At 47.5% G+C, this 129,421-nt stretch overlaps 1 protein-coding gene across 1 annotated transcript; it reads left to right on the plus strand.

The window, feature by feature from the left end:
* The first annotated feature begins 51,879 nt into the window (after positions 1–51,879).
* Positions 51,880–121,585, plus strand: TFCP2L1 (transcription factor CP2 like 1). Its single transcript, XM_007964687.3, has 15 exons — positions 51,880–52,121; positions 55,862–56,013; positions 88,506–88,582; positions 89,075–89,180; positions 89,891–89,997; positions 91,199–91,351; positions 95,692–95,802; positions 98,815–98,906; positions 100,636–100,684; positions 100,769–100,862; positions 103,169–103,259; positions 104,285–104,388; positions 106,487–106,629; positions 112,787–112,838; positions 113,744–121,585. Exons 1-15 carry the CDS (start codon positions 51,943–51,945, stop codon positions 113,788–113,790), a joined length of 1,557 nt encoding a protein of 518 aa, XP_007962878.1. The 5' UTR covers positions 51,880–51,942; the 3' UTR covers positions 113,791–121,585.
* Positions 121,586–129,421: the final 7,836 nt, after the last annotated feature.

Consider the following 129,421-nt stretch of genomic DNA (forward strand, 5'->3'; position numbering starts at 1 on the left):
AAAAAAGACAGAATACACCAGTGAAATGACCAACATTTTTAGATTGGATTTTAAAAAACCACAACTACATTCTGTGGCACATATAAATATAAAGATATAGGTAAGTTGAAAACAGATTGGAAAAAGATATATGATGAAAACACTAACCAAAAGAAAGCTTTGTAGCTGCAGGAAAATTCATAAAATTAGGGAAAGTAGAGTTAAGCAAAAAGCAGTATTAGAACTAAAGGATAAATTTCAAAATGGTAAAAGGTTTGATTCATCAGGGACCTGACACAATTCTAAAGTTGATGTACCTGATACATCAGCTTCAAAGTGCATGGAGAAGAGAGCTAACAGAACTAAAAGGAGAAATAGACAAAAACCTCAATCATAGTGGGAGATTTTAATACAACTCTCTCAAATACTAATAGCAAAAGCAGCCCGGCCCCCTTACCAAATGAGTAAGGATATAGAAAATTTGAACAATACAATTAATAAAGTTGACCTAAATGGCAAATATATCAAACTCCAGCAACGGTATAGTCCACATCCTTTTCATGCACACAGGAACAATTTATAAAAATTAAGCACATACTGGGCAATAAAGTCTCCATATATTTCAAAGAACTGAAATTATGGCTGGATGCAGTGGCTCACACATGTAATCACTTTGGGAGGCTGAGGTGGGTGGATCACTTGAGTTCAGGAGTTTGAGACCAGCCTGGGCAACATGGCAAAACCCCATCTCTACCAAAATACAGAAATTAGCCTGGTGTGGTGGTGCACACCTATAGTTCCAGCTACTTGGGAGGCCGAGGTGGGAGGATCACTTGAGTGCAGGAGGTGGAGGTTGCAGCAAACCAAGATCATGCCACTACAGTCCAGTCTAGGTGACAGAGTGAGATCCCATCTCGAAAATAAAAATCAATAAACCTGGCCAGGTATGGTGACTCATGTTTATAATCTTTTCATTTTCAGATGCTGAGGCAGGAGTTTGAGACCAGTGTGGGCAACATAGTGAGACTGTCTCTACAAATTTTCTTTAAATCAATAAACCTTTGGCAAGATTAATTGAGGCAGAAAGGAAAAGGCATGAATTGTTAGTATCAGGAATGAAATGAGGAACATTATCAGACATCCTATAGATGTTAAAAACATAACATCTGGAGCAACTGGAGCAACTAGAATTCACATGCAACTGGAATTCACATGCAAAAGAGTATATTTAGAACCCTACCCCACACCATATACAAAAATTAACTCAAAATGAACCAAAGACCCCCAGCATGAGAACTAAAACTATAAGCCAGGCATGGTGGCATGCCTGTAGTCCCAGCTATTAGCTGTGGTTGTACACACCTTTAATCCCAGCTACTCAGGAAGCAGAGGCAGGAGAATTGCTTGAACCCGGGAGATGGAGGTTGTAGTGAGCTGAGATCGCCCCACTGCACTCTAGCCTGGTTGACAGAGTGAGACTTGATCTCAAACAAACAAACAAAAAAAGTGAGAAAACAACCCACAGAATAGAAGAAAATATTTGCAAATCACAAGTCTGATAAGGGACTTGTGTCCAGAATATCTAAGAACTCTTACAAGTCAACAATAAAAAGATGAACCAATTTAAAAATGGGCAAAAGATCTGAATAGACATTTCTCCCAAAAGACACATAGATAGCCAACAAGCACATGGAAAATGATCAACATCATTAGTCATTAAAGAAACGCAAATCAAAACCACAATGAAATACAACTTCGCACCCACTAGAATGGCTAGAATCCAAAAGACAGACAGTAACAAGTGTTGACAAAGATGTGAAGAAACTGGATCCTTCATATATTGCTGGTGAGATTGTAAAGTGGTACAACCACTTTGGAAAAGAGTATGGCAGATCCTAAAAAAGTAAAACATAGAGTTTCCATATGACCAGCAATTTCAAGCCAAGATATTTACTTAAGATAATTTAAAATATATGTTACATAAAAATATACACAAGAATGTTTGTAGCAACATTATAAAAGTCAAAAAGTGCAAACATAAATGTTCATCAAGTGCTGAACAGAGAAACAAAATATATAGCTATACAATGGACTATTATTTGGCCATAAAAGAGAATGATGTACTGATACACACTGTAACGTGGATGAACCATGAAAACATTACACTAAGTGAAAGAAGCCAATCTCGAAAGACTACATATTATATAATCCCACTTATATGAAATGTCCAAAATAGGCAAACATGTAGAGACATAAAATAGGTTAGTAGTTGACAGGAGCTGGGGGAAGGGGAGAATGGTGAGTAAGTGCTAGTGGATGTAGTTTCTTAGGAGAATTATTAAAATATTCTGGAATTTAAATAATGGCGATGGTTTCACAACTCTGTGGCTATAACAAACACTACTATATTATACACTTAAAGATAAAAAAGGCCAAGCACAATGGCTCACGCCTGTAATCCCAGCACTTTAGGAGCCCGAGGCGGGCAGATCACAAGGTCAAGAGATCAAGACCATTCTGGCCAACATGGTGAAATCCCATCTCTACTAAAAATACAAAAATTAGCTGGGCGTGCTGGTGCACACCTAAAATCCCTGCTACTTGGGAGGCTGAGGCAGGAGAATCGCTTGAACCTGGGAGGCGGATGTTGCAGTGAGCCGAGATCGCGCCACTGCACTCCAGCCTGGCAACAGAGTGAGACTGTCTCAAAAAACAAACAAACAAAACAAAAAGATAAGTATACACAATATAGCAATAACAATATTATGCCAAAATGTAGATGAAATGGATGAATTATAGAAAAATAGAATCCAAGACTAATACAAGAAAAAAGCAATTGTTAATAGTCTTATTACTTTTTTTTTTTTTTTTTTTTGAAATGAAGTCTCAATCTATCGCCCAGGCTGGAGTGCAGTGGCACGATCTTGGCTCACTGCAACCTCTGCCTCCCAGGTTGAAGTGATTCTCCTGCCTCAGCCTCCCAAGTAGCTGGGACTACAGGTGTACCCTACCACACCAGGCTAACTTCCGTATTTTTAGTAGAGATGGGATTTCACCATGTTGGCCAGGCTGGTCTCGAACTCCTGAGCTCAAGTGATCCACCCACCTCAGCCTCCCAAAGTGCTGCAATTACAGGTGTGAGCCACCGTGCCTGGCCAGTCTTATTACTATTAAGGGAATTTAATAGATAATTTAAAACTTCCACATGAAGAAAACTCCAAACCCAGATGCCTGCACTTGTACGTTGACCAAACATTCGAGGAAGAAAATAATTCCAATTCCATGCAAACTCCGCCAGAGAATAGAAGAGAAGAAACACTACCTTATCAGGTCAGCATAACCTTGATACCAAACCTGATGAAGACATTATGAGAATGGAAAATTACAGGTCATCTACTCATTAAACATAGATACAAAAATCCTGCACAAAACATTAGCGAATGGAATCTTGTAACATATAATGATCAAATAGTGTTTACTCCGAAGTTGGTTTAAATTAGAAATCAAGGCCGGGTGCGGTGGCTCATGCCTGTAATCCCAGCACTTTGGGAGGCTGAAGCAGATCATGAGGTTAGGAGTTCGAGACCAGCCTGACCAACATGGTGAAACCCCATCTCTACTAAAATTACAAAAATTAGCCAGGCGAGGTGGCATATGCCTGTAATCCCAGCTACTCAGGAGGCTGAGGCAGGAGAATCACTTGAACCTGGGAGGCAGAGGTTGCAGTGAGCAGAAATCGTGGCACTGCACTCCAGCCTGGGCGATAGAGTGAGACTCTGTCTCAAAAAAAAAAAAAAAAAAAAAAACAGAAAAAGAAAAGAACATCAGTTAGTGGAATTTATCACATGAACAGAGTATAAGAGAAAAATCATAATCATCAGACATATAGAAGCAGCATTTTATAAAATTCAACATCCATTTATGATTTTTAAAAATACTTTCAGCAAACTCAGAATAGTAGGAAATTGTGTTAATCTGATAAAAGGAACTTATGAAAAAACCTAGAGCAAATATCATACTTAATGATGAGATGTTGACAGCTTTCCCTCTGAGATCTGAACAAGGCAAGGATGCATATTATCACTACTTCCACGGAATGCCATGGTGCAGTGTGAAGGGCAAGAAGAAGATTAAAAGCATAAGGATCAGAAAGAAAGAAGTAAAACTGTCATAATTTGTGACTGCAATGACCATGCAAATAGGAACCCCCAAAATATCTAAAGATAATTATGAGAATTTATAATAAGTTTAGCAAAGTTGCTGAATAAAACTCAGTTAAAACTGTCTATAAACACAAGAAGAAAGTGAAATTTTTAAACAAATAATATTTACACAGAATACAAATTTTGAGTATCTAGAAATAAATATTTTAAAAACGGGCAAGACTTTGAAAAAAACTGTTAGAAAAATTTTTGCAGTAAATTAAAGGTTTAAGTAAATGGAGAGATATGTTCATGGATCGGAAGACACAGTATTGTAAAGTCACCAGTTCTCCCCAAATGATCTGTATATTTAATGCAATTCTAATAAAAATCCCAATGGGAATTATTATACAGCTTGGCAAGCTGATTTTAAACTTTATATGGAAGTGCAAAGGAATAACAATAGCCAGGACACCCTTAAGGAAGAGGAAAATAAAGGTGAGAGGATTTGGTCCATCAAAATCAATAATTTTGGAGGCCAAGGTGGGCAGATCACCTGAGGCCAGGAGATCAAGACCAGCCTGTCCAACTTGATGAAACCTCATCTCTACTAAAAATACAAAAGTTAGCCAGGCGTGGTGGTGGGTGCTTGCAATCCCAGCTACTTGGGAGGCTAAGGCAGAAGAATCCCTTGAACCCAAGAGGTGGAGGTTGCAGTGAGCTGAGATTGTGCCACTGCACTCCAGCCTGGGCAACAGAGTGAGACTCTGTCTCAAAAACAAACAAACAAAAATCAATAATTTTTACAAACTTCAAAATAATTATGATAGTGTGGTATGCGTCAGTAATAGACAAATAGATAAAGAGAAAATAGACCCATGCATGCTTTGGTTTAAAACAAAGGTGGCACTGCAAACAAGTGGGAAGAGGAGAGCATTTTCAATAATAATCTGGGCCAACTGGATACACACGGGAAAAAAAAGAGAAGAAAAATGTGACCCCTACCTCACACCATGCACAAAATTAATTCCAGGAGGATTATAGGCCTGAACATGAAAGACAAAACAAATAATTTAGAAGATAATTAAGGCAGATATCATCATGCTCCCAGGGTAGAAAAGATTTCTTAAATAGAAAACAAAGTACAATAATCATTAAGGAAGGAATCAATAAATTGACTCATTAAAATGAATAATTTCAGTCCAGGCATGGTGACTCAAATTTGTAATCCCAGTATTTTGGGAGGTTGAGGTGGGAGGATCACTTGCACCCAGGAGTTCAAGACCAGGCTGGGCAAAACTTCATATCTATGAAAAAGTCAAAAATTAGCCAAGCATGCTGACATGTGCCTAGGCTGAGGCTGGAGGATTGCTTGAGCCCAGAAGGCCAACACTATAGTGAGTCATGATCACACCACTGCCCTCCAACCTGGGCAACAGAGTGAGACCATGTTTCAAAAATAAAATAAAATACATAAAATATATAGTTTCCTGTCATCAAATGAGTTATTAAAAGAGCGAAAAAGTAACCTAATGTAAATGACGAGTTAATGGGTGCAGCACACCAACATGACACATGTATACATATGTAACAAACCTGCACATTGTGCACATGTACCCTAGAATATAAAGTCTAATAAATATTAAAAAAAAGAAAAAGTAACCTGGATAATGGAAAAATACATTCGCAATATATTTAACCAATAAAGCGTTCAATATCAAAATATATAAAAGAAAAACTCTTTTAAATCAATAAGAAGGAAAGACAATTTAGAACAGTGGGCTATAGAGTAGTGGTGTTCACAAAACTAGAATCCAAATGAGAGTATAAGAAAAGGTGCCCTCTGGACGCAGTGGCTCATGCTTGTAAGGCCAGCACTTTGGGAAGCCAAGGCGGGCGGATCACCTGAGGTCAGGAGTTCGAGACCAGCCTGGCCAACATGGTGAAACCCTGTCTCTACTAGAAATACAAAAAAAAATTAGCCGGGCTTGGTGGCACACACCTGTAGTCCCAGCTACTCAGGAGGCTGAGGCAGGAGAATTGCTTGAACAGCACTTTTAAATTATAGATTATTAGCCATGTGTATTATAGAATCTCAACTATAAAATATATGAAGAAAGGCACCATAAGATGATTTGTAGTTGTTTTTGGATGGTGGGAACATGGGTGATTTTTCTGTTTCATTATATTGGCCTGTATGGTCTAAGTTTTCTTCACTGAGTCTACATTCCTTTTTTTTTTTTTTTTTTAAAACAGACTCTTCCTCTGTCACCCAGGCTGGAGTGCAGTGGTGTGGTCTTGGCTCACGGCAGCTTTGACCTCTCAGGGTCAAGCAGTCTTCCCACCTCAGCCTCCTGAGTAGCTGGGACAACAGACACATGTCACCACACCCAGGCAAGTTTTGTGTGTTTTGAGGAGACAGGGTTTTGCTATGCTGCCCAGGCTGGTCTTGAACTCCTCGCTCAAGTGATCCACCCGCCTTGACCTCCCAAAATGCTAGGATAACAGACATGAGCCAAGGTGCCCAGCCAAGTCTGTATTACATTTGTAAGTATAAACAAAATTAACATTAATAAGAAGCTACCCAGATCCAGCCAAAAAGAAAAGAAAAAGTGAAACAGAAAGATAGGTAAGGCAAATATGGCAAACTGCTAACCATTTAAGCTTAGGAAGTGTCTATAAGGGTACTCTATATTTTTGTTTAAACTTGTTTTGTTTATTAAAAATTTGTTATAATAAAAGGTTAAAAATTAAAAGATGTGTAAAAGCCTGTGCAGGAGGATGCCTGCGGGTGGGAGGCGGTATCAGCCCTCACATGGATGAAGCCCCCAGGGGACCTTCTGTCTTCCTCAAATCCTAAGGGAAAGGTAAGGGGCCTAGAGGTCCCCAACAAGAAGCTTTTTTTTTGAAGCCAGATGGTTTAGATCCTTTTTCTTTGTATATTTAGTTCTCAGTTGGCCTCCCTTGGAGTTTCATGTCAGATTTTGGGAAGCCCAAGTCCTCCTAGAAAAGGCAGCATTTCCCTGCAAAGCTCAGCTCCCTTCCCAGGTGACTGCAGGACTGACCTCCAAATTATTTGCCCACTGTCAATGACAAGCCCCTGAGTCCACCTTGATCTAGTGTTATGGCTGAACTGTGTCCACCTCCAAATTAATATGTTGAAGTCCTAACCCCCAGTACCTTGAATGTGACTTTATTTGGAGATAGGGCCCTTAAAGAGTTAATTAGGCCAGGTGCGGTGGCTCACACCTGTAATCCCAGCACTTTGGGAGGCCGAGGCAGGCAGATCACCTGAGGTCAGGAGTTCGGGACCAGCCTGGACAAAATGGTGAAACCCTGTCTCTACTAAAAATACAAAAATTAGCCAGGCGTGGTGGCGGGCACCTGTAATCCCAGCTACTCGGGAGGCTGAGGCGGGAGAATCGATTGAACCCGGGAGGCGGAGATTACAGTGAGCCGAGATCACACCACTACACTCCAGCCTGGGCGCAACAGAGCAAGACTCTGTCTCAAAACAAACAAACAAAAAGTTAATTAAGTTAAATTTTTTTTTTCAGGTGGGCCCTAATCAATATGACTGGTGTCCTGATAAGAAAAAGAAACGTGGATACACAAAGAGGTACCAAGGATGCATGTTGCACTGGTTTGAATGCTTGTCCTTTCTAAAACTCATGTTGAAATTTAATTACCACTATAACCGAATGAAAAGGTGGTGTTTTTTTTTTTTGTTTTTTGTTTTTTGTTTTTTTGACGGAGTCTTACTCTGTCACCAGGCTGAAGTGCAGTGGCATGATCTCGGCTCACTGCAACCTCCACCTCCCAGGTTCAAGCAATTCCCCTGCCTCAGCCTCCTGAGTAGCTGGGACTACAGATGCATGCCACCACACCCAGCTAATTTTCTGTATTTTAGTAGAGACGGGGTTTCACCACGTTGACCAGGATGGTCTCTATCTCCTGACCTAATGATCTGCCTGCCTCAGCCTCCCAAAGTGCTGTAATCCCAGGCGTGAGCCACCATGCCTGGCATTTTTTGTTTGTTTGATTTTTGAGAGGGAGTCTCACTCTGTCACCCAGGCTGGAGCACAGTGGCGTGTTCTTGGCTCACTGCAGCCTTGACCTCCTGGGCTCAGGTGATTCTCCCACCTCAGCCTCCCAAGTAGGTGGGACTATAGGCGTGTGCCACCATGCCTGGCTAATTTTTTCTATTTTTAGTAAAGACAAGGTTTCACCATGTTGGTCAGGCCAGTCTTGAACTCCTGACCTCAAGCAATCTGCCCACCTCAGCCTCCCAGAGTGTTGGGGTTATAGGCGTGACCCACTGTAGCTGGCCAGGTGGGGCCTTTAAGAGGTGATTAGGCTCCACTCTCATGGGTGGGCTTAATGTCTTTTAAAAAATGACTTCCAAGGCTGAGCATGGTGGTTCACGCCTGTAACTCTAACACTTTGGAAGGTGGAGGCAGGAGGATCACTTGAGTCCAGGAGTACAAAACCAGCCTGGGCAACATAGGGAGACCACATCTCTATAAAAAATAAAGCCGGGCTTAGTTAGCATGTGCCTGTAATCCCAGCTACTCTTGGGAGGCTGAGGTGAGGGGACTGCTTGAGTCCGGGAGATTGAGACTGCAGTGACCCATGATTGTGCCACTGCATTCCAGCTTGGGTGATAAAGTGAGACCCTGTCTGGGGGGGAGAAAAAAAGGCCTCCAGGAGTGGATATTTGCTCTTGCCCTTCTGGCTTGGACCATGGGATGATGCAGCATGAAAGCCCTCACCAGATGCTGACACCATGCTCTTGAACTGCCCAGGCTCCAGAACTGTTTGCCAAATAAATTTCTGTTTATTGTAAATTGCCCAGTCTGTGCTATTTTATTATAATAACATAAAATGGATGAAGACACACATGCATCGAGGAAAGGTCATGTGAGGACACAGAAGAGAATAATCATCCACAAGATTAGGACGGAGGCCTCAGAGGAAACCAACCTTGCTGACACCTTGATCTTAAACCTCTAGCCTCTAGAACTGTGAGAAAATAAATTTCTGTTTTTTAAGTCACTCAGTCTGTGGCATTTGTTATGGCAACTCTAGTAAACTAACACACCTCAAAGGATGATATGGTTTGGCTCTGTGTCCCCACCCAAATTTCATCTTGAATTGTAATCCCTGCGTGTCAAGGGAGGGAGGTGATTGAATCATAGGGGCAGTTTCCCCCATGCTGTCCTCATAATAGTGAGTGAGTCTCACGAGATCTGATGTTTTTTTGTTTTTTGTTTTTTGTTTTTTTGAGATGGAGTTTCATTCTTGTTGCCCAGGCTGGAGTGCAGTGGTGCGATCTTGGCTCATCACAACCTCTGCCTCCTGGGTTCAAGTGATTCTCCTGTCTCAGCCTCCTGAGTAGCTGGGATTACAGGCATGTGCCAGACTAATTTTGTATTTTTAGTAAAGACAGCATTTTACCATGTTGGTCATGGAGTCCCGACCTCAGATCTCAAACTCCCAACCTCAGGTGATTCACTCACCTGGGGCTCCCAAAGTGCTGGGATTATAGGCATGAGCCACCGCGCCCAGCCAAGATCTGATGGTTTTATAAGAATCTGCCATTTTCTCCTGCTTACACTTCTCTCCTGCCACTACATGAAGAAGGTCCTTGCTTCCCCTTCACCTTCCACCATGATGTAAGCTTCCTGAGGCCTCCTCAGCCATATGGAACTGTGAGTTAATTAAAGCTCTTTCCTTTATAAATTACCCAGCCTTGGGTAATGCCTTTATAGCAGTGTGAGAACAGACTAATACAACAGGGTTCTTAAGGTCAGGCCATTCTGGGCCAGAAACAAGAGGATTAGCACCTGGAGTGGCCACAGGACATTTTTCTCACCATCAACATGCCACAGCTTTATCAAGGGAGCTCACCACTGACTTAATTCCCAAGAAGAATAAGCAGGAATAGAAGCCATAAATCTGGCTCTCAAAGAGTTTACAGTGTTATTGAGGAAAGAGATGGCATTTACTGAAATAGTTATTGTGTTCCCACCAAAAGGAAATGAAAGTCCAGTTCCTAAAGGAGAACTCTCCTGCTTTGAAGGGTCTGACCTCACTGTAGAGCCCAAGTATGCCCCACTGCACACACAGACACACAAAAGTTTCATTTTTAAAAACCAAACTATCAAAATGGTAACCAATGCTTATGACATATTAAGAGACAAAAGCCATTTGCAAAAGTATATATATAATATAAACCCAATTTTATTTTTTATTTTTATTTTTTTGACACAGAGTCTTGCTCTGTTGCCCAGGCTGGAGTGCAGTGGTGCAATCTTGGCTCACTGCAGCCTCTACCTCCCAGACTCAAGTAATCCTCGCACTTCAGCCTCCCGAGTAACTGAGACTACAGGCATGTGCCACTATACCCGACTAATTTTTGTATTTTTAGTGGAGATGAGGTTTCGCTATGTTGCCCAGGCTGGTCTTGAACTCCTGGGCTCAAGCAATCTGCTCACCTCAGTCTCCCAAAATTCTGGGATTACAGGTGTAAGCCACTGCACCCAGCTCTCCCAATTTTATTTTATATATGTGCCTATATGAAAGAAAATATACAAACATGTTTCTGTGCCTTCTGTAATTATTTCTATTGCTACATAAAAATTTACCATAAAGTTAGCAGCTCAAAAAACACAAATGTGTGATTTCATAGTTTCCATAGTCAGGAGTCCAACCTTGGGTTCTCTGACTGACTCCTTTGCTCAAAGTCTTCTAAGACTGAAATCAAGATATTTACTGTGGCTGGGCGTGGTGGCTCATGCCTGTAATCCTAGCACTTTGGGAGGCCGAGGTGTGAGGATCACCTGAGGTCAGGAGTTCAAGACCAGCCTGGCCAACATGGTGAAACCCTGTCTCTACTAGAAATACAAAAATTAGCTGGGTGTGGTGGTGGGGACCTGTAATCCCAGCTACTCGGGAGGCTGAGGCAGGAGAATTGCTTGACCGACCCCAGGGAACGGAGGTTCCAGTGAGCCGAGATTGTGCTACTGCACTCCAGCCTGGGTGAAAGGGTAAAACTCTGTCAACAAAGTGAGAGAGAGAGAGGAGAAGAGAAGAGAAGAGAAGAGAAGAGAAGAGAAGAGAAGAGAAGAGAAGAGAAGAGAAGAGAAGAGAAGAGAAGAGAAGAGAAGAGAAGAGAAAGAAAAAGAAGGAAGGAAAGATAAAGAAGAAAAAGAAAGAGAGAGAGAAAGAAAGGAAAGAGGGAAGGAAGGAAGGAAGGAAAGAAGGAAGGAAGGAAGGAAGGAAGGAAGGAAGGAAGGAAGGAAGGAAGGAAGGAAGGAAGGAAGGAAGGAAGGAAAAAAGGAAGGAAGAAAGAAAAAGATGTTGGCTGAGCCGAGTTCCTTTCTGGAGCTTGGCGTCCTCTTGCAGGCTCACATGGTTGTTAGCAGAATTCAGTTCTTTGTGGTTGTAGAACTAATGTCCCTGGACTCTTGCCAGCCATCAGCTGGGATATGCCCTTACCTCTAGGGGCTGCCTTTCCTGCCACTGCCTTCTGCCCTGTGACCCTCTCCACACGTGATGGTTTGCCTCCTCCTCTTGGTCCCTGCCGGCTGCTATAATGTCATAGAGTACCATAACCTGGGGGCTTGTCAACAACAGAAATTGATTTCTCACCGTTCTGGAGCCTGGAAGTACAAGATCACAACGCCAGCAGATTCAGTGTCTTCTCAGGGCCTATTCCTTATGGACAGTGCCTTCTTGCTGTGTCCTCCTTAGTGGGAGGGGTGAGGGCTCTCTCTTGGGCTTCTTGTTCTAAGGGCACTAGTCCCATTCATGACGGCTCCACTGTCATGACCTAATCACCTCCACAAAGCCCCACCTCCGGATACTGTTACCTTGGGTAAGGATTTCAACACAGGAATTTTGGGAGACACAGTCAGACCACAGCACTCTTTAAGGCCAACAGAAAAGCATCTGTTGCAGCTTCATCTCTCTCTGACTTCATCCCTGACCTCTAGACCTGGAGGTAAAGGGTTCATGTGATCTGGTCAGGCCTGCCCACAGGCAAGGGAAGGAGATTTTACTGCCACCTGGCCAGTGGGGCAGGAATTGTGGAACCCACATTGAATTCTGCCTATTTACCCTGAGTAGCAGAATTAGGGGGTGATCTTTATTAACTTATTTTACGTTTTTTTAACTTAGTTGCATTTTATAAAATATTAACTTGGTTTATATTTACCTTTAAAAATAATAGCAGGCCAGGCACAGTGGCTTATGCCTATAATCCCAGCACTTTGGGAGGCCAAGGCAGGTGGATCGCTTGAGTCTACAAGTTTGAGAGCATCCTGGGAGACTTGGCAAAACCTCATCTCTACCAAAAATACAAAAATTTCACAGGTGTGGTGGTGGACACCTGTAATCCCAGCTATTCAGGAGGCTGAGGTGGGAGGATCTCTTGAGCCTAGGAGGCAGAGGTGGCAGTGAGTCAAGATCATGCCACTGCACTCCAGCCTGGGTGACAGTGAGATCCCATCTCACAAATAAAAATAATAATAACTTATTTTATATTTAAAATTTTGCATTTTGATCTTTTTGATGGTTGTTAACTTACGGTACTAAATGTTTTTACAATAAACACATCATTTTTCATCAAATTGTCATTTTAAAAATTCATTACCTGCTCCTTAGTACAGTGAGGAGAGAGAGGAGCTTTAGCTGTCACCATCCTACCAGTGACTGTGGTCCAATTTTCCAGTGACATTCTGAATGACATGGGCTCTGGGTAACATCCTGGGACAACCTCTCCACCACTGGGTCTAGGGTAAATAACGTTGCTTGCACTCCATTAATGAATGTTTAGGCCACAAACCATGTGAATATTTGGCACTGCCAGTGTTGTGATTTCTTACTGAGATCCAGTGTGCGGTACTGGATTTAAACATGGTAGGCACACGGTTGTGTTTTATGTAATCATTTACTGGTTCATTCAACCATCTGTTGTCCATTTATTCAGCCATGTTGATCAAGAATCTGTGTAGCAGGCCTTGTGATAGTGAGAGGTGAAGCCAACTGGACTTTCTGGGTTGAGTGGGGACTTGGAGAATTTTTCTGTCTAGCTAGAGGATTGTAAACACACCAATCAGCGCTCTGTGTCTAGCTAAAGTATCGTAAATGCACCAGTCAGCACTTTGTAAAAATGCACCAATCAGCACTCTGTGTCTAGCTAGTGGATTGTAAATGCACCAGTCAGCACTCTGCATCTAGCTAAAGGATTGTAATATCACCAATCAGCACTCTGTAAAAATGTACCAATCAGCACTCTGTGTCTAGTTAAAGGATTGTAAACGCACCAATCAGCACTCTGTAAAATGGACCAATCAGCTCTCTGTAAAAGGGACCAGTCAGCACTCTGTAAAATGGACCAATCAGCACTCTGTAAAATGGACCAATCAGCAGGATGTGGGTGGGGACAAATAAGGGAATAAAAGCTGGCCACCCCAGCCAGTGGGTCCCCTTCCATGCTGTGGAAGCTTTGTTCTTTCACTCTTCATAATAAATCTTGCTGCTGCTCACTCTTTGGGTCCGCACCACCTTTAAGAGCTGTAACACTTACCGCGAGGGAGAACCCACCAGAAGGAAGAAACTCCGGAAACTTCTGAAGGAACAAACTCCAGACACACCATCTTTAAGAGCTGTAACACTCACCAGGAGGGTCTGCAACTTCATTCTTGAAGTCAGCAAGAGCAAGAACCCACCAGAAGGAGTAAATTCCGGACACAATAGGCCCTCGATTGTCTAATGAAGACCCCATCTGAATCCCACTCCAGTCCCTAGCAGTCCTACTAGTGCTGGAACTGGGTGTCTGACAGTTTAGATCCATGAGGTCATCTGGAGAGAGATAAGCTGCAGGGAAAAGAAATGGAAACAATGGCTCAGGAAGACACATATGGGCACAAGTCCGAGAAATGGGAGATGAGTCGAAAACTGGGGTAGAGCCCATGAACAGAAGACAGGGGAGGCCAGAGAAGAGGCGGAAGTGCCCAGTGGATCAGAGGAGAGGCGGAAGTGCCCAGTGGATCAGAGGAGAGGTGGAAGTGCACAGTGGATTAGATGAGAGGCGGAAGTGCCAGTGGATCAGGAGAGATGTGGGGTGGGTCCTGGGCCTCTGCCCAGCAGGCCTGAGGGTCTGCAACTTGTTTTGAGAAGGCTTTTGCCCATGGTAAATGGATAGCCAGGCCAATATGAAGCAGGAGAGGCGGACAGAATGCTGAGCACCCTGGGAAGGGTGTTAGCCCCAGAAGCGGTTTACGTTTGTGTTTGCTGCACGTGACAGGAGTGGCAGGGATGAATTATCCAAGGTAGAGCCCATGTCTTCTCCTGTGCAAGTCCTGCCCCAGTGCTCGGTGCTGGAGTGGTGGTGGCACAGTCATCCGAAGCAAGGCTGCTTCCCTCTCTGCCTTCTTCTGCATCACCCCTAGATTCTGGACTCCAGAGTCCGGAGGGAGTGCCGGCCAACCACCCTGGCTCCAAGAAAGGCACAAAGGCAGGCGGGGAGTACCCCGGGATTTCAGGCCTTGTCCTGGTACTGAGACAGGTCACTTCCCCTCATGTCCCATTGGCCAGAACTCAGTCACATGGGTTCGCCCAGCACAAGGGAAGTGGGGTCTGCCTTCCGAACATCCACCCATGTGTCCAGCCGAAGGTTGGTGTTCATGGCAGAAGGGAAGAGCAGGTATGAGGGGCAATTAGGAGTCTCTGCTACCGCATTCTTGGCAGCCTTCCTTTCTCCGGACTACCTTCCAGTGGCATGGGGAGCTCCAAAGGTGACAGTCTCCATTTCCAATTTCATTTAATTCTTCTAGTGGATGCATTCATCCCTTGAGTTATCAAGACCACTTAAATAATAGAGCCCAACATAGTGGGGATGTAAAACAGGTGTCAATCAAAACCACAATGAGATACCGTCTCACACCAGTTAGAACGGTGATTTTTAAAAAGTCAGGAAACAACAGATGCTGGAGAGGATGTGGAGAAATAGGAACAATTTTATACTGTTGGTGGAATGTAAATTAGTTCAACCATAGTGGAAGACAGTGTGGTGATTCCTCAAGGATCGAGAACCAGAAATACCATTTGACCCAGCCATCCCATTACTGGGTATATACCCAAAGGATTATAAATCATTCTACTATAAAGACACATGCACACGTATATTTATTGCAGCACTGTTCACAATAGCAAAGACTTGGATCATCCCAAATGCCCACCAACGATAGACTGGATAAAGAAAATGTGACACATATACACCATGGAATACTATTCAGCCATAAAAAAGAATGAGTTCATGTTCTTTGCAGGGACATGGATGAAGTTGGAAGCTATTATTCTCAGCAAACACAGGAACAGAAAACCAAACACCGCATGTTCTCACTCATAAGTGGGAGTTGAACAATGAAAACACATGGATACAGGGAGGGGAACATCATACACCTGGGCCTGTCGTGGGAGCGTGGGGGGCAAGGGGAGGGAGAGCATTAGGACAAATACCAAATGCATGCGGGCTTTAAACCTAGATGACAGATAGATAGGTGCAGTAAACCACCAAGGCACACGTGTACCTATGTAACAAACCTGCATGTGCTGCACTTGTATCCCAGAACTTAAAGTAAAATTAACAAAACAAAACAAAACAAAACAGGTGTCTTGTGAGTTGGTTATTAGTTGTAGAGTGAGGTATACCTGGACCCTTTCGGGCTGAGAGGAAAAAAAAAGGGCCAGATATTCAGATATTAATAAGGGATTCAGGGCATATGCCATGTTGTCTAGAAGAAGAACACAACTTTGAGAGGTGTCATCTCTTAGCTGGTGCAGCAACTGAGTCTTCAACAGGCCATTCCACCGTTCCATAGGACCGGCTGCTTCAGAAGGATCAGGTACATGGTTAAGCCCGTGAATCCCATTGGCATTCTTAGCCCATTGCCTTACTTTTCTTCACGCTGGGAAAGACATTTCTTGATCAGCAGCAATGCTGAGTAAGGCCTCCAGCACGTCCACAGATGGTGCTAGCAGGAGAAATATGGCAAATAGGGAAGGAAAACTCACTTGCAGAATTTTATTTTATTTTATTTTTTGATGGAATTTCACACTTGTCGCCCAGGCTGGAGTGGAGTGGCACACTCTCGGCTCACTGCAAACTCCGCCTCCCGAGTTCAAATGATTTTCCGGCCTCAGCCTCCTAAGTAGCGGGGATTGCAGAGGTGCATCACCACACCCGGCTAATCTTTGTAGTTTTAGTAGAGACGGGGTTTTGCCATGTTAGCCAGGCTGGTCTCGAACTCCTGACCTCAGGTGATCCTCCCGCCTCGGCCTCCCAAAGTGCTGGGATTACAGGTGTGAGCCACTGGGTCCAGCCTCACTTACAAAATTAATCACTACTTCAATAAGGAAAAAAAATCACTGCCCCCTCAATAACGGAGGGAACTCAGTACAATCAACCGCCAGCAGGAGGCAGACTGGTCCCCCAGGGTATGATGCCATTTTGAAGGCTTAGGGTTGATTTTGGCGGTAGGCTGCCTGGGCACTCAGTAGTGGCCGTAGCTAAACTGGCTCTGGAATGGTCAGTTCCATGCTGTTGAACCAATATATAACCTCCACCCTTGCCACTGTTCCACTCTGTCGATGAGTAGGTACTGGTTAGGGAAAGAGATTATTTAAAACCTCCTCTGCAATGGGCACCCTTTGGGGAACATTCACAAAAGACACAAATATCCTCACATTCTGGGTTCATTCTGCCTCTTTCTTTAAACTTCTTGTTAGCAGTCTTTCCCCATCTTGCTTTTTCCAACTTCCTGACCACTGACCGTTAGCTACCACACACAAATTAGGGAGGTCCACACCTCATATCATCTCTCCTGGACAAGAGGATCATGCATGATGTAATCCTTGAGGTTCTGTGCTTTGGGGAGGATTTCCCATCTCCACTGTCCTCAGAAACCCACTGAGTAGGGCTGAGCTCCGCAGAAGTTCATCTTTTTTTTTTTTTTTTTTTTTTTTTTTTTTGAGACAGAGTCTCGCTCTGTCACTCAAGCTGGAGTGCAGTGGCGCGATCTCGGCTCACTGCAAATTCTGCCTCCTGGTTCAAGTGATTCTCCTGTCTCAACCTCCCAAGTAGCTGGGATTACAGGCACGTGCCACCACATCTGGCTAATTTTTGTATTTTTAGTAGAGACAGGGTTTCACCATGTTAGCCAGGATGGTCTCAACCTCCTGACCTCAGGTGATGCACCCACCTCAGCCTCCCAAAGTGCTGGGATTATAGGCGTGAGCCACTGTGCCCGGCTCTTGCTTGCTTGCTTGCTTTTTTTTTTGAGACAGGGTCACATTCTGGTTACCCAAGGTGTGGAGGGCAATGGCATGACCTCGGCTCACCGCAGCCTTGACCTCCTGGGCTCAGATGATTCTCCCACCTCAGCCTACCAAGTAGCTGGGATTACGAGTGTGTCCCACTATGCCCAGCTATTTCTTTTTGTATTTTTAGTACAGACATGCCCAGGCTGGTCTCAAACTCCTGGACTCATGTAATGAATCCACCTGCCTCAGCCTCCCAGAGTGCTGGGATTACAGACGTGAGCCACTGCGCTCAGTCTAGAAATCCATCTTCTGCTGGTGCCAGCATATTGTTCAGAGCCATCAGACACCAGACTCCATTGCTTTCCTCCCCTGTCCACTGCTCCTGGTGTGTTTGAGGGGAGGAAAGATGACAGGATTAGGCATACGGGTGGGTGACCACCTGCTCGTGCAACTTGCCTGTGCCCTCCAGGATTGCATGAGCCTGCTCCCATCCATTCAAGGGTGGGGTGCTGCTGGCACACAAGACTGCATGGCTTGGTGGATCAGAAAGCATTCAGTGCATGTTGGGATGTTCGGTTCCACGGTCACAGTCATCTGGTATCCCATGGATATTCACTCTCAACCACAATGAAAGCTGTTTCTCAGGAGACTGGCCACTCACAGAAGAGCATATGGCTGGCTGGGCGTGGTGGCTCATGCCTGTAATCCCAGCACTTTGGGAGACTGATGCAGGTGGATCATGAGGTCAGGAGTTCGAGACCATCCTGGCTAACACGGTGAAACCCCGTCTCTACTAAAAACTACTTAAAAATACAAAAAATTAGCTGCGCGTGGTGGCGGGTGCCTGCAGTCCCAGGTACTCGGGAGGCTGAGGCAGGAGAATCGCTTGAACCCAGAGGCAGAGGTTGCAGTGAGCTGAGATCGTGCCATTGCACTCTAGCCCGGGCAACAAAGTGAGACTCCATATCAAAAAAAAAAAAAGAAGAAGAAAAGAAGAAAGATGAAGAAAGAAGAAGAAGAAGGAGGAGAAGGAGGAGAAGGAGAAGAAGAAGGAGGAGAAGGAGGAGGATGAGGAGAAGAAGAAGAAGAAGAAGAGGAGAAGGAGGAGGAGGAGGAGGAGGAGGAAGGAGGAGGTATGGCTTTGCTCCAAAGCCACCACAGACACTTTGAGCACCACTGGATCCATTGAGGTATAAGCGCGTCCTGTAGGATGGACAGTGAGATGGCATGGTTCTCTATGTCGTGGGCCAGAACCAGAGAGGTGACATCGTTCCAAGGCACAGTGCCAAAGGAATGTTTAGTTCCTTGTCAGGTACATGTAAACTTCTGGATCTTTTAGGGGTCATAAAAATATTCCAATGTAAGCATAGTGATAGTGGCACAACTTTGAGAATATACTAAAAATCACTGAATTGTATACTTTAAAAGGGTAACTACTATGGTATATAAATTACGTATCAATTTAAAAGAAAACTCCTAGCCAGGTGCAGAGGCTCACACCTGTAATCCCAGCACTTTGGGAGGCCGAAGCAGATGAATAGCTTGAGTCCAGGAGTTTGAGACCAGCCTGGGCAACATAGGGAAACTCCATCACTACAAAAAAATACGAAAATTAGCTGGGTGTGGTGGTGCATGTCTGTATCCCAGCTACTTGGGAGGCTGAGGTGGGAGGATTGATTGAGCCTTGGAGGTAAAGGCTGCTGTGAGCCGTGATAGTGCCACTGCACTCCAATCTGGATGACAGAGCAAGACCCTGTCTCAAAAAATAAAAATAAAAATAAAATCCCTAGTGTTTCCTGTTTCTATTCAGATCAACACCTGAATGCCAGGGACCAGGATCGATGATTTGTATCAGTGAGGAGAGAGTCTGTGGAAGAGATGCATTTGAAGTCACCACCTGATTAAATTTTCCAGTACCCAAGACGCAGTGGCTCTCGCCTGTCATCCCAGCAGTTTGGGAGGCCGAGACGGGCAGATCACAAGGTCAGGAGATCGAGACCATCCTGGCTAACACGGTGAAACCCCGTCTCTACTAAAAACACAAAAAATTAGCTGGGCATGGTGGCGGGTGCCTGTAGTCCCAGCTACTCGAGAGGCTGAGGCAGGAGGATGGAGTGAACCCAGGAGGCGGAGCTTGCAGTGAGCCAAGATGGCGCCACTGCACTCTAGTCTGGGTGATAGAACGAGACTCCGTCTCAAAAATAAAAAGAATAATAAATAAATGTATTTCCTCCTTCTCGTGATTTTCTTAATAACATTTTCTTTTCTCTGGCTTACTTTAAGAAAAAAAAAATCAGTTGTCTTGTCTACAGGCTAAATATATGAAGTCTGCGAGGCCACGGTATGGACGACCTCTGCATCTTTGAAGTCTTTGATGGTGGTATTAATCTTTGAAGTTCAAACAGGGATGTGGTGCAGCTTTCAATAAATTATTTTCATAGACAGGAGGAACCCAGAGGTCTCTGGCTCTTCCAACAGTAACAGCACTCACTTCTGGGTCAAAGAGCCCCAGCGAAGATTCTGAAAGTTGTTAAGGGACAGTAGCCACAGGATATGTTTACAGACCTACCTCACATAAGATGCCCATGGGCCTGAAGTCCACCTATTATCACCTGATGCCCATAAACCCCCATTTGACCCATGGACTGCAGTAACACATTCTTTTTCTTCCTAAGAATTTGCATGAGCTCAGATTGTGGCCAGACCAGGTGCAGTAGCTCACACCACCTAGCACTTTGGGAGGCCAAGGTGGGAGAACGGTTTGCATCCAGGAGTTTCAGCCTAGCCTGGGTAACAGAGGGAGACCCTATCTCTACAAAAATAAAAAATAAGCAATTAGCCGGGGGTGGTGGTGTGCACCTATAGTCCCACCTACTCAGGAAGCTGAGGTGAGAGGATTGCTTGAGTCCAGGAGGTGGAGGCTGCAGTGAGCCACGATCGAACCACTGCCCTCCAGCCTGGGTGACAGAGTAAGACCCTGTCTCAAAACAAAAACAAACAAACAAAATAATTGAAAAAAAAAAGGTTGTGTCCAGTGCACAGTTACTCTGGTAAACATCCATATGCACCTTTAGGGAAGACCCAGAGGAGGACTGAGAGTCCGTCCTCGTGATGATAGCATGGGGTTCTTTCTCCAGACTTCCAGCCTCCCCTGCACTCTGCAAAACCCAGGCTGGAGCTCTGGGTGAGGGGCAGGGACTCTGTATCCTGCCTTCTCAGGTCACGCATCCATCCTCAACATCTGGAGCTTCTCGGTTGCATAAATCAAGTAGGAGCTTAGCTGGGCTGCCACATCTCATTCAGTCCCAGAGACCCCAGGCTCAGACAACGTCACCAGAAGGCTCATGGACTTGCGTCTGGAGGAGCTGCTACATGGCCTCTGCCACCCATGATCTCTCCATCCCTGCCAAACACAGGGCCCCTTTCATGGCTGCATTGTCCATGTCACCACAGGCTTTTTTTTTTTCTTTTCCTTTTTCTTTTTTTTTGAGACAGGGTCTCATTCTGTTACCCAGGTTGGAGTGCAGTGGTGCAAACATGGCTCATGGAGGCCTCAACCTCCCAGATTCAAGGAATCCTCCCACCTCAGACTCCAGAGTAGCTGGAACTACAGGCACACACCACCACGCCCACCTAGTTATTTTATTTCTTGTAGAGATGGGGTCTCACTGTGCTGCCCGGGCTGGTCTCGAACTCCTGGGCTCAATCAATCCTCCTGCCTCAGCCTCCCAAAGTGTTGCCATTACGGGCATGAGCCACCATGCTCAGCCTCAATATGTTTTTGAAATAGATCATGCAGACTGAATATAGAGCGAGAGAAGAAAAAGAGCTCAGGCTGACTCCAACATTTTTGCCCTGAGATCTTAAAAGGCAGGATTAGGCAATTATAGTTGATCCTTGAACAGCCTGGTTTTGAGCTGCATGGGAAACGGATTTTCCTCTGCCTCTGCCAAACCCTCCTCTTCCTCCTTCTCCTGAGCCTATTCAACGTGAAGATGACAAGGATGAAAATCTTTATGATGATCCACTTCCATAGACTGAATAATACATGTATTTCCTCCTTTTTGTGATTTTCTTAATAACATTTTCCTTTCTCTGGCTTACTTTAAGAATACAGTATTTTATATATATATACACACACACATACACGTTCACAAAAAAAATATGTGTTACCCAACTCTTTATCATATTGGTAAGGCTTCCAGTCAATGGTAGGCTATTAGTAGCTATGTTTTTGGGGAGTCAAAAGTTATGTTTATTTAGGCCGGGCACGGTGGCTCACGCCTGTAATCCCATCACCTTGGGAGGCCAAGGTGGGCGGATCACTACTTGAGGTCAAGAGTTCAAGACCAGCCTGGCCAGTGTGGTGAAACCCCATCTCTACTAAAAATACAAAAATTAGCTGGGCGTGGTGGCGTGCACCTATAATCCCAGCTACTCAGGAGGCTGCAACAGGAGAATCGCTTGAACCCAGGAGGTGGAGGTTGCCGTGAGCCAAGATCGTGCCATTGCACTCTAGCCTGGGCAACAGAGTGAGACTCTGTCTCAAAAGAAGAAAAAGTTATATGCACGTTTTCAGCTCATGCAGGGTGGGGATCAGTGCCCTAACCCCTGCACTGCTAAAGGGGCAACTGTACAGAGATGGGGAGAGCTGTCAGGGGAGCAAATTCAGGAAGTACAGTCAAGAGTTTTGGGAATCCCAAGATCTGAAGTAAGTACACCTATTTTCAGAACTGATCCAGGTCTGAAATTTTGCTCCTCCCGACTTCATCTTTCATTCTTAGAATCCACTCCCACGTTGACTCCCTGAGTGCTTTTTGTTCCTGATATAAAATACCAAAATCTTACCATCACTTCTGTGTGTAAGCTTGTCCCCCCAGGCTTTCTTTGTAAGTATTGTCCTAAAGTATGCTGGGATTTGGAGGACACTCAAAGGTCAGGTAAGGATGGGCGTAAGGAGGATTGTCACACCTGTGCAAGGGTCTTCAAACATGGCGGGAGCAGCCTCCTCCCATAGGGGAATGAGTATCTCCACTGGCAGGACAGGGAGATGGAGAGGACTCAAGACTGTGGGATCCTTTGTGTCCCTGAATCCTCCTAGGCAGTCCTCCGACACCTGAGGTCCTGCTTTTTCTCTGTCCATGCCTTATTAAAAGAGGGACCTAGGCTGGGCGCGGAGGCTCACGCCTGTAATCCCAACATTTTGGGAGGCTGAAGCGAATGGATCACCTGAGGTTAGGAGTTCAAGACCAGCCTGACCAATATGGTGAAACCTCGTCTCTACTAAAATTAAAAAATGAACCAGGAGTAGTGGCATGCGCCTGTAGTCCCAGCTATTTGGGAGGCTGAGGCAGGAAAATCGCTTGAATCCGGGAGGTGGAGCTTGCAGTGAGCCGAGATCTTGCCACTACACTGTAGCCTGGGCAACAGAGCGAGACTCTGTCTCAAAATAAATAAATAAATAATAAATAAATAATAATAAAAAAGGAACCTAGTGAGGCTGGAAGTTCAACCTACATTGTGATTCAGGGGCCTATATAGTCAAGTCTGCTCCCAAGTTCTGGCTACATCAGTCCCAAAGTTTTAAGACATAAAAGATTCTCAGTGGTTCTCTACTGGTGGTGACTCGGAGATGTGTGATAATTTTGGTTGTCAAAAATTATCAGAGGGGTCAGCGGTGGTGGCTCACGCTTTTAATCCCAACACTTTAGGAGACTGAGGTGAAAGGATTATCTGAGCCCAGGAGTTTGAGATCAGCCTAGGTAACATAGTGAGATCCCCATCTCTATGAAAAATTTAAAAATTAGCAAGGTGTGGTGGCACATGCCTGTAGTCCCAGCTACTTGGGACTGAGTCGGGAGGATCACTTAAGCCCAGGAATTTGAGGCTGCAGTGAGCCTTGATTGTGACACCTAGGTGACAAAGCAAGACTCCAACTTAAAAAAAAAAAAAAAAATTACCTCTAAGACTTGCATACTTTTTGATGGTATAAAGGGAAATTATTTTAATTTAAATTTTTAATTATTTGCACACTAAACTGTATTGTGTGACCTTTCTAAATTTTCTTTTAAATTCTTGTAATTATTTTGCAGAGTTCTCGAGAATAGAGACAATTTTAATTCTTTCTTCTGGTCTGTGTGCCTTTTTTTGTTTGTTTGTTTTTGAGACAGGGTCTTGCTCTGTCACCCAGGCTGGAGTGCCGTGGCACACTGAAGCCTCGACCTCCCAGGCTCAAGTAATCTTTTCACCTCAGCCTCCAGAGTAGCTGGGAATACAGGCGAACATCAGCAGGCCCCATTAATTTTTGTATTTTTTGTAGAGACAGGGTTTCCCCATGTTACCCAGGCTGGTCTTGAACTCCTGGGCTCAAACAATCCATCCTCCTCACCCTCCCAAGGTGGTGGGATTTTAGGGGTGAACCACTGCACCTGGCCTGCATTTTTCCCTCCCTTTTTCTTGCCTTCTTGCACTGGCTAGGGCCTCTAGCACAATGTTTAGGGAAAGCAGACATCCTTACCATGTTCTTGATATTAGGTGGAAAACAAGGTACATGTTTACACTGAAATAAACTAGATTCCAGGCCATAAAACAAATCTGAATATTTTTTTCTTTTTTGAGACGGAGTCTCACTCTTGCCCAGGCTGGAGTGCAGTGGTGTGATCTTGGCTCACTGCAACCTCCATCTCCCTGGTTCAAGTGATTCTCCTGCCTCAGTCTCCCCCAGTAGCTGAGATTACAGGCATGTGCCACCATGCCCAGCTATTTTTTTTTTTTGTATTTTTAGTAAAGACAGGGTTTTACCATGTTGGTCGGGCTAGTCTTGAACTCCTGACCTCAAACAATCCGCCTGCCTCGGCCTCCCAAAGTGCTGGGACTATAGGCGTGAGCCACGGCACCCAGCCACAAATCTGAATAAATTTTTTAAAAGGACTGATATCACGCAGGGCATGTCCTCTGACCACAGTGGAATTACACTGGAAATAATATAGTCCACACCATGTAAAATGCAGAAACCTTGGCTGTGCTTATGTAGATACATGTACTCTCCCCATCCTTTAGTAATTGTCATATGTATCACCTCGACATATGCTGTAAACCCCATACACAATGCTATGATTTTTGCTTTACACAATCAAATGCATCTTAAAGTCATGAAAAGGACCAGCCTGGGCAATATGGCAAAACCTCATCTCTACAAAAAATACAAAACTTAACTGGGCCAACAGGTGCACCTGTAGTCCCAGCTACTTGAGAGGCTGAGATAGGAGGATAGCTTGAGCCTGGGTGGTGGAGGCCGCAGTGAGTTGTGATCACGTTACTGCACTCTGGCCTGGATGGCAGAGCAAGAGCTTGTCTCAAAAAAAAAAAAAAAATCAGCCAGGTGTAGTTGCTCATGCCTATAATCCCAGCACTTTGGGAGGCCAAGGTGGGTGGATCACTTGAGGTCAGAAGTTCAAGACCAGCTTGGTCAATATGGTGAAACTCCATCTCTATTAAAAATACAAAAAAATTAGCTGGGCACTGTGGCCTGTGCCTGTAATCCCAGCTACTCAGGAGACTGAGGCAGGAGAATTGCTTGAACCTGGGAGGTGGAGGTTGCAGTGAGCCGAGATCGCACCACTGCACTCCAGCCTGGGTGACAGAGAAAGACTCCATCTCAAAAAAAAAAAAAAAAAAAAAAATCAAAAGAAAATTGTATATTTATATCTATACACATTTTTTTTTTCTTTGAGACGGAGTCCCGTCTAGGTCAGAGTGCAGTGGCATGATCTCAGGCTCACTGCAATCTCCACCTCCCGGGTTTAAGAGTTTCTCCTGCCTCAGCCTCTCGAGTAGCTGGGATTACAGGTGCCCACCACCACGCCTGGCTAATTTTTGTATTTTTAGTAGGGATGGGATTTCACCGTCTTGGCCAGGTTGATCTCAATCTCCTGGCTTCAAGTGATCTACCCACCTTGGCCTCTCAAAGTGCTGGGATTACAGGTGTGAGCCACCTCGCCTGGCTATATTGATGCACATATTTAGGATTTCTGGAGCTCTTCATTCCTTCCTAGATATTCTTTCTAGTATTACTGCCTTTCAACCTGAAGAACATCTTTTTGTATTTATTATAGAGAAGGTCTACTAGTGATTAATTGTCTTCGTTTTCATGTATTTGAAAATATCTTTTTTTTTTTTGAGATAAAGTTTCACTTTTGTTGCCCTGGCTGGAGTGCAATAGTGCGATCTCGGCTCACCACAACCTCCACCTCCTGGGTTCAAGCAATTCTCCTGTCTCAGCCTCTTGAGTAGCTAGGATAAAGGCATACGCCACCATGTCCGACTAATTTTGTATTTTTAGTAGAGACGGGGTTTCTCCATGTTAGTCAGGCTGGTCTCGAACTCCTGACCTCAGGCGACCTGCCTGCCTCAGCCTCCCAAAGTGTTGGGATTACAGGCATGAGCCACCGCACCCAGCCAATTCTTGTTGTTGTTGTTTTTTCCAGTACTTCAAAGATATTGTTCCACCATCTTTGACTCTCATTGTTACTGATGAGAGGAACACTCAAATTTTTTATCCTCGATCTTCTATATATTATGTATTATTTTTCTCTATTTCCAAAGTTTTTGCTTTTTGTTTGATTTTCACTTATTTGACAATCATATGCCTTGTGATTTTTTTGGTATTTATTTGGTGTGGGGTTTGCCAAGCTTCTTGAATCTATAAATGTTTGCCCACAAAATTTGAGACTGCTATCATGTCTTCAAATATTTTTGAGACCTCATTTTCTTTCTCTTCTTTTTCCAAGACTCCAAATACAAGGGGATTAGGGTTTTTAAATGTTGTTTACAGTTCCCTGAGATTGTGTTTTTATTTTCAATTTTTTGTTGTTGTTCTGTCCTTCAGATTAGATCCCTTGATCTAGCTGCAAGTTCATTTATACTCTGTCATTTATAATCTGGTGTTAAGCCTATCCAGTAAATTTTTGTTTCAGATGTTATCTTTTTTAGTATAAAATTTTTAATTCATTCTTTTTTGTAGTTTCTGTTTCTCTGCTAAAGTTTTAAATTTCGATGTAGTCCCATTTGTGCATTTTTGCTTTTGTTGCCTGTGCTTTTTGTGTCATTATTAAGAAGTCATTGCCAAATTCAATGTCATAAAGTGTTCCTCCTATATTTTTAGAAGAGTTTTTATAGTTTTAGCTCTAACATTTAGGTCTTCTATTCATTTTGAGTTAATTTTTGCACATGTTGTAGGATAAGGACCCAACATAACTCATTTGTATTTGGATATCCAGTTTTCCCAACACCATTTGTTTAAAGTACTGCCCTTTCCCCATTCAATGGTCTTGGCATCCTTGTCTAAAATAATTTGGCCATACATTCAGGGTGGATTTGTAGGCTCTTTATTCTGTTGCATTGTTCTGTGTGTATGTCTTTACATCAATACCATGCTGTTTTGATTACTGTAACTTTGTAGGAAGTTTTGAACTTAGGGAATGTGACACCTCCAAATTTGTTCTTTTTCAAGATTATTTTGACTATTTAGAGTCTCACAGATTACATATGAATTTTTTTTTTTTTTTTTTTTTTTTGAGATGGAGTCTTGCACTGTCACCCAGGCTGGAGTGCAGTGGCACAATCTCAGCTCATTGCAAACTCCACCTCCTGGGTTCAAATGATTCTCCTGCCTCAGCCTCCCAGGTAGCTGGGATTACAGGTGCACACCACCACACCTGGCTAACTTTTGTATTTTTAGTAGAGTTTTGCCATGTCAGCCAGGCTGGTCTTGACCTCCTGACCTCAAGTGATCTACCTGCCTTAGCTTCCCAAAGTGCTGGGATTATAGGCGTAAGCCACCACACCCAGCCCCAGGATTTTTCTATTTCTGCAAAACACAATGTAGGGATTTTAATGTGAATTGCATTGAGTCTAGATCACTTTTAAGTAACATTGGCGTCTTAACAGTATTAAGACTTCCAATTCATGAACATGGGATGTCATTCCACTTATTTGTGTCTTTTTTAATTTCCTTCAGCAACATTTTGTAGTTTTCAGTAAAAGTTTTTTGCCTCCTTGGTTAAGTTTATTCCTAAGGATTTTATTCTTTGTGATGCTGTTATAAATGGAATTGTTCGCTTAATTTCATTTTTGGATTCTTCATTGTTAGTGTGTAGAAATTAACTGATTTTTGCATACTGATTATGTATCCTGCCACTTTTTTGAATGCATTTAGCAGTTTGTGTATGTGTATAATCTTTAGGGTTTCCTACATGTAAGATTATATTGTCTGCAAACAGAGATAATTTCCCTTCTTCCTTTCCAATTTTTATGCATTTCACTTCTTTTTCTTGCCCAGTTTCTCTGGTTAGGACTCTTCCAGTACTATGTCCAATAGAAGTGGTGAAACCGGGCATCTTTGTCTTCTTTCTGATCTTAGAGGAAAAGCTTTCAGTCTTTTGCCATTCAGGATAAAATTAGCTTTGGATTTTTCATATATGGCTTTTAATATGTTGAAGTACTTTTCTTCTATTTCTAGTTTGTTGAATGTTTTTGTCATGAAAGGCTATTGAATTTTGTCAGGTGATTTTTCTTCATCAGTTGAGATGGTCATTTGTTTTTTTCATTCTGTTACTATGGTGTATTACATTAATCCATTTTCATGTTAAACCATCCTTGGAGTTTTTTATTCCAGAAGTAAATCCTATTTAGTCATGGTGTCCCTTTAATATGCTGTTGAATTTGGTATACCAGAATTTTGTTGAGGAATTTTAGATCAATATTGATAAGCAATATTGGTCTGAAGTTTTATTTTCTTGTAGTATCTTTTGTGTCACGGTAATGTTGGCCTTACAGAATGAGTTTGAAAATATTCCTTTCTCTTCAATTTTTTGGAAGACTTTGAGAAGAAGTGGTGTTAGTTCTTCTTTAAATGTCTGGTAGAATTCACCAGTGAAGCTCTCTGGTCCTAGGCTTTTCTTTGTTGAGGAGTTTTTGGTTCTGAATCCAATCTCCCTCTTACTGATAGGTCTTTTCAGATTTTCTGTTTCTTCATCATTAAGTCTTGGTATGTTGTGTGTTTCTATGAGTTTGTTCATCTCATCGAGGTTATCTAATATTTTTGGCAAGCAATTATTCTAGTACTCTTTTTTTTTTTTTTTTTTTTTTTTGAGACAGGGTCTCACTCTGTTGCCCAGACTAGAGTGCAGTGGTGAGATCTTGGCTCACCACAACCTCTGCCTCCCAGGATCAAGTGATTCTCCTGCCTCAGCCTCCTGAATAGCTGGGATTACAGGCACACACCACCACACCTGGCTAATTTTTGTAATTTTAGTAGAGATGGGGTTTCACTGTGTTGGCCATGCTAGTCTCGACCTCCTGACCTCAAATGATCCACCTGCCTCAGCCTCCCAAAGTGCTGGGATTACAGGGGTGAGCCACTGTGCCCAGCCCTCTAGTACTCTCTTATAATTTTTTTTCTGTAAAGTTGAATGGCCCTTCTTTCATTCTGATATTATTTTACATTTCTCTTTTTTTCTTAAGTCTACTTAGTTAAAGGTTTGTTTTCGATTTTGTTGATCTTTTCAAAGAGCTAGCTCTTGGTTTTGTTGATTTTCTGTATTGTTTTTCTATTCTCTATTTTATTTATCTCTGCTTTAATCTTTATAATTTCTATCCTTCTGCTAGGTTTGGGATATTTTTCTAGCTCCTTATGGTGTAAAATTAGGTTGTTGATTTCGTATCTTTCTTCTTTTTTAACATAAGTGTTCATAGCTATGAATTATCTTAGTACTATTTATACTACATCCCATAAGTATTATTTTGTGCTTTTATTTATTTTTTGCTGTTGTCCCAGGCTTACTGAAAATATTATAACATTGCAGAAAGAGTCAAACAACTCCATGTGGCATTTTAAAATTCATCCCAACTTCAGGCTGAGTGACCTGCAGGTTGGACAGACTGCCATTGTCCAAAAGCTTTAGCATTTCCTCAGTGTCAGAATTTACTTCAATGATCTCCTAATACAGGACTGAGACCTCAGGAACAGAATTCTCTCTCCTTTTTCTCTCCTCCTCCTGAAACGTGATGAAGATATTTCTCACTGGGACCCTCTGAATCCTCTGCATCAGATGTGTGACATAGCCTGCTATCTTGTTGCAGGGCTTCCTACTGGAGATAATAGCAATCTACACACACACACACACACACACACACACACACACACACACACACACACACATATATACACGTTCATGTGGAAGTTGTTGCCCAGGCCCATGTAGGGCTTTTCTGTGATGACCCAGGCCACCTTATTCACGGCTTTGGTGTGAACATGACTCATCTTGGTGGGTCCTTGGTGAAAGAGGAAACCTGTTGTTGTTGTTTTGTTTTGGTTTTTTAATGGTAGCAACGGCCTTTATTGGCTGCAGCAGGAAATGGAAGAGGGGATACCGTATCTGCAGATTAGATCACTGCTCTCCAAAACAACAGAAACCTGTTTTCATTTTCATTTGTCTGAAGATATTTTCTATTTTCCCTTGTGATTTCTTCTTTGACCCATTGGTTGTTTAAGAGTATGTTGTTTAATTTCCACATATTTGTGGATTTTCAAATTTTCCTTCTGCTATTGATTTCTAGTTTCATTCCATTGTGATCAGAAGAGACTCTGTGCATAATTTCAATCTTTTAAAATTTATTAAAACGTATTTTGTGCCCTAACATGCGATCTCTTCTGGATAATGTTCTTTTTTTCCCTTCCTTCCTTCCTTCCTTCCTTCCTTCCTTCCTTCCTTCCTTCCTTCCTTCCTTCCTTTCTTTCTTTCTTTCTTCTTCTTTCTTTCTTTCTTTCTTTCTTTCTTTCTTTCTTTCTTTCTTTCTTTCTTTCTTTCTTTCTTTCTTTCTCTCCTTCCTTCCTTCTTCTTTCTTTCTCTCTCTTTCTTTCTGTCCTTCCTTCCTCCCTTTCTTCCTTTTTCCTTCCTTCCTTCCTTCCTTCCTTCTTTCTCTCTCTTCCTTTCCTTTCCTCTTCCCCTCCCTCCCTCCTTTCTTCCCTTCCTTCCTTCCTTCCTTTCTTCCTTCCTTCCTTCCTTCCTTTCCTTCCTCCCTCTCTCCTGGACTCCCTCACTCCTTCTTTCCTTCCTTCTTCTCTCTCTCTCCTTCTATTTCTTCTTTTTTTTTTTCTTAGAAAGGATCTTGCTCTGTTGCCCAGGCTGAAATGCAGTGGCATGATCATGACTCACTGTAACCTTGACCTCCTGGGGTTAAGTAATTCTTCCTCTTTAGCCTTCTAAGTAGCTGGGACTACAGGCACTTACCACCACCACACCTGGCTAAGTTTTTACATTTCTTTTTGTGGAGATGGGGTCTCTCTATGTTGCCCAAGCTGGCCTTGAACTCCTGGGCTCAAGTTATCCTCCCATCTGAGCCTCCCAAAGTTCTGGGATTACAGGTGTGAGCCACCCTCCCTGGCCTTTGTGCACTTGAGAAAATTCTGTGTTGTGATGTTGCTGGGTAGATGTTCTATATATATCTTTTAAGTCAAACTTGTCTAAAGCATTGTTCAAATCCCCTATTTTCCTATTGATCTTCTGTCTGGTTGTTCTATCCATTATTGAAAATTGGGTTTTAAAGTCTTCTACTGCTATTGTAGAGTTATTTCTGCTTTTAATTCAGTTGATACTCATGTCATATAATTAGCAACTCTGATGTGTGGTGCATATATGTTTATAATTGTTGTGTCTTCCTGGTGAATTGACCCTTTTATCATTAAAATCGATTTTGTCTAATATTAGCATAGTCATTCCTGCTTTGTTTATTACTATTTCCTTGGAATATCTTTCTCTATCCTTTCACATTTAACCAATGTATATCCTTCAACCTCAAGTGAGTCTCTTATGCTGTTAACATAGAGACACTGCTTTTTAAAGCTATTCTGCCTATCTATGTCTTATTATTGGGAAGTTTAGTTCATTCACTTTTAAAGTAATTACCCACAGGGAAGAATTTACTATTGCTATTTTGTTATTTATTTTCCGTATGTCTTGAATAATTTTTGTACATCATTTCCTCCATTACTTCCTTTCTTTATGTTTAGTTGATTTTTTGTTGTGAGATGTTTTGATTCCCTTCTTATTTTCTTTTGTATGTATTATATATCTATTTCCTTTGTGGTTACCATGAGGATTGCATATAATATCCCAAAGCTATAACAATGTATTTTGAACTGCTGTAACTTCACTTGAATTTCAAACAAAATCCCTTCCTTTATAGCCACGCCCCCTCCACTTTACATTATTGATGTCACAGATTATATCTGTATATATTGTGTACCCATTAACATAGATTTATAATTATTTCTTATCCTTTGGTACTTAAATTACATAGAAGAATAAAATGTGAAGTTCTAAGATAAAATTGCAGTAATACTGGTTTTACATTTGCCCATTTATTTACCTTTACCAGAGAATTATATACTTTCATACAGCTTTTAAGTCACTATCTGGTATTCTTTCATTTTAACTTCAAGGATTCCCTTTAGCCATTTTTGTAGGGAAGTCTAGTGATAATAACCTCTCCCAACTTTTGCTTATCTAAAAATGTTGTAATTTTTTCCTCATTTTTGAAGGATGGTTTTGCCAGACATAGAATTCTCTACTGACAGGTTTTATTCTTCCAGTACTTTAAACATATTATCCCATTGCCTTCTGGCCTGCATGGTTTCTGCTGAGAAATTTGTTAGTAATACTGAGGACTGCCTGTGCTTGATGAGTTGCATCTCTCTTGCAGATCTGAAGATACCTTCTTTGTCTTTGGCTTTTTGACAGTTCGATTATAATGCATCTTGGTGTGGGTCTCTTTAGATGTATCCAGTTTAAGTTCATTAAGCTTCTCGAATTTGTATATTCATGTCTCAAATATGGGATGTTTGGGGCCATGTCATTTCTTAAACTCTCTCTGACCCTTTCTCTCTCTTTTTTTCTGGGACTCTCATAGTGACTGTATTGGTCCACCTGATGGTGTCCCACAAGTCTCACAGGCTTTGATCACTTTTTCCTTCACTCTTTTTTCTTTCTTGCCCATCAGACTCAAGAATTTCAAGCGACCTGTCTTCCAGTTTCTGATTATTATTTTTCTGCCTTTTTGAATCTGTTATTGAATACTGGTAGCAAAATTTCCAATTCAGTTATTGTATTTTTCAGCTTCAGAATTTCTGTTTGGTTCTTTTTATGTATACATAATTTCTATCTCTTTGTTGATATTGTCATTTTGTTTATATATTGTTTTCCGGCCTTCTTTTAGTTCTTTGTCCATGTTTACCATTAGTTCTTTGAACATACACAAGGCAATTGTTTTATTTTTTTATTTTTATTTTTTTTATTTTTTTTTTTGAGACGGAGTCTCGCTCTGTCGCCCAGGCTGGAGTGCAGTGGCCGGATCTCAGCTCACTGCAAGCCCCGCCTCCCGGGTTCACGCCATTCTCCTGCCTCAGCCTCCCAAGTAGCTGGGACTACAGGCGCCCGCCACCTCGCCCAGCTAGTTTTTCGTATTTTTCAGTAGAGACGGGGTTTCACCGTGTTAGCCAGGATGGTCTCGATCTCCTGACCTCACGATCCGCCCGTCTCAGCCTCCCAAAGTGCTGGGATTACAGGCTTGAGCCACCGCGCCCGGCCAAGGCAATTGTTTTAAAGACTTTGTGTGTCTATGTTTATGAAGATTTATTTGGGTCCTTTGAATTAGCCATGTTTTGCTCTTTATTTGTATATTTTATGATCCTTTGTTAAAAAGGGGGTTGGGCATTTGACAAAACAGCCACCTTTCCCAGTCTTTGCAGACCGGTCTCATGCAGACCACTAGTCAGCCAGGCATGAAGACATAAGGTGTTGTTCCCAGGTCTTTTCATAGGTGCAATCGTAGCACACTACTGCCTCAAACTCCTGGGCTCAGACAATCCTCCTGCCTCAGCTTTCTGAGTAGCTGGGACTATAGGCATGTACCACCTACCTTTAAACGTCCCTTAAGATTAAGGGAACTTAATCTTTAAATTCCCTTTAGATTCTCCCCCCTGCTTCCTCTCAAGGTCTTAGGTATTCTATTGTATTTCTTAATCAGTAATTTCTTAGCTCAGAGGTCTGCAGGTCAGTTTTCAGAAGCTATGACCATTGCATCCCACAGGTTCCTCCAGCCTGAGATCTGAGCATTGTCACTTTTGGCTGTCTGAGCTCCAACTTAGACAATTACAGAGACCAATCCCTCAGGCAGCCCCTGAGACTAGAATGTGGTACACTCGATTGGTTCTGCTCCCTCTGACTTGTGGAAAGAAGCTGGAAACCAGGACACTGCCTCCCCCAAAATGTACCATCTGGGGAGGGGATGGAGCACAGGCAAGTAAAAACATCATGAAATTTTCTTGTTTGCTTTAAATCTTGACTGATTTCCAGAGCTTCCATAAAGACATTTTAACCAGTCTCCAGTTGTTTATTTAATGTTTCCATGGGGAATAATGGCCTGGATATTCCTGGTCTACCATTTTACTGATGTCTGTCCTGCATCCATTTTTTTTGTTGTTGTTTTTGAAATGGGGTCTCACACTGTTGCCCAGGTTGGAGTACAGTGGTATGAACGTGGCCTCCTGCTGCTCTCAACCTCCTGGGCTCAAGGGATTCTCCCACCTCAACCTCCCAAGTAGCTGGGACCACAGGTGTGCACCACCACACCTGGCTAATTTAAAAAATTTTTTTTGTAAAGATGGGCTCTCACTATGTTGCCCAGGCTGGTCTTGAACTCCTGGGCTCAAGCAACCTTCCCACTTCAGCTTCCCAAAGTGCTGGTATTACAGTCACGAGCCACTGTGCCCAGCCCATCCATGCGTTTTGATATGTTATGTTTTCATTTTTATTTGTCTCAAAGTATTTTCTAATTTTCCTTGTGATTTATTTAACCCATTCTTCATTTGACTGCTTAGGTATATGTTGCTTTATTTCCACATATTAGTGAATTTCCCAAATTTTCATTTTTTACTGATTAGTAATTTATTTTAATTTTTATTTATTTATTTATTTTGACACTGGGCTACGAGACTGGCTAATTTTTGTAATTTTGTTAGAGGCAGGGTTTTGCCATGTTGCCCAGGCTGGTCTCAAACTTCTGGCCTCAAGCAATCCACCCACCTTGGCCTCCCAAAGTCCTGGGATTACAAGCTTGAGCCACCACACCTGACCTGATTTGTAATTTAATTCCATTGTGGTGAGAGAACATACTTTATATGATTTCAATCTTTTTAAATTTATTGAGGCTCATTTTATGACCTAGCCTGTGGTCTATCCTGGAAACAGTTCCACGAGTGCTTGAGAAGAACGTGTATTCTACTGTTGTTGGGTGGAGTGTTCTATAGATGTTTTTTTTAGGACTAGTTGGTTTACAGTGTTGTTAAAGTCTTCTATCTGCTCAGTTCTATCCAGTATTGAAAGTGAGGTTGAAGTCTCCAACTACTAGTATTGAATTATCTATTTCTTGGCTCCTTGATTCATCACGGAATTCTTCCATCTTTCTGTGCTACCATCTAATGATAACACATGATTTCTGTCCTAGTCAGCTCGGGCTGCCATAACAAAATACCACAGCCTAGTTGGCTTAAACAGCAGAAATTTATTTTTTCACAGTTCTGGAGGCTGAAAGTTCAACATCAAGGTTCTTGGCCAGGGTTTGGTTTCTGGTAAGGACCCTCTTCCTGGCTTGAAGACAGCCACTTTGTCTTCATATAGTCTTTCCTCTAAGTATGGAACGGGGCACACACAGCCAGTGGGAGCGAGCAAGGGAGCTCTGGTTTCTCTTCTTCTAAGGTCACCTATCCTATAGATCAGGTTCTATCCTTATGGCCTCATTCAACCTTCATTACTTCCCTACTCTAAATGGAGTCTCACTGGGGTTTAGGGTTTCAACATATGAATTTGGCGGGAACACAGACATTCTGTCCACACTTCTATCATTAAGAATGCCTCGGCCAGGCACCGTGGCTCACGCCTGTAATTCCAGCACTCTGGGAGGCCGAGGTGGGCAGATCACCTAAGGCTGGGAGTTCGAGACCAGACTGACCAACATGGAGAAACCCTGTCTCCACTAAAAATACAGAATTAGCCAGGCGTGGTGATGCCTGCCTGTAATCCCAGCTACTTGGGAGGCTGAGGCAGGAGAACTGCTTGAACCCAGGAGGCGGAGGTTGCAGTGAGCCGAGATCGCGCCATTGCACTCAGCCTGGGCAACAAGAGTGAAATTCCGTCTCAAAAAAAAAAAAAAAAAAAAAAAAAAAAAAAAAAAAAAAGAATGCCTCATGATCACAGGATTTCTACTGCTGTTTCAACATTCATATCCATGTTCCGGACAACAGAAAGAAGGCAAAAGCAGAAGGGCACTTGTTAGCTGAGTTATATATATATATTTTTAAGACGCTTTTCCTGATGTGTCACTCAAATTTCACCTGATTTCATGGGTCAGGACCTTGTCACATGGTTGCCCAACTACTAGGAAGACTGCTAAATACAGTTTTTGTGTTTGTTTTAGCTAAGCACATTGTTCCCCCAACAAAATCAGGGTTTGATTAATAAAGAAGAAAGGGGATGTTTATACTGGTGACCAAGAGCAGTCTCCACTCTGTCTTCTCCCTGTTCCATCTACCACCCATCACGTGCTCTTCCCATCCACAGAACACATGTGCCCTGCCCACCTCTCATCCAGTGATTGTAACCAGCTCAAAGTCCAGGGTCCCTGGGTGGTGTGTCGTCCTCTCCATCAGGGTGGATGTATCTTGTTAGGGACCTGCAACTCATAATCTGAAAGATAAATCATGGGGTATCCACAATAAAAACTCATTCAAAAAAGAGACACTAGGAAATACATCACAATCACCGCCCCAGAATGTGATCACATCCTGAAGCTTTGCTGCCTGGGCAGTGGAGTGAGTCCTGTGGCCAGCTCATGAGGCACTCCTGGGTGTGCCATCCATGGGGATCTTCCTGACCCATTATCCCTCCAGGCCACGGCTGGTGTGGGCATTCAGGAGGTGCCCCTCCCAGAAACCATAATTAGGGCTTTAGCAATGGCTTCCTCTTGGCATGAGTTCAGGGTCAGAGCCTTGTGGCCAGCCTTTGATTTTCTATTTTTTTGTAATATAGTAACTTTGCTTGCAGGGTATATTACTCTGGCCAAATCTATGTGCAAGTCACCACAGGCCAATAGCTTGCTTCTCCCAGATTTTTTGTTTTGTTTTGATTGTGATTGATTTTGTTTTGTTTTGATTGTTTTGTTTTGATTGTGAAATGCATTATACATAAAAGAGTGCATATCATAGATACGGACATTTCCAAATGAAAACAAACCCCCACGTTCTCCCTCCACTCCCCACACTTAGGTTAAGAAGCGGAACATATAATTTAGAAGCCTGGGTCCCCTCTCCAGTCACATCCTGTCTCTCCCCAGGGAGACTTAAATCCTGATTTTGTATTAACCATTCCTTGACTTTTCATTTTCCCACATATTTACATATTTCTTTCTATTATATTGTTGAGTTTTTCCCCTTTTTGCCCTTTCTACAAACAGAAAAAAAATCCTCTTACAAGTTGAGTTTTTTCTTTCAACATTATGCTTCTCAGATTGAACCCTGTTGATGGATGTGGCTACACTGATTCCATTTTCACTGCTAAGAAACATTATGCCATTCTACAGTTGAGCATGGGTCCTTACTGCCCCTATTTTTCTTTTCTTTTCTTTTTTTTTTTTTTTGAGACAGAATGTCGCTCTGTCACCCAGGCTGGAGTACAGTAGCGCAATCTCGGCTTACTGCAGGCTCTGCCTCCCAGGTTCACGCCATTCTCCTGCCTCAGCCTCCCGAGTAGCTGGGACTACAGGCGCCTGCCACCATGCCCGGGTTATTTTTTGTATTTTTAGTAGAGATGGGGTTGCACCACGTTAGCCAGGATGGTCTCAATCTCCTGACCTCGTGATCCGCCCGCCTCAGCCTCCCAAAGTGCTGGGATTACAGGCGTGAGCCACCGCACCTGGCCAACTGCCCCTATTTTTACATGCACTGCTGCTCTGAAGATTTTCTGCAACTGATCCTTGGTTACATGTTCAAGCATTTCTCCAGAAAATACAAACGTTTGTCAACTTAAAATGGGGTTACGTCCTGATAAACCCATTGTTATTTGGAAATATTGTAAGTTGAAAATGCATTTCATACACCTAAGCTACCGAGTATCACAGCTTAGCCTAGCCTAACTTAAACATGCTCAGAACATGTACATTAGCCTGCAGTTGGACACAAACATCTAACATAGAGCTTATTTTATAAAGTATCAAATAGCTCTTATAACTTATTATTATTATTATTTTTTAGATGGAGTCTTGCTTTGTCTCCAAGGCTGGAGTGCAATGGCGCGATCATGGCTCACTGCAACCTCTGCCTCCCAGGCTCAAGCGATTCTCCTGTCACAGCATCCCGAGTAGCTGGGATTACAGGCATGCGCCACTACGCCCAGCTAATTTTTGTATTTTCAGTAAAGACAGGGTTTCACCATGTTGGTCAGGCTGGTCTTGAACTCCTGACCTCAAGCGATTCACCTGCCTTGGCCTCCCAAAGTGCTGGGATTACAGGCATCAGCCACCATGCTCGGTCTTCATGCAACTTATTAAATACACTACTGAAAATGAAAAACAGAATGGTTGTATGGATTCTTGAAGCACAGTTTCTACTGAATCTGTATCACTTTTGCAGCATCACAAAGTCAAAAAATCATACTTCAAATCACGGTAAGCATAAGCAAAGAAGGTCTGCATATTTAGGAGTGGAATCGCTGGGTCATGAAGTATGTACGTGTTCGACTGTTTCCCGATAGACTATTTTCCGCAGCGTTACATCAGTGTACACTATCACATCCTGGCCAATACTTGATGTCTTCTGAAAATGTTTGCCAGTCTTCTGACTGTGAAATCTTATCTCATGGCCAGAATTTTCATTTTTCTGATTACTAATGAGGTTGAGCAATGTCTGATCTATTTATGGGCAATTTGTGTTCCTTCTTCTGAGCAATGTCCCTTCAATTCTGTTGCCCATTATGTGATTGGGTGGTTTGTTGCATTCCCATTGATTTATGGATAGTCTTAATATATTCTGGACACTAATCCCATCACTATTATACTTACTGCCAAAATCTTTTTTTTCAGTCTGAAAATTTGGGGCTCTGTAACTGATTATCTCTGCCGTTTGCCCATGCCCCTCTGCCCATGCCCCTCTGCCCATGCCTTGAGGTCATTTGAAACATAATCCAGGTGGAAAGGCAACACTTTTAATTAGATCTTGCCGGTGGGCAGAAAACTCCCTTCCTCCCTTCCTTCCTTCCTTCCTTCCTTCCTTCCTTCCTTCCTTCCTTCCTTCCTTCCTTCCTTCTTCCTTCCTCCCTCCCTCCCTCCCTCCCTCCCTTCCTCCCTCCCTTCCTTCTTTCCTTCCTTTCCTTCCTCCTTTCCTTCCTTCCTCCTTTCCTTTCCAGCTCACCAAAACTTAACCTTTACAGCCCCAAACCCAACCCTCTCCATTCAGCCAATTCCCATACTGCAGATTCTATAACTTGCAGCCCCACTTTGAGATACCAAATTGGGATCAAGTAGTATCAACTAGGATCTGATGGGTAATCCAAGGCTGAAGTGATGGCTTCGGGATGTCTCCAGGGATTCAGGCTCCTTTTGTATTTCTGCTCCACCTTAGAATGGGCATCTAGCTTTCCCAGGATGGCTGCCCGGGCTCCAGCCTTCACATCAGCCTTCAAAGCAGGAGGGAAGCAGAAAAGGCAAGGGCAAAGGGAGGCTGGTCAACTGATTCGGCTCTCTCTCTCCCAACTTCCTTTGCTATAAAATGTATTTGTATGAACTATTAGGAGCTTTTAGGTGGGAAGAATGCTACCAGATTTCACCACTAGGTTCAACAGAATATAACGAGCCAGTGCTGTATCCAGTGTTAAACAGGCGTGGCACATTGCAACAAATGCTACACAGGACCACCTAATCTGCAAAAAAACTTATAATCATATTTTAAAGCTTCAGGAGGCAAAACTATTCCAATTTAAAACACTAAGAAACAATGCCATCATGAAAACCAAAATCAACTTCTGAGGGTACCAAAAGGGGTATAGGACAAACGTGAGGAAAATCAGCATTTGTTGAGTTACAAATATGGGTTTTCTGTAAGACAGACATTAAAGAATTCAATGACAAAGCTTGAAAATACAAAATAAAACCCAAGGCAGTGGTCTTATAATTCAAAATGTACTTCAGAAAAGGCAAGGCAGGCCAGGTGCGGTGCCTCACGCCTGTAATCCCAGCACTTTGGGAGGCCAAGGCGGGAGGATCACTTGAGTTCAGGAGTTTGAAACCAGCCAGGCCAACATGGTGAAATCCCGTCTCTACTAAAAATACAAAAATTAGCCAGGCCTGGTGGTAGGTGCCTGTAATCCCAGCTACTTGGGAAGCGGAGGCAGGAGAATTGCTTGAACCCAGGCGAAGGTGGCAGTGAGCCGAAATCGTGCCGAAATCGTGCCACTGCACTCCAGCCTAGGCGACAGAGCAAGACTCTGTCTCAAAAAAATAAAAAACGAAAAATTTAAAAAAAAAAGAAAAAAGAAAAGAAAAGAAAAAAAGAAAAGGCAAGGCAAGGCAACAGAGTCAGCTTCTAGCCTGTCCAATCTTTCCTGCACTAACATTATCTACAGAAACACGTGGCCGATTTCTGCCTAGAGACTCCTATCACACTGAATGCGATACAAACACGCTATGTACAAACCTGTATACAGAACCAAAAGAATGTCCCCTGTCTCCTGTGGGGGTTATCAATAAACAGCAGGAAACCTAAAACTTCATATTTTTGTTGCCTTACCAGAATTCCAAATTTAGTCATATGGTTAGCCCTCTCATGGAGGAGCCTGGGAAATCCAGTTTTTTTTTTTTAGCTGGGTACACACTGCTGACACCCCGTAAAATCAGGGTTTTGTTAACAAGGAAAAAGGAAATAAAAGATCTCAAGTGGGCCTGGCACAGTGGCTCACGCCTGTAATTCTAGCACTTTGGGAGGCCGAGGCGAGTGGATCACCTGAGGTCAGGAGTTCCAGATCAGCGTGGCCAACATGATGAAACCCCATCTCTACTAAAAATACAAAAATCAGCCGAGTGTGGTGGCGTGGGCCTGTAATCCCAGCTACTCGGGAGGCTGAGGCAGAAGAATTGCTTGAACTCAGGAGGAGGAGGTTGCAGTGAGCTGAGATGGGGTGCCATTGCACTCCAGCCTGGGCGACAGGGCAAGACTCTGTCTTAAAAAAAAAAAAAAAAAAAAAAAAATCTTAAGTGGGCAATTCTAATAGTCGAGGCAGAGAGGAATTTATTCCCACCAGAATTGCTGGAAGGGCTAAAAAAGCAGGTCCAGGCAAAGCTTCCAGAAACAACGCACTGCTCAATTGTTGTGATGAGCCTCAGAAATACTGCCTCTGCTGCCTCCTACGCCAGCAACAGACCACCTCCGCCCATCCTGCTTCCTCATGTTGCTTCCAAATCAAAGTCTCCTATGGGCGCATCTTATTGATGGAACTTGGAATCCAATGAATGGTGCGACTGAAAGAGCTGTAACACAAACAAGACTGAAGCATGTCCCTTGCGCACCACGTGATGGGCAACAAGAAGGAGAGAGGAACTGTGGCCCTTCTGGGAGCCCAGACCTCAGGGCTCCCCAAACCAGGACTGTGACATGCTGTAACACCCTTTTTGGGGCTCTGTGGTTCCCAGTGTCTCCGAGTTTTCGGGTGCCAGTGCATTCCCCTTGTCCACATGCTGGTGCCCGCAGCGGAAGCCACTCGTGGTATGTCTGGTCCACCCTCAGCCTCGCACAGAGCCAGTGCCTAGAGCTGCTCTCCCTGCCACAGTTGGTGCCCCTGGCTGTGAGCAGTAGCCAGACCCCACACGCGCTTGCTCACACACCCCTCAACACTCCCACCTGGCTCAGCCTTAGCAGGTGTGGCATCCAGGCTGGTAGTGCAAGCCGAATGCAGCCTGCCAGGCTGAGTGGGAGGAATGAGCCCAGCAGGTGCAAGCAAAACCCAAGCAGAGGTGCCACCAGCCACAGAGGTTTCTGGCTGGCGAAGCAACACCCTAAGGATCCTGTGACATCTTCAGCCTGGGCTTGTGGGGCTGTGAGGTGGCATTGAACCAACATCTACACAGCTTAGAGTGAAGGAGAGGAGCACCTGGCCTACTCTTCTGGGCGGGTACGGAAGGCTTCCTGGAGGAGGTGATGCTGAGCTGAACCTCATGAAAGTCAGCTAGGCAAACTAGGGCCAGGGAGGAGGACACGGAGGAGCAAATGCTCTAGGAAGTGGGAACAGTAGAGAAGCAAAGAGCTGAGGTGTAAAAAGTACAGAACCTTAACAGCCTGTGTGACCCCAGGTGGGTACTGACCTGGGCATTCAGATGAACGAGCAGGTGGTACGTTTGGTGATTTTCCTCTGGGTGGTGCAGCCACATGCCAGGTACATGGCTTGGTGAGAGGAGCATGGGCTGAACTTCAGGTCTCCCATCCCCCACTTTGGCTAGTGCTTCCTGCAGAGCATCAACTCTGCAACCATACGCCGCAGACATGCTACCATGTGCCGTGTGTGTGCTATTCATGAGGGCTGGCCCAAACGACACAGTGACCATCCATTGCCTTCCTGAGCTAGAGCTCAGGGATGGCCGATGCCAACACTAAGAGATTCCTTAATTTTTTTTTTTTTTTTTTTTTGGTAGAGACAGGTCTCACTATGTTGCCTAGGATGGTGTTGAACTCCTGGCCTCAAGAGATCCTCCTGCCCCAGCCTCCCAAAGCACTGCAATTACAGGTGTGAGCCACTGTGTTTGTCCCCAACAGATTCTTTTTTTTTTTTCCCTTGAGACAGGGTCTCACTCTGTCACCCAGGCTAGTGCAGTGGTGTGAGCTCAGCTCACCACAACCTCCACCTCCTGGTTCTAGTAATTCTCGTGCCTCAGCCTCCTGAATAGCAGGGAGTAAGGGCGTGCAACATCGTGCCCAGCTATTTTTTTTTTTTTTTGTATTTTTAGTAGCGACAGAGTTTTGCCATGTTGACCAGGCTGGTCTCAAACTCCTGGCCTCAAGTGATCCAACCCACCTCAGCCTCCCAAAGTGCTGGGATTACAGGAATGAGCCACTGCACCCGGCTCCTGACAGATTCTTAATGTCTTCTCTCTGTGTGCAGTCTCTAGTTCCTCCCATTTGGTTCTGGTCCCCAACACTCCATTGCTGCATTCGTGTTTTGGTCTGTTTTACGGTAGAGCCCCTTCTCACGCGCTGAGCAATCCACGATTACCTGCTCATATTAGGAGGTGCCCTGGCTCAGAGTGTATGGGAGCGGCTGTTGACACATTGTCACTACAGGGTGATCTGGCTGTGCTCTTTCACTGGGGAGCCCCCAGTGCGTCGAATTCTTCAAGAAAATTCTTCCAACTTCTTGTCTGACCTGTCCTTTCAGCTTGGCACAGCAGATGAGGCCTGGGCCAGACTACCCCGGGCGCTGTCCTGCCTCTACCGTCCTCCAGCTGTGCAAGTTTGCACAAGTTGTCGAATCTCAGGGGCCCGGTGTTCTCATCAGTGAAGTGGGTGTGACGACATCTGCCTCCCTCGGATGTTGAGAGTGAAGTGGGCTAACGAATGGGGAGCATTTGCGTTTTCTCCTTCCTTGGCCTCAGCCGTGCCCCCAGCCAGAGTCTTTGTGTAGTCTCACTCACTGTTTTCCTCCGTGTCTCTGGAGCCGCAGTCCCTGGGTTAGAGGTGCTCCCCGGGGCCCCTGCAGAGACTGGCACCTGTACCAGGGCGGTTTGCAGAAGGAGGTGTGAAGCAGATAACAGGGTGCTTGTCTGGCCCTAGAGGGAGGGCACTGTGCCAAAGGGTGTGTGGCCAGCTCCACCCAGGGCAATTCGCCGTGACTACTGAGCGGGGAGCAGGGCAGCGCTTGTCAGAATGAGAATACTTAACCTCTGTTGGAAGGACTGATGGGAGCTATCTAGGCCAGAGAGGGAGGAGGAGAAGAGGCAGAGCAGGGTCTTTGCATGGGAGGTTCAAGGTTGAACCCCAGTCAAGGGGTTCAAGGCAGAAGGATTGCTTGAGGCCAGGAGTCAAGACCAGCCTGGGCAATACAGTGAGACCCCATGATACGGCTTGGATCTATGTGCCCACCAAATCTCATGTCAAATTGTAATTTCCCCCAACCCCAGTGTTGGAGGTGGAGCCTGGTGGGAGGTGACTGATCATGGGGGTGGAGTTCTCAGGAACGGGTCAGCACCAGCCTCTTGGTGTTGCTCTCGTGATAGTGAGTGAATGAGTTATCACGAGATCTGGTTGTTTAAAAGTGTGTAGCAACTCCCCCCTTTCCTTTCTCTTCCTCCTGCTGTGGTTATGTGAAACGTCTCACTCTCCTTCTGCCTTCCAGGATTGGAAGTTTCCTGAGGCCTCAGTGGAAGCCAAGAAGCCGTTATGCTTCCTGTACAGCCTGCAGAACCATGAGCTGATCAAACCTCTTTTCTTTATAAATTATCCATGCTCAGGTATTTCTTTATAGCAATGCAAGAATGGACTAATATACCCCATCTCTTCTGAAAAAAAAAAAAAATATATATATATATATACACACACACACACACAAATATATGGCCAGGTGTAGTGGCTCATGCCTGTAATCCCAGCACTTTGGGAGGCTGAGGCAGGAGGATCACTTGACTCCTGTAGTTTGAGACCAGCCTGGACAACATAGTGAAACCCTATCTATAAGAAATAAACAAAATTAGCCAGGTGTGGTGGTACGTGCCTGTAATTTCAGCTGCTCAGGAGGCTGAGGTATAGGGATTGCTTGAGCCGGGGAATTTGAGGGGGCAGTGAGCAAGCTCACACCACTGTACTTCACAATCCAGCGCTCGCTCTCTCTGTCTCTCTCTTTCTCTCTATTTTGTCATGCACCAATAGCCCAGGTTGGATGGGGACTATCTATCTATCTATCTCCCATCCAGTCTGGGAGGAGTTGCTATACCCCCCAAGCGAGGGGTGTATATATATATACACAGGCGCAGTGGCTTATGCCTGTAATCCTAGCACTTTGGGAGGCCAAGGCAGGTGGATCACCTGAGGTCAGGAGTTCGAGACCAGCCGGCCAACATGATGAAACCCCGTCTCTACTAAAAATACAAAAATTAGCCAGGTGCGGTGACAGGTGCCTGTAATTCCAGCTACTCGGGAGGCTGAGGCAGGAGAATCGCTTGAGGGCGGTCGGTGGTGGTTGCAATGAGCCTAGATTGCACGACTGCACTCCTGTCTGGGCGACAGAGCGAGATTCCATCTCAAAACAAAACAAAAAATATATATAAATAGTATGCGCCCAGCCAGTCTCTGCCCTGCCCCCATTCTGTCATGCACCAAATAGCCCAGACTATATACCCCCACCCAGTAGTAGCCCCACACCAAGGCTACTTGATGCACGACAAAATGACTAATGTCAATGATGCAGGTGAGTTTTGCTTCAGGAAAACCAAACCACACTTGCCCAAATTTTAAGTTGACCATTTGAATTCTGAAGAAAGATTTTTAAAAGAAATGTTTGTATTTTGGCATAATTCTAGATTTACAGAAAAGTTAACAATATAATAAACAGAACTCCCATATCCCCTTCCCCAGGTTTCCCCCCCTGTTAACATCTCATATGACCATGTACATTTGCTAAAGCGTAGAAACTGAGCTTGGGGTGGTCCTCTGAGGGCCACATCAGACTTTATCTGAATCTGAAGAAACATCTTGGAACAGTCATTCTCCTCTCTTGAGAAGCTAGAATCAGACATGAAGATGAACCACATCTGAGATGACAATATGGGACGTTGGCAAATAGGGTTCAAAGGACACAAACGTGATAGAGCCAAGTCTGCAGGACAGCAGGGTGTGATGAAGAGACAGTCAGGAGTGGGGAGGCCTCAGTTCCTGCTTGGGTCTGCCATTCACTCTGTGTCTTGGCAAGTCCCCTCACCCAAATGCCTCAGTTTCTTCATCTGTAAAATGGGAATAACATTCCTTGCCTGGTGCCCCTGGCAGAGTATGGCTGGTACTAGTTTCCCCCTCAAATCCATTCTCCCATCTTCCTCAGTAAGGATGTCTGCTTTTTGGCTGGGCACATGCCACTCCAATAAGCACTACATTCCCCAGCCTCCCATATAGCAAGGAGAGGCCAGATGACTATGCTCTAGTCAATAGGAAAAAAGCAGAAGTGGTGTGTCCATCTTCCTCGAAGAGAGGTGTGCCGTTTTCTCCCATTCCTTCAGCCTGTGGCTGGCAGGAATACTGTCATACTGGCTGGAGCTCCAGCAGCCATTTTAGACGGTGCCATGACCCAGCAAATGGAAGGTTCGCCTGGCAAACAAACATGGCATCAGAAGGCTTCCCTGACATTGTAGAACCTATTACCTTTAGACCAGAGTTTCCCAGCCTGAGTCCTATTGACACTGTGGGCTGGATAATTCTTTGTTGTGGGGGCTGTTCTATGCATTGTAGGACGTTTAGCAGCATCCCTGGCCTCCACCCACTATACACCAATAGCATTCCCACCCACCAGACTGCCATTGTCCTCTGGGAGCAAAACCACCTCTGGTTGAGAAACTGCTGCTCTGGGACAAATTGCATAAAGTAAGAATATAATGCAAGTGGTTGCACACAGTGGCTCATGCCTGTAATCCCAGCACTTTGGGAGGCTGTGGTGGGCGTATCACCTGAGGTCAGGAGTTCGAGACCAGCCTGGCCAACATGGCAAAACCCCATCTCTACTAAAAATACAAAAAAAAATTAGTGGGGTGTGGTGGTGGGCACCTGTAATCCTAGCTACTCAGGAAGCTGAAGCAGGAGAATCGCTTGAACCCAGGAGGTGGAGGTTGCCGTGAGCCAAGATTGTGCCATTGTACTCCAGCCTGGGTGATAAGAGAGAAACTCTGTCTCAAAAAAAAAAGAAAAAGAAAAAGAAAAAAAGAATACAATGCAAGTCACAAATACTAGCTACATATGTAAATGTTTAAAAAGTAAAAATAAGCCGGGCACGATGGCTCACACCTGTAATCCCATCACTTTGGGAGGCCGAGGTGGGTGGATGACCTGAGGTCAGGAGTTCGAGACCAGCCTTGCCAACATGGTGAAACCCTGTCTCTATCAAACATACAAAAATAAGCCGGGCGTGGTGGCAGGGCACCTGTAATCCCAGCTACTCGGGAGGCTAAGGCAGGGAGAATTGCTTGAACTCAGGAGGCGGAGGTTGCGGAGAGCCGAGATCGCGCCATTGCACTCCAGCCTGGGCAACAGAGCAAGACACTGTCTCAAAAACAAAACAAAACAAAACAAAATAAAACAAAAACAACTAAAAATAAACAGGTAAAATTAATTTTCATAATAATATTGTATTTAACCAAATATATTCAAATTGCTATTTACTATATGATCAGTATAAGAATTACTGAGGGGCGGCCGGGCGCGGTGGCTCAAGCCTGTAATCCTAGCACTTTGGGAGGGCGAGACGGGCGGATCACGAGGTCAGGAGATCGAGACCATCCTGGCTAACACGGTGAAACTCCGTCTCTACTAAAAAAAATACAAGAAAACTAGCCCGGCAAGGTGGCAGGCGCCTGTAGTCCCAGCTACTCGGGAGGTTGAGGCAGGAGAATGGCGTGAACCCGGGAGGCGTAGCTTGCAGTGAGCTGAGATCCGGCCACTGCACTCCAGCCTGGGCGACAGAGCGAGACTCTGCCTAAAAAAAAAAAAAAAAGAATTACTGAGGGGCTAGGTTACATTCTTTTTTCATATACAGGTTTTACATTTCAAGCACATCTCAATGCAGATCAACCAGATCTCAAGTGCTCAAAAGCCGTATGTGCCAAGTGGGTACCCTAGCAGGTGACATGAACTCTAGACTTCTGGTACTCGAGGGAGAAATAAGCCTCTATCTCTTCTAAGCCACTTCATTTTGGGGTTTCTGTTACTTACGGAGAATGTAATCCTTACCAGCACACAGGGTTTTTGATGAATCACATGCTGTTGGACACTCAAGAAGAAATTAAAGCAAGATTGCTGACCCAGGGCTGAAAAGCGAAGTGCCTGCTGGGTGCGGTGGCTCAAGCCTGTAATCCCAGCACTTTGGGAGGCCGAGACGGGCGGATCACGAGGTCAGGAGATCGAGACCATCCTGGCTAACACGGTGAAACCTCGTCTCTACTTAAAAAAAAAAAAAAAAAACAAAAAACTAGGTGGGCGCCTGTAGTCCCAGCTACTGGGGAGGCTGAGGCAGCCTAAATCTGGGAGGCGGAGCTTGCAGTCAGCTAAGATCTGGCCACTGCACTCCATCCTGGGCGACAGAGCGAGTCTCCGTCTCAAAAAAAAAAAAAAAAAAAAACAAAACAAAATTAGCTGGGCGTGGTAGCACATGCCTATAATCCCAGCTACTAGGGAGGCTGAGGCAGGAGAATCGCTTGAACCTGGGAGGCAGAGGTTGCGGTGAGCCGAGATCACACCATTGCACTCCAGCCTGGGCGACAAGAGCAAAACTCCGTCTCCAAAACAACAACAACAACAAAAAAACCATCTTCTCAGACGTGAAGCCCCCAGTCTTCATCGTGACAACTTCCGAGAGCAGCTGGGAATCCCTTGCGGAGCTGCTAAGGGTGTGACTCCTGAGTACTCAGCCGGCCCCTTTCCGCTGTCTCTGCAGGAACCCTGGGGTGATCCTGGGAGTAGAGGACATCTGGTCACAGCACCTTTGCCTAGTGTGGGGTGAAGAAAGGAATGCTGGGCCTAAGACAGGAATGGATGAGAGCCAGAGTATGACTGTTGAATTTACAGGCCCGGCCTCAGATCCCAGCTGCGGCAGTCACAGCCTCCCAAGCCTGTTTCTTCATTCGGAAGGTCAGATGATGTTTCTACTTCTCCGTGTCGGGAGATGACAGTGCATGGCTCCAGGTTTGGTGCACAGTAAAAATCAATGTTCCCACCACACGGGAATTGTGAACATGCATAAAATAAAAAGGAACTGGCAGGCCACCCCCTGCACATCTGCCTCCTCCTCCTCGAAGACTGGAAGCCCCAGGGGTCCAGACTAGGCCTAATTGTGCCCTGTAACACCCAAGAGTCATGGGCAGAAATATGCACTTTGTTCACACAGTGTGACTCAAATGCTGTCTCTGTAGGCATTGCTGAATTCTACCCTCCCATAGCTAAAAGCCTACAAAGAGAGAGAAGGTAGGCAGTGACCCAAAATACACAGAATCATACTTAGGTCATGAGAGCCATCATCCCTGAGAAGCTAAACTCACCTGAACCTAAGCTTGACCACAACCATGGAATGAGGCCTTCTTATTCCCATAGCAAAACCCAGATCCAAAGGGCCCAGTGTATCATTTTTCCATTTGCATGAAACAAACCAGCCCACAACTTAGTGGCGTAAGGCCACAGCCATCCATTTGCTCACAAGCCTGCATTTTGGGCAGGGCTTGGGCAGGCAGGGCTTGCCTCAGTTCTATGAGGTGTGGTTGGAGGCAATCCACGGGGGCATCTTAGATGGGCTCTGCTGGGTGGCTGGAGGGATTGGAGGCTGGCCAGGTCTCCCTCTCCAATAGGGCATTTGGACTCTACCTGGTGGCTCAGAGCTCCGGGAGAGTTAAGAGAAGCTGCCTATCACGCCTGTAATCCCAGCACTTTGGGAGACTGAGATGGGTGGATCACCTGAAGGTCACGAGACCAGCCTGGCCAACATGATGAAACCCCGTCTCTAATTAAAATACAAAAAATTAGCTGGGTGTGGCGGCAGGCACCTGTAATCCCAGCTACTCAGGAGGCTGAGGCAGGAATATCGCTTGAACCCAAGAGGCAGAGCTTGCAGTGAGCTGAGATCCTGCCATTGCACTCCAGCCTGGGCAACGAGAAACTTCGTCTCAAAAAAAAAAAAAAAAAAAAGAATAAAGAAAAAGAGAAGCTGCCTAGGGGCCAGCCCAGAAGGGGACAGTAGTACTTCCTCTGCATTCTACAGTTAAAGTAAGTCGCAGGCTCAGCCCAGGCGGAAGGGGGAGGAGAAGGAAACAGACACCACCTCTTGATGGGAGAAGCAGCATGAGGTCAGTTTACTCCACCAATGGTCACATATTCAGATGGAGCTAAGTAGTAAACCCAGGTCTGAGCCATCTAATGATATTGACTGCCCTTCCTCCAGGCTTTTGCAGGAGCGTCTACTCGGGGGGAGACCTCCCTCCATCTCCACAGATTGCTTTCACTTCCACTCACCCATCCATCAGGAGACAGCACTTCACGCTGGAGCCTCTTCGGAGCTCCAGAGTCGTCCTCTGTGTTCCCAGGGCAGCCTCTACGTCCCTGACCACACTGTACTGTCACTGCTGCTTACCCATGGGCCTCTCCTGTTAGAACTCAAGGACGAGTCCAGCAAAGGACATGTTCTTTCCAGACCACCCCAGAGAGCCTCCCATGTAAACAATGGGTTTGGCATGGACCCTGATGGGGTGAGGTTTGTTGTGGGGTTTGGTGTTCAGGATGTTTCTTTGGAAGCTCCCATAAGAGTAACCCCTGCGCAAGGAACTGGAAGGAAGCAGGAGGGAGACCCTGAGCAGGACACAGGTCTTGTGACAGCTTCGACTGTCTTCATGGGGAGTCCTGGGGCTAAAATACCCCATCAGCACTGTCCCCAATCGGGCAGAGATGGCCAGGCTTTTATACTCCTGCTGGGATAGCCCCTGGGATGTGGGCTATCCCAGGAGGGACATGACTGCTGGAGGGCAAGGCTGCTCTCTGAGCAGGGGCAGTTCCTGGAGAAGCCGATGGCTGGGGGACTGTCTGCTGACAGCACCACCTGTAGCCGGGGAAATATTCCCATTCTCCTAACAGGGCAGAACAGTGGGGAGGTGGCAGTCCTGGAGGGCTGCACGGAGGAAGTGGTTTGCCAGTTGTGACCTGTGGCTGGAGGGAGGGGGGCAGGAACAGCAGAGGGAGGGAGGGTTTTACCCACATCCATGCTTGGGGAGCGGGGAGTTCTGGACCCAGGTCCCCAAGGGATGTCATTTGACTGCATTAATAATCAGGGACGGAATCCCCATCTCCTCTGTGCCAGGTGCTGTGCCATGTACTGGAGGACCAGATAGCACCTGGATGTGGGTCAGGGCACCATGGAACTCCACTCCCTCCTAATGGCCCTCCACGCCACCCCATGACCCACTGTCTACACTGCTGCCAGACCGATCTTTCCAAAAGGCAAATCATACATGTGACTCCTCTGCTTAAAACACAGAATAAAATCCTAGCTCCTTGTCCTGGCCTGCCAGGCTCTCTGATCTTCCCCGCCCTCCTCACCTCACCTCCTAAGCTCTCCCCAGGACCAGCCATGCCAAGGTCTTCCTCAAGGCTTTGGCAGTCACTGTTGCCAAGGGGGTGGGGAACTATGCTTGGAACTATTTTTCTCTAGGTGTTGTTCACAGACAGCTTCCTCTGCATCCATCAGGTCTCAGCTCAATGTCACCTCCTCCAGGAAGCCTTCTCTGATTACTCTTTTGGTGCATTCCTTTTTTTTTATTTTCATGTTTACTCAACAAGTATTTATCTTAACTATGTCCCATGCACCCTTCTATGCAGTGCAGGTAACGGGGTGTTAAGAGAGCCAGGCCCTGTCCTCTTGGAGCTTACAGTCTAATGGGAAAGACAATCAGTACACAAGTAAAAATAAAAAATAAAAAAATGTCGGCCTGGCTCGGTGACTCACGCCTGTAATCCCAGCACTTTGGGAGGCCGAGGTGGGCGGATGACCTGAGGTCAGGAGTTCGACCACTGACCTCCTGGCCAACATGGCGAAACCCCGTCCCTACTAACAATAAAAAAATTAGCCAGGCGTGATGGAGGGGCGCTTGAAATCCCAGCTACTCGGGAGGCTGAAGCAGGAGAATCGCTTGAACCTGGGAGCGGAGGTTGCAGTGAGCCCTGAGATCGCGCCACTGCACTCCAACCTGGGTGGCAGAGCGAGACCCTGTCTCAAAAAAAAAAAAAAAAAAAAAAAAGCCATGATTTCAGAGCGTCTGAAGTGCTATGAAAAAACAAGAGCAAGGAAAGGAGACAGAGAGAGCCTAGGCTGGAAATCTCGGAGCCGCTCTGGAGACTGGCCTTGGGCGTAGAGTGGGGAGCAGAGGGCAGAGGGGCCGCGTGGGGCGGGTTGGGGGCGGCAAGGGTCACCTGAACCCCACATCGGGGGTTGGGGTAGAGCGCCCAGCCGGCCCTAGGTCCCTGTGGTCTGGTCGCCCCGGAGGCGCGCTCGTTCGCCAGAAAGACACGCGCGCTTGTCGGCCAGGTGCGGCGGCCGCGGGGAGCCGCCCTCCCGGCCGAGGTTCCTGGGGGGCGGGTCCCGCCGCGGTCCCGCCCCTGGGCCGCCCATAAATGCGCCCAGCCGGCCGGCACCACGGGTTCGGAGCGCGAAGCAGCCGGTGGGAGCTCCGCGCGGCCCGCGTCTGTGCTCGCTGCCGTGCCCAGGTGGGCGCGCTGGGAGCTCCAGCCATGCTCTTCTGGCACACGCAGCCCGAGCACTACAACCAGCACAACTCCGGCAGCTACCTGCGGTAAGGGCCGCACGCCGTCTCCGCGGGGCTCGGGCCGGGCCGGCGGGCCGGGCGCCGTTGGACGTCCAGGGGAGGAGAGAGGGCGCCCCTGCTGGGTCCTGGCCTCCCTGCTGTCCGCCCTCTGGGGACTGAGAGACCCGCCCCGCGTCCCGCCTAGGGACTGACAGACGGACGCCGGCGGGACCCGACGTGCGGAGTTGGGGGCCCTCCGGGGAGGCGGGCGCGCAGAGCCGTATGCCTGCGAGGGCTCCCCCCCCGACGGCGGAGAGGTTGCAGGGTGCGCACCTGCCGGCCCGCCGCCTCCCCTGGCCCATCCACCTCCCGCGGCCCTCCTCTCCCCGCGCGTATCGGAGAAGTAGAGGAAACTTCCTGCCAGCAGCCTGGTGCCCGGCCTGGGGAAGTTCGTCCCCTGCTCTTTGCCCGTCTCCGCCGGGGCCCCTCTCCCAGCCTTGCGCCCTCTGCAGTGCCCTTGGTCGGACCAGGTGCGGGCGGCGGCCTGGGGCGGCGCGCTCGGAGGGGCAGGCCTCCCCGCTCCCCGCGGTAGTCTTGCGCTTGTTCGTCCGAGGCCCGCGTGGTTATTGCCCATGATGGAAATCTTTCTTCTTCTGCAGGGATTTGAGTAGTGCCCTTCGGAGGGGAAAGTAAGTCCTGCGTGTTTTGCACGGTTCCCCACAGCCCCCTCTTAGCAGTAGGACCCTGTGTGGTCTCTCTCCCGGAGGATTGTTTTTCCCTGTTCTGCCGCTGCCCGGGACTAATGGGCAGTCATTTCACTTTGTGAACTCGCCTGAACCAGCTTTAGCCTGTCCTTATTTCCATCCTAGTCACAGTTTATGAAATGTGCCCAATTTAACCCAAAAGGCATTTGATATGGGCTCAGGGAAAATGAATTATGAGGCCGAAGGAGTCACAGGCATTGACAGTCCCCATACCAGAGCTACATTTAGTGCTAGTTTTGGCCCCAAGAAGTTCCCACTTAGTTCTCAAAACGTTATTTGTAATTCCTGGCTGCTGGTAGGTATTTGCCCTCCCTGAAGACATCCCCTTTTCCTGGAGGCGGGGAAATGATTGGGTTTAGCGGATGTGTCTGCTGTTTTTATTCATGGGCCAAAGTAGTTGGAGATGGCAAAGGTCTGGAGCCTTAAAGGCTGGCAGCCACTCGGCAGACCACGGTGATGTCACCAGACGGAAGCTGCTCTGGGGGATGTTGGAAGCCCAGGAGGAGATGTTAATCACCCACAGATTAAGTGTCCATTCACTTACAAGAAATGCTACAATGGAATACATTTTTACTGAAGTTTTAGTTGTAGCTTTGCCTGAATTTTAATTTGCAGCCATTAAGTATGTTGCCATATCTTAACAATGAGTTTGAAGGTGACCCTGAGTTGAAGGTGAGTGTGCTTAAAACTTCTAGATACCTGCAATGTCATCACCCCATTAGGGAACAGTTCTCCCTTGCCTGGGAGGTACAGTTCTGACATCTGCTACCAAGATGGAAATTTGTCCCGAGTAGCTCATATACCTTTTAGGATTTGGTGAAAGGAGGAGGGTGAGCATTGGGAGTGGGTGGTGCTGTAAAGTCATATTGGCTTCTGGGGTCATCGGGGGACCATGGATAAAGAAGTCCATGCTCTTTTTTTTATTTCACTTCTTGGAAGCTGGGAGTTTTTCCCTCAGTGAGGGCCCAGGTGGGGGTTTGTGCATATGTCCTTGGTTCCCCTAGAGGGAGGGTCTTGTCCTTTTCCTTGCGTTTTTTGTATTTTATTTTTGGTCATCTCCTCACTTGGCAGAACTTCTGCAAGCTGTCTGACCTCACCAGGGTAGAGGCCTTTACTCCCTTCCCCTTTTCTGTTTGATGTTCTCGTGACTTTTATTCCTTGGCAAATAAGGATGCCAGGCTTGAAACAAGTTACTGTTGAGCGATGGTTCTTAACTTCCTCCGCCCTCCCGCCCCTTTTTAAAAAATTTAAAGGCAGCAGTCCATGGATTATTAACTTGACATGGTCTGGGCAAACATGAAATTATGCAATCCCCAGTGTTCCTAGAGAACCACCCGGGCTGGGAGCGTGCCCTGCCCTGACAAAAGGAAGACGCCCTGTGGGGGAAGCTGAGACGGCCTTGCACCCTTATTTTTCAGTAGTGGATAGTGACAGGGGAGGTCCACACAGGGCAGGTTTTCCAGGTGTGTGCTCAATGCCAGGCTTTTTCTTCTGAAAATTGATTAGATGTTGATAGAGTGTGTGCTGGGTTTGTGTTGTAGAGACGCTGGTTTATGATGTGCGAGGAACAGATTGTACCAGTGACTCTGTTTATACAGACAAGTGGGGTCAGGTAATTGGATTCCTAGTCAGGGACCCACGAAGGGAAGAGGGTTATCAAGATAAGAGCATTGGTACTTTTTTGGCACCTGTTTCTGTGCTGCTCATAATTTAGAGGCCTTAAACAAGCCTTGCCTGCCTGTAGGTCATTCATGTTCTCAAGGAATTCTTTGTCCTTTGTAAGGGCATTTTTAAAATGCTAGGTTTTTTGTTTCTTTTTCTTTTTCTTTTTCTTTTTTTTTTTTTTAAGAGATGGTGGGGTCTCACTATGTTGCCCAGACTGGTCTCAAACCCCTGGCTTCAAGCAGTCTTCTCACCTCAGCGTCACAAAGTACTGGGATTTCCGGCATGAGCCACCATGCCTGGCCTAAAAAATACATCCAGAAACAAGTTCCTCACTAAGTCGCAGGATGATGACTTCATTTTTTTTTTTTTTTTTAATGTGGGGAGTTTTGTTAAGAGATGGAGGAAGAGAAACTTAAAGCAAGAATTTCAAGATTTCCCACTTGGATAAGAAAACGGACTGGGCCGGGCATGGTGGCTCACACCTGTAATCCCTGTACTTTGGGAGGCCAAGGTGGGTGGATCACCTGAGGTCAGGAGTTAGCGACTAACCTGACCAACATGGTGAAACCCCATCTCTACTAAAAATACAAAAATTAGCCAGGCGTGGTGGCTCATGCCTGTAATCCCAGCTACTTGGGAGGCTTGAACCTGGGAGGTGGAGGTTGCAGTGAGCCGAGACCGTGCCACTGCACTCCAGCCTGGACAACAAGAGTGAAACTCCGTCTACCACCCCCCACCCTGCTGCCCAAAAAAAAAAAAAAAAAACATACACACACAGACTTGAAGCCAAGGTCCTTCCTTCCTTCCTGTTTGCCTTTTGGACAGATTAGAATGACCCTGAAAACAGTGTCCGGTTGTCCTCTCTTTAGAAGGGATAGAGGAATCTCTCAACCTGGGTACTTAGGGAGGGAAGGAAGTGGTGTGTTCATTTGCATAGTTTACAGAACCTGGAGGACAGGCTTGTACTGCTATGAGAAGTGGCCAGTTAATGGAATTGTTGATTAAAAAATAAAAACGTTTGTGTAGATTTTTATTCTAAAAGTGAAACCTTATGAGTGATCGCTTGTGGATAGAAACCAAATAAATGGAACTTTGCCCTTTTACCTCCTTGGTGGGCTGATTGAATCAGTGTTTTGGGGGGTCATTGAGTGAAATTGGAGTCATGAAGGAGTGGGTTCCTCTGTTTTAAAGCATCTGGAGTGTGCAAAGGTTGCAGGAATGCAACCAGCACCCTGCGTGCGATGTGCGTGCTGTGTCGCCCTGGGTCCTGGTGGTCTGCGTCGTCTCTCCAGCTTTGCCCTGGCTCTGCAGGAGCCCCCTGGGGCTCTGTTCCTGACCTCTGCTTCCTGTGTGTTGCAGTGATGTGCTCGCTCTGCCCATCTTCAAGCAGGAGGAGCCCCAGCTGTCCCCTGAGAACGAGGCCCGCCTGCCACCCCTGCAGTATGTGTTGTGTGCTGCCACGTCCCCAGCCGTGAAGCTGCATGAAGAGACGCTGACCTACCTCAACCAAGGTAGTGGCCAGAGGCCCGGGCCAAGTGGAACCCAGAAGCAGTGGGGAGTTGATGTGAAAGGCCCACTTGGGCCTTGTGACTTTGTTACGGTGGGTGAGGTGGGGCTCGGGAAAGAGAACAGGTGCAGGTTCAGATTCCACTTCCCAGCTGCGTGACCCCTCCAGCCCCAGTGTCTTCATCTGAAAAATGGAAACATCAGATACCTTACATGGGTAACAGGGTAGCACTCTGCATTCCTCCTAGAGCCCCTCCATGGAGCAGATGCTCAGAGACTGGTAGCATTATTACTGCCTCCCTTCCCTCCCCTCCCCTCCCCTTCCCTTCCCTTTTTGAGACAGGGTCTTGCTCTGTGGCCCAGGCTGGCATGAAGTGGCATGATCATGGCTCACAGCACCCTTGACCTCCTCAACCCGAGTGACTCTCCCACCTCAACTTCCCGAGTAGCTGGGATCACAGGTGTAGGCCACCATGCCCAGCTAATTTTTAAATGTTTTTGTAGAGCTGCGGGGGGTCTCACCATGTTGCCCAGACTGGTCTCGAACTCCTGGGCTCAGGTGATCCACCTGCCTGGGCCTCCCAAAGTGCTGGGATTATAGGCCTAAGCCACTGCGCTTGGACATGTTGTGACTATTTATTGTGACCATGATCATGTCCTTTGAAGGCATAGACTGAGTACGGTCAGCATCCCAGGTCCTGGAGCCGCACCTGGCAGTGGTGGGACGGCTGGCCTGTGTCCTACGCAGCACCGGAGCAAGGTTCCGTCCGTGCTAGACAAAAGCCCCCTGGCGATGGAGACAAGCTCCCTCACCATGTCCTGAGAGAAATGGGCTTTGGAGTTTGAATTCCAACTCTGGCACTTCCTAGCTCTGTGACCTGGAGATGCCTTTTCTTTTTCTCTGAGCCTCAGTGTTTTCATGGGTAAAACAAGAAGTATAATTTTGTGGAGTTAGAAGAACAAAGGTCTGTGAGGTGCCTGGAATGATAGTGGTTGTTTAGTTGCTGGTTCCCTTTTTCAGAACACGTGGGCGAGTGTCCTGATGGGTGGTGTTTTTGTGATTCTATCATGATTATGAGTATGCGTTTTTTGCACTTTCTTTCTGGGTCATCTCATGACCACCCTGGCATCATGTGGATTCGTCACCTTCTACTTTATCTTCTATTGTGTGTGTGCCCCAGACATGAAACAGTTCTTGGCCACCCACCCAGGCATCCAGCAAGGATGAGCAAAGGACTGTGTCCCTGCTCTACCCCTGACTGGTATGATACCCCTCTACTTTCAATGGGCAGAGCAGACGAGCAGAGGAACGCTGGTTTCTGTGGGGTTACAGGGAATTGCGGAGGAGCTGCAGTGTCGTAGCAATTTGTCTTACATGTGCAGCTTCCTCTCTGCGAACTTTGATTCCTCAATTTGGGGAGCCAGCCAGGGTGGAAGTCCAACGTGGCCATCAGGCTCTCTGCTTACTGCTGAACTTGCCAGCTTCTGGGCCAAGAAACTAGCTCAGAAGCAGCCGCTGGCTGGGTCTGTCTCCCTCTGGGTACAGGTACCCCCTCTCATTGTGGAGGGGCCGCAGTGGAAGGTGATGCTTTATCCGCGGGGGCAGCTCTGCTGGCCTCAGTGGGTCTTGCTCAGCCGAGCTCCCTCAGCTCTAGAGCTTCCTGCTCAGGCCCTGAGACCTGTGCACCATCTGCAGCGGACGGTGGCCATGGTTGGTGGGTGGTGTGGCCAAGTGTGCGTGTGTGCTGCTGTGTGGAAAGGTTTCTGCTATATGCCTTTCACTTTCATGGAAGATCAAGTGCTACCAACTAGTTACGCACCTTTGAGCACTTTCTTTCCTCTTTGGGCCTCTGTTTTGTTTTGTTTTTCTTTTTTTTGGCTTAAATTTAGCAGGGAAAAATGAGATGTTTATAGCATCCGTTGAGCTTTGATGTGGTTCTTCTTGTTGGCTACGTCCTGTGGTGCTGAGGAGTGGGTCCAAGGTCTGAGGTCTTGCTCCTGGACCAAGATGTTGGGTGTCTGTCCATGCCCTGGCCCCTGCTCCAATTGGTAAGGCCATTAGCTGAGTTCCTTACCTTTCCTCCACCCCTTCCAATTCCTTTTTTTTTTTTGAGACAGAGTCTTGCTCTGTCTCCCAGGCTGGAGTGCGATGACACAATTTCAGCTCACTGCAACCTCCGCCTCCCCGGTTCAAGTGATTCTCCTGCTTCAGCCTCCCAAGTAGCTGGGATTACAGGCATGGGCCACCACGCCCGGCTAATTTTTGTATTTTTAGTAGAGATGGGGTTTCACCATGTTGGCCAGGCTGGTTTCGAACTCCTGATCTCAGGTGATCCACCCGCCTCAGCCTCCCAAAATGCTGGGATTACAGGCGTGAGCCACCGTGCCCGGCCTACTAGGTTTTTTAAAAAAGAGTTTTAGGCCGGGCGCGGTGGCTCACGCCTGTAATCCCAGCACTTTGGGAGGCCGAGACGAGTGGATCACGAGGTCAGGAGATCGAGACCAGCCTGGCTAACACGGTGAAACCCCGTCTCTACCAAAAATACAAAAAATTAGCCGGGCGAGGTGGCAGGCGCCTGTAGTCCAGCTACTCAGGAGGCTGAGGCAGGGGAATGGCGTGAACCTGGGAGGCGGAGCTTGCAGTGAGCCGAGATTGCGCCACTGCACTCCAGCCTGGGGCACAGAGCGAGACTCCGTCTCAAAAAAAAAAAAAAGAGTTTTAAAAGTTGATCCTCTCATAGATCAGTTAAAAGAGAGAAAAAGGAGTTACCCCTGTGGTTTCATCATCTTATGTTAATTTGGTATATTTAGATATTTTTAAAATTATATTTTGTAGGTTATTGAAATAATCTACTTTATAGAAAGTTTGAATAATTTGGAAAAGCAAAAGGAAGAAAATTAAAACAAAATTAAAATCCCCTCCAATTTCACCAGAAACCACTGCTAACCTTATTTCTACATGTTTGTGTATGTATCTTTCTGTGATTATGCTACAGACATTTATCCTTTTTTTCATTTACTATATTTGTCAGCCTTCTCATGTCATTGAAAATGATTTGAGGACTTACATTTTTGTAATTACTGCATAGTATTACATTGTATATTTCTATGACTTTAACCTGTTTCCTTTTATGGCCACTTAGTTTCCAGTGAGAAATTAAATACTGCAATGATGAACAACATCCTTGTATATAAATCTTCCTGTGAAATGTTGATGATTTATGTATTTTAAAAATAAATACTTAAGAAGTAGAATTTCTGGATCAAAGGGTTTGAACATTGAGGCTTTTGATGCATATCACCAAATTGCCTTCTCAGAAGAATGTACCAATTTATGTGCCAGTCAGCAGTATACATTTTATTGTCTCTTTTCCAATATTGGTTATTGTTTTTTGTCATCTGATTAGTGACACATGGAATTTAATACTAAACTAGCATTTCTTTTCTTTTTTGAGCTGGGGTCTGGCTTGGTTTCCCAGGCTGGACTCAAATTTCTGAGCTCAAGTTATCCTCCCTCCTCAGCTTCCTGAGTAGTTGGGATTAAAGGTGTGTACCACCACCACCCCTGGCCTTAAATGAGCATTTCTGTGATTGTTAATGCAGTTAGATATTTTGAAATATATTTATTGATCTTTTTAATTTGTTTATTATGTTCCTGTCCTTTGCACATTTCTCTGTTTGGGTGTTTATGTCTTATGGATAAGGACATACTATTTATGAAGAATACCAACCTTTTAGCTGCCATTTTTTGCAAGTATTTTTCTCTGATGGTTGCAGGCCATTTAACTTTTATTGTGTGATAACTATATTTATGGTGTAAGGTATATGTTGTGAATTTTTTTTTTTCTGTAGAAATCGATTTTAAATGTCTATAGTCAAATCTTTCATTCTTTGAAAATAAACTTTTCTTTTATGCTTGAAAGAAAATGCCTGCTCATCCCAAAATCACTTAGCTGAGTAGTTTTCTGAATTTCATTGAGAGGTGTCTAAATTTTAACATTTACTGAAATGCATTTGGAATTTATGATGTGATATGATGATCTGAGTTTGTTTATTTTCTAATTATTGCCTGACTTTTCCTACCTTTATCTCACAAATTTAAAAACATCAATTCTGAAACATTTTTTGTTGGCTTTTTTTTTTTTTTTTTTTTTTTTTTGAGACAGGGTCTGGTTCTGTCGCCCAGGCTGGAGTGCAGTGGCTCCATCTCAGCTCACTGCAGCCTCTGCCTCCCGGGCTCAAGGAATCCTCCCACCTCAGCCTCCTGAGTAGCTGGGACTACAGGCATGCGCCACCACACCAGGCTAATTTTTGTAATTTTGGTAGAGATGGGGTTTCCCAGATGATGTTTCCGAGGCTGGTCTTGAACTCCTGGGCTCAAGCAGTCCTTCCGCCTCGGCCTCTCAAAGTGCTGGGACACTTGTGAAACATTAAAAAACCCATCATCCTCAGCAAACTAACACAGGAACAGAAAACGAAACTCCACATGCTCTCACTCATAAGTGGGAGTTGAACAATGAGAATATATGGGCACAGGGAGGGGAAATCACACGCTGGGGCCTGTCGGGGGGTGGGGGGCAAGGGGAGGGAGAGCATTAGGAGAAATACCTAATGTAGGTTATGGGTTGATGGGTGCAGCAAACCACCGTGGCACATGTATACCTACGTTACAAACCTACACGTTCTGCACATGTAACCCAGAACTTAAGTATAATTAAAAATATATATATTCTAAATTGGAAGGCAAGCAACACACAGACTTGTCCTGTGCTGCTGATGTTCTTGCCGAATTCCTCATTGAACTAATTTTTGTAGCTTAGAAATATGTTTTTCTGTGTCAGAGAGGTTCCTTTCATTATTCTTTTTTTTTTTTTTTTTTTTTTTTTTTTTTGAGACGGAGTCTCGCTCTGTCGCCCAGGCTGGAGTGCAGTGGCCGGATCTCAGCTCACTGCAAGCTCCGCCTCCCGGGTTCACGCCATTCTCCTGCCTCAGCCTCCCGAGTAGCTGGGACTACAGGCGCCCGCCACTTCGCCCGGCTAGTTTTTTGTATTTTTTAGTAGAGACGGGGTTTCACCGTGTTAGCCAGGATGGTCTCGATCTCCTGACCTCGTGATCCGCCCGTCTTGGCCTCCCAAAGTGCTGGGATTACAGTCTTGAGCCAAGGCTCCCGGTCTCATTATTCTTTTTAGCCACTCCCAATAATTTATTCTTACAGAGGGTTACAACCATTAAGACTTCCTTCTCGGCTGAGTATGGTGGCTCATGCCTGTAATCCCAGCACTTTGGGAGGCTGAGGCTGTTGGATCATCTTAGGTCAGGAGTTCAAGACCAGCCTGGCCAACGTGATGAAACCCTATCTTTACTAAAAATACAAAAATTAGCTGGATGTGATGGTGGGCACCTGTAATCCCAGCTACTTGGGAGGCTGAGGCAGGATAATTGCTTGAACCCAGAGGGCAGAGGTTGCAGTGAGCTGACTGCACTGCACTGTGGCTTGGGTGATAGAGCGAGACTCTGTCTCCAAAAAAAAAAAAGACTTCTATAATTTTTCTTAAAAAAACAAATGGATGAGATTATATGCTTTATGCAGTTGTTTCTTGCTTTTATTAAATACTGTTCTTGTAATAATGTTTTCCATTATTATTAAAAGTATCCTAAACATGTAAAATGTCTACATGTTATTTCACTATTTCCTTTTGTTATTTAGGGCAGAATATTGTCATAACTGCTGGAAAAAATACACAACATAATTACATAATTGTTTTAGTGTCTGCCTCCCATAATAGAATGGAAGTTCTATAGGGCTGAGCCATGGATTAAATAATTTTTTCTTTTTTTTTTTTTTTGAGACAGGGTCTTACTCTTTCACCTAGATTGAATGCAGTGGCACAGTCATGGCTCACTGCAGCCTCTACCTCCTAGAACAATTAGTCCTCCTGCCTCAGCCTCTCAAGTAGCTGGGACAAACATGGGCTACCACGCCCAGCTAATTTTTCTATTTTTTTTAGAGACAAGATCCCACTATGTTGCCCAGGCTGGTCTCAAACTTCTGAGCTCAGGCAGTCCCCCTTGACCTCCCAAAGTGTTGGGATTACAGGCATAAGCCACCGCCTGGCCCCTAGAATTTTAAAGTACAGGCTGAAGAATACCCCTTTTCCTAAATACTTGGGATTCGAAGTATTTTGGATTTTGGATTTTCTTGGATTTTTGGATATTCGCATATCCATAATGAGGTGTTTTGAGGCTTTGACCCACATCTAAACACAAAATTCACTTATGTTTCATATATACTTTAGGCACATAGCATTGAAGGTAATTTTGTACAATATTTTAAATAATTTTGTTTATAAAACAAAGCTTGTGTCCATTGAGTCATCAGAAAAGATGGTCCCAGCCACCCATGTGGACAACATGTGGGGTCACATCAGGACTCAAAAAGTTTCAGGTGTGGGACTTTTGGATTAGGGATGCTCAACCTGTATCTTCAGTATTAAGCTGTGGGTGCCTTGAGAGTATAGTAGGTGCTCTGTAAATATTTAGAAAATCTAAAAATAGGTGTGATTTTATCCCCCCCAGTCAGTAATGCTGCACTAGATATCTTTTTCAGCGTACCTCATTTAAGTAGCCTATTCTACATCATATGACCAAAAGGCATTGATACAATTGGCTTGTTTTTTTCTTTTTTTTTTTTTTTGAGACGAAGTCTCACTGTGTTGCCCAGGCTGGAGTACACTGGCACGATCTCGACTCACTGCAACCTCCGCCTCCTGGGTTCAAGCGATTCTCCTGCCTCAGCCTCCTGAGTAGCTGGGATGGTGCCCACTACCACACTGGGCTAATTTTTGTATTTTTAAATGGAGACTGGGTTTAGCCATGTTGGCCAGGCTTGTCTTGAGCTCCTGACTTCAGTTGATCCGCCTGCCTTGGCCTCCCAAGATAAAATTCTTAAAAAGTAGTTTTGACACATCAGTCAAGACGTTTTTGGTTAATTGAAAAGCCTGCTATTAAGTGTTTATAAGGCTTTATGGTAGTTATTGCATTATTCTTGTGAAGCCATCACAGGTCCTCTCCTCTTCCTTGTAATGATGTGTTTAAAGTTCTCTGAAAACGTGGAAAAGATGCTATAGGCGTAAATCAAAAAGTCACTTAAACCACTGGATGCCCATTTCTCAGTGCAGTGTCAAAACAATGCCTTGAGGACATGTGGCTTGGACATGTGTGTTTCATAGGGACGTCCTATCCCCAAGCCCAGTGGCTAGTTTTAGATATGGTAAAAATGATTTGAAAAACAAAGTCTGTCTTCTTCCTCTGAAAAAGTCCTTCCTAGGGGTGGATAGAGAGTTGAATAGAGGTTTGCAAACTTCCAGATAACCTCCTCTCTGTCAGTGGCCAAAGGTCATTGTAGACAGATCTTCCTGAAGGCTGGAGCCTGAGGGAAGGGATGATGAGGGTGTGGAGGGATGAGAAGGGATGTAAAGGAGGAGGAGTCGGGGAGAGCAGAGAAGAGAGCACCCCAGGCACTCTGCGCAGTGATTTCTGGCTTTGAGATAAGAAATAACATTGCAAGAATGACTTGTGGTGGGGAATGCTTTGATATTTTCCATCAAAACAACTCTTGAGTCTTAAGTATAGTAATGAATTTTCATAATATGCTTACTTTCATTCATTCATGGAATAAAATTTCCTGTTGGTTGGAGGAGGATGGTGGCTTGGTGAGAAGAGAGAAAAGCCACGTGCAAAGGCAAGCATGGGGGTGCAGTTGAACACACTGTCTATCCCAGGAATCCTAAGTGGTTCAGGATGACGAGGGTTTCAAACACAAGGGGAAATAGGACTGAGGTGGCTGGAGAGGTAGACCAGATAGCTGACCTAGAACTCTACCTGTCTTGGTTAGGCCAAACTATCTGGCAACCATCTGGGCAAGTCAGTTAACCTTTCTTTACCTCCAATTCCTTACCTGTAAGATGGGGGAAGTAAACTCCCTACAAAGTAGGTGCTGCTATGTAGGTAAAATGAGCTATTGCATCTAGAACACTGAAATGCCGGGCACATAGCAAGCACTCACGTGTCACCCATTGTTATTAATAAAGAGGAAACATCTCACCAGTCCTGTTTTGGAAGTTAACAAGGTCATCGAGTTGGGACTTTGATAACTTTTGCTGATTTTTATCCCTTCTTTTCCCAATTCAAAGATTAATACAGGGTTGGCTCTAAAGCTGAGAACTGCATCTCTTAGAGTTGAATGGCGGTAGCTTTGGGAAGGCCTGCTTCACTTTTCCATTCATTCGTCACTCGCTGTACAGCCACGTGGTGGACATAACCCTGAGGAGAATTTCCTGTGCAAGGTGTTGAAATACCATTTTAGAAATAAAGATCTCTTGGCCGGGCGCGGTGGCTCACGCCTGTAATCCCAGCACTTTGGGAGGCCGAGGCGGGCGGATCACGAGGTCAGGAGATGGAGACCATCCTGGCTAACACGGTGAAAACCCATCTCTACGAAAAAAATACAAAAAATTAGCCGGGCATGGTGGCGGGCGCCTGTAGTCCCAGCTACTCTGGAGGCTGAGGCAGGGGAATGGCGTGAACCCGGGAGGCGGAGATTGCAGTGAGCCGAGATCGCGCCACTGCACTCCAGCCTGGGCGACAGAGCGAGACTCTGTCTCAAAAAAAAAAAAAAAAAAAAAAAAAAAAAGAAAAAAGAAATAAAAGATCTCAAAACGCACTGAACTCTTAAATGCCGTAAGCTGTCATGTTAAGGAGGGTTTGTATTACCTGGTAGGTGAGAACCTCAGGCTTTAGGGTGGTACTTCTTTGTTAGCACTTGAGAATTTGGAAAGCACTTTCTGATATTCTCTTCTGAGTGATTCCCACAAGATGCATTGTTCCCATCTTACAGATGACCACCTGAGAGGTGAAATCAGGCTCCCCTCCTATATCACGTAAGTTTGAAAGCCAGGGGAGTGATTGAACTGGGATGCAATAATAAAGGGAGTTCTGGAAGGGGAAGCATCTGTTTTTTCTGGCTGATATTTCTTGGAATTCCTGCAGGCAGGATTCTAGGCTAGGCACTTCGGTGTAGGGACTCTGCCACTTGGTACTCCTGATGCAGTTCTGAGGGGGAGGGTGGATGAAGCTTTGTGGCGGGAAGGAATGGAGTGGGGAGAAAATGCCTCCTTGGAGAGGAAGAAAACATCCATTATCAGTTGCTCCTACCCTACCCCAACCCTCCTGTTTTCCACCCACAGCAACCCCAGGGAGGGAGATAAGAGCTCCAGGGGAAGGTCCTGTCTTCCCTGCCCCTAGAACCAAACAGATTTGCAGTTCTGTCTTTTTGACCAGCTTCTGCTCCAGGGAAATCACTTGATCCTTTGGAGCCCGAGTTTCCTCATTTATGAAACCAGGACAGTTTCACTTTGTGGGTTTCACTTTGTGGGTTACATGAATAACAAATGTCTGGCAAACAATAAGTAGCCAGTTATATTTTTCCTTCTTACCAATTATATCAGTGACTTTGAATTTAAGGAATGAGGCAAAGGATTAGTTATTTTGTTTATTATCTTTTCTGCATAGCTGAAGTTTTCTTTCCAGATTAAATTTTAGCCTGAAGTTTGGAAATATAAGCTGAATAAACCAAATGACTCTAAAATATATTACTTAAAAAAATGTTTTCCCTTTATTTTTTCCTGAGTATATAGTAGTATTCTTTATTCCCAAGTATAAATATTTATTCCTGAGTATAAATAAGTATTCTTATTATAAAATAGAACAGCCAAACCATATATACTCTAGAAAATGTGCAATAGTCCTGCCTTTCAGATTTTTCTTAGTCATACCTTAACCCATATATATCTACTTCCATAGACAAACATGCACATAACCTTATATATGTTCCCAAGTATACCTTTTGCTTTTTAAGAGAAATGGGATCATATTATATTCACTGTTTGACAACTTGCTTTTTTTTGTTTTTGTTTTTGTTTTGAGACAGAGTCTCGCTCTGTCTCCCAGGCTGGAGTGCAGTGGCGTGATCTCGGCTCACTGCAAACTCCGCCTCCCAAGTTCACGCCATTTTCCTGCCTCAGCCTCCCGAGTAGCTGGGACTACAGGCGCCGGCCACCATGCCTGGTTAATTTTAATTTTTATTTTTTGTATTTTTAGTAGAGACAGGTTTTCACCGTGTTAGCCAGGATTGTCTCGATCTCCTGATCTCATGATCTGCCCACCTTGGCCTCCCAAAGTGAGCCACCACGCCCGGTCTCAACTTGCTTTTTTTTTTTTTTTTTTTTTAAATTGTGTGTTTTAGAGACAGAGTCTTACTCTGTTGCCCAGGCTGGAGTGCAGTGACACAGTCATAGCTCACCACAGCCTAGAGCTTTTGGGCTCAAGCAGTTTTCCCCTCCTCAGCCTCCTAAAGTGTTGGGATTATAAGTATGAGCTACTGTGTCCTGCTACTTTTTTTTTTTTCCCCCCAAACAAAATATCTTCAATGTCTTTCCATGTGGGTACATTAAAAAATATAATAAGCAAAATCTGATCTTTACTGCTTATACTACGATCATTGTATGTCTGTTGCATAGCTTGTTCTGTTGAGGGACATTAGGCTTGTTGCCATTGTTTTCATAGTTATAACCCAGTGCTCTAGTAATCCATGAACATCTATGTATATCTTTGTGTTTCAGCGGGAGTGAAAATCACTCCAGGATACACACCTAGAAATAGAATTGCCAGCACGACATTTTGGTAGATACTGCCATATTGCCTTCCAGCGAAGTGGTGCCAGTTTGTACTTTGTGAACAATAACTATCTGAATACTTGTTTATTTTCTCCTCCCTTATCTTTTTCCAATCTCTACCACACCTGAAATATAAACTTGAGGGTAGAGAACTTGGTCATCTTGTTCACTGCGAGGCCTAGCCCAGTGTCTAGCCTACATAACTTCTTTAAATGACTGAAGAAAGTCTATTTTTCTTTGCCTTTGCCAACACTGTTTACCCTTTGGTAACTGGTGGGGAAAATATAGGGGCTTCTTCTTTTAATTCTCCTTTCCTCAGTGATGTTAAATATTTTTTAATTTTATTATTCTTTTTGCCTTTCATGTGATTTACCCATTTTTCTAGTGAGATTTTCATCCTTATTTATTTGTAAGACCTCCTTGTATATTTGGGATAGTATAATATGCACTGGAAATATTTTCTCACTTTTTCATTCATTTCATTCCTTTTTAAATTAGTTTATTTCTTTTACTTTTTTTTTTTTTTTTTTGAGATGGAGTCTTGCTCTATCGCCTAGGGTGCAGTGGCGTGATCTCTGCTCACTGCAACCTCTGCCTCCCAGGTTCAAGTGATTCTCCTGCTTCAACCTCCCAAGTAGCTGAGATTACAGGTGTCTACTACCACGCCCGGCTAATTTTTGTATTTTTAGTAGAGTCAGAGTTTTGCCATGTTGGCCAGGCTGGTCTTGAACTCCTGAACTCAAGTGACCGGCTGCAGTCTCCCAAAGTGCTGAGATTACAGGCATGAGCCACCACGCCCGGCCTCTTTTACATAATTTTTGCGTTTGTTTTTAATTTATAGAGACAGGGTCTCTGTGTTGGCCAGGGTGGTCTACAACTATTGGCCTCAAGCAATCTTCCTGCCCCAGCCTCCCAAAGCGCTGGGAGTATAGGCACGAGCCACTGCACCTGGCCCATAATAAAAGCTTTTTTTGTTGTTGTTTTGCCAGGGTCTCACCTCTGTCACCCAGGCTAGAGTGCAGTGGTGTGATTACAGCTCACTGCAGCCTCAACCTCCTGGGCTCAGGTGATCCTCCCGCCTTAGCCTCCCTAGTAGCTGGTACTACAAATGGCCGCCACCAAGCCTGGCTAATTTTTGTATTTTTGTAGAGTTGGAATTCTGCCGTGTTGCCCAGGCTGGTCTGGAACTCTTGGACTCAAGCCATCCACCCCGCCTCAGCCTCCCAAAGTGCTAGGATTACAGGTGTAAGCCACCGCGCCCAGCCATAAAAGTTTTTAAGATAAATTTTTATTATCGGGTTTATTGGACTTCACCTTAATTATTTTTGTGTTTCATGTCCCATTTAGAATATGCCTTCTTCACTTTAAGATTTTAATAATATCCATCCTTTTTTTTTAATTTAAAAAAGTCCTTTCCTTAATCGTTGATACTTTGACATTTATTATGCTGCATAAGGAATAAATTAAGGCTCCAACTCTGTTACTTTCCATATGGCCATCATCACATTGTCCCACAATAACTGACTGAATGTAGAACCTTGATATAGTGGAATAACATGCAGCCATAACAAGAGTGAAGGTCCTTTTGTATGGCCGTGAAAGATGTCTACTATGTGTTATTAAATTAAAGACCTTTCCCTCATTCCCGCAAACGCCAGCCTGAATGACACTATTAATTAGCCTTTCGTAGAAACTGAGTGGCACATTGAAAGTGGTGAATGTTGGCGTTGGGTGTACCCAGCTCCCAATTCTGGTTCTTCTCTTCTTTCCCAAGCTGCTGAACCTGTCAACTGCGTTTTCTGTAAAATAGGTATCACACTGACCTCAGTGTAGCCTGGAGAATTATATAATATTTTTGTTGTTTTTCTTGCCACTTAAGGATACGTTATTTTGGCCATATAAAATTTAGACATGTTAGCCGAGCCTGGTGGTGCACGCCTGTAGTCCCAGCCACTCTGGAGGCTGAGGCAGGAGGATCGCTTGAGCCCAGGAGGTCGAGGCTGTAGTGAGCCGAGATCATACCACTGCACTCCAGCCTGGGTAACAGTGAGACCCTGTTACTAAATAAATAAATAAATAAATAAATGGGAAAGATACTATAGGCAAAACTTAAAAATATATATAGAAGTACATATAAAAATGTGTAATCAGCAAAGAATGTGGTAAACCACATGCAAAGGTTTAAAAGAAGAAAACAACAAAGAACAAACGCGTTCCAAAATGTCACCTCTCCATAGTTTGTGAATCTCAGGCTAAACTAATAAAAATACCAATAAATTAACGGGGGTGTGTTTTGTTATGGTTTTTTTTGTTTGTTTGTTTTAGAGAGGCTCTTGCTGTGTCACCCAGGCTGGAGTGCAGTGCAGCCTTGAACTCCTGAACTCAAGCAATCTTTAGCATGGCTCACTTGTATCTTTTATAGAGACAAGGTCTCCCGTGTTGCCCAGGTTGGTCTTGAACTCCTGCTTTGGCCTTCCACAGTACTGGGATTACAGATGTGTGCCACCATGCCTGGAATTCTTTGTTGTTTTAAAAACCAATCAGAATATATTGAAATACATATGAGGTTACTTGTACAGATTGCTTATCACAGCTTATAGCACATAGACATGATTTTTAGGGCCGGGCGTGGTGGCTCATGTCTGTAATCCCAGCACTTTGGGAGGCCAAGGCAGGTGCATCACTTGAGGTCAGGAGTTCGAGACCATCCTGGCTAACATGGTGAAACCCCATCTCTACTAAAAATACAAAAAATTAGCCAGATGTGGTGGCACATGCCTGTAGTCCCGGCTACTCGGGAGGCTGAGGCAGGAGAATTGCTTGTACCCGGGAGGCGGAGATTGCAGTGAGCTGAGATGGCACCACTGCAATCCAGCCTGGGTGACAGAGCAAGACTCTGTCTTAAAAAAAAAAAAAAAAAAGAAAAAAAGATTTTTAATGTTTCATAGGTGTCTACATGGTCATGTCAAACTTTAATTATGTTTTAAATAGTAATGGGCCAATTAATTAAAACGTCCTACTTACATGATTGAATTCCAGACAGTCCAATTCCAGAATAATATGTTCTTAATAATCACATTGCTGGGTGTGGTGGTCATGCCTACAGTACTAGCTACTTGGGAGGCTGAGATAGGAGGATCCCTTCAGCCCAGAGTTCAAGAGCAGCCTGGGCAATATTGCAAGACCCTATCTGTAAAATAATAAATAATATGGTCGGGTGCGGTGCCTCATGCCTGTAATCCCAGGGCTTTGGGAGGCAGAGGCGGGTGGATTGATTGATCCCAGGAGTTCGAGACCAGCCTGGCCAACATGGTGAAACCCCATCTCTACTAAAAATACAAAAATTAACTGGGCGTGATAGCACGCGCCTGTAGTCCCAGCTAACTCTACTTGGGAGGCTGAGGCAGGAGAATCGCTTGAACACGGGAGGCGGAGATTGCAGTGAGCCAAGCTTATGCCACTGCACTCCAACTTGGGCAACAGAGCAAGACTCCATCTCAAAAAAAAAAAAAAAAATTTTTTTTTAAATGAAAAAAAGAATTATATTAAAATCATCTATAGTTTGGAAATACTTTGAAGGAAAAAGAGTCAGCCAAAACATTTTCTGTCCAAGTTGAAGTGTGTCATGAAGCACAGACAAAGCATTGGAGGCCCTGGCGAGTCACTCAGCAGCCGTTAGTTCAGGTCCACCAGGGCAGGTCACCCTTTCACTGGGGAGGTGGCAGACTTCGATTGAGAACAGATTAAAGCAAGTCCCTAAAATTTCATTTCATGACTTGATGACCCATCTGGAAAAACAGACACACAGTCACTCACTGAAGCATCAAAACCTTTCTAGTCCCAAGTAACTGGAGCTGCCTGCCTGGAACCCTGCTGGTGGCTGCCCCTAAACCAGGCAGACACCTGCCAGTCAGGACAGACCGTCAGTGGGGCTGGAGGAGAGGACCCTGGCTTAATAAACTTGACACTCTCACCTTGCTCCGGTCACTGCAGAAATAGGGTTTTGATTTACATGGCACATTATGGAAAACCCACATTAATGGGCCAGGGACATCCAAGGCGCTCAGTAAGTGTTCCTTTTCTTCTGCCACTAACTCTGGCAATTTTCTGTGGATATTTAGAGGAGGAGAGAGGGAAGGAAGATCGGGGGTGGGAAGACCCGCTTTGCTCTTAGTAAAATGGGCTCCTGGGTCAGGCTTCAGGGGCCACTGCGCTGTGGTTAGAATTACTACTTGGAAAAAAAAAAACCAAAACTATTTAAAAAAAGATTAAATTCCACCACTTCGAGAGGCCGAGGTGGGCAGATCACTTGATCCCAGGAGTTCGGGACCAGCCTGGGCAACTTAAGGAGACCCCATCTCTACAAAAAATATAAAAATTAGCCAGGTGTGGTGGCACGCATCTGTGGTCCTAGCTACTCGGGAGACCGAGGTGGGAAAATTGTTTCAACCCGAAAGGTCGAGGCTGCAATGAGCTGAGACTACATTGCAGCACTTCAGCCTGGGCCACAGAGCGAGACCCTGTCTCAAAAAAAAAAAAAAAAAAAAGAGAGATTACTGCTTGGAAAAATGTGTAGAGTCTCTGCTCTGAATGAGGAACGTGTTTTGTGTTTTGTTTTGAAGGAGCCACTCTTGGTCAGGCACAGTGGCTCACGCCTGTAATCCTAGCACTTCGGGAGGCCGAGGTGGGCGAATCTCTTGAGGTCAGGAGTTCGAGACCAGCCTGGCCAACATGGCGAAACCCTGACTCTACTAAAAATACAAAAATTAGCCAGGTATGGTGGCTCACGCCTATAATCCCAGCTGCTTGGGAAGCTGAGGCAGGAGAATCACTCAAACCTGGGAGGTGGAGGTTGTGGTGAGCGGAGATCAAGCCACTGCACTCCAGCCTGGGTGACAGAGCGAGAACCTGTCTCAAAAAAAAAAAAAAAATAAATAAATAAATAAATAAATAAATAAATAAATAAAATAAAGGAGCCACTCTACACAAGTAGCTACCATGATTGTTCCAACCCCATCATTTCACAAGGAAGGAAGCCCAGAGTCAAGATGGGGAATGTTCATAGGTCATACAGCCTGCAGTGGAACTGGGAGGGGGAGGGGTCTGTTCACTAAGCACCACAGTGACCAATAGGTGTATTAGGGGTTGTTAGCCACTGCATTGAGGGTATAACAGGTGACTTGCTGCTCTTCTTCACCTCTTTCTTTCCATGGGCAAAGAAGACAGCCGTGCAAAGAAAATGCCCTGGCTCTGTGCTTTGCAGGTTGGGGATCTCTCCTGTGTCCAGCCAGGTGCACTGTGCTTGGGTGGATTTGGGAGATTCTTGACCTTCCTCTGCCATTCTCCAGCCGGTGACTCTGCCTGGAAATTTCCATTTGGGTGCTTAGAGGGCCCTGTGAGTCCTGAGTGGTACAGAAAAACCACACAAGCTCTAGGAACTCACAGAGCATGGGCGAGAGTAGATTCCTGAAGTATAGTGGCTGGAGGGAGCCTACTTCCAATGTTCATGGACCAGCATCGTCTGCAAGTTTGTTAGAAATGCACAATCTCGGGCCTGCTGCAGGACAACTGAATCAGAATCTGCAGGTTGCCCCACGGTGATGAACATATTACAGTTTGAGAAGCACTGATCTAAACTTTCTACCCCCGACCCTCCCATTTTATAGGTGGGTAAATTGAGGCTCAGAGATGCTGTGTGACTTGTCCAAGAACATAGACTGGTACTTCAGTAGTTTCTTTTTTAAAAAAACTTTTTTTTTTTTTCTTTTAAGAGATGTTGTCTTGCTCTGTCTCCCAGACTGGAGTACAGTGGTACAATCATGCCTCACTGTAGCCTCAAATTTCTAGGCTCAAGCGATCCTCCTGCCTCAGCTTCCTGAGTAGCTGGTACTATAGGAGCGTGCCACCATACCCAGCCAATTTTAAGAAATTTCTGTAGAGACAGGGTCTTGCTATGCCTGCTGATCTTGAACTCCTGGGCTCCTACCTCAGCTTCCCTAGCAGCTGGGATTACAGGTGAGAACTGTGGTGCCTGGTTTAAAACATTTTTATTTTTATTTAAGAGAAATATATATTTAAAAAAAAAAAAAAAAAAGACAGGGTCTCCTTATATGGCCAAGGCTGGTTTTGAACTCCTGGGCTCAAGGGATCGTCCTGCCTTGGCCTCCCAAAGTGCTAGCATTACAGGTGTTAGACACCATGTTTTTTAAAAACAGCTTTACTTGTAGTCCCAGCTATTTGGGAGGCTGAGGCAGGAGGATTGCTTGAGCCCAGGAGTTTGAGGCTGCAGTGAGCCATGAATAGCCACTGTATCCCAGCTTTGGCAACAAAGCTAGATAACATCTCTTTTAAAAAAAAAAAGTCTGGCTGCGGTGGCTCATACCTGTAATTCCAGCACTTTGGGAGGCTGAGGCAGACGGATTGCTGGAGTCCAGTAGTTCAAGACCAGCCTGGGCAACATAGCGAGACCCCATGTCTACAAAAAATACAAAAATTAGCCAGTTGTGGTGGTATGCACTTCTAGTCCCAGCTACTTGGGAGGCTGAGATGGGAGGATCACTTGAGCCTGGGAGGTTGAGGCTGCAGTGAGCCATGATAATGCCATTGCCCTCCAGCCTGGGTGACAGAGTGAGACCCTATCTCAAAAAAAAAAAAAACCAGCTTCATTGTGATATAATTCACATGCCCTACAATTCACCTATTTACTGTATAAAATTCAATGTTTTTTAGTATTCAACTTAATATACTAAGCCATCACAGCTGATTTTAGAACATTTTTGTCCCTTCTTAGAGAAATCCTGCATCCCTAGCAGTCATTCCCCATTCTCCTTTCCCCAGCCCTCAGGCAACCAGTAATCTCCTTTATCTCTACACACTTGCCTATTCTAGACTTTTCGTATAAATGGTATCACACAAATGGTCTTTTGTGGCTGGCATTTTTCTGTCACCATCATGTTTTTAAGGGTCTTCATGTTGAACGTATATCAGTATTTCATTCCTTTTTTACTGCTAAATAGTATTCCACTGTGGGATGTACCACGTTTTATTTAAACTAAAAGTTGATGGACATTTAGACTGTTTCTACTTCGTGGCTATTGTGAATAATACTGTTGTGAGCCTTTGTGTAAAAATTTTTGTGTGGACCTATGTTTGCACTTCTCTTGGTTATATTTGTAGGAGGGGAATTGCTGGGTCAAATGGTGACTCTGGAACTGCCAGACTGTTTTCCAAAGCAGCTATACCATTTCACATCGTTACCAGCAATACAGGAGGGAGCCAACTTCTCCCCGGCCAACACTTGTTATTTGTTGTTGTTTATTGTTTAGTGTGTGTCTTCATGATGGAAAAGGTATGGGTAACAGGCTGGCGGCCATCTGCCAGCCTCATAAAGCAGGGTGGCCCAAAACTGGGCCCCGGTAGCACACGGGAACCAGGGCCTCAAATGCTGGGAAGATTCTTTGACTCTTCAGTCTGTTCCTCTCTGGGCAGCTGCCTTCTGCAAGCTCTGCCCACCAGCATCCCTGCCCCTGTGGCCAGACAGCAGACAGCAAGGCCACCAGAGCTTCCTGAGAGCACACGGCCTCAGCTGCCTAGAGAGACAGGCGCTCTCGCTCCCCTCCTGATTCTACACTCCCAGGAGGGGACTGCGGGTCTGGCTTGGTCACCTGCTCACCTAGACCAAAGTGGCCCAAGAGGTGGTCCTGGTGTAACTGACCCTGCCTGTCCCCACCTTCCCCATCTCCACTCTGCAGCCAGAGGCTGGGAGTAGAGGAGCAGTTCCAGAGAGGGTCCTTAGATACCCCGGGTATGAGAGAGAAGCAGGCTCTGTTGCCCTAGGAGAGACTGCTCCAGAAAGGCCTTCTCACCAGAGGCTGGGACACGAAGTGGGGCTGCCTGGGGCAGGCAGGTGGTGGGGGTTGGATATGTGCAAGTGCAAAGCCAGTGGCCAGGTGGGCTGGGCCTTGCCTTCGAGACCTGGGGTCAACTGATGTGGCCATGCAGCGACCCTCAGCCTGGCACCCGGGTCCCCCCCTCCTGAGCCCCAAGCCTATGTAGGTAGCAGGGCTTGGAGGGGAGGTGCCTGAGTCATGATTCTGCCCTTATCTTTAGAGATTTGGTTTTTCTCCTCTTTACTGTCCTTTATCCTACTAACTTACAGGGCAGGTTTTTTTTTCTTTTTTCTTCAGGTTTTCAAAATTTGTTTCTTGGCAAGTTAATGCATTGACTTGGTTCAAAATTTAAGTGGTAAAAGGGATTGTGGTAAGTCTCCCATCTCTGCCCCAGGCACCCAGTGCCCCTCCTCAGAGGCAGCTGATGTTATCCCTGGCTCCAGTGTATTTTCAGGCATAAACAAGCAAAGATGCTTATCTGGCCTTGTCTTAAACACACACACACAAATGGCAATGATATATGTGTTTAGGATTTCTGTAGGCCTTGTCAAATCACCCTCCAAAGAGACAGTACCTGTTTATATCCCTACCTCTGGTACAGGAGGACACCTGTCTCCACACTTGGCATTGTCAACATTTTGAATCCTTTCTAATATGCATGGAGAATAGCAGCATCTTATTTTGATTTGCATTCGTTTGATTTCTAGTAACTGTTGCAAGTGAAACTAAGCATCTTCCTGTGTTTGTATGCCCTTTGTATTTCTTTTGCCAGAAACTGACAGTTGATATCCATGGCTCATTTTTCTTTCGACTTTTTGCTTATGGGTCTGCAAGAACCATTATATTAGGTTAAACCATATGCACTTGCCATTTTGTAAATCAAAATCAGACAGTTATCTACAGTTTCATATTGTTCATCTACTATGGATGCAAATTCAACTAGCAAAACTGGTGAATTCCTATGTACCAGCAATAACAAAGTATAAAATAAAAGAGGAAAGGGCCAGGCATGGTGGCTAACGCCTGTAATCCCAGCACTTCGGGAGGCCAAAGCGGGCAGATCACCTGAGGTCGGAAGTTCGAGACCAGCCTGACCAACATGGAGAAACCCCATCTCTACTAAAAATACAAAATTAGCTGGGCGTGGTGGTGGTTCATGCCTGTAATCCCAGCTACTTGGGAGGCCGACGCAGGAAAATTGCTTGAACCCGGGAGGTGGAGGTTGCGGTGAGCCGAGATCGTGCCATTGCACTCCAGCCTGGGCGACAAGAGTGAAACTCTGTCTTCAAACAAACAAACAAACAAAAATAGAAAAAGACACTATTCCAGGTATGAGAGCAAATCAAACAATTTAAAAAATGGTTGTTAAGTGTCCAAGTACTTATGAGTATGTCATTGTTCATTTAGGGACCCAGTAGATTTTATGGAGGGGAAATACATTTAGATGTAAAGGTGTCAAAAATAGTAGTGAGAGTTCTGGGTACCCTGTCCTCAGCTTTCCATAATGTAACCTATTACATAACAATAGTACAATTACTGAAACCAGGAACCGACACTGGTATGATTCTGTCGTCTGCTACAGTCTCTGTGTGCATTTTACCATTTCTCCCACCACTGTCTGTTGTTCTGGGATCCCACACTGCAGGGGAGTTGTCATGTCTCCTGAGTCTTCATCAATCTGTGACAGTCCTTTTGTCTTTCCTTGTCTTCCGGGACCCTCAGACTTAAAGAGCTTCATTATTATTTTATTTTATTTCTTTTTAATTTAATTTTATTTTTTTGAGATGGCATCTCACTCTGTCACCCAGGCTGGAGTGCCGTGGTACGATCTCGGTTCGCTGCAACCTCCACCGCCCGGGTTCAAGCAGTTCTCTTGCTCAGCCTCCCAAGTAGCTGGGATTGCAGCCGCCCGCCACCATGCCCGGCTAATTTTTGTATTTTTAGTAGAGACGGGATTTTCAGCACGGTGGCCAAGCTGGTCTCAAACTCCTGACCTCGTGATCCGTCTGCCGCGGCCTCCCAAAGTGCTGGGATTACAGGCAAGAGCCACCCACTGTGGCCGGCCTATTATTATTTTAATTTATTATTATCATCTTTAATAAATAAGAGACGAGGTCTCTCTGTGTTGCTCAGGCTGCTCTCAATTCCAGAGCTCAAACAATCCTCCTGCCTTGGCCTTCCAAAGTGTGGAGATTATAGGCATGAACCACCATGCCTGGCCAAGAACTTGATTTTGTAGAATGCTTCTCAATTTGAGTCTGCCTGATGTTTTTTAAATGATGAGATTGGGGTCATACATTTTTGGCAAGACTGCTACTGAAGTGACGTCGTGTCCCCGGCAGTGCTCTGGGGATCATGGTGCTGATGTGTCCTTTGCTGGTGCTGTTCGCTTGCTGATTTAGTTTCGGTAGAGTCTGCCAGATTTCTCCACTGTAAGGTTACTTTTCCTCCTTTGTAATTGATAAATACCTTGGGATGGAGGATGTGACTTGGAGACTGTTCACAGCTTGCTTTTTCCCTCCATCTTTTGCCCACTTATTTTAGCATCCACTGTTGGATTGTGTCCACACCAGTTATTATTGTGTTGTTTGCCTAATGGTGATTTTCTGTTGATTTTCTTCTCCTTTCTATATTTGTAATTGGAATGCTACTCTAAAAGAATTTTTCCTTCTCTACCGTTAACTTATGTATTCACTTACTCTATCAGTATAGACTCATGGATAGTTATTTTATTCTATGGGCAAAAATGAAATCATTTTGCTGTTTCTTTGCTGTTTACATTGTTCAGCCCGTGGCCATCGAGAGCTCCTTTGGGTTAGTGCCTGTGTTGCTCTGACATGGCTTCGTTCTTCTTTGAGCATTTCCTCACTTCTTGGCACTACAGGTGCTTAAGTCTCATCTTGTAATCTGCCTGCCCCAGCTCTGTAAACAGTCCTTTCTCTAAGCAGCCTCCAGTAACTATCCTGCAAGTGTCTACTTGGATTCATCTTATGCCAGACGTGATGCCTAGCCTGTGGCATTCATAAGCAGCTGCAAAAAGAAGGCCAAATGCCTTGCCCAAGGTCATGCAGGTGATAGTCCATCAGGCTCAGGATTAGGGTCTGTTCCTGGCAAAGCCTTTTCCCTGAAGCATGCTGTCTTACGTGTGAGCGCTCTGTGTCAATGGACACTTGCATAATATTGCACGTGTGCAAGTGACAAGGTAGGCCATGCGTGCTGGGCACGATGAGTTCAGGATTGCGCTTTCTGCATCTACCATTATTACAGGATTGTTGGCATCCAGCCCTCCTTTCTCAGTGGTAATGATGGCCTCCATTATGTTTTATGTGGCATTAATTACCCAAACCAGTAACTGTTGGAAAGTAAACAACCTGTAAATCTTGGCTAGCTCAGGCAATTGCCTCCTGTTTTTGGGAACACCGTGATCCAGGCAGGAGGCCCTGCGCTGGGTTCTGCTCACTGGGGCACAGCCACTCTAGCTGTCCATGCTGCTCTGCAGGAGCACCTGGTGGGCACCACCCAGGGGAGGCCCGCTGGGAGAGGGGCAGCCTGCTTTGGGCAGTGCTGTGGTTGCAGCAGCAGACCCTACAAGACAGTGGATGGCCTGGTGGAGTTATCCCTGCCTGGGGGCGTGTCCCAGCTGGCTCTGTGACCTTGGCAGTTAGGTCACTTGGTGTGTGGAGCTGTGTGAGGGCTGGAGGACAGCTTCTGTGTACAGCACAGAGTACAGTGACCTGTGCTTGGGTGGGGCTCTGTAGGAGGGCGCATACAGTACCTGTTATTTGGCTGGCCCTTGCTGAGTACTTACTATTAACACACGTGGGAGGGAAGTGCATTATCTCATTTAATCCTCACAAGACTTCTGCAACAAACATTTTGCAGATTTGAGAGTGAAATGCTGAGAGGTTTAAGAACTCAGCTGTGGTCCTGGAGTATGGGAGCGTCTGACTCAACCCGGGTGGTGTATCTGACCTGACCCCAGCTCCCTTTCCCCTCTTGTCCTGGGACAGGCTGTAGGCTACTGAGTCTTTGCCATTAACTTGCACTGTGATCTTGGGCATGTCAGCACCTCTCTGGGCCTTAGTTTCTTCATCTCTGAAATGGGCGCAGTCACAGTGTACTGTGGGTTCTTCAGGGTGATCTCTCAATGAGACCCTGGGTTGATGGGGCCTCTCCCTGTCTTACGTGGACTGTGTGTGTTTTTCGTGCTCTATGAACTGGACTCCCTTCCCCAAATACCACCTGTCTGATTGGCCTTTGGGTACCAACCTGACACTGGGAAAATAAATACCAAGCGCTGTATTGTGAACATCCATTATGTACTTGAAACAGTGTGGAGTATGTTCCCCTCTTTTCTTTGTTTCGTATTTTTCAAATTCAGATGCAATATTGTAATATGTCCCTAGTTGTTGTTTTTTTTTTTTTTTTAAGCCAATACTGAAGATATATCTAATTTAACAGGGAAAAGTCCTTCTCTGCCCATTGTTAGATGTGTATATTAGACTTACAAATATATGGGTTTGAGTATAACTTATTTTAAAACAAGTGCAGTCACACTGTATACGTACTCAGCAACTTGCTTTTTCGTGTGTGTATGGTGGATGACTTTTTACATCTATAACAGATCTAGGACTGCCTAAGCCTTTTTGTAATCCTAATTTTAAAATTACTTTTTAACTTCTAATTCAAAGTAATTTTCAATTTCAAACTATGGAAGAATTAAAAAGTTATTATGGTTAGTATGTATATCCTCCACCAGATTCACCAGTTTTTAATGTTTTGTCATACTTGCTTTATCTCTATAGATGCACCTATGTGCATTTATGTGTATCTATCTATAGATGTATATATATCTATAGCTCTATAGAGGGATGTATAGATAGGGATAGCTATTGATTTAGATATCTCTATTATATATATATTTTTCTCCCTGAATATTTTGAGAATTAGTCGCAGACAACTTTTTTTTTTTTTTTTAAGACAGAGTTTCACTCTTACTGCCCAGGCTGGAGTGCAGTGATGCAATCTCAGCTCACTGCAACCTCTGCCTCCTGGATTCACATGATTGTCCTGCCTCAGCCTCCCAAGTAGCTGGGATTACCCACCTACTCCTAGCCTCCCAAGCCTCCTAAATAGCTGGGATTAGCCACCGCATCCGGCTAATTTTGTATTTTTACTAGAGACAGGGTTTCACGATATTGGTCAGGCTGGTCTCGAACTCCTGACCTCAAGTGAGCCACCACGCCTGACCAGACAACATGATCTTTTATTCATACTTTAGCATGTATTTCCTAAGAACAAGGACATTCTTTTATATAACCACAAGCCCATTATCAAATTTGGGAAATTTAGCATCAATATAAAACCCTCACCTATTATCTATTCCTATTAAAATAGGGCCAATTGTTCTGATGTCCCATAGCAGCTTTTTGCCTTGATCCAGACCCGGTTCAGGACTGGACGTTGTGTTCAGTTGTGCCACTCCTGACCCCGCTTGAATCTGGACGGATCCTCAGTCTCCCCTCGTCTTTCATGATGTTGATGCTTCTGAAGGGACAGGACAGAAGATTGTAGGCGGTCTCTCTGGGTTTGCTTGTGTTTCCTCATGATGAAATTTAGGCAGTGCACTTTGGGCAGGGACAAGAAGTAGCTGATGCCTCGTCCTCAGTGGTCCTTGCAGGAGGTGGACATGCTGCAGACCACTGGGTGAAGCTGTGCGCCTCTTCCTCTGTGATGGGTCCATGGTTCAGTAGTAACGTGATTGCTGACCATTTTGTTGATTTCCAGTTTGGGGCTGTAGCAGTACTGCTGCTTTGAACATCCAGCCTTGTTCAGGTTTTTTTAGCACATAAGCTGGCAATTCTGTAGACTGGAGTCCTGGTGATGGGATGGCTGGGTGCTTATTAATATTGATGGGTATTGGCCAAAGTGCCCCGTAGGCTGTGGCTTGTTATCTCCCAGCTCCAGCATGTGTGAGGCGAGGGCCCGTTTCCCCACATCGCTGTCCTGGTGGGCTGCCAGCAATCTGTTAGTTTTTTGCCATCTGACAGATGATCAGGCACCGGCTGCATTGTTTTCATCTGGCATTTCTTTATATGAGTGAGGTGGAGCATCTTTTCGTGTTCTTCATGGTTTGCCTAACAAGTTCCAGCTCTGTTATTTGCTGTAAGGTATTTAACACCAAATTCTGCCACTGTTAATTAAAAACTGACCACGTACCAGTATTGTCCATGGCGCTGGGGGTAGGGGTTCGGGTGAACTGGTGGTGGGCCTGTTCTCAGAGCTTTCCGTTGTCCATTGAGGGGCTGTGACTTAGCCCTCATTCAAGGAAGAGGGCTGGGCAAAGTTGCAAAGTGCCAAAAGAAGTTGGGAGGAAGGAAGGAAGTCCACAGGAAGAAGAAAAATTACATGAAAATTCCAAGTTTAGTGTCTAAAAACACAGTGCTTGAATGGATTGCCGCCCTGCCCATTCATTCCTGTGTGGTGTGTGACCGCTTCCTGGCTGCCGCGGCAGAGTTGAGTAGTGTGGGCGGTCTTATGTCCCACCAAGCTGACGATGGTTGCTACGCAGCCCTTCATGGGGAAGGTTTGCTGATGCTTGGGCTGGAAGGTGTTGGACTTGTGGGTTGCAGGTGAGAAGAGGGGAGAGCACAAAGGTTAACTGAGTACTTGCGTATTTTATCTAGCCTTCCCCCGCCCCCTGCTGCTCTTCAGGTGGGTAGAGGGCAGGAGGGGCAAGGGGGCGGAGTCTGAGCACAGCTGTAAGATTGGGGTAGAGAAGTTTCCACACCCATTTGTGTGGCTCAGGGCCCTTGGGCAGGACTCAGGCCATCCTTCTTGTAGGGTGGTGGGGTGTGGCGGGGTGTGGAAGGGTGTGGCAGGGTGTGGCAGCCTAAATCCAGCTGAGGAGCCCCACCCCTCCCTTGGGAGGGACAGTATTGCCTGGACACCCTCAGGCTATAGCTGGAGGGGAGGGAAGAGGGGGCCTCAGCTCAGCCTGCAGTGGGGGTGGGTGGTGGGTGGAGCCTGTCACTGCCCCTCCCCAGCCCCTGCCACTCTCAAGGTCACCTTGGCTCCTCTGGGCTGGGCTGGGCTGGCAGCTACCTGCTCGCTAGTTTTCATCACAAAGTAACCTGGGGCTCCTTCCCTGCTAGCTTTTAAAAGGCCTTTAATAGCCTGACAGTGTAGGGTTGGGCCAGGACTTCAGAGGGAGTCGCCGTGAAGCCTTTCCAGGCAGTGAGTGCCCAGTATGGTTCTACCTCCTGCTGAAGCTCTTACTGGACCCAGAGGTTTCCTGGGGCCGTTGTGAGACCTCCTGTATGCCAAAGTCTGCTGGCTGCACCTGTAACCCTCCAACAACCTAAGCTCCGCCTCCCGGGTTCAAGCCATTCTCCTGCCTCAGCCTCCCGAGTAGCTGGGATTACAGGCGCCGCCACCACGCCCGGGTAAATTTTTGTATTTTTGTTTGCTTTTGTTTTTGAGATGGAGTTTCGCTCTTGTCACCCAGGCTGAAGTGCAATGGCGTGATCTCGCCTCACTGCAACCTCCCCGTCCCAGGTTCAAGCAATTCTCCTGCCTCAGCCTCCTGAGTAGTTGGGACTACAGGCGCCTGCCACCGTGCCCAGCTAATTTTCGTATTTTTAGTAGAGATGGGGTGTCACCATGTTGGCCAGGATGGTCTTGAACTCCTGACCTCAGGTGATCCTCCCACCTTGGCCTCCCAAAGTGCTGGGATTACAGGCACGAAGCACTGTGCCCCGGCCACCTAGAATTTGTTATATATATTATGTGGTCAGGATTAATTTTTCCATATGGATAACCAGTTATCCCACACTATTGAGGAAAGATGGACCCATCATCATTTATAGTGTCATATATCAAGTTTCCAAATAAGGAAGTCTCGTCTGGGCTCCTCGTTCTCTCCTATTGTTCTGTTTCTCCCCGTGCCAAAACAACATGGTTTTAGTTGCCATGACTTTATAGTATGTTCAGAGTATGGCAACATATGTTTCAGGGGGACTAGTGTATCGCAAGGAAACAAATATCTAAATTTTATGCCACAGTGTGGTTATACATCCATGAGAGTTCTAGCTTCATCTCGGTTCAGAGAGCTGAGGGCATGGGACAGTAGGGATTTGAGCCCTGGGAGAAGTGGGAGGGTTTAGATGTGTCAAAGAAGGTCCTGAAATAAAATGAATATCAAGAAGTTCAGGGGAAATGTAATAGATACACTCCTTGAATATTAGAGCCAGGTGGGACCTTTGCGGTAACGAAACATTGTGTGCAGGTGCGGAAGGGGCGGCCCGGTGGCCATGTGTCCCACCTTTGGTGTCAGACAGACCAGGTTTGATCTTTAACAGGACACTTCACCTCTCTGGAACTTAATTTCCTCGTTTATAACATAGGGCAACAATAGACTTTTCTTATAGGATTGCTGAGGGGACTAAGTGAAATGATGTACATACGGGGCTTGCAGTGTACTGGCACACAGCTACATGACAATTCAGTTTTGGTTATTTTTAGCCTATTTCCTTGATTCTAAGACCAGCACCCCCCCCCCCCCCCCAACACACACACACACATTTTGCAATTCCTAAATTAGAACAAGCTTTACCACCACCTTCTACAATGTTCCGTTTTCCCTCCTGGATCATTGTTCAGAACATAGGAAACAAACAAACAGAAAGCTTAACTTGGGGAGTTATGCTGTACGACATTCGGCACACTTTAATCTGTGTGCAAAACGGAAGCAGATGCCTTCCAGAAAGGAGAGCTTGAGAGAGAATCATGGACAACTACAGCTGTCCTGTGCCCAGCACATGACACCCACCGGGTGGGATGTGGCAAGTGTGGAGGGTTCTGGAAACCGAGATTTCTGCCCCGGGCTCTGCCACTTACGAGCCGTGTAAGCTTGCCCCAGTCAGGTCACCTCTCTGAGCCTCTGCTTCCCCCATCCAGCAGGGCGGGTGATCCTAACTGCTGCTGCCACTTGTCCGGAGAGCCAGGTGAGTGACTACCTGAGTGGGCCTTGCCACACATAAGCACTCTGTGAATGGAGCTGTTTGCAGCTGTTCCCTAGAGGGACTCCTCCCCCTCTGCCTGGCTGTGCTTTGCTTTGGGGGATTTCTTCTTGTTTTTTTTTTTTTTGAGACAGAGTCTTGCTGTCTTGCCCGGGCTGGAGCGCAGTGGCGCGATCTTGGCTCACTTCAACCTCTGCCTCACAGATTCAAGCAACGCTCTTGCCTCAGCCTCCTGAGTAGAGTAGCTGTGATTACAAGATGCGCCACCATGCCCGGCTAATTTTTGTGTTTTTAGTAGAGACAGCGTTTCGCCATGTTGGCCATGCTGGTCTCGAACTCCTGACCTCAGGCGATCCATCTGCCTTGGCCTCCCAAAGTGCTAGGATTATAGGCGTGAGCCTCTGTGCTTGGCTGGCTTTGGGATTTCTTTATCATTCTTCCCCTGAATTACAGAAATCCTGCCCACTCTTCAAAGCCCATGTCACGTGTTTTCTCATCCCCTGGTTTGAACCTGTCTCACACTCCCCGCCTCGTCTTGGATGCCTATTGGTCACTTTTGGGCCCCCTTCGTCTCTTATGGAATTTTCAGCATTATAATACGGCTCTTCCAGGACTGTTTGATATACTCCAGAGGATTGTCAACCCTTTGAGGGCAGGAGTGTGTCTTAACTTTGGCAAACCCTGTAATGCTCACAGAGAGCAGCACTATAGCACTATAAAGAAGGTGAAATCACATGTATGCATTTGCTGAGTGCCTACTGTGTGCACACAGTGCGGTGGTGAGCAGAACAGACACAACCCGCGTCTTCTCATAGCCCGCTGTTCTGGTTCCTACCCACGCTCAGCAGTGGTGCTGGCCAGGCAGAGAAATGCCCTTGTGACCTGGGTCAGTTCAGCCTGCTCGTCAGCCTGTGTGTGACCTTCTGCCTGGCTTTTGGGATGGTGCTGTTGTGCTGTGTGAGTTAGGTGGGAGGTCAGCTTGGGCCCACCGTATTGGCATGGGGGTAGGCATGCAGAGGGTGGCTGGATGTCCATCTGCATGGCTAGAAAGGAGGATTTGGTGGTGAAGTGTGTGGATCAGGACCCCACTGCTGGTGGAGAAGGCTCATGCAGCCGTGATCCCTGGCCCAGGAGAAGCTGTGATCCTGGGCCTAACGCCTCCCTCAATGGCTTTACCCTCCAAGTGGCTGCCCTTACGTTCAGGCCTGGAAATTGCTCTCCACAGGACAGGAGACGCCTGCTGTTGGGCGTAAGCGGAGGTTGCCCTGCAGAGCCTGGAGGTCAGTGCTAATTGGGCCCCGTGGCACCCGTAAACTCACTTAATGACCACCTGGACGTTGGGCCTCGTGCTAGGGCCGCTGTCTGCATTCTTTATCTGCAAAGGCAGAGGACACTGGAAAAACCAGTTAGGGTGTGTGAGGAGCATTTTCTGTCGATATCAGGGGAGTGCTGGACTCTTGTTCAGGAGCCTGGAAATGTATGCGATCTGGCTTTTTCAGAAAGTCGGCCACGTTGAATACGGTAGCAAGACCTTTTTAGGAGTCACATCTGAACAGGCAAGTGGGCAGGACGAGAGTTTGGGGTTTGCTCCTCTTCCCTCTGATGGGAAAGGCGCCCAGCACGTCACCATGAGCAGCACTGGGGTTCGGTGTGGTCAAGAAGTGTTCACCGGCGTGTGACCAGAGACCTTCGGAATAGCTGAGACGGAGTATGGCCCAGTGGGCATGGCTGTGCTTGGCCAGTGTCATGGCCGGTGGGGAGCTGTGGTGAGAACTCCAGGAACATGCACCATGTGGCTCTGCTGCCCTCCCTGTTCCTAGGATTCCCACCCACCACATTTGGCATCAAATTATTGCTCAGCAAACCTTTCATTTTTATTTTTGTAGAGACGGCAGCTCGCTCTGTTGCCCAGGTTGGAGTTGGAGACCCGCCTTCCTCAGCCTCCCAAAGCACTGGGATGATAGGTGTGAACGAACATTTGCAATGAATGATTTAATTTCATATTCTTTGTCCATTCCATTATTCGTTGGTGAGGGTGGGAGTGTATTTGCTTTCTGTGGCTGCTGTAACAAGTGGATACAAACGTGTTAATTACAGATGCATTAACTTAAAACATCAAATGATTCTCTCACCGTTCTGGAGACAAGCAGTCGGAAATTCAGTGGGGTTATGTTCCTGGGGGATCTTGGGGAGACTTCATGCCTTCGAGCTTTGGTGGCCCCAGGCTTCCCTGACCCATGGCCCGTCACTGCAGTCTCTGTCTCTGTGGTCACATGGTGCCTCCTCTCTTTTCTGTCCCTTGTGTTTCTCATAAGCACACTTGAATTGAGGGCCCACCCAGATAATACAGGGTGACTTCCTCATCTCAGAATCTTAATTGTGTCTGCTAAGACTACTATTCCAAATATAAGGTCACATTTCCAGGTTCTGGGGATTAGGATGTGACATCTTTTTGGGGACCACCATTCAACCCACTACAGGGGTATTTTAGTACTAATGAATTGCTTTTTGAGCTATATAATGGCTCTTTTCTGGGCGTGTTGGCTCGTGCCTATAATCTCAGCACTTTGGGAGGCCAAGGCAGGGAGATCACTTGAGTCCAGGAGTTCGAGACCAGTCTTGGCAACATAGTGAGACTCTGTCTTTACAAAAATTAAAAATTAGGCATGCTGGTGTCTGTCTGTCCTAAGTAGTCTTAGCTACTTGGGAGGCGGAGGTGGGAGGATAGCTTGAGCTGGGAGGTTGAGGCTGCAGTGAGTCTTGATTGCGCCACTGCACTCTAGCCCGGGTGACAGAGCAAGACTCTGTCTCAAAAAATAAAATAAAATAAATAAAAACCCATAGTCACTGGGTTTGCTCTTCCTAGTCTGCAGTTGCATTAAGTTTTTTATATTCATATATAGAAGTAATTTTAAATTTTATATAGCCAGATGTCCTTTTCTTTCCTTTGGTTTTAGGTTCAGAAAGTTCTTTCTTATTGAGTATCTGATAAATAGTCATTCATGGTAAAATAAAACCTTAAGAAATTGACTTTTAAAAACATCAACTAATGAGAATTGTATTTATCATATGCAACATGATGTTTTGAAATATGTATCCATTGTATATTGGTTGAGTCTAGCTGAGTAACATAGACATTACCTCATATTTATTATTTTTTGTCGTGGGAGCACTTGAAATAGACTGTTAGCAATTTTCTAGAATATAATTAATTGTTATTAACAGTAGTCACCATGTTGTTCAATAGATCCCTTGAACTTATTCCTCCTATCTAATGGGAATTTGTATTCTTTGATGAACATCTTCCCTATTCCTCCACAAGAAATTGACTTTTTAATCTAATGATAGCTTGTTTTGATATTTGCTGTGAGGATCTGCACTCGGAAAGAAACAGCTAGTCTCCACATGTGATAAAATTTCATAGATCTATACACATACAAGCCTACAGAAAAAGAGAGAGGGAACATGCAAAACCCAGAGAAATTGAAGTAAGATCTGCAGTTTTGATAATGTACCATGGTTCCATCAGATGCTGTGATGGGGGATGCTGGCACAAGGTACATAGGACTTTAATGTACTTTTTTTTTTTTTTTTTTTTTTTTTTTTTTTTTTTTTTTTTGAGACCAAGTCTCGCTCTGTTGCCTAGGCTGGAGTGCAGTAGTGCAATCTTGGCTCACTGCAACCTCCGCTTCCTGGGTTCAAGTGATTCTCCTGTCTCAGCCTCCTGAGTAGCTGGGACTACAATCGCATGCCACCACAGCTAATTTTTATATTTTTAGTAGAGACGGGGTTTCACCATACTGGTCAGGCTGGTCTCGAACTTCCTGACCTCAAGTGATCCCACCTGCCTCAGCTGGGTGCTGGGATTACAGGTGTAAGCCACCATGCCTGGCCATATTTTTATAACTTCTTAAGAGTCTATAATTATTAACAATAAAAAATTAAAAAGCTAATTAGATATACCAATACCAATTATTAAATGATTTATTGTATTATTTGTAAAACACCCTTTATTAAGTTGCGATATATGCTAGAGTCTTGTAAAATTGTAGTTCAACATTTAATTTTGGGAAAATTGACATCATTTGAGATATATATATATATATATTTATATATATATTTTTATATATATATGTATTTATATATATATAAAAAACAGTCTTCCCTTCTGGGAGCATGGTGTGTCCTATTTATTCATGGTATATTTTATATTTCAAGAAAATGTGTGTAGTTTCCTTCAGATTTCATAGATGTTTTTAAATGTTCTGTTATTATGGCTGGATGTTTTCTCCATTTATATTCTTTGTCCAGCCTGTGCTGGTTATATGTCCCTGAATATAATTTCCATACCCTTTCAAATGCATGGAATTCTTTTAACTGGGGAACATGCTTTGCATTCTCCCATTAGAGACAATGTTTAACAGGCTTCTTCGTTCCTTCAAACCTGCTCTCAGAAAGGCTGTGGTTGGTTATTTACCCTGCAATGTGAATTTCAGTAGCTGTGTTCTCCATCCTGATGTATTGGGGGGTTTGTAAAGACGTATGAGTTTGTGTTCAGAGATTTTAATGCTAACTGTATTTTCCTGGATTCTGTTTGTTTGAACATTGTAGAGGGTCTCTAGTAGGGTCACATGGTATATTGCCTGGGGTATCCTAGGCCCGACCAGGCGGGGTGGACAGACTGATGTCAGTCCAGACAGTGAGCTGAGCTGGCCGTGGGCTTTCTTCTCTGCTTTGCTCCCCAGGGCCTTGAGGCCTGGATGGGCACTGAGGGTATTGAGAAGGCTGCTAGCTGGATGAACCCCAAATTTAGGAACACTCAGAAATGGAAAATGTCCCATTAACCCCCATCCAGGTCAGTCTTACGAAATCCGACTACTGGAGAATCGGAAGCTGGGCGACTTTCAAGATCTGAACACAAAATATGTCAAGGTAAGCCTCACAGGCCGTTCTCACCGCCTCGGGGAGAGGGGCCTGATTAGGATCTGGGCACCTGGGGTTGCTGGAGTTGGGCACAAGTAACTGGAAGGTTAGGGAGAGGCCAGGTTCAGCTCAGCCCTCAACGGTGAGACAGCCCCTGTTGGGCTTCTCTGGAGCCTGTTGCCCAGGTGGGGATTAGATGGGCTGGCAGCGTTGAACTTTTCTGAGCCTCAGTTTGCTCATCTGCACAAAAGGGTTAATAAATTAGACATAAACACACAGCATTTAGTAATACCGGGGCGAATGGTAGTCATCGCTGTTGTTGCTGTTGTTAGTGTTACTGGGATCTGAGGAGGGGATAGTGGGCGAAGCTTGAGAACTGGGAAAGGAAACTCCAGGAGGAGGGGCCTCAAAGGTGGGAGGGTTTGCTGTGGCTCAGGGAAAAGAGGTGGGTTCCTCTTGGCCCCCACGTTCACTTGTCCCCCTACTGGCCTCCATCCCCAGAGCATCATCCGCGTGGTCTTCCATGACCGCCGGCTGCAGTACACGGAGCACCAGCAGCTGGAGGGCTGGCGGTGGAGCCGGCCGGGAGACCGGATCCTGGACATCGGTGAGTCTCCTGGCCGGGAGAGGCCAGGCAAGGCTCGAGGCACCCACGCCACGTTGGGTTCTTCCTGGATGCCACTGGGACTTAAGCCGAGAAGGCGTTTTAGCTCGCGCCTGCTCTGTGTAAAACCCCACGGGAGCTTGCAGAGCTGACCATACACTGGGTCCTGCCCTCAAGGAGTACCCGTTTTCAGTGGAAAAGAAAGGTCTGTGGAATTGAGAGACCTGCTCACAGGGAGTTCCGGGAAGGCTTTGCGGAAGGATGGTGCCTTAAAGGATTTTGATAAGTGTTGAAGATAACCGTGAGCATCACAGAGATAGATCGGCAATGGAAATGGAATTCTGGGGCCTCAGGGACTGGCCCACAGTCCTTTACCCATAATCCTTGTGGCCAGGTGGGTTTTGAAATTCAGAAGCTAGAATGACAATACGGTGTGTGTACCCAGAGCATTAGGGAACATCTCCAACAGGCAGCCAAGCATGGTCATATTTCTGTAGCAAAATAAAATGACGGTTCATACATAATGGGGTGAAGATGACACAGCGCTTGTGGTTCAGGTCAGGCTTTCCGTCCAGTAAGTTATGCAAAGCTTTTTCAGAGCTTTCGGCATTTCACATTGGGGTGAAGGAATTGGGACCTGTAACGGGGTCCTTCCCGAAATATCTGGGAGAGGCTGACAATTGCACTTTCTGTGTGTGTGTGTGTGTATGCAGATATTCCACTGTCTGTTGGTATCTTGGACCCCAGGGCCAGCCCGACCCAGCTGAATGCAGTGGAGTTTTTGTGGGATCCTGCGAAGAGAGCTTCTGCATTCATCCAGGTGGGCCACAGGGAGCTTGCCCTCCAGGGGAAGACCTAGCCTTCGGGGTGGCCGGCTTGCAGTTTCTCAAAACTAACCCATCTGGAAGGGTCTGGATGAGCTTCTGCTCCCTGTCACTGAGAAGGAAACTGCAGGAGAGAGAGAATGAGTGTCGCGAAGTCACAGAGCTGGTTGGTCCGTATTTAGGGAACAGAGTGGGGAGGGTTTTAGAATTCTATTTGGGTTTTGCCCATAGAATATGTAAGCTTTATACATGAGTATTTCCCAACATAAATCATTTGAAAGTAAACATGTTTTCTATTATAGTTTCTATTATTGAATGAATTATTTTGTTGTCAAGCGCTGGTGTGGATCTAGCCTTTTGTTACATGCCATGTGAGATCACGGTGGTGAAGGATGTGACTGTGTTGTTGTGGTTGTGGTTCTGCCTTGATCCCAGTTCTCTCCCTTGCTGTGTGTCCTTGAGCAAGTCTCCTCCCCCTTTCTGAGCCTCTTAGTTTTCTAACCTCCCATCTTACAGATCAGATAATGAATACAGAGCTGTTAGCACTGCCTGGTCCCTAGGAATCACTCAATAAAAGTTAGCAATCTTTTCTTTCTCTCTTTCTTTTTTTTTTTTTTTGCAATTACAATATTCTTAATATATTTAAAAAATTATTACATTGTTACTATTACAATTATATATTGGATTCTTATAATATTATTGCAGTATTATAACAATACATTGATATCGAGTCCATTTATGTAGTAGGAACCTACCAGAAATACAGAAATGGTTCCAGCCTTCTGGTTGTGCTTCCAGGCTGGCCCCAGTAGCTTGGACACCAGGACATTAGAGAGGGGTTAGGGCTGTGCTGTGGTCCCTGCCCTCCGTCTAGGATTTGCCAGGGAAAGGAATCTGGGTGAGGAATTAGGTTGAGGTCATTGGGGTCAGTGACCTGGGGAGTGGTAGGGACTTAACTGATCAGGCAAGGCCTCCACAGTAAAGAGACAAAAGTGGGGGTGTGTGTCTTTTGCAGGCAGGGGAGCAGGGAGGCCACCAGCCTGATGGAGTGGACAGAGTATCGGGGAGAGCAGGAAGGTCGGGGCAGGCCTGCACTGACCAGGCAGGGAAGGACATCTCCACATAAAGGGGGCGCTTGGGGGATCCAGGGCCCTGCTTGGTGCTGCCTTGCCACCTGCCCAACGTTTCTCCTCCCAGGTACACTGCATCAGCACAGAATTCACCCCCAGGAAGCACGGGGGCGAGAAGGGAGTGCCCTTTCGAGTCCAGATTGACACGTTTAAGCAGAACGAGAATGGGGAGTACACGGAGCACCTGCACTCAGCCAGCTGCCAGATCAAGGTGTTCAAGGTAGGATGGCTTCGCAGGCTCTGCCCTGCCCTGCTGCTGGCCTGGCCTGTGGTCACAGTCACCCGCAGAGACCCTGGAGATTCCTCTTAGAGGCCCGGCAAGGAATGCAGCATCCCTTTAGCACATGGCTTCTATCTGGACTCCTAATATGCACAAGCTGCAAGTCCAGGCACTGCAGGCTGCTGCTGCCCTGCTGGGGGCATATTTTCACCTGTGGCACCCGCTCAGCTTCTGGTAGAAGCATCGGTGTGGATGTCCGTCCTGGCCCTCGGTCCTCGGCGCTACTCTATAAGAATGATTGGATTTGTACATTTTAGCTTTTTTTCCTCCCAAGCACATTATAGTAGCCCACGGGTGCTCACGTCCAGATTCTCCTTAAAAATCAAAGCAAGAGTCCCTCCCTGCTGGAGGCCTGGCCTCGGGTCTTCCTGTTTAGGACTTGAAGCCGTTTTTCTCTTTGCAGTGACTTCCTGTTAGAGAAACATTTTCAGGGGGACTGTCTCCCTTTTCTTTCCTTGCTTCATTCCTTATAGTCGCCGGTCACTATTTTCCATCTCTTCAATCTGGACTGATTATTTTCTGAAGATAGTAGCCAGCGATACAGCTCAGTGTCCTGTGTGGCCTCAGGGAGATGTGGAGGATTGCATGAGCTTGCATCATTCTCAGGGTGTGAGGGCAACCCATGTCCAAGCAGGCCCCAGCCCCACAGTCCCCAGCCCCTATAGGCCCCCTCTGCCGGGACCGCTCCGGCAGGCGTCTGCAGAGAAGTAGTGGACCCACTTTCTGGGCCGGAATTGCCTTGAGTAACCAGCCCTGGTGCTTATTCCAGCTTCCTCTTGTTTCCCATTCAAGTGAATTTGGAGCCTGCTGAGAAAGTTCCATCTTCTGGGTCTGGAGACCCAAGAGACAGTTGCTTTAGACCGGACCCTTTAGAAAGCTGAGTGTGTGCTGATCTTCCCCCAGACCGAAGGCACGGGCCTGTGGAACACCCATGCTTGGAATGGAAGTGGGAATAAATGCCCACGGGTAGAACCATAAACCGGGGGGCAACCCTGGAGACAGGGATGGTGCCATTTCTCACAGAGCCTGGGCCACAGTGAGCACTGGGCTGTGATCTGGGGACACTATCACCATCACAGCTGCAGGAGAGGGAGCTGAGGACGAGCTGATGGAGTCTGCACTCAGGAGACCACATAGCCAGGCTGCCTGAGAGTTGTGGGCGCAGGGTTCTGAGGCTCCGGCCCAGCTCTGTGGTTTGGGACGCCTTGGTTAGTCAGTGATGTCGGCCCCAAGTGGGAGGCAGAAGTGGCAGGAGGGATGTGTGTGTTCGTCTTTCCTGGCAGAGCAGTGGCCTCCAAGGGGAGCTGTGCTCCTCTGCTCTGCTTGTTTCCTATTGCTGCTGTCACAAATGGCCACAACTTTTGACTTAAAACTGTGTGCATTTATTATCTTCCAGTGCTGGCAGTCAGAAGTCCGGAATGGTCCTCACTGGGCTAAAGGTGTCAGCGGGCCTGTGTTTCTTTCCCAACGCTCTGGGCAGGGCTCTTGCCTATTCCAGCTTCTAAAGCCGTTTCTAGGTTCACGGTTCTTCCTTTGTCCTCAGAGCCAGCAAGAGCAGGCTGAGTCCTTCTCACATGGCAGCCCCTACCTCTCGTCTGCCTCCGTCTTCCTTTTGTAAGGACGCTGTGATTACGTGGGGCCACGCGGTTAATCCCGGATAGTCTTCCCATTACATCAGTTGTGTAGCAATCTTAATTCCATCTGAAACCTCAATTCCCCATTTGCCATGTTAGGTGACGTATTCACAGGTTCTGGGGATTAGCAAACAGCCATCTTTGGGAACCATTATTCTGCCGACCATGTCCACCAAGCAGTGGGCGTGGCAGCCCCGTGGTATCACTGCTTGCTCTGGGATCTGACGGTCCTGGACACCTGCATGGCTGTGTGCTGTGGTCTTTGCCTAGCCTGCGGTTCACTGTTGCTCTGACTACCACCTCCCCTCATGTGCAGACCGCATCTCTGCCAGCCTTGGCCCCCAGCAGGTAGCGGTTCACTCCCTCACCAGGGATGTCAGGTTAGTTCTGCTGCTCTCAATGTGTGCCCTGGGGAGACATTGTGCTGGGCAGTAGGAGAGAAGTGAGGTGGCATCTCCACCCCCATGGGGTGCCCTGTGTACCCCTTCTATGCCTTGGGTCAAGCTTAGGAGTGGGGGCTCTGTCTACCAGGCTCCTCAACCCATGCCAGGCATTGCTTGGGGAGTCGGGCTGGAAGCTGCCTGGTCTCAGTGCCCCGAGGAAGGCCTTGGCATCTCCCGCAGAGAGTAGGGGTGGCAGGAGCCCCTAGTCACCCCAAACTGGCTCCTCAGAATGCCTGAGGTGTCCTCCCACCTGCCTGCCCCCACTCACATATCAGATGCAGTTGGTGTGCACAAGCCAGGCTGAGCTGAGCCAAGTCGCCTGTCACCCCTTCCTCTGCCAGTCACCCCAGTTACTGGGAAGCCTGGCTTGTTGAAGCCACTCCCTGGGACGCTGTGTGGGGTGTCAGGGTCTCTGAAGGGAAAGGCAGGGCTCCTCTCTGAGCAACCAGCTCCCTCCAGGCCTCATCAAGGCCCAGTGCGTGCCCCGCATGCAGGCTCCGCCATGGTCTGGCTACAACCCTGCCTTGCCTGTACCCTCTGTGCAGGGAGGAGGAGTCTCCTGAGGGACAGGAGCTGGAGGTGGAGCAGGGAGGCCAGGTCGTGGGAGTATGGCTGCCACACGCCCCACTCTCGCCCAGGATGCTGGATCTGTTACTCACATCCCTGTGTGACCTCTGCCGTCCTGCTTCATCCAGGGCAGGCATTACTCCAGGGCAGCGGGGCCCCAACCTTTTTGGCACCAGGGACTGCTTTTGTGGAAGACTGTTTTTCCACGGAAGAGAGGGGGATGGTTTCAGGGTGATTGAAGTGCATTCCATTTATTGTGCACTTTATTTCTGTTATGATTACATTGTAATATATAATGAAATGATTATACAACTCATCATAATGCAGGATCAGTGGGAGCCCTGAGCTTGTTTTCCTGCAACTAGATGGTCTCATATAGGGGTGAGGGCGGACAGTGGCCCATCATCAGGCAATAGATTCTCATCGGGAGCACACAGCCTAGATCCCTTGCAGGTGCAGTTCACAAAAGGTTTTGCCCTCCTGTGAGGATCTAATGCCGCCACTGGTCTGACACGGGAGGCAGAGCTCAGGCGGTCATGTGAGCACTGGGGAGCGGCTGTAAGTACTGTGAGGTATTTACTTCACAGTAAGATGACGATGAAGCTTTGCTCACTCACCTGCTGCTCACCCGTTGTGGGGCCCAGTTCCTAACAGGCCGTGGGACCGGCACCAGTCCGTGGCCTGGAGGTTGAGGACCACTGCTCTAAGAGATGCTCCCTAAAAACCCTTGATCTGGGAGCCAAAAGCCATAGCCTGAGAAAGGTGCCCCCTGGAATGAAAATCCCTCAAGGTGCCATTGAGCTTGAACTACTGTTTTCATCATCTGCCCACCACTCGTAGCCTGCTGTGTGCGTGGTAAAACTGCTCTGTTCCAGCGCTGCTCGGAGTCTTCACATCTGACTTCACCAAGTGGACGTGAGCTCATAAGATGCAAATGCTCAGGAGACTACATAGCGAGGTCGAGAAGGCCCCCCATGGTGGCACCTGCAGGCCCAGCCTGCGATGCAGCACATCTGGCCACTCTCACGTGGATCCTCTCCCATCCTGATGAACGCCTAAAGCCTCCGTTTCCCACTCTGTAAATGAAGGGAATAATAGTAGGCGTGAGGCCTATACACCCTTCGAAAGTTGCCCCGGTTTGCAAAGCACCCACGATTGTCAGGCTCTCTCTCTGGATGGAGACGTTCCCCTGCAGACAGTGTAAGCTGGGGCTCAGCAGGTGTCCTGAGCATTGAGGGTAAGGAGGCCTTCAGCTTATGGCCAGGATTTCTCAGGTTGCAAGCACAGACTAAAACCAGACCAGCAGCCTGTACTTCTTCCACTTTCGTCTGCTCTCCCTGGGTAACCCAAGGAATGCACTGGGATTCCTTGTGGGTCCCCAGGGTTCCTTTTCATAAGCAAGTGGCCATGGGAAACCATCTTTTCCCCTTGAGCAGCAGAGTGCAGGACCCGTGGCAGGTTCCGAGTTCCTCAGGTGGGGAAACAGTCAGGCGGAATGGGAGGGGAGAGAGGTGCTGTCCTGCCCCTGAGTTCCTGTGCCCTGGGGCCCTGGGTGAGGTGGGAAGCAGGAGAGGGCTTGGGGGCTGCTGCCTCTGTCAGTTTGGGACTGATTGGATTCTGTCCTCTGTGCTCGCAGCCGAAGGGAGCCGATCGGAAACAGAAGACTGACCGGGAGAAGATGGAGAAAAGAACTGCCCAAGAGAAGGAGAAATACCAGCCGTCCTATGAAACCACCATCCTCACAGAGGTGAGCCGGCTGGGTGCGGGGACAGAGCCTCAAGGGCCTTCCACCAGGAGCGGGGCTGCTGGCTTAGATTCTTGGAAAATGGCCCATCTTGGCTGAGTGCTTCTGAGAGTGCTTATTCCGCCGTGGTGGGTTCCAGTGTCTGGAGCTCGTGTCCATCTGATAAGACCCAGTGGCCCGGGAGGCATTTCAGAAATAACTTCCAGCTCTGCTCCCTTTGAACGCGTTTGTGCTTTCCCAATTTAGGTTCCTTTGTGTTTTTGAGTAGGTAATGTATTCACATAGTTTTAAATTCCAAAGGTACGAGAGAGTGTACAACAGAAAATATCCCTCTCAGTGCCATCCCTGCCTCGTGGTGTCTCCCCTCCAGGTCAGAAACCTTGTGCATCTGGCCCAACTTTGTCTGCAGGTGAAGCCAGTGTAGACACATGTTTGCCTCGTGCCTGCATTTATACACCAGCAGTGTACAGAGACACACCTTGTTTTTTTCCATTATTAGCTTATCTTGGTCCCTGATCCCTACAGCTTTCTAGTTCCTTACTCAGCTGCGTGGCGTTGTGTGTGATGGCCTGTTGGTGGATGCGGAGTCCTTTCTTTCTTTTTTTTTTTTTTTTTTTTTTGAGACGGAGTCTCGCTCTGTCGCCCAGGCTGGAGTGCAGTGGCCGGATCTCAGCTCACTGCAAGCTCCGCCTCCCGGGTTCACGCCATTCTCCTGCCTCAGCCTCCCGAGCAGCTGGGACTACAGGCGCCCGCCACCTCGCCCGGCTAGTGTTTTTTGTATTTTTTAGTAGAGACGGGGTTTCACCGTGTTAGCCAGGATGGTCTTGATCTCCTGACCTCATGATCCACCTGTCTCGGCCTCCCAAAGTGCTGGGATTACAGGCTTGAGCCACCGCGCCCGGCCTGATGCGGAGTCCTTTCTGAGCTCCTGGAGTTTCAGGCAGTGGTGTAGTGAATAACTGTGCGTGTGAAGGTCTGCACATGGGAAGCAGTCGGCAGGCTTCCTTTCTCAGTGGGATCTCTGGGTTGGAGGGTGTCGGCACTTGTTATTTTGCTGCCTGGTTGTATTTTCTCTTAACCTGGACAGCAATGCCAGCCTGCTCCAACTCTCCATATGTCCATGGGAACTCCTGAGGAGCTTGCTCTTCCTCTTCCCTTTTTCCTTTTTTTTTGAGACAGAGTCTCACTCTGTTGCCCTGGCTGGAGTGCAGTGGCGCAGTCTCGGCTCACTGCAACCTCGGTCTCCTGGGTTCAAGTGATTCTCCTGCCTCAGCCTTCCCCAGTACCTGGGATTAAGTGCATGCACCACCATGCCCAGCTAATTTTTTTGTATTTTTAGTAGAAATGGGGTTTCACCATGTTGGCCAGGCTGGTCTTGAACTCCTAACCTCAAGTGATGTGCCTGCCTTGGCCTCTCAAAGTGCTGGGATTACAGGCGTGAGCCACTGTACGTAACCTCTTCCCTTTCCGAGTTGCAGCTAGTGCCTCCTTTTTTACTGGGAATTTTTGTGTGACTCTTTCCCACTGTGTTCTGCAGTCAGGCTGACTAATTGGTGGTGCTATTTGTTCACTGAGTAATTGGACTTCCTCAGAAGGCCCTCCACGTGGGTAAGGCCCCTGCCGGCCACGGTAGGATTAAGGCTGTTAGGGGTGAGGCTTGGAGCATCTAAGAGAATGGTGGCCTGGTCTTGGCTGACGAGCAGCTGTATGTATATGTGTGTGTGTACATGCAGAAGGGTATTTGCTACAAGACAGTGTAAAAGCTAATTTTGTGGTCAGACAGATGTGCACTGGCGTTTTATCTGACTGAAGGTCAGTCACCTGCCTCCCCCTCAGCCCACAAAGGAGTGGCAGGATGCAAGGACTGCATTTATGGATTAGAGGCCAGACTAGTGTCTTCCCATACTTGGTTCATGCCTGTGCTGGTGCCACTGCCCAGTGTGCCCACCTCCTGATACCATTCTCTCCCTAACTGAGCCTCAGCCTCTTGGCTCCTCTGCTGACTGCCCCTGGGAAGAGACGTCCTGGTGAGCCGCTTGTCAGGTCTGTCCGAGCCCTTGCCACAGTGCAGTCTAGTTGAAAGGCCACCCTGGGAGGCGCTGGCTGCCTCTTCTACCGGCTGTTCGGCTTTCCTCCTTGGGCTGTAGGATGTAGCACCCACAGATTCGAGCCCACACTCACAACACTTAAATATTTACCAACACTGTAGTTTGGCGGGTGATAGTAAATCTTCAGGAATGCTTCAAATGGGCCCTCTCTGAAGAGGCATCATTGCGGGCAAGGGAAGAGAGGAACTTTTTCTGCTGCATGGACTTTCTCCAGCAGGCAAAACCTATACATCCTTGCTTCCTTTGGGAGACTCCACATGCATCTGTTTTTGGCTTCCATAGTAGCATGTTTTTGAGGGCAAGGATCACGTCTTTCGTGTTTGTGGATCTCCTGTAGCCCCTCGCAGAATGCCTCAAATGGAATGAGCACCGTCGAATCTCACCGAGAGGAGCTGCTTTTGGTGATGGCGCAAGGACCTTTGCCCCTGTCGGCAGGTTCTTTTTGCAAATAGCACAGGTTGTGATACTGACTCTTACTGCTTATTTGTTTTGTTTGGAAGTTGCCTGTGGCCCAGCACTCTCTATAACAGACGTTTACACGAATTTGTCTCTCCCGGGAAAAGCTGTTTCTGAGCAACTGGCCGGTTTTGTTTTTTCTCTCTCCTGGACCGACTCAAGAATCCCGTGACTGTGAGGTTTCCTCTCTGGTGTTACTGCTGGGAAGCCCAGAGAGACCCCTTGCGTGCTTCCCTTGCCCCAGGGGTGACTTCTGAACATTTCTGCTGGTTTCCTTCCTGTGGCCCTCGGAACCTGCCCGGCCGTGGCTCGTTGTGGGTACTGGGGAAGCGCAGTCTGACAGGTTGGGGCCTTATGCATTGGTGTCAGTGCGTGCCTGCTGGGGAGGACCTGGGGATCACGACTCAGCACCTCTCCAGATCTCAGCTCGGCCCTGTGCTCTCTCCTGCAGTGCTCTCCGTGGCCCGACGTGGCCTACCAGGTGAACAGCGCCCCGTCCCCAAGCTACAATGGCTCTCCAAACAGCTTTGGCCTCGGCGAAGGGTACGTCCCACCTTTCTTTCTTTGGGTTCCCTGGAATGAAGACGGGCGTGCTTTCCTTTTTTAGTCTTCCTTTCTGGGTCTCCTCTCCTTTCTGTTTGGGTCTCAGAGCAGCTAACTTGTGTTGCAGTCACAACTGTCTTTAGCATTTACGCAACTTTTAGTGCTCAGAAACACCCCTGTAAACGCTGTCGGGTGGGGCAGCGGCCCAGAACTTAACCTGGTGAAACCAGGACTGGCTTGAGGGTGCGTGAGGTCAGCCATCCGAGACAGCCTCTGGTGCCCTCTGGGGCAGAATGGCCCTGCTGACAGTGGAGCCTTAGGGAGCAGCTGTCTGGGGGGCCCTTCCTGGCTCTTTGTCCAGCGTGGTCACTGAGTGTGGGGGTGAGGGGGTCTGGCTAGGGTCCTCTCTGCCTTGGGTTTCAGGCCTTACAACAGAGAAGCTGGCTTCATTGCTGTCCCACACAGCTCTGCAGACGCACAGGCCACATGGACCCCGAGGACGCTGTGACGGGACAGTGCTGGAGCTGTAGGCAGTTTCCTAACTGCTGGGGGCTGCACGGCTCGGGGCCATGGGTCACTGTGAGGGCTCTGCATGCCCTGTGCTGGCAGCAGGGGTGGAGGCGGGAGAGTGCCGGCTGGGAGGCTGCCCGTTTCCTGCCTGCAGGTTCGTCAGAGCCCGTGTGTGGCAGACAGAACTTTTCTAATAAGAAAGCGAGATTGTCTGTGAGCCTGATTTTACCAAGCAGTCCCCGGGGAAGTGGGGGTAGACACAGAAACAGTGTTATGTTTAGATTCAGGCAGACCTAGTCTTCAATCTTTGCCTTTTGCGGGGTAACTCCCTTAACCCCCCTGAGCCTCAGTTTCTCTACTGCCAAAGGGGGGTAGGAATTCTACACAGGGTCGGGACGAATGAGTGTACGATGCTCGCACCCCGTAGACACTTGGTGAGAAGTGGCGGCTGTCTTCACTGATGACCGGTCTGGGGATCAGCCCTGCAAGGGTCTCTTTTTCCCATTATGGAGAAATAGACATAACACAAAATTTACCGTTTTTAAGTGTGCAGTCTGGTGGCATTAAGTACATTCACACTGGTGTGCAGCCTTCACTGCCGTCCACCTGGTGAGCGCTCGGGTCTGTGCCTCCTCCCCAGTCTAGCCCCCGAGGAAGCTTGTGCACCCCCTCTCGGGAGAAAACAGAACAGTGCGTTTCCTCGTGGATGGATGTCAAGCCGCGGGTGCTTGTTCACTGCAAAATAACTCCCCGTGGGATTCCTCTGCCCTCTCCTCTCACCACCCGGCAAAGGGTTTGGTGGAGGACCCTTGGGTTTGGCGGCAGCCTTCCAGGTGCTGAGGCGCTGGGTGCCCTTGTTCAGCCTGTCCTTCCCTGGGGCTGGGACTTGAATCTCCAAGTTCAAGACTGGCAGGGGTCAGCCCACAGGGGCCTGGGATGTGCTGCTGATGACTTGGGGTAGGGGACTATCGTTGACTGGGGCAGTGTAACCTTTCAGAACTTCCTGTCTACACTGAAAAAGGCTCAGTTAGGGATTTTGAGGGATTGAATGTTGGCTCCTGCTGTGTTTCTGTGACTCAGGAAATTCTTGAGGACTCATTCCACTTAGAACAAATCCTGCACCTAACGGCAAGTAAAAGTGCCAGGCTGGGTGCCGGGACGTTGGCCATGGCCCTGGGAGCCCCCTCCGTCCTCATCACTGGTTCCTTTTCCTTTGCAGCAACACCTCTCCGACCCACCCGGTGGAGGCCCTGCCCGTGGGCAGTGACGTAAGTGTCTGAGCAGGGCTTTCCGGCTGGCGGTCCCCCGTGGGCCCTGAGCCGCCATCTCAGGCCTCTCCCCTCTGCCCACAGCACCTGCTCCCGTCAGCCTCGATCCAGGATGCGCAACAGTGGCTGCACCGCAACAGGTTCTCGCAGTTCTGCCGGCTGTTTGCCAGCTTCTCGGGTGAGCATCTCTGAATTGTGTTTAAAGCCTGTGAGCATCTTGGAAACACGTAGCAAGGCTGGCCACCTTCCGGGACTTGCTCTCGACCCAGGCAGCGCTGTCGTTTTGGCTGGGAGACCCAGGGCACTGTGGGTTCACTCGCTCACGTGCCCCAGCCCTGGGCCAGGTGCTAGACGTAGGAGATGCTGTCCCCAGAAGGTCCCAGGTGAGCGTGACTTTAGGGGGACCATCTGGGTGACTTGGTCAAGATCCCCTCTCCTGCGGGGGATGGTGGGCTCTGGTCTGCCTGGGAAGAGTCCCCTTAGCCCGGCAGGGTGATGTAAGGCCCTTTATGCTTTTCCTACCCAAATGCTGCTCCTCACACTGGCTCCAGAGCCACGACCTGGGAGATCGAGGTAAAGCCATAGGTGAGACAGAAAGGGGGCTCTTCCTTCTTTAACAAGTTTCAGAGCCCTTTCTGATGGGCCCTCAGACAGAAGTCCCAAGCTAGGTATTGTGGGATGCAAAGGTGAACTGAGCAGTGAGCCTTGCCAGCAAGTAGAGCTCATCCACAGTGACAGAGTAAAGGCTTGGCCACAGCTAGAGGGGCGGATTCCACAGACATCTGTGGCAGTGGAAGAGAAGTGGCGCCTGCGCACCCTCAGCTCGGCATTGCTGAGAGCCTGTTGGGGGAGGGTCCCTGGGTGGGGAAACACAGTGACCCTGTCCTTGGGAGCTTGTAGCTGTAAGTCAGTACAGATGCATAGACCGCTCATTTCAGTGTGGTGCGACCTGTGTGATTGGGGTGGGGGTTCAGAGAGGACCCTGAGCTGGACTGGGTGGAGGAGGGGGAGGAATGCTGGCTGTGGTCTTAAGTAGGGCAGTCAGCCACCATGTGGGCACCTGCCTTGTGTGGTCACAGAGCAGGGGCACCAGGTGGAGTGGAGTGGCCCGGGGAGGAGAGGTCAGAAAGGTACCCAGGGACACGGACAGGGTGGGGGCCCTGGAAGAACAGTGGAAGGACTTCGGCTTTTACTCCCAGTGGAAAGGAAGCCATTGTGTCTATAGAATTGTACCTAAAACCGTATCTTATTGTGGTGGGAAGAGAGGGGTGGGATTCGTGGCCTTGGGCAGGCTTTCAGCTGAGGCTGAGATACTCGTACCTTGGAGAGTGTGTGGGACCAGGCTCTCGGGGACCCCCTTGGGCTTTGAGGAAGGGGCAGCCCTCACGCTGTGCTCTCTTCTGTCCCCATGAGATAGTCGCCTTCCCATGTTCCTTTAAATGTGGGCCCGTCCACATGCTGCTGGTGGGACCATACATGGATGTAACAGTGTGGGAAACTGCTGGCAGTATCTGCCAGAGCCAAACACACCCTACGGCCCCACAGCCCTCTCCGGGGCTGGACCTGGCAGCCACACGCCTGTGTAATGAACAAAGACATGTATGAGAGCATTCAGAGAGCCTGTTCCCAACAGCCCAGACCAGAATCCCCCACAGCGCCCATCCACACAAAGTGAGTATGCGAATTGTGGTGTGGACATACAATGATAATAGGTGATAACGGGCACGAACAGTCTGTGACTGCATTCCACACAAATGCACCGTGAAACATGACTTGGAGAGAGGGAAGCCAGACCAGGAGGAGTGCCGACTGTTCAGTTCCACGTACAGAAACTTCAGAGAACATGCACCACGTGTCTGCACTGTAGCAAGTCAGGATAGTGGCTCCCCTGGGTGGGAGTAGGGGTGGTGGCTGGCACAAGGGGCCTACAGGAGGCTGGTAATGTTCCACTGCTTGCTCTCAGTGCTGGGTCCAGGGGTGTATTCAGATTGTCAGTATCCAGCAAGCCGTATACTTCCATATACAGACAGATGCACACATGGCCAGTGCCCTGTGCCGATGACATCTGTGCATACAGATTGTATGTCAAAAAAAAGAGAGAAGAGGCCAGATGCAGTGGCTCATGTCTGTAATCCCAGTACTTTGAGAGGCTGAGGTGGGTGGACTGCTTGAGCCCAGGAGTTCAAGATCAGCCAGGTTAGGTAATATACCGAGACCTCGTCTCTTTAAAAAAAAAAAAAGAAAGAGAGCGGGGCAGACGGTGGGGGCCCTTTGGCTTCTGTTGTACGCACTGTCGTGAGCCCTGGCAGTTCCTGGGCTGCAATCTTCTGATGTCGTTGGGCATTTTGCCATTTTCTCTCTGTGAGGTGGTGCATCTGGCTCTTCCCCATCCCCTACCCCCAGTGCTATGGGGTCTGCTGGTGCTTGGGGAACGAGCCCTTTCTCTGTGTCCCGTGTAACAGGCACCGCCATTTTTCTGCTTAGGTGCTGACTTGCTGAAGATGTCCCGAGATGATTTGGTCCAGATCTGTGGTCCCGCAGATGGAATCCGGCTCTTCAACGCCATCAAAGGCCGGTAGGTGTTGGTTTCTCTGTGAAGCCAGCCAGAGGCTCATGTCCCGTGGCATGTGGTGGGAAGCTCCTACCTCAGCCTCTTGGATGGCAGGTGGTCTGGCCTGGGGGAACAGGGCTCCTGCAGTGTGGGGTCAAGTGTAGGAGGAAGTGTGGCAAGAGGGGCACAGGCCACAGCAGGGGAGTGAGACACTGCAGTGGGAGATGTGGCCGGCTGCCGCAGACCCTGCCTGGAGGTCCCTCCCTCTTCTTGGTTGGACGAGAGCCTTGGCCTCTGGATCTTGGCCTCTGAGCCCCTTGCCCGTGTTCTCAGATGCTTGTGTGGTCCTGGGCTCGGAGCTGCTCCCTCCCTGAGGGGAGCTGTGAACTGGGGCCACTCCGATGGTATTGTGCAGCCGTTTCAGGGCAGACTCCAGAGCAGCGCCATCCTGCACACCTTCCTGCCGTGGCAGAGACGTTCTGCAGTCGTGCTGGCCACGTGTAGCTGTGGAGCACTTGGACCGAGGCTGACATGATGGACAAAATTTGTATTTAACTTTAGTGAATTAAGTTTGAATAGCCACACATGGACAGCATGGTTTTAGAGTGAGAGCCTGGGTTCGAGTCCCAGATCTGCCTCTTAGGTGCTGTACAGTGAAGGGAAAGCCCTTTGCCCTGAGAGCCTCAGTTTCCTCAACTGTGGAATGACAGCAGTGGTCCTAGCTCCCTTGCAAGTTGTGTGAGGATGAAATGAGTTACGCATGTTCTGAGAACAATACCTGGTACACAGCAAGCCACAGACAGCGCTTGCTCTAATTGTTGCCTGAAAACGTCTTGTATGTTGAGCTTCGTGGTCTGGGGCAGAGCGCCCCTTGGCAGGCTGCGGGGCCTGGGAGGGTCATTCACCACCCCGTGACAGGCACTCCGCGTCACCACCGCTGTCTTTCTTCCTCCCCCAGTTCTGCCCACTATTGTTTCCATCCTGGAATATTCTGAAACAACTGTGCCTGGTCCACCACACCTAGTATTTATTTTTTCTTCTCCTGCCAGGAATGTGAGGCCAAAGATGACCATTTATGTCTGTCAGGAGCTGGAGCAGAATCGAGTGCCCCTGCAGCAGAAGCTGGAGGGCAGTGGAGACAGCAACCTGTGTGGTGAGTTGTGGGGAGCAGAGCTGGGACCCACACATCGGGTCCCACAGCCTGGCTTTCAAACCCGCAGTCCGGCCTCTGTTCATTTCCAGTGAATATGCAGGACAGTCCTGGGCTCCCACATGCCCACACGTGGAAGGGGCAGCCCAGGGCATGCTCCTTGCATGGTGCATGGTCTGACCTCGTGGTGGCCCCGCAGTGTGGGTGCTGCCTCAGTGCACACCCCGAGGCTTGGGAAGGTGTTGGGATTGTCCCAGATCTTGCTTCCAGTGAGTGGCAGTCGGGATTGGAGCCAGGAGTGCCCACCCTGGAGCTTTTTGTTTCCTCAAACTGCTCCCCATGCAGCTCCTGATGAGAAGGGGCTCTCTCAGGACCTAAGAGGTGTGGCCGTCTGCCTTTCTGCTCCCATTGAGCACTCCCAGTGGCCATGGTGAAAGGCGTCGGCCTGGGATCCTGCTACTTCTTTTTGCTGGCAGCTTGGTTTGTTTTAGGAGCAAAATTATGGCTGGGTGTGGTGGTTCACACCTATAATTCCAGCACCTGGGGAGATGGGAGGATTGCTTGTGCCCAGGAGTTCAAGGCCAGCCTGAGCAACATACCAAGACCCGATCTCTTAAGTATTGAAAAAGTCGGCCGGGCGCAGCAGCTCACACCTGTAACCCCAGCACTTCGGGAGACCGAGGCGGGCAGATCGCCTGAGGTCAGGAGTTTGAGACCAGCCTGGCCAACATGGTGAAACACCATCTCTACTGAAAAAAAATACAAAAATTAGCCATGCATGGTCACGCCTGTAATCCCAGCTGAGGCAGGAGAATCATTTGAACCTGGGAGGCGCAGGTCGCAGTGAGCTGAGATCACGCCACTGCATTCCAGCCTGGGTGACAAAGTGAGACTCTGTCTCAGGAAAAAAAAAAAAAAAAAAAGAAAAGTGCATACCCCCACACCTGGCTAATTCTTATATGTTTTTGTAGAGATGGAGTCTCATTCTGTTGCCCAGGTTGGTCTTGAACTCTTGGGCTCCAGAGATCCACCTGCCTTGGTCACCCAGAGTGCTGGGATTGTAGGCATGAGCCACCACGCCCACCTGTGTGTGCTTTTAAAATATTAGGCCTCTGATGAGGTTTATTGGTTTATTGAACCAAGGGTTTCTCAGGTGAGGGAAAGGCTTGGGAATCTTGAATTTAATCCAATTGCGTTTGCTTTTGAGGAACTTGAGGTCCCTTGAAGTTGAGTAACCCACCTTGGGTTGCTGGTGGCATTTGCTCCTGCCTGGTTGGTGCGGGCTGTGTCTGTGTCAGTGTCACTGTTTTCTTCCTACTTGCTGACACTGTGGTGCCTTCCTGGTGCCCCCTTCTCTCCTTAGGGTTACTGTATTGAGGCTGAGTATGGTCTGTGTTGCAGGGAGGGAAAAGACGTTCACTCATTGCCCTCCAGCTATCCAAAATCCCTTTAAACAGCAAAGGAGCTGAAAAGAGACAGAATTTGTTCCTTTCTTCTAACGTGGGTTCACATGTGGCTGATATCAGAATTGCCTGATACTCCCTTTATCCCAGCTGGGTGTCACTGGGCCGGGGATGGGTCTGGGGATCTCTGCATTTCACATAAGCACCCCAAGAGAGACCGAGAGGAATCAAGAGTGGCAGCTTGGCTGGGTGCGGTGTCTCATGCTTGTAATCCCAGCACTTTGGGAGGCTGAGGCGAGCGGATCACCTGAGGTCAGGAGTTTGAGACCAGCCTGGCCAACATGGTGAAACCCCATTTCTACTAAAAATACAAAAATTAGCCAGGTGTGGTGGTACACACCTGTAATCCCAGCTACTTGGGAGGCTGAGGTAGGAGAATCACCGGAACCTAGGAGGTGGAGGTTGCAGTGAGCCGAGATCACACCACTGCACTCCAGCTTGGGTGATGGAGCAAGACTCCATTGCAAAACAAAACAAACAAAACAAAAAGAGTGGCAGTGTGGTCCTGCCCTGCCGCCCTGGGCGTGGCATTTTGACAAAGGACTTACTGCTTTCTCAGGGCAGGTGGGAGGGCACAGGCAGGCTCATGCTGACGGAATGGCCACTTGGAAAGCAGCACTTGTTCTTCCTTTCCCCAGTGTACCACGCCATCTTCCTGGAAGAGCTGACCACCTTGGAGCTGATTGAGAAGATCGCCAACCTGTACAGCATCTCCCCCCAGCACATCCACCGAGTCTACCGGCAGGGCCCCACGGGCATCCATGTGGTGGTGAGCAATGAGGTGAGGGCTGCTGCCCGGCCTGCCCCAGTAATGGGCTCTGGGCCACGGGAGGAGCGTCAGAACCCCTGCCCCGGAAACACACTTGGGTTTGGGAGTGACAGACAGGTTCATCTGCATGCCACCTGCAGCTGGGGCTGTCCAGGGCTGCGTGGAGAGTGCGGAGGCCCCTTCTGGGTCTGAATGGCTGCCCTGTGGAGTAGGCACTCCTTACCCCTCCTGGGCTGGGTGCCCTGTGGGAGCCAGGAGGACAGACTCCACTCTGGCCCAAGGTGCTTACAGTCAGGGCTGTGGAGGTCACGAGAGGGGCGTTCCCCCAGGGTGGGCGACAGGCCCCAGGGAGAGGTGAAATGGACTCGGGGGCCGGTGATGGCGAGGCTGTGGCTTGTGGGAGAGGAGAGCAGAGGCCTCTGCCAAGTGGTGAAGGTGCCACAGCCTTCCCGGGTGGCACAGGGCAGTGCAGAGCACACGCAGCTACTGGCAGAGGGCTCAGGTACTGTGGTCTCCAGGGATCTGATCCCACTCGTGGCTAAGAAGGGAGTGTTGAATATGCTTGCTGACAGGGTTAGGCATTCTTTGCATGTTGTAGAACAGAGGCTTTTAAGTTTGTTCTATCCTGGACCCCTTCCACCTAATAACAGGAGTGTATACTTGTTTTAAATGTATGCATAGTGACTCATTTAATCCTACCTGCCTCTATAGGATGTGGGTGCTATTATTGTCCCATTTCACAGATGGGGGACTGAGGCACAGAGGCTGAGTAACTGCCCCAGGTTGCAGAGCGGGTAAGGGGTGGAGCTATGGTGGGAACCCAGGGACTGCAGCTGCAGGGCCAAGCTCTGAGCCTGCAAGGTACCTAGCCCCTGCTGAAGTGAAACCTCTATTTATTTATTTTAAAATTTTTGTATTAGGGCCGGGTGCGGTGGCTCCCGCCTGTATACAATCCCAGCACTTTGGGAGGCTGAGGCGGGTGGATCACGAGGTCATGAGATCGAGACCATCCTGGCTAACACGGTGAAACGTCTCTACTAAAAACACAAAAAAATAGCTGGGTGTGGTGGCGTGTGCCTGTAGTCCCAGCTACTCGGGAGGCTGAGGCAGGAGAATGGCATGAACCCAGGAGGTGGAGCTTGTAGTGAGCCGAGATCGCGCCACTGCACTCCAGCCTAGTGACAGAGTGAGACTCTGTCTCAAAAAAAAAAAAAAAAATTGTACTGAAATAAAAATTGAGACAGGATCTTGCTGCATTGCCCAGGCTGGTCTTGAACTCTTGGGCTCAAGCGATCTTCCTGCCTCAGCCTCCCAAGGTGCTGAGATTACAGGTGTGAGCCACTGCGCCCAGCCTTTTGTTGTTGTTGTTTTTGTGAGACAAGGTCTTGCTCTGTCACTCAGACTGGTGTGATCTGAGCTTACTGCAACCTCCACCTCCCCAGGCTCAGGCCATCCTCCCACCTCAGGCTCCTGAGCAGCTGGGACTACAGGCTCTCACCACCACGCCGGCCTAATTTGTTGTAGAGACAGGGTTTTGCCATGTTTCCCAGACTGGTCTTAAACTCCTGGGCTCAAGTGGTCCACCCAGCTTGGCCTCCCAAAGTGCTGGGATTACAGGCATGAGCCACCGCACCAGCTGAAGTGAAGCCTTTAAACATAGAGCTGTGGCTGGGCACGGTGGCTCATGCCTGTAATCCCAGCACTTTGGGAGGCCGAGGTGGGCGGATCACCTGCGGTCGGGAGTTCGAGACCAGCCTGACTAACACAGAGAAAACCTCGTCTGTACTAAAAATATAAAATTAGCTGGACATAGTGGTGCACGTCTGTAATCCCAGCTACTCAGGAGGCTGAGGTGGGAGATCGCTTGAATCTGGGAGGCGGAGGTTGCGGTGAGCTGAGATCATGCCATGGCTCTCCAGCCTGAGCAACAAGAGCAAAACTCTGTCTCAAAAACAAAACAAAACAAACAAAAAACATAGGACTGTTCTGGTGGGAGCGGGATGAGGTCGTATGCTCGCAGTTCAGCCCCCAGCAGACCCCGAGCACTTCTGGGAACTCTGAAGGCGTCTGTATAGCGGGTTATAGAGCCCCGCCTAACCCTGTACCAGCACAGGAGTGGTAGGACACAAGGCCAGCATTTGTGGATTAAGACTCCGATTTGTTTCTTCCCATCCCTGGTCCTTGCCTTTGCTGGTGATGCTGCCAAGAGTGTTCCTGACCTGGTGACACTGAGTATGGAAACAGTGGCTGGGAAAAGTAGAGAAAATACAGGCTTTGGAATTGGACTGATGTCCCCACCCGAAGCTACCTCCTAGTTGCTGAATGACTTTGGGGACATTTACTGAACCTCTCTGTGCCACAGTTTCCACATCTGCAAAACAGGGATGCATATGCACATACCTGTCAAACAGGCTGTAGTACAGATAAGGTGGGAGAACAGTGGCAGGTGCCAAGAGACACTAAACAAGTGGTGGGTGGTGTCATTGACCGTGATTCTGCGGGGCACTTGTTATTTGGGGGAGTGAGTGGTGGAGAGATCTTTTGAGATTTGGGGACATATAAAAATGTCAGGCTTTTCAGGGTTTGTATATCTCACAGGTTGACATTACTAGTAACAATCCTCTTGCCACTTGTCATTACAACTGCCAGAGGCCTTGAATGTTCATGAGCACATCATCTCAGTCCTGGAGGCCAGCAAGGTGGACTTCCCTGTCTTTTACATTGAAAAGTAATTTGTAATTAGTATAAGAAGTTAAGCAACATAGAACAGCAGAAGGCAAATGTGAAAACCCTTACCTGCCCCATTCTTTTCTCCTGGAAGAGTTTCCATTAGGTTTGATGGGATTCTGAAAGGCAGTTTTTTTGTGCTCTAGTCTCTGTGTGTGCCCTAGTGTACGTAGGTGTGGGTTTTTTAAACACGCAGGCCAGGCACGGTGGCTCACATCTGTAATCCCAGCACTTTGGGAGGCTGAGGCAGGTGGATCACCTGAGGTCAGGAGTTTGAGACCCACCTGGCCAACATGATGAAACCCTGTCTCTACTGAAAACACAAAAATTAGCCGGGTGTGGTGGGCGCCTGTAATCCCAGCTACTCGGGAGGCTGAGCCAGGAGAATCACTTGAACCCTGGAGGCAGAGGTTTCAGTGAGCTGAGATTGTGCCACTGCACTCCAGCCTGGGCAACAGAGCGAGACTCCATCTCAAAAAAATAAAAAATAAATTAAAACATGAAGCAAACATGCAGCCGTACATTTATCTGCAACTTGCTATTTTTGTCACCAGTTCAGCAGTTAAGAATTACTTGTATATTATTACATTCTTACATTCAAATCTAATCCAGCCTTTTTTTTTCTTTTTTTTTGAGACATGGTTTTACTCTGTAACCCAGGCTACAGTGCAGTGGCCCAGTCACAGCTAAACTTATTGAAGCCTCTACTTCCTGGGCTCAGGTGATCCTCCTACCTCAGCCTTCTGAGTAGCTGGGACCACAGGCATGTGCCACCATGCCTGGCTAATTTTTTTTTTTTTTTTTTTTTTTTGTAGAGACAACATTTCGCCCCGGCTGGTCTTGAACTCCTGGGCTCAAACAGTTCACCTGCCTTGGCCTCCCAAGGTGCTGGGATTGCAGGCGTGAGCCACTGTGCTTGGCCTAGCTATTTTTTTTCTTGAACTCCTATTTTACAGAGGAGGAAGATGAAGCCTGAGGTTCCTAACCTGAGAACTGACTTTAGAAGAGCCAGGAAGGTAGACGTGCTGTAAGCCGTGGACAGCTGTAGTGTCACCTAAGGCTTGTCACTTTGCATTTCAAAATGAATTTCCTTTTGTGAAGACAAAAACCAAAAATGTGGGGAACCCTTGCAATTTCATGGGTCCTGAAGGCCGTTCCTTCCTCAGCTTGTCCTGTGTGCCCAAGAGTAGGCAGTGAAGCAAGTGAAGCAGAGAGCAGAACCGAAATGCCACCTCGCCTAAGTAGGCGATTCTCATTCCCGAAAGTCTCCTTGCCTCTTAACCCCGAACCTACTGGAAACCTTTGGTTCTTAATTGCCCGGAGTGCTGGAGGCAGCCTGACCAGCCGCGGAGCCGGCCCCTGGGGTGCAAGGGCACTTCATTAAACAAGAGAGTTACTGATTAAGCCCATGTGGGCTCTGCGTAGGGCTTTGCATGCCCAAGTGGCTGGGCTGCCAAGAGTCCTAGATGGAGCAGGCCAGCAGAATAGAGTAAATGTACTTCACGCATCATTAGGCCCTGTGGGAGGGGCAGGGGACAACAGGTGGATGGATTTGCAAGATTTGAGGCAGTAATCCAGAGCAGGCCATAAAATGTGGATGGCATTTTTTCAGTTTGAAAAAGGGTTCTGCCATTGTGTTAGCTAGTGTGTGTGTGTGTGTGTGTGTGTGTGTGTGTGTGTATTGTGTGTATGTTTATATATTTTATTTTTGTTTTTTTTGGAGACAATCTCGCTCTGTCGCCCAGGCTGAAGGGCAGTGATGTGATCTCAGCTCATGGCAACCTCCGCCTCCTGCGTGCCAGCGATTCTCCTGCCTCAGCCTCCAGAGTAGCTGGGATGACAGGCACCTGCCACCATGCCTGGCTAATTTTGTATTTTTAGTAGAGATGGGGTTTCACCATGTTGGCCAGGTTGGTCTGGAACTCCTGACCTCAGGTGATCCACCCACCTCGGCCTCCCGAAGTCCTGGGATTACAGGCGTGAGCCACCGCGCCCGGCCTGTTTATATATTTTAAAAATATTATTTAAATGTAAATTGTGAAATGCAGTATAAATATGGAAAGAATTTATAAAACTTACTTGTACAGTTAAAGAACCATTGAAGTACCCATGTACCTGCACTCAGGGTACCAGAATGTTGTGTTAGAAACCACTTTGTGGACTGATTTCGTAACAGCCAAGTGGCTAGTATGAATTTTCTGTTAAGCATTCCCTTGTTCCTCCTCAATATATTGTTTAATTTTGCTATTTAAAAACTTTCTGTGAGTGAAATCATAGTGTATTCTTCTGTGACTTCTTTCGTTTCACATTTTGTTTGGAAGGTCATGCATGTTGTAGTATACAGCTGGAGCTCACTGGCAGTGCTGAGGAGCACGATTCCATCACAGCTGGTTCATGCTTCTGCTGTTGATTGACAGGGCTGGTAGGAGTTTGGTGTTACTGCAGACGGTGCTGCGTTCACCAGCCTCATGCCCGTCTTTGTGATGTAGGAGTCTGTCCAGGGCTCATGACTTGTAGGAGAATGTAAGAAAACTTCCTTGTTGGACATGCATGGTCATTCTTACTAGGTCCCGTGAACAGTGTTAGAAAGATTTACATCCCCATCAGTAGTGGACACCAGTTCCTGTCTGCATTCTGGTTATATTTTTATCACTAAATCAGTGCCGTTTTACAGATAGGGCCATGGAGACAGGAAGTTAAAAAGGTTGGCTTGTGCAAGGTCACTGGGTAGTTCATCAAAATTACAACTCCAGAGAGGAGGCTCCTGAGCAGAGTCGTTAGTTTCCTGCCACATTTATAGACACAGGTAGTGGAACCCTCCTTTATATTTTGTCTTCGGAGGATGCTGATGTGTAGATCCTACTAAGTACCAAGGTTTCTATTTTTAAAAACATTCTATTTAGTTGTTTTTGTCTGTTGCTGTCAGTCACATACACATTCCTATAAAGTGTCCATTACAGAGACTGGAAGAATCAGTAACTAGGAAAAAGCAAAAACAGTGCAAACACACACAAATCAAGTGGTCCAGTATTAAATGCTAACATCTTGATTCCTGTTTGGGCCTCTTTCCATCCTTCATATTCATACTAGATGGTTGGGGTTATGTTCAGCTTTCTGTTACTTAAATTGCAATCATGTCACACTTTGATTCTGTGTCCTCATTTTTCAGTGAATGTTGTAGCGGAACCATGTTCCTACTGTGTTCGTAGGCACTGAGGCAGTGGCGTTTACCGTGTTCCTGCGTGTGTAGGCACCGTGGCAGTGGTGTTTACTGTGTTCCTGCGTGTGTAGGCACCAAGGCAGTGGCATTTACCGTGTTCCTGCGTGTGTAGGCACTGTGGCAGTGGTGTTTCTGCAGCTGTGCGTGGCTGGGCTCTGCCCCCGAGGCTTTCCAAACTTCAACTCATGGTTGAAGGAACATGTTCTCTCTTTTGTCTTTCAGATGGTGCAGAATTTCCAAGATGAATCCTGTTTTGTCCTCAGCACAATTAAAGGTGAAGCCTCCCCCTCCCCGTTTCTTCCCCCTTTCTTGTTTAATTGAAGCGTGTGAGCTGCATCCCTGGGGTAGTCGTGGGGGCAGGTGGAGGGTGGGGCCTTCCTGCAGGATGGGCCCTTCCAGAGAGTGCTGACCTGGGAAAAGCCTTTGAGAAAAAGAAAGCACAAACTCTCTGTGAAAGCTAGCCCTAGAAATGGCAGAACAAGTGAGATTGGCCCCCAGGGTCACTTCTGAAAGGGAAATCCCGGGCCAGACAACTTGTTCTCTATGAATTCAGTGTTGAGTAGAAGCAAGATGCGTTGTGGGTTTCCTGGAGTCCTCTAGGAAGATCAAGCCCAGAATACAGCCACTGAGTCTGCAGGCAGCGTGGGTTGGGATGGGGGGCGAGGGGGGCCCACCTGATGGTGTGCCTGTGTTCTGCCGAGAAAGAGCTTGTGGGCCGGGAACATGTATGTATTCATAAAAGGTAGAGGAAGACCTGCTGTGGCCTTCCTAAGGGCTGGGGTTAGGATATGTCAGAACAAAAGCCCTCTGACCACTCATAGACCCTGGACCATGACGAGGCCACTTCTCACCTTGTCCTGTGGATCTAGCCACTGAGTGTCTTTAGGGTTCTGGGGGCCATAATATCCCTGAGAACCACAGTTGTCCAAATCCTCCTTGGAACATAGGTGTTCATCCTTGGGCGTAGGACTATGGTAGAGAGACGTATTGTCAAAAAGACTAAACGAGGCAGATGTCAAGGCCTGTGAGATCCCTGCTTCTGCCAGCACACTTTGCTGTATGCAGCCCTATTTTGGTGGTCTTTGCTAATACCCTAACAGCATGCCTTTTGAGACTCCCCAGTACTGTGGCACTGCACCTTTCTTCCTGTGAAATACACTCAGTGTTTCTCTCTTGCAGCCGAGAGCAATGATGGCTACCACATCATCCTGAAATGCGGACTCTGAGCAGCAGTGGGCCTTGTACCTGCCTCCAGCTCCCAGCCCTGTGGATCCCCATGGATGTAGAAATTGCCTCACTGTAAGCTGTGGCCTCACCAGGCAAGCTGAGGCCAGGAGGGACCCTGCCCAGTCTGTGAAAGCTACAGAGCACCAACCAGCAGAAGCCTGTGGACACCAAGTACGGTGTACAGAAAGCCAGTGGCTCCTTTCTCCCTTCCTCTTGGCCTCCAGATTTTGAGTGGTTCCTTGTTCTTTTCCGTTGGTCCAACCCTGACATTCTAAAAGGGCAAACAGTGGAGACGTCTGCTCTGAAACCCCTCATCCCTTAGTTGGAAGCTGATTGGGTATCTTGGTACCACCTGTATTGGTCCCTTCTGACCACTCTCCTGCCTCCAGAGAAAGCTCTGCTTCATCCTGGAAGCTGCTACCTTTACCTCCTCCTCTGGGAGTTGGCTGCATGGCCAGCACTGCTGACTTGATGGGAGCAGTTTGCCCTCATTCTCCTGTTTCAGGTTTGCTTCCCTTCTCCGTGACTCTGGTCAACATCCGCCTTTCCTGTTCTTGGATGAATTGATGGGAGTGGGGCTATTCTGTGCCTTCTACCTCTTTCTTCTCTACGTTGTTTCTAAGGATTTGCTGCTGCAGAACCCAAAGATGTGCTCCTGTCTCTGCACTGGTGCCTTGGCGTGGTAGATGTCACAATGTATGTGCACTGCCTTTCTCACAGACATTAGTTCTGAGGCCCTTTGTGGGGCGGTTAGGGGGCTGGTAATAGAAAAAGACTATTTTATTTCCTGGCAATCATGGGTAAGGAGGATTAGGAATGAGCATCCCATCGTGTCATCAGATGACCTTGACCACCACAATACCAGGCCCTCTTGGATGGACTTATAGAAAGTTAGAGAAGACCTTGGTGAACTGCTGCTAAACTTGCCACAGGAACATTGTATTTTCTCTGGGTGCCCCTCACTTAAACGTTTATCTTTGTTTGTTTGTAGGGGCTCTGTTTAGGGTCTTTTGCCTGCATCAGAATGGGTTCATTGTCTTTCTTAATGACCTAACTCTGGGGAAATTTGAGTGTCAGTAACTGCGGTAGACTCAGAAATTTGTCTTGGTCTTGCCTCTGGTTCCTGGGATCCAGTGGTCTCTGCTGGCCCAGGGCTTCAGCTCTTTGTTAATTGAGGTTCATGGGAACCTTCTGACCACCTGAATGGGATGTCATAGCTTCTAAATGGAGCTTCTGTGGAATGAAGTGCTAGATTGAAGGATTACCAGAATAAAACAGGGTCTACCATGGGTAGAACTTGTTTTATATATGAGGAAGCCGAGGCTCAGAGGAGCAAAGTCACCTGCATGGTAGCACATAGTGATAGGGTAGTGATATGAATTTATCATATGAACCAGGACATTTCAGAATAAAAGGGGCTCTGTTAGTCATTCTGTTGGATAATAGCCATGGCATTCCTACAGAATAGAGTGAGGACAGGCTCCTGATTCCTCTTCCTTCTTTAGAGGAGAAGCGGGGAGCAGGTTAACTAACAGCTTTATTAAGATATCATTCACATACCATACAGTTTACCCATTGCTAGTGTCCAATTCTATTGTTTTTAGTAAATTCACAGAACCACAATCAATTCACAGAATTACAATCAGCGCTGGTACATTTTCATCACCCCCAGTAGAAACCCCGTACCCTTTGTCTGTCACTCCCCTACTTTCCCAACTCCTGCAGTCCAAGGCAGCCATGAGTCTACTTTCTATGTAAGATTGACCTACTCTGGACATTTCATATATCTGGAATCATGTGATATCTCTTTTGGGACTGGCTTCTTCCACTGAATGTTTTCTAGGGCCGTCCAAGTTGAGCGTGTATCAGTACTTCATTCCTTTGTATTGCTGAATAATACTTCATTGTATAGATAGACCACATTTGTTTATTGATTCATCAGTTGATGGACATTTGTGTGTTTTTACTTTTTGGCTACTCTGAATGATGCTACTATGAACATATTTCTACAAGATTTTATGTGGACATATGTTTTCATTTCTTTTGGGAATATACATAGGAGCGGAATTGCTAGGTCTTACAGTAACTCTGTGTTTAACTTTTTGAGAAACTAGCAGACTGTTTTCTACAGCAGCTGTACCATTTTACATTCCCACCAGCAATGTATCCAGGTTTCAGTTTCTCTACATCCTCACCAACGCTTGCTATTATCTGTTTTTTTGCTTTTAGCAACCTAATGACTATGAAGTGCTATCTTGTTGTGGTTTTGATCTGCATTTCCCTGATGGCTACTTATGTAAAGTGGCTTTTCCTGTGCTTATGGGCCATGCATATTTCTTCTTTGGAGAAAAGTCTATCCAGATCTTTTGCCAATTTTTAATTGAGTTGTCTTTTTTTTTTTTTTTTTTTTTTTTAAGTTTTCTGTTTTCCTAACCACTAGACTACCAGGGATGGGCCTTCTTTTTATTATTGAGTTGTGTGAGATATTTGTATATTCTAAACGCTAGTCTTTTATCAAGTATATGATTGGTAAAAACGTTCTCCCATTCTGTGGATTGTTTTCACTTTCCTGATGGTGTCCTTTGAGACACAAAACTTTTTAATTTTGATGATTTCCAAGATACCTATTTTTTTTCTATTGTCACTTGTGCTTTTGGTGCCATATCTAGAAAACCATTACCTAATCCAAGGTCAAAAAATTAATGACTATGTTTTCTTCTAAGAACTTGTATAGTTTTAGTTCTCACAATGGTCTTTGATCCATTTCGAGTATATTTTTATATATGATATGAAGTAGGGGTCCAGCTTCATTCTTTTGCTTGTGGATCTCCACTTGTCCCACTGCTGATTATTGAGAAGAATATGCTTTCTCCACGGAATTGTCTTGGCACCCTTCCTAAAGGCCTCTGCTTCTTACTGGATCTTCTTTCCTGGGACGTGGTGGTGGTGGGAAGCTTACCTTTTTTTTTTTTTTTTTTCCTTCCTCTTAGTCTGTGTTTGGTTCCACCAGTTTTACGCTGCCTTTCTACTCTGTTCTTGCTATCTCCCTCTTTACCTGAGTCAACGGTACCGAGTCCTCTCTCTCCCCAATGTTTCCCAGTCTTTCTTGGTGCATGTTCTAGCTCCACACACTAGTCCTTAGAGGAAGGTCAAGACCAATGATTTCCTGTTAATGAGTCATGAGGAAACTGAATCACCTAGAAGTGGAATAATGTGCTCAGGGTCACACAGGGTCACACAGCGGAAGGACCAGAACTAGACCTTTGGTTTTCTGAGGTCCAGCCCCTCAGGCTGTCATCACTGTACCCAAGTGATGTCACTACCAAGGCCAAATGATAGTGGGCTCAATTTTAATTCTCAAAAGTGTGGGAGACTAATATTTTACTTCTTAGTTCCAAAAGAAGATGTAATAAAAGTCTGTTACCTGAAGTGTGCTATTAGTAGAGTCTCCCATTTTTCTGGCATGCCTCTGGCATCTGCTCTTCTTACCTTCTTGTGGTTATAGTTAAAGCTTATAGCTTATGAAAGAAGAGAAAATAATAAATGCCCAAAAAAAGCACACATGGTAATTTGGTACCAAAGTGTCTCAGCTGCCTAATGTAGCAGCTCATCCCTTTCACAGGGGTCGGATGAGCGAAAGCTCCAGGTTTTATTTTTCATTTGATTGACATAGAGAAAAGCCACAGCCCTTCCCACAGCTGTCCAGGGTCTTTCCTGCGAGTCCAGAGGTCCTGGCCTGTTGAGCAGGACAGCTCTTCCCAGGGCACTCTCACCAACCTGTGGCTTCTGAACTGCAGCTTCTTTTTACAGTGAACCCTAGAGGGAAATAAGACAGACACCTGTGCTCAGGCCACCGTCTCGAACTGGAAGCCCAAAGCTGAGTTCCTTACTCTTAGGTGATCACGGTTTTTGCGGGGTATCTGTTTGCAAGGTTGAGATAAACCCTTTCCTCTTTACCAGGTTGTCCCTTCCTGATGTAGGGACAGAGGCTGTTGAATGGAGGAATGATCGGTTTGCTGGAGGAGGGGCATGGTATGCCTGTGGAAAAGACAGGATGGGGTAGGGAGGTCGAGGCTTTGGCTCAGGGTCCTAAACAAAGGTCAAGCGTTGCCCTAGTGACCTCTTGCCCAGGCAGCCTGGAGCCCCTTACACAAAGCTATTAACCTAGAGAGGGCTTTACCAGCAGCGGACTGGAGCCAGCCAGGGTCACAAGTTTCCAAGTCCAGCGTTGCTTCAGGGGCTGGCCTGAGTAACTGAAGATCTGAAAATCATTAACAAGTCGATGAAATAAACGGAAAAGCCTCTTAGGCTGTTGTCAGTGGAGCAGAGGGAGAAAGCCCCTAGGCGCTCAGAGGGGGTGGGAAAACAGTGGATGATTGGGTGGGGGTGGGAGGTTAGATGTTGGCACTGCCTGGGATGTAGGAGGAGGGACAGGGAAGGTCCTAGATCCCAGACCCTTGCTCAGTATGAGTCTCTTTGCCTCTCTGGATCTCCATCTCCTCCTCTTACAAGTACAGGCTTGGCGATCTCTGCAGATGGCACCAACCTGCCATGAAATGAATCTGAGGGGCACCAGGGCTTTCCCATTTTTCCCTCCATCAAAATCGTACAAAAAGCTGGACATGGTGGCTCATGCCTCTAATCCTAGCATTTTGGGAGGCCAAGGTGGGAGAATCGCTTGATGCCAAGAGTTCGAGACCAGCCTGGGCAACGTAGTGAGACTCATCTCTGTCTTTTTGAAAAAAAAAAAATCTTTGAAAATTGCATAACAGGCAGGAGACCTTCATGTGTACCTGTCCTGGTTGTACACAGTGCCACCAGTGCTCCTGCAGTGCAAGGCGGCATGATTCTTGACATGAGTCAGATTGTCTCCATCGTGTCTTTGGGAATCAGCCCTGGCTCCTAACTGGGCTGACTACTTCCTCCGCAAACTTATAGGGGCCCCCAGATATTCCTTGCCAGCCAGGGAGCAGACACAGTGCAGGCACAGTCTGTGTCACTGGTGCACATGTACATGTTTACGTGTGTACCTGGGTCCGTTCCCTCACTCCTGAATTTGCCATGAGCACAGCCAGAAGCAGCCTTAGCTTGGCAAGGTGTGGAGATGGCTGCTCTTCCCTTGGCATTTGGGGAAAACAGGCTCCCTCTGTAGCTTGATGATTCCCTTTTGATCTTGTGTGACCTCCTGGAGAGTGGATGAAGCTGGCGACCTTAGCTCTTCTAGAGTGTAAGTGGCACTGGGCGAGGCCTCCAAGAGCAGGACAAGGCCTCTAGTGTGGATCTTCCACACGACTGGTTTCACACAGGCACTTCCCCTCGGGTTACATGCTCTGTGTCATCTTACCAGTCCAGCGTTGCAAGTAGGAAATGCTTGTACCTTCTTCTGATTGCCACCTCCTTCCCATTGCCCCTTAAGGACAGGGCTTGAGGGCCAGTGAGGTGCTGGTCAGGCACCCCAGGCCTTCTTCCTGGGACCTGCCCAGGGGCACCCTGAGAGCTCCTGAAACCCCCACTTAGCTTCCAGACCTTTCTGCAAAAGCTTCTCCTGGCTTTCCTCCCTCCCCCAATCTATGGGTCACAGTTAACAGAGCTGAGGGCAGCTGCTGTGCTAGTGGCCAGGGCTGCACCTGCCGTCCCCGGCTCTGCCATGTTAGGGCCTTCGAGAGGCAGTGTCCCTAGGAAGCAGCTCTGAGGCATGGGCTTTCTGCCCTGTGCAGGGCAGCTGATGGGATGAGGTGGGGAAGGGCGGTCACTGCTTGGGCCCCAGCTGGGCAGCCCTGCGACGGGGCAACCAAAGCGTGTCCCCCTGCAAAGGGCCAGAGTGGGAACCTGTCCTCATGCCCTTCGTCCTGAGGGGCCCTGAGGTGGGCAGCAGGGGTCAGGGAAGTTTTCAGGTCTTCATCAAAGAGAACAATATCATATCATCGGCTCCGCACCCCTCATCCTGTATCAGCACTCAGCAGTGTGACTCCCTTGTCAGCCAGCACACGATGGGCCCCCCCAGCCCCCTGCCTGTGTATGCCACCGATTTATGCTAGGGAATGTTATCTTTGAACCCAATTGTCTTCTCCCCCATCAAAAAAAAAAAATTATTCTTATTAGTAGACATGTATTTACCAAAATATGTACTCAATTACTGTATTTTGGATTTTATCAATTTAAAAATGTGTGGAAATGTGTTTGCTCTTATGCCAACATAACATTGATTTTGCCTCTTGGATCTGAAAGCCCAAAATATTTACCATCTAGCCCGTTACAGAAAAAGTCTGCTGACTACTGAGCCAGACCTCCATTACCTCCATCCCTGCTGGATGATTTAAATAAAGTCTCAGACAGTAAGGGCTTTTGTAAAAGAATACAACGACTTGGTTTGAGCTTGGAAGCAGGGGAAGCCCTCAGAGGGGCAGTTTCTGCGTTCACCCTGCCTGTCACGCATCTCGTGTTCTGTGTGGCTGGCGAGCCCTCCTTGGAAGGTTCTGGTGCTCCAGCTGGCTCCTGCAGAGTCCGCCCCGCCTTGTGGTGGGAATGCAGAGCCCTTTGCTTTCCTTCTTGCCGCCTGCTTCCTGTTCCTGGAGACCCGTCGGGTCTTTGGCCTGCATCCCCTGGCCAGGCCCCTCAGGGTTGATGTGTGGGGAAGGCCTTTGAGCGGTGGTGGGCAGCAGTGGCCTCCTGGCCGGCGCACACTCTTGTCCTGGGAGGGGCAGCCTGATCTCACCTCCACCTGGTGCCTTGGGGATGGAGGACCTCTTGGTTTCTCTGGAGCCTGCAAACCTCTTCCCATGTGTCCAGCTGCTCTTCCTGCTACAAAGGGGACCACTCACAGTGGCCGCAGCTTGGTGGTTTGGAGGGGCAGCCCCGGGTCCTCCATAAGGGTATCCTAGGCCTGAGAATTCTGCGTCTGCCATTGGAGGATGGACAGCCTCAAATGGAAGGAGTTCCACAGGATGGGTGTGAGGTCCAGCTGTGGCCATCCAGCCCCCTGTGGCTTGTCCGGCCTCTGTGCACTGCTGGTGTCATCACTCCAGGGGCAGACAGCAGCCACTGTGCTCCCTTTCTCCACGAGTAACAGCAGTGGTAGCAGCTGGGGCTAACGGGCCAGGCTTTGTGTTCTGTGCATTTGCTCAGCTTCTCACTTGATCCTCCCTAAAGCAATAGGGAGGCCCCCGCTAGCCCAGTTTTCAGGAAGTCAACAGGGAGGTTAGATGGGAGCCAGGGTCCCAAAGCTACTGATGGCCTGAGCCAGGTGGAGCTTCCTGGTGTCCAGTCCGGATCCCACTTGCAGACCTCATGCTGTCCAGATAGGTGGGATGAGTTCTTTTGTCACAGTGCTGGCTCTGTCCTGAGGCCTCATTGCTGGGCCGGGTGTGTTCTGCTGGGGAAAGCTTTGTGGGGCTTGCTTGGTTAACCACAGAAGAGAAGGGGATTCTTTGGGGTGCCTCCCCGCAGCCTCCCTGTGCTGGGTGGAAGCACAGTTACTGTGTTCTCTAATGTTCGTGTATTTAAAGTGATTTCTTTCTAAAGATGTAACCTCAGCACCTTTCTCTAGATTGGGTGACTCTTCTCTAAAGGTGGTGGGAGTATCTGTCGGGGTGGCGTGACCCTTGGATGGGTCAGGTGGGTGTGAGGGGTCCTGGGGAGGTGGGCGTCGAGCTCGAAGTTGTCCTACTGCCATATTTTTGTACCTGAAATAAAGCATATTTTGCACTTGTTACTGTACCATTGTGCAGACAAGAAGTCTGTATGTGGGATCTGTGCTTGGGTTAGAATGCAAATAAAACGCACATTTGTAAGAAACCTCTGTGGCTCAGGCCTTGAGTTGTTTTGCTTTTTTGTTTGTTAGACTCTGGTAAAATATACACAGCAGAAATTTTACCATCTTCGCTCTTTGAATTGTACAGGTCAGTGGTGTTAAGTACACTCACGTTGTTGTGCAACCGTCACCACCCTCCCTCTCCAGAATTCTTAGTTTTTTGTTGAGACAGGGTCTTGCTCTGTCACCCAGGCTGGAGTGCAGTGGCATGATCACTGCTCACTGCAGCCTCAACCTCCCCAGGCTCAGGTGATTCTCCTACCTCAACTTCCCAAGTAGCTGGGACTACAAGCGCGTACCACCACGCCCAGCTAATTTTTTTGTATTTTGTAGGGACGGGGTTTCACCATGTTGCCCAAGCTGATATTGAACTCTTCGCCTCAAGCAATCTGCCCGCCTCAGGCACAGTAGCTGACACCTGTAAATGCTGAGATTACAGGTGTGAGCCACCACGCCCAGCCCAGAATTCTTTTCATCTTGCAAAACCGAACCTTTGGACCCATTAAACACTGACTTCCCATCCCCCTGCGTTCGTCTATTTGCATTGCTACAAAGGAATACCTGAAACTGGGTAATTTATAGAGAGAATTGGCTCATGCTTCTGCAGGCTGTACGTGGCCTCAGCATCTGCTTCTGGTAAGGGCCTCAGGAAGCTTCCAGTCACGGTGGAAGGCGAAGGAAAGAGCCAGCATGTCACAGGGTGAGAGAGGAAGCAAGAAAGAGGGAGAAGGCGCTAGGCTCTTTTAATCAGATCTCATGTGAACTCATAGAGGACTCACTCATTTTGAGGACAGCACTAAGCCATTCATGAGGGACTTGCCCCCATGACCCAAACACCTCCTACATGGCCCCCCTACTACAGTGGAGGCCACATTTCCACTTGAGATTTGGAAGGGACACATCCAAACCATATCACCCTTGTCCCAGCCCCTAGCAACCACCATTCTCATTTCTGACTCTGTGAGGGACATCATAAAAATGGAACCAAAAATGGAACCATATAGTGTTTGGCCTGTGACTAGGGTGTCCTCAAGGTTCATCCATATTGTAGCATGTGTCAGAATTTCCTTTTTTTTGTTTTTCTTTTTTTGTTTTTTTTTTTTTTTTTTTGAGACAGTCTCGCCCAGGCTGGAGTGAGATGGCATGATCTCGGCTCACTGCAACCTCCGCCTCCCAGATTCAAACGATTCTCCTGCCTCAGCCTGCCAAGTAGCTGGGATTACAGGTGCCTGCCACTATGCCCGGCTAACTTTTGTATTTTTAGTAGAAATGATGTTTCGCCATGTTGGCCAGGGTGGTCTCGAAGTCCTGACCTCAGGTGATCCGCCTGCCTCGGCCTCCCAAAGTGTTGGGATTATAGGTGTGAACCACCATGCCCGGTCAGACTCTCCTTCCTTTTTCAGGCTGAATAATACTCTATTGTATGGATAGCCCACATTTTGTTTATCCACACATCCTTCAGTGGACATTTTGGTTGCTTCCATGTTTAGCTATTGTGAATGATGCTGCTATGCACATGGGTGTGACCAGACAGCTCTTCATATCCCTGCTTTCAGTTCTTTTGGGTAATGGCCAAAAGTGGGATTGCTGGGTCAATTCTGTGTTCAATTTTTTGAGGAACCACCATCCTGTTTTCCACAGGGGCTGCACCATTTTACATTCCCTGCAACAGAACACAAAGGTTCCAATTACTCCTTGCCAACACTTATTACTTTCTTGGGATTTTTTTTGTCTTTGTTTTTTAATAATAGCCATTGTACCTGGAGGCCTCAGCTGTCTGAAGTTTGATCAGTGGGTGGGCTGGCTGAATGCTGGTCAGCATGTTTGCAGCACTGCCACCCCAGTCTCTTATCATCTCTTACCAAGACCAGGGCAGCAGCCCATGAGCCACCCACAGTCCTCCCTACCAGCTCTTGCTCTCCCTCCCAGCCCCTACCCTGCTCTGAAGACTTCCTACCCTAATCACAACTTTCCCAAGCTCTTCTGTCTCCAGCGTCCATTCTGATCATGTGTGTGCCCATGGCGCCCACAGCTGTGGCTCCTCCATGCCTGCTGCCCGTGTTCTCCCGAAGCTTCCAAGCCCCAAGGATGGTGCTCCTCCCACCCCGCACGGGGAAAGCCCCCCTCTCCTCTCAAGTTGCCAGCATGTCCCTGTGAGAGGAGCAGAGGGCATGCACAGTGGGAGGGCCTTCAGGTCTTGGGTTGGAATCCTGGATCCGTAGGATTTTGAGCAGGCTACTTAACCTCCCTGACTCTCAGTCTTCTCATCTGTGAAATGGGAATACCGCCTGCCTTGTCAGTTTATGGGGCTGAAATGAGACCATGAGACAGGGAGCCAAAGGTCGGGCAGAGGATGAGGCTCCCGGGGAGATGTGGAGCAGCACTGGCAGGGCCTGTGAGCTGGGAAACGGCTGGGGTGTTCTCGGATCCCAAAGAAGGGCATTGTTGCTGATGGAGGATGATGCCAGGGGAGGGGAGAGGAGGAGGGGATTGGGACAGATAACGGAATTATCCTCAGAGTTTTCAGTGTTCCCAGTACACACGTGCGTATTAACGAGTTTCACAAAACAATACTTGGACTATTCCATGCCACTTTTTCTTGAGGAACACAGATTTTGACCTGTGGAGCTGAACTTCTGGCCCGCTGGTGGGCTGTGCCCTACGCTTTGACTCTCCTGAAACAGGGCCTTGCAGACCATGTAGGGGCAGGAGGGTTCTGGTCTGTGTTCTAAGTGCAGTGGGAAGCAGTGTGGCAGGTCCTTAGGCTGAGAGGGTACGTGATGGCTGTCTTAGCCCATGTGAGCTGCTGTAACAGAATGCCCTAAGTAAACTAGGTGGCTTAAAAACAACAGAAAGGTGTGGCTTAAAAACAACAGAAAGGTATGTCTGTCAGTTCTGAAGGTGAGATGTCCAAGGTCAACGTGCTGGCAGATCCAGAGGCTGGAGAGGGCCTGCCTCCTAGGAAGGGGCAAACAAGCTCCCTGGGGCCTCTTTCACAAGGCCACTAACCCCATTCATGCGGGCTGCACCCTCATGGCCTCATACCTCCCAAAGGCCCCACCTGCATGTACCATCACCTTGGAGGTGAGGCTTCAACATCGGAAGCCGGGGAGGGAATACAAGCATTTACTCAATAGCAACGGGATTGGGTTCGAGAGCTCAGAGTGGAACTAGGGAGCCCGGGAAGCTCAGAGCCCGAGAGTGCCCATGTACCACCGCCTTTCTTTCTGGTATGGCTGCTGGCTGCCCCATCCGCCTGCACAGCCTCTGCCCCAACAGGGAAGCTAGAGGTGAGCCAGGACACAGGAGCCGGATGGTGTGCACTCGGGAGCACCTCGCAGCAGCCGAGGCCCAGAGCAGCAGGGGCCGCAGCAAAGGCTTCTTCCTTTCCATCAAACTACGAGAGCTCCAGAGCTCGGCAGACCCCAGTTCATGAGCTACTCGGGTCGCGGTCCTCGGCCTCCCGGTGGGCAGGAGCCGAGCCGCACTGCGAAGTGGCCTGTTTCCAGCCAACACCCCAGCCACGATGCGAGCGTGAGGCTTTCCGGCTATTTTCCGGGATATCTCTTCAGGCAGCCGGGTGCAGCGCTGCGGTTCTCAAACTGGAGGGCTTGTTCTGCAGATGGCTGGGTCCCCGCAAAGAGTTTCGGGCTCAGCAGGTCTGATCGGGGGCCTGGGAATTTGTATTTCTAAGAAGTCCGCAGATGATGCTAACACCGTTTGTCCAGGGACCACACTTCAGGAGCCCCTGGTGTGGCGGAGAACGGCCTAGCTTCTCATTCGGCCTCCGGCTGTGTGACCTTGCGCAAGGTCGCCTCACTTTTCTGTTTCGCTTGCCTCATCCGTAACGTTAGTCCACGAGGACTAATACTCGTGCCTGCCTCACAGGACGGTTGTAACGAGTAAATAAACTGAATTTACTTCAAGAGCTCGGAGTGGCCCTGGCACGTAGTAAAGCGGTGAGAGGCGGGAGGCTTTTATTCATGGCTCAGAGTGGCTGGGTGGTGGCCCAGCGCATCCGAAGCTTCAGCAGGGCTGGAAAGCCACGGGCACCGCACTGCGGGGGTGCCCCGCCGCAGTCTCCCATTCAGTGGTGGGGTGCAGGTCTGAGAATGTGCATTTCTAACAGATTCCCCGGGGGCTTTTGCTGCTGGCCTGGAGGCTCCCCCTTCTCTTTCTGGGGAGAAACCTCTAAGAGGGAAAGTGAGTCGCTCGGCTGGGGTGGGACAGAGGGGGCCTAGAGAATGTTAGGGTCCGCTGACACAAATGTGACCCAGAGCCTGACAGCTGGCTGGTAGCTATGGGATCCTCTGCCCCTCCCTGTAGGGGAAGATGATTTGAGTAGCGAAACCTGTTGATGACCCTCCCATCCCCCAACACACACACACACACACACACACACAACCCCCCCACACACCCCACACACACACAACCCCACACCCCACACACACCCCCACACACACACCCCCACACACACAACCCACACACACACAACCCACACACAACCCACACACAACCCACACACACAACCCACACACACAAACCCCCACACACAACCCACACACACGAATACACACACACACAACCCACACACACAACCCACACGAACGCGCACACACAACCCACACACACACAACCCACACACCCCACACACACACAACCCACACACACATACAACCCCCCATACACAAGCACACACAACCCACACACACACGCACACACACAACCCACACACACACAACCCCCCACACACAACCCACACACACATACAACCCCCACACACACCCCCCCACACACCCCCACACACACAAGCACACACAACCCACACACACACACAAGCACACACACACGCACACACACAACCCACACACACAACACACAAACAACCCACACACACAAACCTCCCCCACACACAACCCACACACACGAAAACACACACAACCCACATACACACAACCCACACAAACACACACACACAACCCAAACACAACCCACACACACACCCCACACACAAACATACAGCCCCCACACATCCCCCCACACACACAGCCCACACACACAACCCACACACACACCCCACACACATACAACCCCCACACACACACCCCCACACACACCCCCCACACACAACCCACACACACAAACACAACTCACACATATACACAAGCACACACAGACACACGCACACACACAACCCACACGCACACACACAACTCACACACACAACCTGCAAACACACACACAACACACATACAACATGCACACACACTACCCCCCCACACATAACCCACACACACACAACCCACACACAACCCACACACAAACACACACACACACACAGAACCAGAGGGGTCTCCTGGGTACAGGTGTGGATCCCGGTGGCTCTTGACCCCACTCTTTCCTCTGGGTCAGGGGAGTAGCCACACTCAGCACTTCTCCTGCTTCTGGAAGTCCTGGGCTGCGGTGGCTCCCACATCGCTGACTGGGGCCGTGCACATGGAAGACCCGTGAAAGTCACCAGTGGGAAGCAGGTGCATGCACTGTTTGGGCCTCTACCCGGTAGGCTGAAGAGTCCACCTGGAGTGTGGCAGACAGGATAGGCTCTGGGAGGCTGACTCAGGAGGACCAAACCCTGAGGAGCCTGAGGGAATCACCCTTGTGGGTGAGAGGAGGAAATCAGCCGTATGGCTCTGGAGGATCCTGGCAGCCTGAGGACACTCTAAGGTGCGAAGCAGAATCCTCAAGGGAAGGGTGTCTGGGCAGGTTCTCCCGGCTGAGCCTCCACTGGAACAAAGCTGGCTTTCCCTATGGTCCTCCAGCCAGGAAGTGCAGGCCCTGAGGCGTGGCTTGGACAGTGTTCCTTGGACCCGCCAGGGGCAGAGCCAGGTCTAGACAGGCCCCTCCCGCCCCCCATTCCCAAACCCTCTGATAAACACGCTTTGGGGGAAGACTGCACGCCCTGCTTGCTCCAGCCCTGCTCAGCTCCACGTTGCCTCGCCCAGGGAAGAATCTGGTGGCCGGGAGGCTTCCAGAGCTTGGTTGGGTTGAATATTAACCTGCCTTGATTGGGTGGATCAATATTTAAACTTAATTACAAGAGAAAGGGGTTATCTGGAGAGGGCTTATCAGGCCAGAGCAGCTATTGGAATATCTGATAAGCCCAGAGGTTGACATGGAGTGGGGGAGGGGCTGGTCCCAAACACTAGTCCAGAGAGGAGAAAGGTGGATGGAGGAAAATCGACCAACTTCCCTCCCTTCCTCCTGTCACTCCTTCTTTCTCCTCCCCTTCCTCCATTCCCTTTGTTCACATGTGCTTTCTGAGTATCAGGGGCAGGCCTAGCTCTTTCCTGGCACCAACAAGTCACAGAACTTACTGGGCCTTACTCTTCCTCTGGGCTCTTCCTCTGAGCTCCCATGGGCTCCTGTGCCTAGGCTGTCACTGTGCGTCTGTCTGTCTGCCTCTCCCACCGGGTGGAGCTCCTAGAGACAGAGTTTGGTCTGCCTGATCGCTGCCACTCTGGAATCCAGCCCAGGGCCTGGCGGGGAGAAGCCTGTTGGGAGTGTTTGTTGAATGAGTAAGAGATAGCAAGAGGTGCTGGGCAAGCGAGGGAGTGGGACCTGAAAGCTGCAGTGAAGGGAGCCTGTGCTGGCAGGGGCAAGCTGCTGTGTGGTGACATGTCACCTTAGCACACAGAGAATGGGGACAGAGGACAGTGAGTTCGGATGGGGCAGTAGGGATTGGAAAGAGGACAAACATGGGCACAGGGATGTGGAGTGGGCCGGCAGGAGGAGGTATGAGGGGCTCCCCTAGCCAGGTACTGCCTGTGCCTTGTCTGAAGGGATCCAGGATGTACCACACTGAAGAGGGTTTTCTGTTTGTTTGTTTGTTTTGAATTTCCCTTAATCTGCCTAAAAGCAGAGGCTCCCAAAAGAGTTCAACTGCCAGAAATCCTTTCCCTGGAATTTTCAAAACCAGAGAGATGGACTCCTATCACCAAAGACGAGAATTCAAGAAGTCAGCACTGGCACCAGGACAAGAAATCACCAGAACAGACATAGACGCAAAACTGTCCTAGCTGCCATCTGTCCTCCTAGGGACCATATATCTTTCCTAAAAGTAAAATGGTCCTTCTCTTCCCTCTTCCCCTATTAACATGGTATGTAAGTCCCAAATTATAACCACTTCCTTGAATCATATATTTCTTTTCTTTTCTTTCTTTTTTTTTTTTTTGAGACGGAGTCTCGCTCTGTCGCCCAGGTTGGAGTGCAGTGGCCGGATCTCAGCTTACTGCAAGCTCCGCCTCCCGGGTTCACGCCATTCTCCTGCCTCAGCCTCCCGAGTAGCTGGGACCACAGGCGCCCGCCACCTCGCCCAGCTAATTTTTTGTATTTTTTTTAGTTGAGATGGGGTTTCACCGTGTTTGCCAGGATGGTCTTGATCTCTTGACCTCGTGATCCGCCCGTCTCGGCCTCCCAAAGTGCTGGGATTACAGGCCTGAGCCACCGCGCCTGACCTTTTTTTTTTTTTTTTTTTTTTTTTTGAGACAGAGTCTCACTCTGTCACCCAGGCTGGAGTGCAGTGGCACCATCTCGGTTCACTGCAACCTCTGTCTCAAGCAATTCTCCTGCCTCGGCCTCCCAAGTAGCTGGGATTACTGGCACCTGCCACTGTGTCCAGCTAGTTTTTGTATTTTTAGTAGAGATGGGGTTTTGTCATATTGGCCAGGATGGTTGCAAACGCCTGACCTCAGGTGATCTGCCCACCTAGGCATCCCAAAGTGCTGGGATTACAGGTGTGACTGGGCCTGGCCACATTTTTC

The sequence above is a fragment of the Chlorocebus sabaeus genome, chromosome 10 (assembly GCF_047675955.1).
Source record: "Chlorocebus sabaeus isolate Y175 chromosome 10, mChlSab1.0.hap1, whole genome shotgun sequence".
Classification (NCBI taxonomy): domain Eukaryota; kingdom Metazoa; phylum Chordata; class Mammalia; order Primates; family Cercopithecidae; genus Chlorocebus; species Chlorocebus sabaeus.

What these genes read in the sequence shown, in the direction of transcription:
- TFCP2L1 (XM_007964687.3), top strand. Translation starts at nt 51,943, where the DNA reads ATGCGCCCAGCCGGCCGGCACCACGGGTTCGGAGCGCGAAGCAGCCGG. An exon ending in TGAACACAAAATATGTCAAG is followed by an intron (nt 88,583 to 89,074) that starts GTAAGCCTCACA and finishes CTCCATCCCCAG; the next exon opens with AGCATCATCCGCGTGGTCTT. An exon ending in AGCTTTGGCCTCGGCGAAGG is followed by an intron (nt 98,907 to 100,635) that starts GTACGTCCCACC and finishes TTTCCTTTGCAG; the next exon opens with CAACACCTCTCCGACCCACC.